Genomic DNA, 144,179 nt, shown 5'->3' with positions numbered 1-144,179 from the left:
AATCTAGCCAAGATGATCAAATACTAAACCAACTAAGTATTTTTGTTGCGTAAACCTCGGGGGACAGAGTAGGGGCTTTGGTATCAAGGAAGAGCTTGGAGGAGAACTACAACAGTAAGTTGAGGTGCTTTGGGGATCTGATTTTAACATACTTCCCCGCGGAGTTACTTCAATAACTACCAAATGAGAGGAGACCCCAGGGCAGAGCCAAGATCCTCTGTAGGGATTATATGTATCCCTGCTGGGCTGGGATCCCCAAAGAGAAGTTGGAGGACATAGCTGGGAAAACAGTTTTTTTTGGGCTACTCTGCTCCGTGTTCTGCCACTGTGATCAGCCAAAAATGGATGGTTGAATAGCTGGATGTGTGTGAACATGTGTATTTACTGTGATTATATGTTGTCTTAATAGTTTTTTGTGTTATGTTTACTCACATGTAGCAGGTGTGTGTATTTGTGCGCCGCTTTGTTTATCTCAGTAAAACATGGTTAAGAAGCTCAGCTTGGCACGCGAGTCCATAAGTCATTCACACAGCGTAATGGTTTATTTGCCAAAGCGCTGCGCTATTTAGGCACCGGGGAGGCACGGTCTCCAAAATGTTTAATGTTGTGTAGTTTAGCCATATGCCACTGTTTTACAGCAAGCATTGCCTGTGTCATTACACCCCGGTGCATTGGGCACTTTCCATAATGGATCCATAACGAGAAGTTGCTGCAAATGAATAGCCAAACATCTTTGGGGATGTTTGTTTAACACAGGTGTTACCCTTCTGTAAATATGATGGCGAGATGCCGTATGACGAGGTAAGCTGCCAGGCAGAGGTTGGTGTTTTTTTCTTTTTTTTGTGGAAAGGAGGCAGCTCTTCTTCCACGGAGTCTGTGAGGAAGGACGGCAACTTGGAGCTTTAAAAGCTGAGTTTTGCATTCACTTGTTGTCTCGGCTCCAACCTGACTGACGTGACAAAAATCGCTCCTTCTAACCAGCTTTCACAGTGAGTGATTTGAATGAGGGAATGTTTTGAAGTGATACGACAATCTCCTCATCCATAAAACACCACATCACTCGCGAATCAGAGATGTCCTTCAAAGTGAAAAACAACATTGTCTTTAAGGTTAAAAGTCTGTGATGGAACCCGCACACACTGTGCCACGCTGTTCCTCACCAAACGCTCGCCAGGGGACCAAGCAAGGTAATTGATTTTGGATGCAGTCATGCAGGGGTAGTCCCAGCCACCGCAGATAAGAAAGAATTTCAAATCAAAATTATGTCTGCACTATGCATATGAATCAGATCAGGCCTAATAAAATAAAGGTATTAGCGGCGAGGGAGGGAGAGAAGTAATTAAAGCAACTCACCAGGCGACGCACTTGCTTCGCTCTGGAGGTCTCAGCACCGCGGGGTGAGTTAAAGAACTTGTAGCTTTTAACAGGAGGCACAGAGGTCATCTGACTTTGACTTCATTCCAACTTTTCAACAGGGGTTCACGCTAAGGTTCACGGTTTTTCCATTATTCTCCATCATATCAAATACTGTAGTATGTAGGAATTATATAAAAAGGATTTAGGGCAATGACTGAGGAGGAGATATAATTAAATTGCTTGTTTGGGTGCATGGAAATCTTGGAATATTACATGTAAGGCAGACTTGAGGTCTTCACAGGTCCCAAGTTTTGGACACAATCCAAAATGGGCCTGTGGAAAACCCACCTAAACCTGACCTGCATAAGTACATTTTTTGGCAGTACCGCAGAGGGCCAGCCCTACAAACGCAAAAGTCTGTCATTGAGTGACTGACTGAGTGATGAAGTTACACGATTGGTCAGCCAAGTGTTGGAGTTTCCTCATTGGCCGTTGCTCTTTCAAAATGAAAAGGCGGGAATAGTCATTTTTGCAAATGAGCCCGTTCAGCGTCGCGCGTCCGGCTCACAAAACTTGGACCAAGCTGTCAAACTGGACGATCTAGTTCTAAAATGAAACGAGATTCAGCAGTGGCATAGCCTATTTTCGCTTAAAATGTTTTCAGAAGTAGATTTTGGTGGATTGTTTAAATGGAATAACAGAATAAGTTTCCAAGCAGGCCGCTATGTTGTTTCCTGTGGACCAATGGACCAATCACAATCTTTCTACGATAGGGTATGTCAGCACGTCCCGTAGTGTCCTCACCACTGGATTTAACATTATAGACATGACCACTGACTAATTTCGTTACAATTTAGCCACAAATTCACAGACTGATCATACACAGTCCAGCAATATACTCTGTTTTGACCGAGTCTTGTTTAAAAAAGAGACTCAGTCTAAAAGGAGGACAAACCTGGATCCAAAATGTGGTTGATTCTAACAGACCCAAACAGCACTGCATGATGTGCCGCCAACTGACGAGCAGCAGTGGTTCGAAAAAAAGAGAAAACACATGTAATTTCACCCAAGTCATTATCACAGTCACTCTGTCTTGCCTTTAAAAAACTAAATGTTCTCCTCTCCTGCGATGATTTTGACACACTAGTGGATTCACTACTCAGGTATTAGATATATTGATGCAAAAACCCAAGACCCGTGGCGAAAGAACAGGAGCCTAGCCATTTAGAGTATAATTTCACTCAGTTACACCCAACTGAATGGACCCGTGAAGACCTTTAATGCAGATATATTGTTCATTGGATGCTTAAAAAAACACTGCAAAAGATTGTGTTACTTTAAGCATGGACGTTTATCTGTCCTACATGTGTCCCCTTCTACAGGGAGGTCAGAGGTCAAGTTCAGCTACATAACAGGCACCCTTGGCTCAGTAGAAATTCAAAGCCTCGCTCAAGGAGGTCAGATCCATTTGGGGTCTGAGTCCTGCTGCTCAAATCTCACCTACCCTGCTGTCTGTGTGAAAACACTGGCACATGTATGCTTTCTCCCTCTCTCTCCTATCAACAGTTGACTGACCAGCCATTGTTGCACGGGTGGAAGTCATTCTCTTTGTCTGTGGTCAGGAGCTCTATACGTTCTCTGGGGGAAAGGGATTATTCACCCCTCACACACACACACTCTCTGTCTTCCTCTCTCTCTCTCTCCCTCTACTCCCCTCAGGGCTCGCCTTTGAGTGTGTCCCTGGATGCTCTTCCAGTTGCCTTCTTGATCTGGACCCATCTGTGGCTCTCTCTCATTCTCTCTCTCTTTTTTTTGCATTTTCTTTTTGTTATCCTCTCTTTCTTTCGGTTACTCCTATCATATTCCCTCTAAACCTACCATTCTGTTTTTTTCCCTGTCTTACCCCTCTTCTTCTCACTCTTTGGCATGTTGTGCCTTGGGGATAAACACTGCTTCTAGAGAGGGACACACACACACACACACGCACACACACAAACACAGGCAAAGCCAAGATTGAGGCAGGTGCGACTGGAACAGGCTTGGCTTAAGACTCCCACCTCTCCAGCTGGAGGAAATGTTAGGGGCAGCCAGGTTCCCAGAGATGGCACCGTGCAGGAATGTCTTTCATCGCAGCAACACATCCTGCAACATCCCCACTTAACCCCACCAGCACCACCAGAAGTACACACACACACACACACACACACACCGATGCATGTGTAGCTTCCAAACCTCCACCCCGAGCCTTCTTATAGCAAAACAACAACAGGAAAAGAGTCTAGCACAGCAAGGTCACCAGCATGTTAAGGTATTCTTGTATGCCTGTGTGTGTGTGAGAGAGAGAGAGAGAGAGAGAGAGAGAGAGAGAGAGAGAGAGAGAGAGAGAGAGAGAGAGAGAGAGAGAGAGAGAGAGAGAGAAAGTGGGGAGAATAATGAACACATGAATGGATTTTGCACAATTATACACATCCATGCATGTACACACACATACATGTGCACATTTTGTTCCATATGACGGCGTAGATGGTCCTCTTTTTATCCCTGCTGGATTTTATCTGCTGGCTCCAGAATCAGTCCAATCCAATTTATTCCGTCCTTCACCCTCGCCGAGTCATTTACGCCTACTCTAATTTCCGTATCATTTAATTCTGCTCACTATCTTCATCTCCCCCCCATTTTCTCCTGACACCACATTTGGAGTTCTGATCTAAAAAAAAAAAAAAAGGAAGAAAATCAACTCAACTGAAAAAGTTGCCAAAGACACACATTTGTAGCCGCTGTTAACGTTGGGTTAATGCAAATTCAGGAGTTGAGGCAGGTGACTAGTGAATGTCACCTTGGTTTTACTGCAGGTTGGCTGTTCACAGTAAAAGTCTATTTGTTACCATTCACTCTTACAGCAGCTTTAGTCAATCCAAACTTTATAAAAAACTAAAGTTCTAGTTACTTGTAATAAACTGTACTTACAATAACAATCCAGCATTGGTAAAAAAAACAAAAAACAGTTTGTTTGCCTCTTTAGCGGCTAATCAGTTAAAGGTGTTAAATTCCAAATTCAGAGCACATCTTTGAATGATGGATTGTCTCCACATGGCGACGGCTTAGCCGGTGGCTAGCAGCTAACGGTGTTAACAGCATGAACAGTGCAAACAAGACAACAGCCAAGCTGGGGGGCACACTCACTGGGACTCACATGCACTAAAAGGCACACGCAGCCGACCCGGCTATGTCATCAAAGCAAAGAGAAGCTTGGATTACAACACACACAGGGAGAGCGACTTCATTCTCTGCTCAGGTAGACATTACTCCTCTTTATCTTTACATAGCAAATAGTTATTTGATGCTATATCAATGCTCTGAATTTATAACCTTTAATGTTCCCACTATTCATGGTGACTATGTTCCACAGTCACTGAAATCAGCATGGTTAGTACAAACAGATGGACACATTTGAAGAGGAAATGGTCACTTAGAAATGTATATCTGAACTATCTACTCTACAGGTTTATTTCTAGTGTATTTCTGCTTTTTACATCTCAATGTGAACTGTGTTTTATTTCACTGGTCTGAATGTCACAATAAGAACACAATAAGCCTGTAGAAACTCGCTTGTATTGTGTTATTCAATAGGATAGTAAGCATATGCCTATTGTACTGCTGCACAAGTTAAATGCTTAACATGAGCGTACATTTTCAGATTTTGCTACATCTTGCCAGATTTTTGAAGATGACAAATGTAGAAATCCCCCAGTTTGGTGAAAGTACAGCTGGTCCAAGAACACTGAGATGACCTCCAAAAGTTGCTCCTTTGTCCTGGGAGAGAGTGAACGTGCCAAGTCCCCACTCTCGTATGCCCTGCAAGCGAGCGCGGGCCTGGCAGTGATGCCAGTTCAGAGACAGGTAGGAGTCCTGCAGGCCATCTGGGAAAGCTCCAGGAGGATCCTGGGAGAGCGCGGCGTTCTGAGAGTACACCATAATCATAACCGCCAATGCACAAGCAGACACAATGAGCACCGGCACATGAAAACTCAGCAAAACAGCAAAACAGATGAGGTGCTTTAAGTTTAAATGACCATAAATACAGCAGAAAAATCTAATTACTAGAAACTGTTTTTATTTACTTTTTTTAAAAGAGTGATGGTTCATTCACTTTGAAAACACATCAGTGAACAAAACTTCTACTCCTGATGTACTTTGGCTTCCCAGAGCTCTCTGCTTGTGTTTGCTTCGTAGCGTTTCCCCCCACAAAACCTTCCCTCAATAGGTTCATCACATGAAAATGATTCAAGGGATGAAAGAGAATTTTTAAGATGGCAAACTCATTTTTTTCCCCTCTTAATGGTCAATTTAAGCAGTACTTACGACTGCATTGCTTTGAAGTCTTTGAAATTTTAATGATGACCTTGATTCTTGTGTGAAGCACATCAATGTTTTTCGCTCGCGTTTAAAGGCCCCAGCACATAAACGACTAAAGTTTGGTTGTCCAATAACATCCCCAAGGACACGGTGGGTGGTGGATGTGGTAATTAATTACTCAGTGAAGATGAAGTAATGCTTTAAGTAAACTGGTTGTTTGTGTTTGTTTCGCCTTGATAGTTAAAGCTGGATTCCCTGACCTCTGAATTCAAAGGAAAAACTCCTTCATGTCAAATCACAGCACAGAGACATAAAAAAAGAAAATATACGTGAAAAAGACACTTCCACTGCTTTCAATGTTTAGATTGATTGATTCCCATGTGTGTGTTGGACCTATGCATTGTTTACTGTGATATGTAAGTGTTTATTTGTCCTCTCTAAGATACCTGATTCAAAAGTGTTAAATCTTAAGCCCGCTCTTTCATCTCCTTCACTCCCTCAAAGGATCTATTGATCACGCAGCACCATGGTCAATGTTACAACCAGCCCCCCCCGCCATCCTTGCTTAATGTAGTCAATAATCGTAATGGTGTGATCAGTGCGGCCCCCCGTGAAATGGCTGCACAGCTGTGACTGCTTCATTTGACTGGTGGGAAAGCTGGAGGAGGGGAAGAGGAAGAGATGAGAGATTCTAAGGGGACCGGAGCAAAATGAGATTAAGTGATGGATGGATGGATGGATGGATGGATGGGTGGATGGATGGATGGATGGATGGATGAGTAAATGATGGAGTGAGTGAATGCATGCATGTAGGCTTAAGATTTCATTTAGAAAAGTGTAGAGGAATAAAAGAAAGTCCCCGTTTTACAGCGTAGCAGATGGGAGGATTGATGGAATGATGGGAGAGCGGAGGCGATGAGGATAGAAGGGTAGACGAAAGGGGGGATGGAGGACTCTTAAAGCGTAGCGGCATCCAGGCATCCCAGAGGAAGGAGATTAATGGCGTGTGCCTCTCCGTCACAGTGGCACTTTGTGCCAAGCGCCCCCTCGTAAAGCACACCCCACACATCTGGCACAAAGCGTGGGGCACGGGGCACCGATCTCTCCCATCGCTCTCTTTCTCTGTTTCTCTGGAAGCAGGAAGTTCCTCTTGGCACGACTATATACTGTGTGTAAACCTGATACTAGTGGGGAATTTGTCATATTCTGACTCATAATTTGTGTTTTATCTGTGCCTCTGAGATGACCATGCGATATGCCATTATGAGGACAGCCTTCTTTTCCATGTTCCTTTGTGTTCACCAGATGTATATCTGTCAATTAAAGCACTTAGTAGCCAACCTATTGGGAATGGTGTTCCATGTTACCCTCATGTACACAATAATACAATTACCTTGTTAGTCACTGATAGGATTACTCTCATATCGAATACAAATGAATACAAACAAGTATATGGTTTTGGTTGTAGTGCATGGCTCAGGCTATCGTCATCAGATCCACTGCATTTATTCCAACCCTATCTCCAACAATAATGTTTCTGTACCAATATGATTTGGAGGAAACGTATCTGCTGCCGTGAGTACATTTATTGGCAACATGTTTCCAGTCCTGGCATGCCACATAGAAGTTGTAGGGAGTAAGGCAGGGTAAATAGTGTATGAACAAAGCACACGGCTTTGAAACCTGAAGGCCTGTGTGTAGGCAAACATGCATGGAGGTTGTTGTGTGGCAGTTTCTTTTACACTTGTATGTAAACTTTGTAAAACAGGAGTCGGATCAGCCAATCAGCTTGCTCGACATGTTGTTAAGATTTGAATGGTGTATACATTTGATCCTCTACGAGCCTCTGCAACTTAAAGGAACAATTTGCCACCTTTTCTGTGGATGATGATAAATGTAGTCCACTGAAGAAATTATATTCCCTGTGCTATTTTGACCGAGAAGGCTGACCATGTTGAGATTAGATTAGATTAGTTGAGGAAATACCAAGCACCGCCCTCCAGCAGGAGCACAGCCAATAGGAACGCTCTCTCTCTGAAATGACCTGTGATTGGCCAAAGTCTCCCGTCACGGGCTAGATTTTTTAAAGCCTGAAAACAGAGCCATGAGGAGGTGCAGAAGTCTAGTTTTCGCTCAGAGCACTTGAATTATATGCTGAAAGGTTATTATGAATTTTTTTCCCAATGATGCCAAAAATATTCTGCCTACTGCATGTTTAACTCATGGTAAAACATACTTTATTCAAACTGAATACAAACAAAATATAACTCACTAAAACCACTAGTCCGTTAGTCTCTCCACAGTTCCAACAACCAGCAACTGGTTGACATAAAACCGTCATTCACTGAGTTAAATGTGAAAATATGCTGGCTCTACACACTGTTTTTCCCCCACTGTTTCTCTCTGCCAATGCGGTGGCCCACAACAAACTTACCCACAACAACATACTTATTGTATGCACAATTGATGTGGAAAACTTGTGCTTATGGTCAATCTTCACTTGGATGAACAAACTCGTTGAGCCCAAGTCCTTACTTGAATATACGTTTATTACAAACAAATCTGACGTCAGAGAAGAGAACATTACATACGCTCAGCTTTATACAGTGTGCCCCACGCCATACAGAGTCATGTATAATCACGCATGAGGGAGGCAAAACATGTAACCCCAGGTCAAGACAATTTACCATGGGAGTTGGGAACATCATCAAGGTCTTCATCTTATCTTAACCTCCAGACATCCTTCACATAGAGCATGCCAAGTGTGTAGGACTCGAAGGCCTCTAAAAATACCGAACCATGACAATGCACAAATCATACCTTCCTTCGAGTCTAATAAATGTCTATTTGCAAAGATGTTGACATGAATCTTCTAAGCCTAAATCCAGCTTGAGACCAGGGTTTGCGTGATACGAACAGCACACGGGGCGTGTGCTGTTTGTTTTTGAGGCTACAACGTCTCATCCTTCAAGTCAGTGTTGAGTTCTTCAAAACCCTGACTTTAACAAAGTGATTTCAGGTGCCTAAACATGATCATATTACAGTATCACAGTGGATATTTAGCCCTCTTATTGCCATGTGGCAACCCTATAACTGTGCATTAGTTTACTTCGTTCAGATGTTCAGTATGAGCATTTGGAGCTGCTCTACTGGCTTCCAGCTACACTAAGTGCAACTTAAGGTTCTGAACTCTGAGAGCTGTGTTTGACACGGGCCAAATGGCAACTTGTCAGAGAGATTTGAATTAAATGCTGTATGAGAGGTGTTGAAATGTGTGATTGGTGGAGAGAGGTGAGTAAAGGGTTGTGTATATACTGTATATGTGTGTGTGTGTGTGATGGGTTTGTAGCGGGATACGTGCGTGTATATGTTGCACCCTCGCGCCGCGGCCATGTGTGCGTAACCTATCTGAGGGTTGGAGGCGATCAGTCTCTGGTGGATTACTGTCGGCGCCGGAGAGCGGGAGCGTTTGACGGATCGGCCTCCCCCACACTCGGGACGCCGCGTTCCTACACAGATGGCGTAATTAACGGGAGGCGAGCCAGGGAGGGAAATTTATCTTTGATCAGCACCTTCGCGCCAGATTGTCATCTATGTTAATATGATGATAGCATCAGTGCGCACGCGTGTTCACACACTCACATGCACACACAGCAAGAGATGGATGATGATAGAATAGAGGCTAGGCAGCAGTCAGCCCCGAGGATATAGGGTTATGTGTGCAGTCACACACACACACACACACACACACACGCACACACACGCACACACACACACACACACACACACACACACACAGTCTCCTCCTAATCCTTTGTTCACGGCGTGGCACTGCACTCCCCCGCTGTGAGGAGGGATGATCTGTGGAGGGTGCCTCAGACAGAATCATACATACAGTAGGCCCACATACACACACAACTGTATGTTTGAAGTGGGAGTGCAAAGATCAAGAACATTTCACTTGAAAATGACAGTTCAGAGTCTAATAATCACAGTTTTTTTGTACTGAAATTCAGGTATGAGCAACCATGATCCAGGCGACATACTCATACAACGGTAGGTATGATATATTACACAAAATTACGTACGTTTTCCTACGAATGTCTAGCAACACGTGACGCATGTGTCAATTTCCGCTTCAGTCTTTTCAAAATAAACTTCCATCTTCAACAAAACACAAAACCACTTAGTTAGGTTTAGGAAAAGACCGTGGTTTGGGTTGAAATAACTACAAAGTATGGAAGTTATCTGGCAAATAAATCAACGTTGACTTCTGGTTTCACACGCCATACGAAGATACTGGTCTCCTGGCGTTTTTGTTTTTTTTCAAATCGTACTTATTGTGTTTTTGTCGCTCTTTATACGTCACTATTACGTGGATTAGGCTACGAATTCATTTTGTGGGCTTTATTACATTGCATTACTTTTTGTATAGCTACAAATGGTGTATGAGAACAGTCTGATCCATTATTGATTGTTGACTGATGATCAGATATAACGTACATGAATTTTGTCTTGACACTTCAAAAATTTGAAAATATTTAGGTGAAAGCAACATGGGTAATTTCGAAAAAAAAAAGGTCTGAGATCAAATCTCCCTCAGTTGTTCTGGTGGACATTGTGTGTTTGAGGTTCTACTCTGCATGTGTGTGTTTGTTTGTGTGTGTACATGCGTGCGTGTGTGTAATCGTTGTCACTGATGAGCTCCGCCACGTGCGTACTTTCACCCCAGTGTAAAATTAGGAGTAATGGCGTGTAGGTGTAATGGCATGTGCCATAACATCTGGGCTATGGGCAGCCAGATGAGAGAGAGGGAGAGACAGACCTGCCCTGACCATTTGCACTGTAGACATAGACATACTATACAGCTCTGTTCATGCATTTCTTTATTCTATTAGATCTTTATGTACATGTTTTGTTTTTATTTCACACTTGCTTTGGCAATGTAGACGTATACTTCCCATGCCAATAATGCCCCTTTGAACTGAACTGAATTGAGAGAGGTGTTCTACAAGGTCTCCAGGGACCTGGGGTGCTGTGGAGATGGGAGGATAGATGCTTGCGAGATTATTGAAGTGAGAACGTAGAAAAGGAGAGAAGAAGAAACGCAACAAAGGCACAAATATGCAAAAGGTAGTTTGGAGGTCAAAGCAAGACAGAATGGAGGGAAGGTGAGATAGAGGTAAAGAGGTAAAAGTGAGGAAAAGGAGATGACCGAAAACACAATAAAGGAGAAGTGATGAGGAGATGGAGGAAGAGTTGGTAAATCAGAGTAGCTGAGAGAGGAGGAGAGAGGGAACAGGAGCGTATTGATGAGCTTTAAAACATTTCCAAACAAACCGACAACCAGGCAGGCAGACAGAAAGGTAGGCAGACGTGCAGACAGACAAAAAACGCAGGCAGACAGACAGACAGCAGGGAGAACAAAGGCTGTGTTCCTCCGCCTCGCTCTGCTGCTCCCCAGTCCATCTGCTGCTTCTGCACACAGCCTCCGATCTGTTTCACACTCATTTTCAGCTATCTCGCTCTTCTCCATCCTCTCCTCCCTCTCTATCGCTTTCTCCCCGAAATCTTCTCCCTCGGCGTACACACACATTACGGTTTGCTCATTTTCATCAACCTGTACCATCCCTCCTACCTATCCTGTTTTCCTCCATGATTCTTTTTCCTCTCGACTTCCATCTGTTATTTATTTTAGTGTTTGACATATGCAACAACCACCACCTGCAGTAGAAAATGGCACCCATCAACCATACGTAAACTATATCATAAATCCCATAAAAATATTGTAAAGATTTGTACAATAGACGAGGAGTCTCGAAAAATGACACATGGTATTGTGTGTAGCTTTTTACCATTGCTAACTTAATATTAGACATTATCACCATGAATAAAAAGCCGTTAAGTGCATGAACATTATAATTGTGCATCATGTTTCCCGATGTTAAATATTTAGAGAATTATCTGTGATTGCTTTTAGGCACATAAAGACTTTGCAGAACAAAACCTGAAAATAGTGCTGCTGAAAATAAAAAGGTTTATGGCAGTCTTATTTTGTTAGCAACAGTACAACAAATGGTTTGTTAAATGCATCATTAAGATAATCTGCATTGACAAAAGACATCATTAAAGACCCTAAAACATATTTTCTCAATCAGCTTCTTACTCTGAGTAATGGGGTCTCACATAAACACAGTTTATTTCAGATTTCTGTATTTGTCAAATGAGATCCTACCACACACACACAGTCCTGATGAAGCAGTTTTGCAATGATAAATACATTTTAGCTTTGATTTTTTGCTTATTTAGTCATAGATATTTGATGTTCTAGAGAAATACTTTCATATACTTCTTTTTCAAATTAATTTATCGCGGCAACAAGTTCCCACCCGATAATAAATTACCGCAATATACTATTGATCTTGTTCCCTCAAGATATTTTTTTCCTGCGATTTAGTTTTTTGTTCCCACAAGATTTTGTTCTCACAAAAACACGCATGTTTTGGGACGCTATGGAGATTTTTCTGTTTTGTATTACTACGTAGTTCCAGTCATGTTTTAGCAGTAAATGTGAGTCTATTTCAAAGTATCAAATCAAAGAGGCTATATGTAAGAATCAGAAATTGTTTGTTGATGACAACGACAGTCAGCGTCCTATTGCTTGTGCTCGCACTACATAGACGTGAGTGAGTATCGTTCAAAACAGTGAGGCGACACATACAAGAGTGAGTGTGATTGACAGGCATAGTGTTGATATACATTAGCAACATTAGCCAACTAAAACTGCAATATCACTACATATTTCACATGCTTGGCAGTAATCTTAGCTTACCTGTCCAATAGGAATTTTGCCAGCTCGGGGTCCATTTTGATGGCAAAACCAAACTCAGGTCTCTCCATGAATCGTTTTCCCCCGACGTCGGTCACATTCCTGTTTTGCAAGACGGGCTTCACTAGATATAACTTTTTTTTTTTTGTGCTTCCGTGGAGTTTGTGTTGGAGTCTGAGTTGTGGTGGGGGCTGGTCGTTTGTTGGCGTTAGCGGACTCCATTTCTAACCGACCGTTAGCCATCGTTGCACACTGTTAACCCTGAAGCGGAGCTGAAGAGAGTAAAGGCATTCGTGAGCACGCATGACGTCACATCCGTTGGATTTTCCTGGAAAAAACGTCCCACATACTTCACATTAAAATCAATCTACAGGCTGATAGTGGAAACCCAGAAAGTTGCGTAATGTCTCATTTTCTAGGTTAGGTTACAACCTGTTCACACATTGCCAATAAAAAACTATTACAAAATGTTTATATGTGTAAAAACATACATACAGTCCCTTTAAATACGTCAATCATATATTAATGTTGTACTATATATTCATGTTAAAAACACACTTGAAAATATCACACTTTCTTTTTAAAGCCTCACCAAGTATTTGGGGGAAAAAGTTGCTAAAATCATTGGTCAAAGAGGAAAAAGACGAGCAACAGTTGTTTCCTGCTGACTAAAACAGGCACAGCTGTGCATCAGTGCCCCCCCTCCACCCGCAAAATCTTTCTGTTGAACACCTGGAACTCATTTTGTCTGTGCTAGTGGAGATGTTTGTGGTTCATTTTGAGTGCTAAAATATCTCAGGGGAGAAAATGAAAAGGTGATGGGGGGTAATAAACTTTAATAGATAGATGCAATAACTCATTTTATGTTTCAATTATAAGAAATAATAGAGCAACAGGGAAAGAGAAATAATAATTGTCTCCTTGCATTCGCTGCTCTGCTACATGGATCACACCCATAGTTTTCCAAATAACATAGAATATTTTATCAAACTTTAGTCACACAGCAAACAACATCCTTCAGTGTGATGAGCTACAGCTTCAATTACATCAGTGTGGGTGTGTGCGTGTAGGAGAAAAGGAAGCTTTATGCATACAAATAGGTGTCTGTCACACATAATTACAGGTCAGAGTTATACAGCCTGCCGTGCCTCTGCATCTGTGTGTGTATGTACGAGTACGCACGCAGATGTGGATATTTACATGCTTTTGCATGCACACGACCTCTCGCATCATTTAGTTGCTGGTGGCTCTCCAAACAGGGCCGCCCCAGCGACAGCCCATAATACAGTGTATAATAATGGGAGATTTGCTTTCATGAGCTAAGCTCCGGGAATGTTTGGACCTCCCATTTAGACTCAACAGGAGCTTGGCACAGACTCTGCACAGGTGCAGACTGAGAGAGAGAGAGAGGAGGAGAGAGAATTGGGTCCTGCGAACAACATTCAACATCTGTGTCAATGGCTGTTGCACAAATTTTCACCAATAAAACAGAGAGCAAGGGGGAAAGGAGAGAGTCGAAGAGAGAGAGAGAGGGATAAGGAGTAAAGCGGGGATTCAACATCTGTCAGTGTCTGTTATGCTTTCCACTAAATTGAGAGAGAAACGGAGAGAAAAGGAGGTAGGAGCTTAAAATAGCCGAGAGAGAAAGTTGGTGGCTAGCCAAGCCTGGATGAAGCAATCTACTTCCAGCTGTTGGACTGTTTGTGTATCAGAGAGAGGACAGGAGGGGAGGCAGGGAGGACGGGAAGGTAAGGAGCTACTGAAGGTGGGGAAGTAGAGAGGGATGAAGGAGCGGAAGGTTAAAGTAATAAGCAAAAGCAGGTGGTAGTGAGGACACAGCGCTTCCACAGGTTGGAGTTATGAAGAGGAACTATTACTGACTGACTATGTTTCTCTGGTATGTGCACCCACTCCTTCCTCTTTCTCCTACCTTGAACGTAACACACAGTGAAACTCCATCTCACATTCATAAACTGTATGCAACTTGAACCTGACCTCACAGATTCAAATACCCATATGTTCATAAATCAAGTGTTTTAAATAAAAACAAACAACTATTTGCTATGTAACTATATAGAGGAGTAATGTCTACCTGAGCAGAGAATGAAGTCGTCCTCCCTCTGTGTGTGTTGTAACCTGAGCTTCTCCGTGCTTTGTTGACATGACTCGGCAAGCCGCCCGTGCATGTGAGCATGCCCCACTGGCTAGCTCATGGCTGCCACTCTGCACTGCTTTCATACGGCGGTTACAGCCGATAACGCTGTCCCAACCGAAGGCATTGCCGCGGAATCGTAGCACCCACCCACCGGTTCCCCCCAAGTTAAACCAACACATTCTCATCCCAACTTGTCACATACTGCCCCTTGGCGTCACGCCCCATGGCGTTTATTTTCAGCATCACAACCACTATAGTTACCCATGGCGTCACTTTAGGTTTAGGCAACGAAACCACTATAGTTAGGTTTAGGAAAGAACTACATGGTTGGGCTTAAAAATGACTATGTCCGTACAGTGAAAAAGACACTGAACGTTGTGAACACGAGACACGAACGAACAGGTGATTGTAACGTGATGCACGGGACACAAACAGCGATCTCCTGGATGAAGCCTTGCGTTTGTTGGACCCATCCACCTCCCCTCCTGCCCACCTAGTGTGTGTGTCTCTCCGCTCTTTAAACTATGTCACCAGGCTCCCGGCGTACTTCCATTGACGGTTTACTGTTGCCGAGGATGGGATTACATCAATGGAAAGCCTGGTGCGTTTCATACCAGTGCTCAGGGGTGCCTTGTGCGGCGGAATCGGATGCTGATGACCCTGACAAAGCCTCTGTATTTGACGCCCTGGGAATGAGAATGGGCTGGGTAAAAACTGGTAGCTCTGTCATCATAGCTGCCGTTGTTGAGAGCCGTACGGAGGCAATAGAAATGCTTCCAATCTCGCATTTAGCATATGAGTGAACCCAAGTAAAGTCAAAAAATGTTTTGCCCTAACTGCAATTATCCATTTATTATCTATACCCATGTACCATGTGCAAGGTTGCGAAGGGCAAGAGCCTTACAGAGAATGCATGTGGCACTAGATGGGGTAGATCCTGGATAGGTCTCCATCTATCACAGGGCTGACATACAAATGTTACACAGAGAGGCCTTCCTGCCGGCTGGTGGCCATCCATTAACTGTAATTATTTATCACCAAAAACAAATACACGTAGGAGCAAATGAGTTGTTATTTGCAAAACTGAACATAATAGAAACATTTTTGTGTTCTGTACAGTAGGTTATGCATGAACTGGAGTTAATGACAACGAGAGTATGTTGAATATGTTTGTGCTGAGGACTGTGTGTCCTTGAGCAGCAGCGCAAACTCATTAATCCATTCGTGGAATCTCAATTTGAGTCTGTTTTTGTGTGGTGACAAACAAATTGATATTTACAAAACAAACCATTTCTTATTTTTCCATTTTGTTATTTGCTACTTTTGAAGTGAAATGGACAAAAAATCCAATTCACTTCAAAACACATTTCTCCTTCACAACGGCTCCATTTAAGCCGATAGGGATTCACATTCTTTCATCATTTACAATAAGAAGCTCTGAAAAACATATTTTATTTTGTTCGACGAAGCACGCATGACAGGTCAAATTGAAAAGATTGCCTTGACTTAAAAAAAAAAAGAGATTTTTGATAAATAAAGTGGCTTCAAAATATTTAAAGAGTTCCAACACTGCCACTCTTTTGACATCACGTCCTCGTTCGTTTATTTAACACCTTCTGTCAGATGTGGCTGGTTCTTTTATCCACGCGATGATCTGTGGCTCCTCTGTGTGAATGTGAATCTTTTTGTATGTTTCTTTTAAACACTTTCTAAGTTTGCTTGATAGATAAGTGGCAGTTTTAGGAGGGAAAACGTTGCTTATGCTGAAATCAACAAGCTTTTGAAATTTGCCAAATTGACAGGCTTGAATAGGGAACTGAACAGGTGGAAAGTAGCAGTGTATTCTTAATGTGATTGCATGTGTCAGAATCAAAACCAAGCTTTTTTTTTGTGAAGAGGCAATTCATTCGAGATGTTTAATTTTACAGTCAAAGGACTAAAATGAAGCCGTTTACAAGCTGAGTAGACTTGATGGAAAAAAAACAGGGTAGCTGTTGCCAAGAACACATCTTCCCTCAGAGCACAAAAAGTGATAAAATATATAAAGTAAGAAAGTTTTATTTGCATCACATTTTTTTAACTGGGTCATTCCAACAAATCAATAAATACAAACAATGTAATGTCTATTGCTTGAGTCAAACTATTGTTGTCTCCAACTCCTGAAGTTGCTCCGACTTCTTTTCACCACCCAGCCAGATCCTTGTTTTTCGGTCTCAACTCGTTCTGAACGATTTTCTCTCCTTTTGAGCAGCGTGCATCGACAATACCAGTAAAGATTGCTTCCTGGCTGTTACCCATGCATAGAAAATGCTGCCACAATGTTGTGGATTGCACCCAATGCATAGAAAGTAGATATGACTGTCGTTATTTTTTTGTGGACATGTTTTGGAATCTGTCAATACGGATAATGACGACAGTCTTTTGTAGTCAGAGAAAAGGTGTGTTTGTTCATTTTGTTTGAATTTCCTATCGGTTTCTGGCAGACTAATATTTCTCCTCTTTTTGTGTGTCTTGCTCACATTTAAAGAACAATAACACTGCATGGATGAAGGAGATATATACAGTTTATATATATTTAAACCTCTTCTAATGCAAGGAACAAAATTGTATTTTTTAACACCTTTCAAGATAAGCAAGGCAAATAGATGGATATTGGTCTGTAAAGTTGTTGAGTGGCCAACTGAAAGCGTATGTAATGGTACATTTCCACAGGGGCGTTTTTTTATCGTGTGGGATGCTTCCCAGTATTGGACGCTTGATTGGCTGCCACTGAACACAAGGCACTCGGCGCCTGATTGGACGAATGCTTTCCCTCGTGGACGAATGCTGCTCCCAGCTTTCAAACCGGAACCAACATGGCGGCTCGTTTGGAAACACATTTCGGTGAACTGTTTTCGTGATATAAGAGAAGAACTCTTATATCACGAAAATAGTTCACCGAAATGTGTTTCTGAAAACATTTTATGCGAGTTAATTAAGCAATGCAGTTGCTGAATCTGTCTTTATTGTGGATCGATAAAGTTTGTCGGGAGTTTCTAGAGGCGGCGAGTCAGGTTGGACGCCCCTGTTTCGCATAAAGCAGCCTAAACCTCAACTTTATGCAAATGAGGAGCGGCCAACGTGACGCCCCGTCTCTTGAATTGCGCTACCACGCTACCAGAATGCATTGCACGGCTGCTTACATACACAGTGAATGGGAAGTGTGGAAAGGACCGAGGCTGTGGACATGTACCATACCTGGTGTGTGTGAGTATGTGCACTCAACTCACCCTCTATATATAAAGTAAAGTTTTGTACTAAACTTTTGAGGTCAAATTATATGCACGCATAGCACAATGAATTATCTTTCAGACATTTCGTACACACATTCACATAAGTGCAGACTCAATGATTTATTACTTACTTCGTCCTTTTGCACTAGTACTACTTTATCCCCTCATATAATATTCATCTTCACATCTCCATTCTGTATGTTTGTCGCTGCTTTATTAGAATTTATCTCCTCATTAAGATGCATAGAGGCACTAATGGTAAATGGGCTGATCAGCTTAATGCATGGCTAACCTCTCACAATTAGCCAGATCACAGGACGCAGCTCTCTTTAAATGGAGAGTTTATTGCATTAGAAATGTGAAGAATGTTATGTCGTCTTTTATGCAGTTTCTTCTTCTGCATATAGATCCACCGTATGTTTCTTCACTCTTTCTTTTCACACACACATAGAGCTGAGTGAGCATATGTTTTTAAGAAACACTCACACACATTCTCTCCTGTCCTCTGCGCAGGCTATTAACCTGTCTCCATTCTGCAGAATCTCTATAATTTGGCCGTCAATTATTAAAATTCTAGCTGCCGGCACGTGGCGAGCGAAAAGGTCTCCGGTACTCATTCTGGACCCCAAAAAGGACTGACTGCTAACACACACACACACGGGCTAATGTGAGTGTGACGTCCGGGGTGCTGCAGGTTTGACACTGGGCCCAGCACACTGAGTGGATAATTGTATATGCGATGAGAGGGGTGGGTGAAAAGGAAGGGCTGGCGTTTGCTTAACAGTACGAATGTTATAATAAATTGGCCACCAGTTGTGTTACTGAAAATGGGGACACACAGTCATTTCAATGCACTCTACTGTCTTACAGTAATGGAGCCTTGACAAACAAAGACACACAATGTTACTGATAGCAGAGTTTAGGAGTAGAGCTGGTCACAATAAAAAAAAAAGGAAAAAAAGAGCTCTGCCTTTTTTCTGCCGCCAGCTAAACATGAATCTGTGAGTTTGTGAGTGGCTTACAAACCATGACGTGCTTGTTCCCAGTAAATGTTCAATCCGATATCACATAGCGTGTAATAGACCCATCTGTCCACCAGAAGATAGCTTGTCAGTGTCACGTTTTGCCTCGCCGAGGCGTGAATATTACACTCGTGTATGAAGATGCAGTACCAGCAGGGGGCAACGAAACCACTTAGTTAGGTTTAGGAAAAACATCATGGTTGTCCAGTAAGTAAACTGAGTACAATACGGAAACAACGTAACATTAGTATGGAAAACACGTCACAAACGTCACTAACGTCACTAACGTCACTAACGTAACTTACAAAATAAAGCATCAGTCTTAAACACCGGTCTCCTGGTTGAAAGTCCTGTGTTTGTTGTTGATAAAAATATCAATTATCACTGATGTACTGAGAGAGAGAGAGAGTGGGGAGGAAACAAGATATGACGTCTTAACTAGTGAACTTTAGTTGCTGGTACTAGTGAGCTTTAGGTGCTGGTACAGTAGGTGGGTTTTGGTACCTTTGGACAGAGCAAGACTTTCTATTTCATCATTTCCAGTCTCACATATTTGAATCTGTGTTTAGTATTGTACCTTTGTGCAAGTGTGTGCATTTTTAATGTTTGTAATTTTATTTAATTTGTGTACTGAATACTAAAAAAGAAGTACAGTATTACTCAAACAGCAGCACGGCATTTTCAAAATGATCTATGGTGTTTTTTGCAGAGGAATGGCAGACAGACGTTGCATGTGTACATGTAACAGAGAAAAAGCAAAACACAGAATAATCCTCTATTGTTGAGTGTTTGGTTTCATTGTGTCAGTATGTCTACAAGATTATGCCAACAAATAAAACAATATATACACATTCATGTTTGGAGAAGGATGAACGTTACTCTCTTTCCTTTCAGGCTAATACGAACCATACACTCCTCCGCGACAGCTCGCCAAGAACAAAATGGTAATGGTGGAACGTTGAGGGGGTGCGCTTGATTATTTATTTGTGTTTCAACTGGGGAAACTGGAGCTCCGTCACCACTGTGAGGCTATGAGTCATAAAAGCCTGTTTATTTAGAAACCAGAACTTGCTGCTCGACAGGCCGTTACATCTGGTGGCAATTATATCATTCGGCTCTCCATCCCACATGCTGAATTCAACACATATGTGGGAGTTGCATCACATCAGAGTTTATGTGTTTGTGTTGTACTGTATGTGTGTGTGTGTGTTCTTCATGCCTCGCTACATGGTTTACTTGTGATCTGAAAAACAAAACACGTTGTCACATTAAATGAGTCACATTGTTTGACTTTACGAGAGATTTTGAATCCAAAACATCTTATTTTACTAGTGTCCATCCCTGAAAGATGAGTCTTCGACCGTTGACATACATTCGACTGAGAATGTCAGTTTGTGTTCTCGTCTGGGTCAAGATTTTTTCCATTAGCTTTTATCACTGAACTGAACGAGGAGTGGGGTTTTTCGGAAGAATGGCGATGGTTTCTTTTGTGGCTTCTCTTCTTATGGGGCTCCAGTTCAGCCAGCTGCTTCCCGCATTCACTAAAACAGAGCTCGGCAGTCGAGGGAACACATCTTGTTTCATTTTAGCCGCTCTGTTGTTAAAGGACTCGGAACACTCTCTCTTCTCATCATCTCGCCTCCTCATCGCTCCTATTCTCCTCACCTCAGGTCCTGTCAAACCTCTCACCGGGGGGAGACACGGAAGGTGTGCGGCTTCTCAATCAGGTGTGTGTTCTTCTGCATTTGTGCGTCTAAGTGCACTCTTGTCTTTTCAGCCGCGCGGCTCCATGTGACTCAGCGTGTGCTCTGTTTAAACCCACTGTCTCCAAAGCCTTACAAGGCTCCCCGTGTATAATTGGTGACCTATTACTTTCTGCCCATTGCATTTGACAGATATGAATTGGAGACTGCCAGGCGGACATGCTGATTAATGACAACCACAATTGGTACCTTTTAATTGCCAAGGATGAGAAGTCAGGCATTGCAGAGTGAAAGATACACACTTTTGCACATGTCTGTGATTATAGGGTTGGTGTGTCTTTGTCTCTGCATGTAGAGGCCATTTCTGACACTGGTGTTATTCTAATCAACCAATGGTGGAGCCTGATGGAGCCAACTGTTTGCTGATGACAGTACTCTCTCTCTTTGTGTGTGTTTTCATGTATGTGAACCCATGGAGGGGGGTGGCATTAGTAATGTGTGTAATTTAGCACACATCTGGTCATATACACTCCACTAGGGAGAGGAGAGTTATATTAGCACACATGCAGCGCACACACTTGAACAGATCTACACACCGCTAATTAACCTAGTGCTTCTCACAGCTGCTGGCCTCGACTTTGCTCCTGCCAAGGCGGACGTGGGTGGCTCCTCAACCTAAATCAATCTGCACTAATTGCTGGTCTACGCTCCCCTGCGTCTTTACCTTGCTGCCTGTCAGCATCCTATCTACCTGTCTGATTTGACACGCGACTCCCACATCTCTGTGATCACTCGGGCAACTCAAAGGTCTGAGTGTTTTTGATGTTGCCACGATGTCGAGACACTGTGTTGTAGAGCCAGCTGCTTATCTGTGATCTCTTGCAGTTGTGAAGTGTTTGAATGAGGTAACATGTGGTTAAATACGCTCCTCTGTGAATTCTCAACTTGAGGTAACTTTTTTCTCACTTTACTGTACTGTATGCCTTTACTGTGCAGTCCTTTCTGCCAGGAGTTCATGTTAAGGCCGCTAAAACTATTAATCACATTAAGACTGACAAAAAAAAAGCCTCCCTTTTAAATCGCACATTGATTCAGCCGTTCGCTGAGATTTAGAGTTGAGGTTTTGGAGAAGAATGAGGGTTTAAGATTCATGTTTAGGTGAGTCTCCACTCGTGGTTTTCTACCTCTTTTACAGCTTCCCTGGCACGCTACCCTATTCTTGTCTCAAACGCCTATGATCAATTACGCTCACTCCATCCGCAGCTCGCAAGCCAACTAGGAATGGTCTTGTCATCAACAAGCTTGTTGCCAGGAACCCCGGGTTAAAGACGGGACCAAGAACGGAGGTGGAGCTGAGTGAATTTATTTGTAGCCAAGGGGCTGAGCTGCTCACAGCCAGCAGAGCCTTAAAAGGGAATAGGTATGAGGAGAAAGTAGCTGTTCTGTGTCATTTCCACAAAAGCAGACATCTGTCTTCTTTTGGCATTTCTCCCCATGACAGAGGTCATGAGTTTATGTTGTGTAAGCAGGAGGGTAACAGTGATTCAATGGAATGATATGAATGTGAAAAGAAAGGAAAGACGGCATAAAAATAACAGAAAGAAAAGGGCTTACAGAAGTAGTTCTATTGTGAGACAGGTTGTCCATAGAAGGCCATTCATTTCAACTCAGAAAGATCATATAACTCCATATAAAACATGCATGGAGACGATGTTGAGGTTGTTAAAAAATGGTAGATTTCCATCCATCATTTAAAGCTGCAGTGCGTAGAATTGGAGCAAATATGATAATAGATAAATAAATAAAATAATAAAAAAATAAATTATAAAAATATAAAACGGTCACTACATCCTGATAGTCGTGCATGAGACAAGTAATCTGAAAAAATTCATGTGCCTCTGTGTCCTCCGGTGCTCCTAATGGCATCTGCAAGATTTCACAGACCGGAGGAAAACAACCAATCGGAGCCGAGCTGGAGCCTTGCCATCTCTGAGCAGCTGTCAATCACTCGCATCTTGTAGTGTATTGTTTAGCTGTAAAATGAGAAAGTGTGTGACCCGGCCGCCATGTTGAGATCTTTTGAGGAAATACCAAGCACCGCCCACCAGCCGGAGCAAACGTTCTCATTTTACAGTTAAACAGTACACTAGAAGATGCTTCTGAAAACATTTGAGGCGAGAAATAGACATTACAGTAACAGAATACTAATTCATATTTGATCAGCGCTGCCTAGTTTGACCGTTTGATCAGAGTTCGCGAGTGGTTGACAGCTGCCCCCGTTGAAAGAACAGCCAATAGGAACGCTCTTTCTCTCTGAAATGACCTGTGATTGGACAAAGTCTCCCATCACGGGCTAGTTTTTAAAGCCTGAAAACAGCCATGAGGAAGAGCAGAAGTCTAGTTATCTCTCAGAACACTTGAATTAAAATACGCTGAAAGGTTATCATGGGATTTTTGCCCAATGATGCCAAAAACATTCTGCCTACTGCAGGTTTAACTATTTCATGGGCCTGAGCCCCTCCTTTGCTATTAGCATATTAGCTGAGGCTTCAGGTGAAGACATTTGGCATATAGGGGAGGGGGATTATGTGAATGTGTGTGGCAGGGGAATTTGGAGAAATTAAGAGGGCCTCCACGCCTCCCTCCTCCACCCCTCCCCTCAGACAGAGCTGTACTTTAAACAGCTGGAGGAGGGTCGCAGAGGGGCTACCGAGAGGGAAAAAAGCACCAAAGAAAGGGGGAGGGGGGGCATTGCGGGTCCTTTCACCGGAGCAGTTTGTGTGAAACTGTAAATCCATCAGCTATATTTCAGCGGGGCTGGCAGCGCTAATAGACGCATCTAGTTAATATTTTATTAAGTGCGTGATGTGTGTGTGTGAGCTCGGTGGGAGAAGATGAGGGGTATTGTGATGGTGTCACACCAGACAGTGAAATGTGGTTGAGAGAGTTATTGGAGAAAGTGTCAGCGAGTGCGTGGAAGAAGACATACTGCGACTCCATCCCATAATTCCTAGATTGCACGTGTCATAGTAAAAGAAGCTCGTACGAGGATAGCAAGGAAAGATTTGATAATTTCAAGCAAAAGTGTAGTTTGTGTGATTAGGGAATTTTTTTTATTACTTAACTGGATGAGGAGGATGACAGGGATGCAGTCTAGACTATTCTGTGAGATATGTGTGTATAGTGAGGATGCCTGAGTGTGTGTGTGTGTGTATACCCTCCAGAGTGTCTGCGTCCCACGTGGAAAACATTGCCATTCTGGACTTTTTCTGCCTCATAGACTCACAGCTGCTTTCTCCCATTTGAGGAGATTTGTCAGAAACCGAGACGTGATCCAATCCATTCTGATGTTGACTCACGGTCCAGAGAGCTGTACGAGTAAGAGAGCGGTTGACATTACAAACGTGCACATGAGCTTATGCTCGCATTTGAAAACAATCTGCCTCACCTGCTGCATGTTAAACGCCATTATATGTCACAGTGGTTGTGTCTTTTATATGACCATCATGTGGATTATATATAAGTACAGTGTGTTGATATATTATTACAGCTCATGGCGGAAAAGTATTATAGCTAGAAAACATGAAGCAGTTTCCTTCTCCACATCGCTGCCTATAGTTTTTTTGTTATTAGCAGCCTCATAATGAAGTTTTGACCAGCATGGAGTCAGGTCATGCTCTATCTAACCACCCACCTCGAGGCTGTCGCAGCCCCAGAAACCCTCCTAAGTCAAGGGGACCGGGAGCGGCGAGCGCTGGGGCGGTCACGAGCGGCTGTACACCGACTCCAGAGGATGACTGGGAGGCAGAGAGAGACAGACTTCAAACCCAGATGGGCTTTGATACGGACTCTGAGCTGGTCCCCTGTCATCTAATAGATGGTGGCAAGAGAGAAATTGAGGAGGGGGGAAGGAGAGAGAAGGCCTGGGGAGTTTCTGAAGTGAATATACTTGTATCATGATCAAAGAGGGGAAGGAGAAAGACAGAGAAACCTAACGCCCTTCAGACTTTTTTTCCAGCCAAAGTCAAAGTCAAGCTAAACTATGCTAAAAACTTCCTTCCAAAAGTCATGTTTTTTTATTAATATTTTTACATTTACAGAACAGAATAATAGAGAAAATGTATAGTGTAAATATGAAAATACTAATTACTCAACAATGCCATTCAAAGTGCCTAAACGGTCTTTGTATGAAAGTGTCTTTACAATATATGAAACAATAGACTTTGTGTTAATGTGTCCTGTGTAACGCTGTTTTCTGTACATCAAGTAGGCATCTCATGTAGCTCTGAGGTCAAACTGTGTGTGTGTGTGTGTTTCTGTGTGTGCTCTTAGTTTCTATGGCCTGTGTTCTGACATCTGCTTTGGGTGAGAGGGCTAAATGGGTCTTGGACGGGCTCTGTGACCAACTGTCTGTCCCAAAGCGCAGAGAGCTTGACTCTATGACCGCTAAATCAGCCCAGCTGAAAGGCTGCCATCCAGGCTGGACTGTGTGTGTGTGTGTGTGTGTGTGTGTTTATGTATTTCTCATGTTGTGGGGACAAAAAATCTGTTCACATCATTATTTGTGACTGACTTACCTTCCATATGGGAAAAAATCTGGTCCCCATAAGGTTAAATATTTAAGGTTAGGGTGAGGGTTTGGGTTAGAGGTGGTGAAGGTTGTGGTTTATGTTACTAGCAGCACAACGATAGCATTTACATGGTTCAATGAAGAAATGAAGGAACTGAATTGCATTAAAGGGCCAGTGTGTAATATTTCAGGGGATCTATTGGCAGAAATGGAATATAATATTAATAACTATGTTTTCAAAATTACCTGAAACTAAGAATTGTTGTTTTTTTTGTTTGCTTAGAATGAGCACTTCATTTCTACATAGGGAGCGGGTCCTCTTCACGGAGTCCGCCATGTTGCTCCGCCATGTTTCTACAGTAGCACAGAACGGACAAACCAAACACTGGCTCTATAGAGCCTTTCGCGTTTTTCTGTTACCTGAAGGCTACCATAGTCCTCCGACACGCTTGTGAAACTGCGGTAATGTGAGCCGCAGAGTGCAAAACTATGGTGCCGCCAGCCGCTGTCTGACTTCCGTTGCTCCTAAAGTAGTGTTAATATGGTAAGGATGGCCTCTGAGCGAGGTGAACAGCGTTACCACGGTTTTGCACTTTGTGCCTCACGTTAACACAGTCTTGGAAAAGGAGGAGTGAGCGAAGGGCAACTCAGGTGGTTGCAATCTGCAACCACGTCGCTAGATGCCAACAAATCCAACACACTGTACCTTTAAACTAACCAGAGCTGTCGGAGCACAACAAAAAGTAGCAGGTTATGTGAAATACAGCGCCATAACAGCTACTAAATGAACCTTGTTTTGTCCACAATCTATATTGTATCTTCTAAAATTGTGTGGTGTGTTTCATTTGTTGTTGCATGGTACAAATCTGGAGTTGACAATACAGCAGCTATCCCCAATTTGCCCATACAAATTTTGAGGTTACGGTAAAAGACATGTGTGTGTATTGCTCACATGGTGAAATGACCCATAAGATTTGAATATGAACAACCGAGTGTGTAGGAAAGGAACTGAAATAACAAAGGAAGACCTGAGAGAAAAAAAATGGGTTTAAGGGTAGAAAGTGGTTTAAAAGGAATACTTGTTATCTCTCTGCTTGAGTAGCACTTCCCTCTCTCTCTCTCGCTCCCTCTCTTATTTCCTCTCCTGTGTGCTCATTTTCAGTGGGAGAAGTGGTGGTGGGAGAAATTGTGAGATCCAGATGTCGAGCCCTCGCTGCAGATGTGCTCACTTAGAGGCCAAGAAACGCTAATCTGCCGCCTTGCCGTGCACAGACACACACACACACAGAAGCACGGAAGTGAGAGGCTACATTTTCATGAAGAAAATCACACACACACATAGAGACATCATGAATTCATGAATTTAAAATCAAAGACACACAAAGAAAAAACGCATCAGACCCACTTAATTCTCCAGAGCAGAGTAGAGACAAAAACACTGCCCTCCTCGTGCATCAAGGATTTTTGGTACAAAACCTCTCTGCTGCATTTTATTTACTTAACAGTCACTAACCTCTTACTACTTACCGGCCAGAATAAAACACACACACACACACACAGCAGGCTTAATGGTTTTCAGAATGGTTTCAAATATTAATGTTTCCTCTGTTCACTGCTTACATGCCTCGTAGCCCATTATTGTAGAAACAAGCTGCGTTGGAGAGACCTCGGCTAGCCTTGTCCAAGGATTCGATGCTAATGAAATGAGCGGGGCACGGCAGCATTGAACCACTTGCATTAAGGCCATTACAGAGAAATAAAATACAGTACGGGAACAAACAGGCACAGGAATCCAATTCTCACTTATGTTCTGTGTCACTGTAACAAGCAATGGACTTGTTCTGGTGAAGATGGTTTGAATATAGAAATTAATGCTGCAGCGGAAAAGGCTTAGTAACAGGCTTTACAACTGCAGCACATCCACATATTTAAAATATTCCAATGACTTTAATGTTATTTACACCTCTTCCTGCAGTTCATATTGCTTTTAAGGAAGATAAGCATAATTGAATAAAAACACAGTAGAAAAGAATAGAATTATGGCTGATTATTTTAATTATCAATTAATCTGTTTTTTAAATTTCTTATCCTTCAACAGTAAATATTCCCTTTATAATGAAATTAAACAGAGAAAGTCATTATATTGGAGAAGCTGGAACCAGAGAATGTTTGGCATTTTTCATAAATAAATGACTTAAACAATTAAACTATTATCAAATGTGTTGACGATTAATTTTCAGTAAATCATGTCAGCCATAATTAAAACCATTTTTTAAGATAATTCCCTGTTACATCATCCTGCAGGACATTTTAGGTTCCTACTGTATGATTATTGGGATAGAATTTTTGTCCTTTTATTTGTATTTTGCCTGATTTCTGGTTATTGCCTACACTATGTAAAGTGTGCCGTTTATATCCCTCTCTCTCTCAGTGTGTGTGTGTGTGTGTGTGTTTGTGTGTGTGTTGGGGGTCATACGTGTGCACCGACACATCAGTGTGTATAGAGTCGATGAGTGGAGCTATAGAGCAGCTTTGACATATTCAGTGTAGAACAACACATTGGCCTCCAGGAGAAAACACTGATATTCATGCATGTGAAAGTGTGTGTGTGTGTGTGTGTGTGTGTGTGTGTGTGTCCCGGACCTTGTGCTCATTATTCGTCCTTGTGTCCTCCCGTCCAATGCTTATTGATCGGGCCGTGTTAAGTATGGAGAGGGCACCTCGTGGTGACAGCTTGACTGGTGCTGCAGCGCCTTGATCCTCTCTGAAGGGAGGCAGAGAGATGAAGGGAGGAGGGATACGATGTGGTGTGAAGCTACGTGTCAACTTGGAGGAAGATGTTTTGCGGTTAGAGGTGCAAAGAAGTGTTTTGGTATGGGGAGGTTAGGGTGGGAGAACCTTAAACTGTTAGAGGGTCTCATACTTGTACTGCTGTGGGTGTGTATGTGAGTGTGTGCTTGACACATCAGAGGATACAGGGCTACTTTTGCATACAATGTGCCCTTCTTTGTATGTATACCATTACGTTGTGTCAGATTAAAGCTTCAGTAGGCAGAATATTTTTGGCATCATTGGGCAAAAATTGCATAATAACCTTTCAGCATGTTTTAATTCAAGTGCTCTGAGAGAAAACTAGACTTCTGCACCTCCTCATGGCTCTGTTTTCAGGCTTTAAAAAATCTAGCCTTCAAGACTTTGGCCAATCACAGGTCATTTCAGAGAGAGCATTTCTATTGAGCGTTCCTATTGGCTGTGTTTCATCTGGTGGGCGGAGCTTGGTATTACCTCAACTGATCTCAACATGGCTGGTGGGTCACAAAATGTCTAATTTTACAGCTAAACAGTACACTACAGGATGTTTCTGAAGGGGTCATGGAGGGAGAAATCTATTGACAGTGCTAATACAGTGGTAGCAGCATGTAGCAACAACAGCATAATGAAGGAGTGAACACTTCTAATCTTAAATAGAGCAACATATCAGCCGATGCTGATCAGCTGATGGTGAGCAATGACTTCAGTGCTCTGCCAGAGCTAAAGCAATTCTTCATTTGATGTTTCATTTGTTGGTTCAATTACTCAACCCCCATAGCTTGGAAAGCCTAATGAAAGCTGTTTGAGTGCACATCGTTCACAGAGAACTGAGCTTTGAAAGGTGTTTCTGATGCAATGAAATTCATCATAGACATCACAGAGTTTCTTTCTCCTAAATTATCACTGACTTAGAATGTTCCCTTGAAGGACTGTGCCACAAGCCTGCAACTGGAAACTGCCACCTGTGTTTGGCTTGCTCAAACCAAATAAAGGTTGCTGGAAAGAGTCCTAAAACCCGGAAATGAATGAATGCACTTCCAGTTCCCTCGTCTCAAAGTCAATGGGTTTTTTGAATGGGTTTTTAGTTAGAAGCCTGAAGCGACTGTGGAGTAGTTTGTTTATAGCCTAACGTTAGCTTTTTATTTCTGGTGATTGCATTTACGCTTCAAAAATCATTAAAAAAAAGTGTTAATTTGTGAAGATTATCCTGCTGATCAAAACGTGTATGTATTATGAACGTTCGTTCGCCACAGAGCTTATTTTCTGCAATAATCCAAAATCCAATGGAAAAATCCCATTGGCTTTTTGTCGAGGGAACCAGGGCGATGCCAACTTCCTGCTGTCCTACAAAAATATGTCATCCCTGCAGCACTTTATGTCCTTCATCAGTAGCTCACTCATTGGCTGCTCTGACACTGAACCATTGTGTTCCTTTAAAACATCCATTCTTAATAAATTCTTAATACATTCTTTAACAATTTAACAATTTTGTCCTTATTTCAAACCCGGTTTGCTTTTCTGTTATACATATTGTTTTGTTTTACAAATTGATTTACCAATTCATACATATCTTATCTTGAATTGTCCTATTATTACTATCAGTATTGTTGTTACATGTGCAGCAGTCACCAGTCTTGCTCTGTTTCCTTTCACTACGATGTCCCAAGCCGTTTGAAACCCCCTAACATCTGGAGTCCAATAACACATTACACAGTATTTTGGTTTAAAGCAGGGTCATGCAACTACTTATAGCTAATAACTAAAACGCTGCCTGCTTTACCAAAGGGGACGTATAGCTCCTTATTCATCTCGGCTAATTGTGCAGGGAGTGAGAGGGTCACACAGGTGTGTCTGGAATGCCGCATGTTGTGAAAAGGTTAGAACAAGATTTCATGGCATTGCAATGCATCACACATTGAAAGAGGGTTTCATATACACTAGGGGTTTCATAAGGTATATAATGCCTTTTTAACTTAATCATTGCTGCTCGCAAACCTCTGAGTCAGATCTCTGTTGAATTGTTTATGTTTAAGAAAAGGCTGAATCTATTTATTACATCTATTGAATCCATTTATTGCTCTCATTGTGGTTGGATTGCCACAGATAACGCGTCGCTATTCATTCCGTCGGTTCAGGATTTGGAGTGCCGTCTGTTGGCTTGCATCAGTGCCCTCCTGTTTGTTTTCTTCACAAGAGTAGATGAGTCAACTGATTGGCAGTCAGACGGTACGCTAGATGATAGCGCTAAACCTTGGCCCGGGCTATAGCTGTTCAATTATTCACAGAAAGAGCAAGAAAGAGAGAGAAAGAAAGGGGGAGTGTGTGTGTGTGTGTGGGAGGGAGGACTAAAGAAAGATGAAAGAGGGCAATTCAAATGCTGAGCGTCACCTAATATTACCAATTGAAAAAAGATCTGCTTCTTATTATCACCCACCTTCATTGGTGCAAGCACTGCCTAATGCCTTAATCTTGCTGCTAGTCACTGCCACCCACCACAGTGTGAGACACAATAAAGTAGCACTACCTCTACACACACATGCACCAACACACACACTCCAAGCACTCCAGCATATGGGTCAGATCTAATCGCAATAATTTCATTTCCCCCCTCATCAGCTCCGAGCCAGATAGACTAAGTCCCATTTGTAACCACTGCAGCGCTACTGGAAGGAAATATGACAGATAAGAGGACTCTTGTAATAAGCCGGCTGTGTGGATCTGATAAATGAAGAGAGCTTTTGCCAGTTAGGAGGAGAAATATATTGTGGAACGGCGGAAACCCGAGTGCGGTAGCTTTGAGGATTCATAAAAATAAACGGGAGAAACAAATTAACTTTGTTGATTAGCCGGCAAGATGGAGGAAGCCGCTTGGAAATGACTCGACACCGCTTGGGAAATCTTGGGAGCGCGAGGCGGCATTCTGATATCAAGGAGAAAGAAAAAAAAAAGAAGCATAGATGTGTAAGATACAGTAAATCCTCGTAGGCATCTTTTCATCGACAGAGTCACTCCTCTCTCTTTCAATAACAAATCTCTCACACACACATATGCACAAACACACTTTCTGCAAAAGAAAAAAATCCACCCTTTTCAGCTGTTCCTAGTTAAAAGACAGATGTGCAGCGCTGCTTGTGACGGAAAGTGTAATATCTGTTTAGAGCCTGGGCCTGCATCATGCCCATATGGTTTTCAGTGGGAGAGGTGGAGTTGCTCAAGCGGAATTTGAAACGTAAATAGAACAAAGGATTGTGGGAGGCGGTTAATTTCAGCTGTTTCCATGGCAGGTAAGCTCCGTCGGCAGGGCTGTGATGTTTATTTGTGTGCCGTCGTTTCACCACGCAGCATGTCAAATTATGTTTGACATGCTTTGCACAGTTCAAAAATATGCATGAAAAGGGTTTAAAAAAAATCAGCAATAAAGGCAAAGTTGCACTGGGAGAAAATTGCAGTATCACAGTTAGATTTTTTTTATAGCCGGACTGTTTAAACACGGTTGAAACGTAGAGCTGTTCTGAACAATCTCTGTAGACTTTCTAGATTTTTCCTGCAAAGCGTATTCCAATGAAAACAGGTCAAAAAGGAGAGTCGGGGAAGTTTTCCTCGAGTCGTGCGCTCTCTGGAGGAAATGCTTCAGTGCGTCTCAGAGAATCATCCAGGCGAGACCCAACGCATAAACAGTCACCTTGTCAGTCACCTTGTCAATCATTCAGCCTGTCTGTCAGTGAGCCAGTAGGCCCGTCCACCATCCAGCCTACGACCCAGTCCTCTACCTACCCAGCGAACCAATGACTGAGCACCCACTCACCCTCTATTCTCCAACTGATCCAGTGTCTCCTCCACTTACTAATGCTTGGTAGAGTTGCAGACCGGGAGCTCTTCCCTCCCCCCGTACGCATCCAGACATGCGGCTGTTTGGTCAAAATTACGTATGCTATATTATTTCTCTTTATGAAATCAGTTTTTGTTCTGGTGTGGTGCCACTAGGGATGTCAGGAGAACCGATAACTTCGGTACCAAGTTTTTCTGAAAACATGACGGTACTCGTTTTTCTACAGTACCGTATGTACGGGGATCAGGGCTCGAGACTAACGGCATCATGTCGTGTCGGGGAGGATAGAAAATTTCCCTGATAAAGCTGCATTGTGAACAACAAATCCATGTTGAAATCGGCAGAAGAAGAGCTAGTTAACGTTAGCTGTTAGCAGCTGGTGGGCAGCACAGTCCTGCTTGGCTAAATAACGGAGCTATCAGCTAACGTACAGAGGTTTCATGGAGTTACATTATTATGCGTTCAAGCTTTAATCAGTAAAATGTCAATTGGGTGAAGGTAAATTGTAACGTTGTCATTATGGTCATGTTTCAAATGTAATTGTAAAAAAATAAAAAGTTGAGGCAGATCATCAGGGATTAATAATAAATTCACAAAAAACAGCATACAAACAGTAATAAAAGAGTGTATGTTGAAGTACATATGATTTATTGTTTTGTTTTTCACCATCGAATTGGTATTAAGAATCGTGGAATTTCCCTTGTCTTGGTATCAACCACTAAATTGCTGGTATTGTGACATCCCTAAGTGCCACTAATCTTTTTCTTCTCCATACTGTACACTCAGTCTAACACAGGAAATAGCAAGGTGCTGCTGCTCAGATATCTTTTTAAATTAAATATTGCAATAAGAAACTGAAAATGTAAAAAAAACAAAAAAAAAACGACTTGGATAAATATCAATAATGTGTTGAAGATTTGAAGCACTGATTTAGCTCCATCATTTAACAACATTTAACTTGGAAATGATAAAGTTGTTCATAAAATAATGATGCTTGTCAAACTTAATGATTCAAAAGCTCTCCCCTTTGGGGGACATTATTTATTCCATTACATTCCATTATACATTATATTATACATTGGCATACTGACACACACATATCAATGGTTGGATGCGTAATTCTTATTACTTAAGCATCAAAGTAGCCTCAATAGGAAGGGTGAATACACCTACAGTACCCTACCCATCAGCATCAGTGTAACAGCAGACATGTTCTTGTTTCTTATACAATAAACTACACATGGTCTTTGCATTATTTAAGCCACTTCCTCTCGCCGCATATTGATTCAGAATCAAATAAAGAAATTGTTTCTTTTTCTCTTTTCTGCTCTTTTGAAAAAAACGAGTGCTTGTGAGGCCACTGAATTGGCATAATTACATGGGTTTAAATGCAAATTTACAATGTGCTTATTAATTCTATTCTGCGCATTTCAAATGACTGACTGCACTTAATTAAATCAGATTGATTAGACCTTTTCTAGACTTTCCCTTTACAACCACATAATTATGACAAATAGAGCCACTTGACACCAGATCTGCAGCAGAGGACTGAGCTCTCTTTTCTCTGCCATTCAGGGTCTTTCAAGTCCTGCATGGGGACCTACAGGCGGGGTCACAATAATGTCCAAAAGGGCCGCCGCCGCCGCATTATGCTGAAGGAGTGCTGTTTATTTCTAGAGGGGATTTATACCGCCACTGACCTGTTGTTAACGAACCAAACATGAAAATATTACATCAGCCGTCTCCTCCGCCCACACACAGCGTTTTCACTCAAACGACCGCATTCTGGTCTCAATCCTCTAATTCATGATGTCCCTCATCTGCACGCCAACGCGTTCTGGAGAGATGGGTGACCACACTGGTTAATGGATACAGTATATCAGTTATATGAGGTTGAGTCCTGCTGAGCTCTTATATTGGAGCCAGGATGTGTAAAATAATATAGATGAATGCAAATCAGTTTCTCTAATTGGATATGATTTCTCGCTGTTGCATATGACAGCGGTGACTCCTTTAAGGTGTGTTCTTAATGACAATGGTTGTCTGTGCTGTTTGTATTTTGTCCCATTTGTATTTGCTACAGTCTAATGAGCATGCATAATTTGTTTGGTGTTCACAGTGTGAGAAACGACCAAACTAGCAGCTTTCTTGTGAATGTGGTCTTTTGTTTAAAACAGTATATACAGTACAAAAAGAATTGGGAGAAAAAAAAATGAGTGATTAAGTGCGTAAACTTTTTAATATTCTTTTGTCAATGCAGTTACTTAGCTTGAATATTAATAAATCCCAAACAGTGCGCTAATGGTGAGTTGAAGACAAAGAGAAATAGGAATAATAATTAAGAGAAGGAAAAAAAAACAATATGCAGAAAACACATTCAAAGAAATGTAATATTTAAAAAGCAGCACCCCAGGACCTGGCGAGTTAATGGCTGAAAAGGGCTCCTGCTTTTCAAGTGTTTTTCTGAGCTTTGATTGCAATTTGGAGAAGGAATTATCTCATCGGGGTGCGTGGGTGGAGGGAGGTCGGATCTGACTGTGAAGTGCTTGTCATTACCGAGATCTCTCTCCTTCTATTTTCCCTTGTTCCCTTTGTCTGTAACTCTTGCCCCCTCTCCCCTTTTGTCTGACTCCTCTAGTTGTGGTTGTTCTGCAACTGCAGCCTGACAGTGTCAAAATATTAGTGAGTGCCATAACACCGCACGCATTACAGTATAGTGCACTTTGAGTTATATTAAGTGATATGCTAAAACACATATTTATAAGTTTGTAAGCCCCGGGATAACATTTCCTCTTCTGGGAAAACAAAATGCAATCTACGATTATTGGGTTGATTAATAAATCGTAGGAAGTAAGAAGTAAATCCATGTATGCATACTGAATCTGTCTCTTTCATCACTGATGCACCCCATCAAGGCAGGTTCATTTTCCACATTCCTTCCCCCTCCCTCTCCTCCATTGATTTGACAATCACTGTGTAATCTCGGGCTTAAATGACTCTTTTTGAAAATGCCGTGGGCACTAGGGTCATGATATTTCCCCTTAATTACTGTGCCACATTATCACCGTAAAGCACTTTCCACCTCTCTCGCACTTCTAATTACTTTGTTCCCATTGCCGTGACACATCCTTTCATTCGCTGATGCACTTTGCAAGCAAATGTGTGCGTGAGCAAGAGAGGACAGAAAAGAGAGAAAGAGGGGGAGAAGGCAGTGCCATAATGCCGGCAACATGTCTTCATTAGAGAAATGCTCTAAATCATGTCCACTAGGGGTGGGGGAGAAAAAATCGATACAGCATAGTATCGCAATATTTTACGTGGCAATATTGTATCGATACACAGACGTCAAGTATGGATCTTTTATTATATAAACTATTAATATTGCAAATACAAGGTAGACTCTAATACAAACAGTTCAGTTTGTTAGGTGCTTGATGTAACATTTATGTTTTTATGAAAGCACTGGTCAGTCCGTCTGCTTGATTGTCCAATTTTGAAAAAAAAAATAATAAAGTAAAAGAAAGGGATGGCATCATTTTAAAAAAAAAAAAATGTACAGTAGTCGAGTCCACACAAGTTTGCATTCCGTTAAGTTGGACTGTATTCTTAAAATTTCAATTTCAGTTTTGTTAATTCTATTTTATTCTAACATTTTTATCTACTCTTTTGTTATTATACTGTTTGACTTGCACCAACATAACCAAAGCAAATTCCTAGTGTAAATCTCTTACACCTGGCAATAAACACAATTCTGATTCTGATTCTGATTCTGATTCTGATGTATACTGCAATACAAACAGTTCAGTTTGCCAGGTGATTGATGCAACATTTACATTTTTATGACAGTGTTGGTCAGTCAGTCTGTCTGCTTGACTGACCATCCCATTTTGCTGCAATAAAAGTTATTGTAGTGAGATGAACAGAGTGAAAACTGTATCTTATAAGATAAAACAGATGGTAACAAACTGCATAGTTTTCAGTTAAAATAAGGTTATAAATCGCAATATATCTTATCGCAATACTTAGCATATCGCAAAATGTTTAAAATCACAATAAGATCATATCGTGACTTAAGTACCGTGATAATATTGTATAGTGGGGCCTGATTCCCACCCTTAATGTCCACACTCGCAGAACACTTGATTCGTGTAGCTCTGTACTGTATGAGTATTTATCTGAATCAACTGAGATGAACACAACAAGAGGAAAGTGTGTTCTTTACTCAGGACAAGACATAAAGATGATTTGTTACAAAAGAGTAGGCTTTACATTTTTGAATACTATACAGTTGAAAGTTGCAAGCAAAACATGACACACATGGCGCGATGCACAGAAAAGGCTAAATTACTAATACCCAAAGAAAATAGGTTGGCGTAAATGTAGTAGTGGTTGCCGGTAGCCTTTGAGCGACACAGTGAATTTAATTAGTTTTTTCTCAGTCTATAAACTGCTTGATTTGCTCGACAATTGTAAATAAATTAAATCATTCAAAACCCAAACTGGTTAAAAACAACAACACATTTGGTCTTTGCAAACGGATGTAGGCCTATGTGTTTATTTGTATATGAGCAAGATCCGATCACAAATGGTCACTTGAGACGCATTCTAATGCCAAATGTGAACAGACGCACTCAGAGCTGTCCACTGATTTGATCACCGAAGACACATGATAATGCCAGGTCTGAACGGGCTCTGAGATCCACCACATGAACATCTACTGAGAACAGCATAGCTGAATCTGTGGGAGTGCCAGTTCTGATATTCTTCTGATTCTTATTAGCAGCATTTCCTCTGAGATATATCAAATTGTCATATCAGTAATTCCTCTTTCAGTGCAGTACAGTAGAAACTGACAGCATGAGCAGGAGAGAGACTGGAGACTAGAAGCAGTGTTGCATTCTGAGGTAAATGTCCTAATATCTGTCTGTTACCATCAAATGCCTGACGCATTCAAACAATGAAACAGCAAACACAATAACCACCAACAAATAATTAGAGCATTGTGTGAATTAATGATGTAAGCAGCTGAAGACGGAATTTGGCAGTGAATTCAGTCAGTTCAGTTATTTAGCCTATACCCTCATTGATATTAATGGGGGAACAAAATAATAGGAACACCTGTCAGTAGAGTGCAATAAAATTAAACACAAACTGCAGCATCCAAAATGATCATTGAATCAACACCTCTCAAAATAGATCCAACAGGAACTGAACATTATAATCTTCATGGAGGTAGGATTTATTACAGGACTGCTGTATTAGACGGCGTTAGTTTTAGCTATACATCTATTTGCGTGTTTATTTGCCTCCTAAACACAATTATGTGGATTTTTTAACCAAATTATTACATCTATTTATTTTATTTTTTTTAAATTAGCAGAGCTACTTCACAATCTTTCCATGTACCCTCCCGGCAACTGTAGAACGTGCAACCTGGGGGAATCACTGATTTAAACTGTATTCGCCATGTGCAATGCATTTCTCTTAAGTTGCTTGACTATAAAAAACAAGTTTTAGTTACTAGGAATGAATATAGTAGGAAAAATAATTAAAAAATGAAAACGAAATAAGTGGCATTGCTTCCTCTAAAAAAAATCTTAATCCGCTTTTTTGCCAAGTACATACAAGGAATTTGACTCCGGTTTTGTTCGTATGTAATTACTTGGCAAATAAAGCTGATTCTGATTTTAGAGGGAAAATGTCACTTTTTTCATTCTTGTTTTTAATTTAAATAATTGTAATTTTGAAATACAATATATAAGTTAGAAATTAGTTGTATATTGATAATTATTATTTGTTTTCTAGAGAGAAGCTCCTTGTTTTGCCTCTTGATAGCATCGTACACTCTGCCTACTGTTTAGCTTAAAGGTTCCATATTGTGCTCATTTTCAGGTTCATACTTGTATTTTGTGTTTCTACTAGAACATGTTTACATGCTGTAATGTTAAAAAAAACGTTTATTTTCCTCATTCTGTCAGCCTGAATATGCCTGTATTTACCCTCTCTGTCTGAAACGCTCCGTTTTAGCGCATTTTGACGGAATTGTGACAGAATTGCGTTGCTAGGCAACAGCTTTGGTCCATGTGTACTTTCTGTCAGCTGATGACATTCACATACACTGCAACCAAGATATAAACTGGGACACATTTAAAATGTTTACGTTTAAAATTGTGTCAAGGGTCTAAATATTGTATATTCGTGACATCACGAATGGGCAGAAATCCTGACGGCTTGTTTCAAACGCAGAGTTTCTGAATACGAGCTGTGCGTATTTCCCTGTGGATTGAGTGTTTCGACACTTTCACTGTAAATATGGGACCTTTAAGGTGAGACGTTTAAATTCATACAATGAAACTACATGGATTCTATGTTGGACTTTCCCATTTTAAACGTCCCAACCCCCAACCACCACCAGCCCACTTTGCTTGTCACAGTTCACAAACCATCATGAGGTCTTTCCACTGGTTTCAGTGTGGGATGGAGGGAAGGTCTCGGGGGGGGCCGCGGCTCCACCAGGTGGGCTCTCAAGCTAAATGGCCATCGCTCACTTAATGTGGCCATTAAGGGCAGTAAAGTGTTGGACAACCCCTTTCCTGTGTGAACACTGTATGAACCCTGGTGCGTTTCCATTGGTGGTCTCCATTACTTTTACTCTCTGTGTCTGTCTGTCTCTCTCCGTCTTCAAACCAAAGCTGTTACACACTGACAGTGAGAGTCATGTTATGTGGTACATAACTCTTCAACACTTTGCATTTCCCCAGTGTGTCTGAAGCGCCATTACAGGGCAAACTGTGGTTGTTTTATGTAGTGGGGGGGGGGGGGGGGGGGGGGCGGAGGAGATGGAGACATTTAAGATCATCTATTAAATGAAAGTAATAGATTTGCAGGTGCTATTTTAAAGTAGAGTATACTAGATACTGTACAGTAAGGGTACCTACACACACACACACACACACACACACACACACAGAGAGAGAAGTATGTGTGTGTTAAAGGAAGAGGACAGGAGAAAAAACTTTAATGGACGTTTGAGTGTTTTGTATTGAGCGAGAAATTAGGAGGAGCAGAAAACCAGCAGATCGAAAGAATGGTCTTTTCGTGAGTTGAAGGTCAGTGCCTCAGAGCAATTAGAGTCTCCATTTAATATGTAAGCTAAATGTTCAATAATGCACCTCGTGTAAAATGAATACATGGTTGCATAAAACTAAACCTCTATATCTCTATGGGTCTATTTCAACAACTAATTGCTCAAAATACGGTTGTCAATTATGCTTTATGTCTCCTTGATGAAAGTTGGCATGGTCTGCGTTATTAGCTTTGCAATCTTTTATCTATACTGTGTGCATGTGCATACAGTTTCTCATTTTATTAAAATAGGGCTGTCAAAGTTAATGCAACAATAATGCGTTAATGCAAAATTGTTTTAATGCCACTAATTTCTTTAACACTTTAACGCAATCCATCTTTCCGAGGTTGTAGTAGACTGAGTGAAGATACTGATATATGACACTAAAAAAAACCTAGAGAATCCTTTGTTATTACTTGATTCCTAATTATAAATATATACAGACATTTGCATAAAGAAAGCATATTTGCCCATTCCCGTGTTGAAAGGAATATTAAATACAAATCTCCTTTTAAGGTACATATAAACATGTGCAATTAATTTGCGATTAATCGCTTTTATTTATGGACAATCATGCTATTAATCACGATTAAATATTTGAATCGATTGACAGCACTATATTACAATCATTCAATGTCACAGTATATAAATCTTAAAATCTTGCATTTTAAAAGGAAATCCTCACTTGCACAGTAGAAATAACTAATAAATGATGCATCTAATCTAATAATATAAAAATAATAATAGATAATGCATCATCAGGACTGGTATAACATATGTCCATGCCACATTCAAGTAAAATGTGGCAGTCATCTGTCTGTTTTGCTTAATGAGCCTGAGGTCAAGTATAATTAACCTAAATATGGAGTCAGTCCTGCATAATTTGATCAATCATTCTTGACCTCAAGATAAACAGATTAAATACTTCCAAAGTAGCTAATTATCTCTGCGTGTTTTTTTTGTTTTTTTTAACAAGCATTAAACAGTTTACTTAGATTAATGTGAAATAAAATCTCAACCTCTTCCAACATAAAAAACGTGTTTTATTTACCCTTCTGCTCCTGTAGCGTGTGTCAGGCGGTGAGGACAAACATTATAGATATACGACAGATAGCCTTTATTCATAGATCTGATTGTAGTGGATCCTACATCGTCAGGACATTCATGCGTTCCCATTACTGATATGCTTTTGCCATAAGCTATTGTCCTCCTTTTGAAATACAAAATAAAGGTATATGGCTCTTCCATGTGTTACTATAGCTACCATATTGCCGCTAATCATCCACACTAACACATATATCAGTATGCCATAGATACTGTCCAAGGTCACATATATGCACAATACCCTCCTAATATAATACACGACTTCACTTATCATGATGACTTTTCAATACCTGTGATGGGGAGTGGAGGGAGATAGATTGCTTGAAAGGAATGAGAGATGGATGGGTGTGGGGTTGAGATGTCATGGTGTGTCCATTTGTCAGAGTGTGATTGCATCAGTGTGTGTGTGTGTGTGAATGCAGCACATTGGAAGCAGCAAATAGAGGTGTGTATGTGGGCCGTGTACGCCTACGTACGAATGTGACTTGGTTGTGCGTCGCTCTCAGCCTTTGATGACCTTTCGCGTGTTGCTGCTGTGAGCAGAGTGACCCGGCTGTACTCATTAAAACCAATGGAACGGATCATTCCCCGCTAATTGTTTTCCACTGACAAATGGCTCCTCTGACTCCCGAAGACTGCTGCAGGGGCCCTGCCTGCCTAGAGCACACTGACTTCACTAATGAGAACTGCTAGTCTGTGTGTATGTGTGTGTCTGCGTGTCTGTGTGTGTGAGAGGCAGTGTAAATGTGTGTATGTGTGTATTTGTGTATACTGTATTTGTGCTGCCAGCCTCCCTCGCTGTGCACTGGCATGTGTAAGTCGGAAACACCGCTGCATTAGGCTCAACATAAGCCATTAAGGCATTTTTATCTTGTCAATCACCCTAACACCGAGGTATTGTTAACACTTAAAGTATTGTATCTAACTGCTTAAAAAGTCATTATTTACAGCCGAACACATGCAATGCGGGGACGGCAATCATTTCAGTGAGCCGAAGGTAATTTTGCCCTCATTTACACTCTAGGTAAAATATTTCTACTGTGTCAGCTTTAGCGTGGTTGTCATCATTAAAAATCAGGTGAGAAAAGAAATCTGTGACACCCGCTTCTCCTAAACCAACCCCTCTTCTCTGTCCTCCCCTCTTCTCTGTCCTCCCATTGTACCTGCATTCACATTCAACTATTTTGTTTCAGTCGTGCAAACATATACAGGGTCAATCTTTTGTCCAACATATCCTCCATCCTATAAATCATGAATCCATAAATCATTTTCTGTCCTGACAGCATTACACTTGAAGTTTGGTTAGGTCAACGTTTCCTCATACAACGGTTCGTATGATATCTTATGAAAAGTTATTCCTTGTTTTTCGTGCATTTTCCTACGAATGTCCAGCAACATGTGATGCACGTGTCAATTTCCGCTCCAGTCTTTTCAAAATAAACTTCCGTCTTCATAGGAAACAACTTGGTTAGGTTCAGGCCACAAAACTACTTAGTTAGGTTTAGGAAAAGATCGAATTTGTTAGGCTTAGGCAACAAAACTACTTAGTTAGGTTTAGGAAAATATCAAGGTTTGAGCATAGACTGAATAAACGGTTTGGGTTAAAATAATACCGGAGGGGGCGTAACTTAAGTATGGATGTTACGTGACAAAAACTACTTAGTTAGGTTTAGGAAAAGATAGTGATTTGGGTTAAAATAACGGCAGAAGTGGCGTAACTTAAGTAGTTAACTTACGTGACAAAGAAATCAACATTAACTTCTGGTTTCACACAGGGTACGAACACTGGTTTCCTGGGCGAAAGTCCAGTGTTTTTTGATCCACCCATCCACCCAGACCTTCTCCCTACGCTGCGTTTTTCACTCTTTATACTTCCTTGTTCATGATTACCTGGATTACATACAAATTTATTTTGTGGGATATATATACGAATTACAGTGTATTACTTTTTGTAGGTAAAGCTACGAACGATGTATGAGAACAGCCTGAATAAAACCATTTCCTGTCCTGACAGCGCTAGTTGATGTTTAGGCACAAAAAGGTCTTTGTTAAGGCTAGGGAACAATCGTTGATAACACTATGGTCAATGTTTGGTTAGATTTAGGCACAAATGTTGTTTTTCTTCAGAGATCTCCTTCTGTCTTGTTTGTTCTCTTCTTCTTCCACCATTTTCTCCACTTTGCATTGCTGCCGACTCTCTGATGCACGCTCCATCTCTTTGCACTGCATCCATCCTACGCCACACACCTCCCTTTCTCCCCGTTGTCCCCCTCTCTCCTTCCACCTGTTCCATGGTCCACTGGATGACTGTGAATCCTATTAGGGGACACCCCTCAGCACCGCCACCGTTCCCCCTCCCCAGCCACACTATACCTGGCACTAATCCATCAGAGGGGCAGTCAGCCTGTGCACCACCCCGCCGCCACCACCCAATCCCCGATACCCGCCAGTGCCCAGTGCTGCAGCCGAGGCCCCAGCTGGGGGACCGCCAAAGCTTGGTCGTTATCAGATGACGGATAGCTTCATATCAGGTGTATAAAGCGGGCGAGCGTTGGCGAGGGCCATCTGGCCGATGATTTGGGGGAAGTTGGGAAGTCGGGTCCGCAAGCGCGGTGTAGCAAGGTGGGTGATGATGATGGATGGGGCCGGGAGCATCGCCGCCAATCACAGCAACCTTTGGCAGCTATTAAACATACATGTGGAGAGGAACTGTTTCACACAAGTATGCTGGCATGGTTAGACACTAGCGGCACACACAATCTCTCTAATTTCACCTTCCTATCAATCACTCATCTCTCTTTTTTCCCCTCTCAATAATCCTTCTTCCTCCTTCTATCTTTCAGATTGCATTACCTTCCTTCTCCTATCTGAACGGTACATTTGCTGTTCTCAATCCAGGCAGGAAAATCCTGAATCTCTTTCAAACATACGGTAATGTCATTGTGAAATTCAATACCTGAGGCGTGAGTATTCCCTCGGTATCTTTACATGAAGTTTGGTGAATGTAACAGGCTCCTCTGAAGCAGTCTTATTTGGTTAGTCAGTGTGAGGATAGCAACAATCAGGACACACATATTTGTATGCACATTTTGAAGTATTGCATTAGAAAAGCTGTATGGAAACTGCAAAATTTGATAAAACTTCCTCAATTGTGAAAAAAAGTTGTTGTGCTCGCTTGAGGTGGTTTATGCCTTTATTGAAAAAGAGATGATGCGCTAAATAGGATATGGAAACGCCTTTGCCGAATAAATTCTGAAGTAGCGTTTTAACATTTTAACTCACATGACTGATCAGCTAGTTCTGCTGTCAGCGTCTCCTTGGATATTACCATAATGTGCGAATGCTTATCTTCGTCTTCCAGACAGCATGAAACATGACCAATACTAGCTGACATGAAAGAGCAATTAATACTTGCCCAATTGAAACAAATTCCTGAAGACTTCTCTCCATTTTTCTCTCGTAGATGGTTAGATGGCCTAGCCGACTTGTTTTGTTTCCGGTTTCCTCTACTTCTTCTACTCTGTTTACTGGCGGATTACAGCCATGCGTAGCCTGTAGCACCAACTTCTGACCAAACTGCGCTGTAGGCGAATTTATTCGTTCCAAACCAGTTGATGGAAGCACGCCTGATTCGCATTTCTTTTTTTGCGACATTTCAAAAGTTTGCTTAATACTCGCTTGATGGTTGAATAGAAACACGGCCGCTGACTTTTCCATAAATTTTCTGATCGAGAATACACTAATTCCTCAAAAAAGCGAGTTACTGTCATTTTAATTTGACCTGAATTATATAATGAAGTTATCATAGTATCACCAAACAAAAAAAGGTAAAATGAATCCACCGTAAAACATTATTATGACGATCGTTTGCAATGTTAATGACTGCAGCGTTTTCCATTACATTGCTCGTACACCTAAAGGCATTAAATGTGTCCTTGTGTGACGAGGATAAACAGTGGAAGTGTGCTCTTGAGTCAAGAACACACTGCTGTTTCCCAAGACAAAGGAGTAATATGAGGTGGTTAATTACTTTCGGAGCTGACGAGTAGTTTCGTCAATTGAATTCCACTGTACATTTGTTTCGTCGACATCAAGAGGCTCAGAAGATGATTCATCGACCGAGTGACATTATAACAAAGGGATTAGCACAGCTGTCGAAAGGAAGCTACGAGTGTAGGAATTACAAAGGGCAAAACCTTCACAGGAAAGGAAATGCCTGTATGGCGTTTTCATAATGAGTTATTTCTTATTGGATGAAAACTAAGGGTATAGTGGGAGCTCCTGTATAATGTATGTCTATGAACAGTTAATATTACATGTGTGTTTGAGTGTTGACGTGTATCAAATCCCAAGGATACGTAAAGTACACCCGGCTTCCTAATTTTCACGTATTTTAAAGGTGTCATTGACTGATCACTCTTCCAGTTGTTAAAACATGGTCCCGTCCTGGCAAATTAATTCACTCCATTATCCCCGGTGTAAAATCAGGACTCAACTTTCAGAGGTTCTGCTCACTTTGAAAAAAAACAAATCAGACTTTGTCAGACCGACTGATGAGGAAAGCAACAGAACATTTCTCGTATCTCGTCTGTCATGTTTTTTTCTTCCTTTCACAACCAGAGAGAACACGGGAGTGACGAGAATGGGAGAGAGAGGCGGCGTGGTGGCAAACAAGCAGGGAGTTTTTCACGTGTTCACATCAAATGCACATGGAAAACTACATCACCTCAAAGCATTGTGGGATACCCTCCAGGGCCCAAGAGAGAAGCAATGACAGACGTAGGCCTGTACAGTAGGGATATCCCTATTTTGTCTTTTTTTCTCTGCTTTCACAAAGCAAACATCCCCTACTATACATCATATTTGAATGTAATGCATTCGTTAAGATGACAACTTATCTGTTTGCTCATTCGACATGGATTTTGTCCTTTAATATACTATGACATGATAAGACAGCGTTATCAACGGTGTGATTTAAAAGTTATTGTCTTACATGTTTCCATGCTGTCAAGATATTTAGCCAGTCCTCTCTAGAAGTTGGAAAGACTCATTTACATTCTCATGGAAGACGGCGAGGTTGTCAGTTTTCGCCCACTTAGTTCTTCTCCTTTGCTACGAGCCAGACGGTGGGTTGAATTCCATAATACCCCAGTGTGTGAGTAAGATCCCTCTCCAGACACCGTATACCTGCATAAGATGCTGCACTGCAGCTGCTATCCCATCATGCAACTCTGTCTCTATTCCTCCCTTTTCCATCTCTATCAAAGGAGGGTTAGGTTTGTCCGCGTTGTTAAATTTTAATTTATTGCGTTTTATACTTTCTTGTAGAATAATATACGTGGCATGTCATAATTAAAAATTTAACTAATTTATGACAGGAAAAAAATAATTGTATGTGTGTCTTTCAATGACATGTTGATGATGGGACGCCATGTGGCAGAAATACCTCAAGTTAAACTAAATAGCCCCTAAATATTTCCTCAAATATTGCATTTTAGCCAGTTAACACAAAATTACTGACTCTTTCTAGTATGGGTGCATTTTAATCAGTTGACCTTGAGAGGGCATTCAATAAAAGCCAAATTTTCCTTGACAGACCGGCACTCCCCGTCTCCATCAATGCTACTTTCATTTTTTTTTTATAAAGCAGATTCACCATCAGGTATTCAGTCTTTGCTGAATCACGTGAGGACAACTTCAAAAGATACTGGACACGATTCTTTCTCGATTCACTATGCTGAGGATTTTTACCCATTCAGAGCTGAATGTCCTCTATTCCAAAAACATGACATTTACACAATGCAAACTAAGTGGTGTGGTCTCATAGGGAGCTTGATTGTAGTACATTTATTGTGAGATGTGTGGTTTATCTGCAACCAAATCGACAAATAAGAATGGCGGTATATTGGACGATTCAAAAATCCACTTAAAGTAACAAAAGTACTCATAACTCCAAAGAATTGCCCCTGTAAATGTTTAACTAATCTAGATTATATCACTGGATTATTATTACTGGTGCATTAATATGTAAGTAGCATTTTACTGTTGCAATTGCTCAAAATGGGTCTAGTTGGGTTGCTGCCTTTGTCCCTGCGGTAATACTCAAATATATACTCATACAAAGACTTATACCAAAGCGCTACAGATCTACGGTCTACTATGTCACACTACACATGTTTTTCTTCCATCTCTGCATGTTTATATTAGTTTATTAAATATTAAAAGGGTTTCCTTTCACTCACATGCACACCATTTTCAAACACATAATGCAGTGTAGTGCCGCACTGTTTACCTCTCCATCATCTACTGCTGCTGTCTGTCTGTCTGTCTTTCTCTCTCCAACAAACTCTCCAGAGTTTTCACCTCTAGTAAAATGAGTCTTTCACCGTTTTAGTTTAATTTAGAGCGATGCCGTAACGTAATGGTATTCAACATGAGGTTTGTAAAATGAAATAAAACGGCAGCTACAATCATGAAGAGGACAAAACGCTATGCCATTTCTCTTTCCTCTTCCCGCTGTAAGTCACTCAGCGCTGACCGTCAGACCCCCACACACACAGTTGATTTAAAGACCTGCATTTACGTTGACAGTCGGCTCTGTAATGAACACTAACGCACATTCACACACATTACGTTTTCTGTCGGGGCTACAGTGAAAACATTTGGGGCTTTAGCGTACGTGACGGAATGAACCCCGGACAGCCCCGGCACAGACGGCAACATAGAAGAGCGTATGTGACGGAAATGGATCGGATCGGATTATGCTTTTTTTTCCCTCCGATATCCAATCCAGTGATTTTGGCCAGTATCGGACCGATACCGATACTGAGTATCGGATCGCCGTATCCCTAATTGTCACACACAACACTCATTGTCATTCCTGACAGAGCCAACACACTATAACGGCCACGTAGGGCTATGATCTGGCTGATTCTGTGTAGTCTGAACCAGCCATAAGGCAAACTTATCCAGTTAGAGATCAGGCAAAATCCAGAAAGCAGGTAGTGGTTCCTGCAGGCAGAGATGATGGCTGGAATGCGAAGTTGAAAGCACATACTGCAAGGCTAAAGGAGAAGTGGGAACAGGTGGGCAGGTGTGCAGGCGGGCGGGGTCGGTCATGTGATGGGAAATGGCGGGAACTCCTGGGTTAGTCTACTGCAGGGCAGGCAGGAGTGGCTGGATCTGAACTAATGGGAGCAGACAGAAAATGAGGAAGTAGAATCAAGTTGTGACGAACAATTGAATTGATTCAATTGGGAAGGAAAGAATTATCATTATTTTCATGCAAACCTTTCTGGCTTCAACTCCACTACTTCACTATTGATGTGTTTATCTTAATGAAATACAGCACTGGGTATAAGCTACTTCACTTTAGCTGTCTCTCAGCTTCTCCTGTTGCTTTTGTAACCAGTGGTGTTGATGGTCGGCTGCTTGGCCTCAGGCTATGTTGACCCAATGCCAGGTAATAACGGGGGTTCGAATGGCACTTGTTTACTGTCAACTCCCAACTTATATTTGTCTCTTTCTGGCTTTGTCTCCATGAATGTAATATGAGTGTGTGTGTCTGCGCGTATGTGTGACTGTGTTACAGGTGGCCGCCCAGTAGGTGGGAAAATGCAGGAAGTCTGCTTGTCTGTGTCCACATGTATCAGACGCAGCATGTTTTTCCCTTTCAGAGGCGAGGTATCCTGTGTGTGTGCGTGTGTGTGTGCGTGTGCATATGTGTGTGTGTGTATGTATGTCGCCGATCACACTGGGCGGCTGACTTCCAGGAACCCCTGCAGCAAAAACAGGCACTGTGTGTTTCCTGCTCTCACGCACCGTTATCACAGGACACACACAAACACACACACAGATCATTGCCCTATTCTCTTTTCCCTTGCAGGTTTCCTCAACGCCTATCCTTGTGCCTCCGGCCGTCAAGATGTTTCGCTGTGATTGCCATGAGAGAACTTGCTCTCCGGGAACAAACCAGAGGACACAAATAGGCGAGGAGTGACGGCATCCTCACAGCCCCGCTGTTTTTTTCGGACCACGTTTGAGTGGGCACATTACCTCTGCACCTTTCTCATGTCAGATTCAGAGGACACTTCTTTTTTCAGACGTGTATTCGCCGCAATCTTCCCTTCGTCCTTCGCTCCGTTATGAACAACGTCTCATTTTCTTTTCCTCTCATCTTATCGTTGAATATTCCCTCCCTCCCTTTCCCATCCCTCACCTTCTCCCCCCCATATCTATTCACACATCCTGCGTAGCCCACTGCCTTTGTCAGAAATTGACAAAAGGACCCAGACTGGAAAATGGAAGTAGAGCACAGAGTCCTTGCTCTGTGCTCGTGAGAGTGCTAGAGACTGTATCTATCCATATTCCCTTTGAGAGCACAATGCAACCCACCGCTGAACCAGTGAGACAAGGGAGAGATGAGAGAGAAAGATGAAGTGAAAGAGAGAAATGCACAATGGCACTGTTGCAAACAATTGCCATTAATGGCATCATCTTTTCCCCACGGAGATTGCGTTGAGGGAACAATGAGCTGCGCGTTGATGGTGTGCTAACAATCCCCTGAATGTTTTACATACAGTAGGCGACAGACAAGAGTGGAAGATGTTACTTTTGTTGTGATGATGCTCCATAAGCTGAATGAAATACATTACAGTAAAGAAACATTATTTTGTTAGTAAAAACACAGACTTTAATCATTAAGGTGTTTCCTTTAGTATTGCCAGGAAATTAGAGAACTAGCGGTAGTAATCTGACATCACACAAGATGTAACTGAATATTCATAAAGGACATGTCTAGCGCCACCCCACCATAATGTTGATTTGTTTTAGCCAAAATGCCCACAAGTATACGAGCATTGTAAAATACAATAGGATCTTTTAATTTATGAGATGTTATGAACGGGCTTTGGTGCATGACTTGTTCAACCATGCAGCTCGAGTGGACCGGTTGTTATCACCGAGTTGTAAACGTAGCTTCTGCTCTGTGCTTTCGCTGGCTCTGCGGGCGAGATGACTTCCAGATGGTCCGGGGAAAGTGTTTGCCTTGGGTTACTGCAGGCCAGCCTGCCTGTGCCTTTTTCAGCTGAGGGAAAGATAGAGACACAATGTGCGTGTGTGTGTGTGTGTGCGTGTGTGTGTGTGTGTGTGTGTGTGTGTGTGTGTGTGTGAGTGCAGACATGCATCACGCAGTCCTACTTTCTTTTTGCACACACACAACAGCCAACCAGCTCCTCGAGCACTCAGCTGGCTGGTTCTTGTCTGTGACACTCAACTGATGTCTATGCAAGTGGATCTCAAAGCGGGGTCCTAGCATCTCTAAGGGGTCCCTAAGGACACTGCAGGAGGTCCCAAGCAAAACTAAATAAATAGCCTGGTTCATTTTATGGCATAAGTATTTTGATCTAATAGCAAATAACTCCATACCTAAAGCAAACTAAAGATTTAAAGGATAGTTTCACATTTCTTCCACGTCTGTTCTAAAACAATGCCCACATGTGCATTGAAAGAGTTGTTGCTCCTGTCCACACTGGCGATGAAGAAAAACCCTCATAAAGTAATTTCAGTGCAAGTGATCGGGGACAGATATTATATTTTTGTGCTAAAATGTCCCAGTTTGTGCTCAGGAATGAAGCGTAAATACAGCTTCATTGATAGAATCTACAGTCCTTTTTCTGCGCAAAAAAATGCATTTGTTTATCTAAATTGAATCTGAGGGTTAATCTGTCAGAAATAGACAAATCAAGTGGCTATCTTCCAAAGTTGCAGTCTTTTTTTTGCAAAATCCCCTCTTCAGACAGTAGCCAAGTTTCCATCCCCAATATAGCGCACATTTTTTAACGAATTTCCAGAAAATCAGCAAAAGAACATGTGAATTAATGCGCCTTTCCATCCACTACTGCATGCGAGTATTAGGAGCTGAAAGCATCAAGATAAGAGATAAGACAGCTGGTGGAGATAACTGTCCAGTCGGGTGCCGTTAAACCATTGCAGACGACGCAATGACATGGCATAATTAATAGAGCGCCTGCCTCAAACTATTGGTAACAATGTGGAAAACAAGATGACAATATGGTATCTCTGTTTGTTTCAGGTATTCATTTTATGAAGGTTACAGTCTCCTCATTGCTCCACACAGATCTGATGTTTTCGTCTCTTCAGTTGATGTTGAAGTCACATGCTTCTTCATGTTTGTCGTGATTCATACGCTAAGTTTCCACACATCAGATCGGCACATATGGGTACTTCGCAAAACATCGCGGCCACGTCCCTTTTTTTGGGGGATAGAAAATCGATACCATAGAAGTTAATTCAATTTGACGTTTGTTTGGACTGTAATTTTGACAAGTTTGTATGCATGTATCTCTAGTTAAACAAATGTTTGTTTTATACACATGTCTAATAATTATTTTGCGACTTTGTCTGAACCTGAGCATTCGCAATACCTTAATAAATAAAGGTTGATCGCCGCAAAGTCCCTTCAGTCTTCCCCCATCCAACACAGTGGCCGGATATTGCTTATTCAAACATCTATACATATTTGGTTGAATCACCAGGTATTGTGATATATTGTGATGTATTGTGTGCAACGTGTTTATAGCCAACTGTTTGATCTATAGGCTGAGATTTAGTTGAAAATGACAGACTGATGCTGCCATAACATTACTGTATGACTAACTCACTGCAGCAGCCTCCCACTCAAGCTAGCCATCCATCAGTAGTAACTGTCACAGCATCATTTAGCGATTTACCACACTGTCATTGAGTATTTACGTATCTTATGTGCCTCAAATCTCACTGAGAAAACCTCAGATAACCTTCTACATAACAGCTTTTTTAGCATTTTCCTGTTTCTCTTTATATGTGACAGCGCATTTCTTTCCCCAAAAAGGGGGCGCGGTCAAGTGAGTATTTTGACTTTGAATGCATTTTTGGACCGAATGATAAAGATGGATTTTGTCCCCCATCACTTAGCCTATTGTAAATGCATTAGGAAGACATTTTCTCACAGCCAGTATGGACAGATGAAACAATTGCAGCACCCAATGATGCTATGGGCATGTAAGTATTCTTTTGAGACCGACTTGAAAAAAATGTGAACTTATCCTTTAATTCTCAACTAATAGCCTATAATATGTGATGACACATTTCGTGCGTCCTTGGGTAAAAACGGTGCGGAAGTGCAGTGCGCTGCTTGGCTGCGAACCGCGTCCTGGGCTAGCTCTGTTCGAGTCCTATTAAATGTCTTAATTGTTGTTTACTGTTGTTGCCGTCTGTCCGAAATGTCTGCATGTGATGTGTAAGATGAATCATCTGTGGATTACACTGACACTGGCGGGGATCATTACCCTTTTGAGATTATGGTCTATGGCTCACTCAAAAACAACAACATACCCGTGTGCCACAATGTTTTGTTTTTTTTGTCTGATGGGTCTTACTTGTCTGTCTGTCTATGATAACAGTACGTCTATTGTATGTATACTTTTTCTCAAACTGAGCTGTCTATGGATGCAAAATGAATTTCAGTGCAAACTGACAGTAAAGTTGTATCATATCGTATGTAAGTATTCTTTTGAGACAAACTTGAAAAAATGTGAACCTATCCTTTAATTCTCAACTAATAGCCTATAATATGTGATGACACATTTCCTGCGTCCTCAGGTAAAGACCCTGATCTCCCAGGGAGAACCTTGACGTGAAGAAGCTTCAGGAGCTGCTGGTACAGTATAGAAAAACACATCGACTTGACCTGACCCCGCTTCTCCAAACCTGTTTTAGGACACACAGATGCTGGCTGGCTGAGCTGCTGCCCAGTCGCCTCCTCCTCCTCCTCCTCTTCCTCCTCCTCCTCCTCCTCCTCAGGTCCCTCCCACCGCCACCTGGCTCTGCTGCGCACCGCCGACTGGAGGCAGAGAGCCGCTACTCCTGTTCATCATCACGCCAACGGAGAGCAGAAAAACAAGGAGCCCCTTGACCGAGGGTGTGTGTGCATGCAATTTTTCTCATATTTCAAAAATTTCTACAGACCGACTCGACGTTTTCAAGGATTTTTGGAGGAAAAGTACATAAAGGCGGATAGAGAAACCAGACGAGTGTCCTTGCGCACTATACTGCATCCTCCCTCTCCATCTCTGTCTCCTTCTCTCTCCTCCAGCTCTGCGCTTTTACAACACTGCTCCCATCCTGAACATCCCCAGTGACTGATCACTTTATTGCTAAAGCCGTGCAGCTGCCCTTCTTCTTCTTTTTGTCGGAGTTTGAACCACATTTCCGAGCTGCTGGAAGTACACACCGCCAGAGCCAACTGAGAGCTGGAAGGACTCTGCAGCTTCAGTCTTCCAGACACGAGCAGGATCATCGAGGGGAGCTCGCAAAGGACTGTCAAAAGGACTGGAAATTATTTAGCCCTCTCACACCAACGTACCGCATGGTGGGAATTTCTGCCTCTTTTCAGTGTAAGTGACCTCTCTCTTGCTTTTGTGATTTTACATATTTTTCAATAGTGTGTTTGGAGCCCTCATGTGTGCACCAAAATTGAGGAAAAAAACACAAAATAGCTGCTGCCCCACTATAAGATCTGACATGTATGATTTGTTTTCATGTAAAGTATAAGCAGCTGGTGCTCCAGAATGATAAGTATAAAAAAAAACACAACCTATATTGCCAGCAATTACATTATCCTATTTCTATTGATTTTGTATTTTATTTTCATTGTCTGCGATGACAAATCCATTGCAGAAGCGAACAATGCGTGTCTGTGCTGTGCGTAATAGTGTATGTAGTGTGTGTTATGCACCTCAGTCTAAATGGGAGAAACAGGCTGAGGAAGCAGTGGAAATAGATTTTTTGTTTTGGTGATTTTGAAGTTGAAGATGGGCTAGATATCCCAACATTACTACTTATTTAATTATTCTACTAAACCCATCAGTATTGTGTCTTGAGGACTACACTTTGGAAAACCAGTTCACAGTTTTTGTGTTATCAGAACAATTAGCTTTTCATAAATTGCTGGTTGGGTTTGTTTAAATGGTGACACCAGCTGTGTCCTGCTGTGTCCATTAAAAAGCAGATATCAATTCATGAGCTTGACCCCCAGCATGGAGAGTTTGTTCTCGGGTTCAACAGGCAACTTAAATTCACGGATCAAGTTTGGTGACTCCCTGTAGATCTGTCAGGACCCATTTTCCAGAAGTGAAGTAGCCTTCACATCATCTGATAATCCCCCAGAAAGCATGGACACTCAGATTTACGCATATGTTTTATAGCGAGGAGAGGCGAGGATAGACAATAATAATGTGCCACGGAGTGCTGAGAGCATGCAGGGTTTCAAATCAGAAATGAAAACACAAGCCCCTTATCTCACTGACTGAGTAGAATATTCCTTGATGACAAATGTTCAGTATAGTTTCTAAAAGAAACAAAATGTTATTAATCATTTGTGTTCCAAGAAATTGTGGTTGTTGATGTTTTACAATTTTGTTGGAGAGACATTCTGGATGCATCCCTCTGTTGTTCAGTGAATCTCCTCTTCTCCCTTTGCTCTCTTAGAGTAGAGAAATAAAAGAGACTTTGCATTTCACAGTTTGAATTCGAAAACATCCTCCTGAGCTCTGTCACAACTGTCAAACGCATCTTCTCAGATCCATGTGAACTCTCAATCTCAGTCATCATCACAAAAACCAAAAAAGCGCAAAAAACCCAACAAATTAAACAGATTCTCTCTTTTTTTTAATGGAGTGGCGTCGGGTTGAAATTAAAGGGTTCAGGCTCCTATATTTTCCTCCAGTGGGAATGTTTTCCCCCGACTGGGAAAAGAGCAGACATGCGGGTTATATAGGGAGGGAGGCTGAGGGAGGCTGCTGGGGCTCAACCTGCTGTCGATGCCCGACCGACTGTTCTCACGGCTCGGATTAGAGAGGGAGCAAAATATCTCCTGCAAACCCACAGGGCTTTGGACATTTTTTACGCATGCCGAATAGTCCCATGCAAAGCTTTGTGGGCATCCGAGAGGGTGATTGTTAACTCCTCTTAAAAGCGTGACAGATGGAGTCTTTGCCCAGTTAAATATAGATACAATTGCATTGATGTATATCAACAACTTAAAATTAGAAAATCTCCTGTGAATCCAAGGCACTAGTATTTTTATTGGGCTGTCATGATGCATATATATCTAGTGATCCAAATGGAGATCCAGTATTAGTTATCATTATTATTTACTGCAGTGCTCATATTGAATTGGTTACCCTGGCCCTCATTTATTGTGTCATCTGTTGTTGTTGTTTTTTTCCCATTCTTTAACCACTGGGACTTCCATTTAAGTAGTGACTGGACTGAAAAGACCATTACCTGGAGTGTGTGTGTTTACAGAGATAAAGAGAGAGAGAGAGTGAGAGAGAGAGGGACAGAAGGAGTAAATGAAAGGTAAACAAAGCTGGTGATGAGGGGAGAGTAAATGATAAGTGCTGTTTGCAGGTTATCACTGTGTTTGTGGTTGCATGTGGTTGCGCACATGTCCGTGCACGCTGTATAAACAGGCGTGTATTAACGTTATAGCTGCTAACTCTCTGTGGTCCAGGCTCTGCAGCAGCAGCATCACTTCCAGGGGGCCATCTGCCCAGCCACCAGCCTGCCTCACACCTGTTCTCCTTCTCCTCCTCCTCCCTCCAGCTCTCAGGCTATAGGGTCAAACGCATCCGACCGCTGCTCACAGACACAGACGTGGCCTTGCAAAAATGATGGCAGCCATTTTATTCTCGCCTTCAAACACACACACACAACACAGAAACACTTATAAACCCCTGGTTGGCAGGTTGAAAAGGAGTGCACAGTGACAGGAATGTGGACAGACACATCTTTGGCTTGATTATTTGCTTTTTTTTTCCTTTAGTGCTTTTTGATGCTTACCACAGTTAATAGCGTTGGTGCATTCAAACACTGCTTTTAGAGCCTCAAACAATGAATTATTACAGAGGGGGAAAAAAACAAACTGATTTCTCCTTTAGCACAGAGTCATATTGAGGCTCTCCGGCGCTGTGATGCGATTACAAAGCACTTCTTTTAAGTATGACACACAGACGTTTGGATGCGGTCCAGGTTTGCTGTACGGTGAATAAGTGATGATGACTCAACAGAGCAAATACGCCGGCTACATCATGAAGAAGCCCCCTTGTGTGTTTCCGTGTCAGCTGTATGAGGCTCGACTTCCTCGCAGCTAAACACGTCGATGCAAATACTCTCCCACCAAAAGGCAAATAAGGCCCGGTGTTGGATGATGTCCAGAAAAAATTGCATCACCTGTATTGTTTCAGCGTGCTGCTCATTTGGTTTTAACTGAGCCAATTTGAGAAAATGATAAGCTAAACATCTTTTGTTTGACATGTTGGTTTTGTCTAGCATGCAGGTCCAATGTCATTTATGGGCTGGGCACACTATATGCTATAAATACTGTGTGTTCTGAAGAGTTAGACAGTTTTGGTTGTTTGTTTGTTGTATAATAAGTACTTGGAATAAGTCAGCTTTCCTCCTACATGATGTCCTGAAGTTCAATCTGGAAGGGTTGTTGCTAACTCACTCAAGGAAAAACATACATCAGTCATTGCCATTCCTTCTGTAATTGCATAAATGGAGTATAAAGGTAGAGATTCTTAGTGCATTTTGAAATGGGCACAGGTTGCATTTGAAGTCAGCGGGGTCAAATGTCAGCAGCAGAATTGGATACTAAAACCACCGTTCCGTGCACTCCTTCAAGATATATAGATCTGTTCTGATTATTCAGAGCCATCTCTTACCAAGTCCCAGAGTGAATTATAGATGGAGTCAGTGTGTGCGTGTGTGTATGTGTGTGTGTGTCTACATACACACACACACACGGCCTTGTAGATCGATAGGCCCATTGATGGTTATCAGCGAGAGGGCAGTTCTCTTCACTGCTTATTGAATTTCATCACCCATGAAAGAGCAGCAGCGGTATAAAAGGACTCGCATCTATGTGTGTGTGTGTGTGTGGTTCTGTGTATGGATTTGTGTGCAAGTGTGTTGTATATGTATGTGTGTGTGTGCAACTCTCCACAAAAGCAAGAGGTCTTTGTTTTATTGTAGTCGTGAGCTGGCCTTTACGGGGGCTTATTTAATGTCAGAGTCAACAGTGAGCACTACAAACTGATTTTATTGGCCTCGTTCGTGTTTTTATTCCAGATAACATGAGACTTATGGGACGAGTGAAGAAGAGGCCAACAGGGCAGAGTCTGACAATTCGTCAAGTTTCATTGACGCAGTTAATTCTTCGTAGGTTTAAGCCATTTTGTATATGAATCATATTTATAATAGATCTGTTCCTGATTGTGACCAAATCCAGCTCCTTCTTCTTCTTCCTTCCCTTAAAGCAGCAGTGGGTAGAAATGGAGTAAATATATTTTTATAAAACGGTCACTATATCCTGACAGTAGTGCATGAGACCAGTAATCTGAAAAAAATCATGTGCCTCTGTGTCCTCCGGTGCTCCTAATGGCATCTGCAAGATTTCACAGACCGGAGGAAAACAACCAATCGGAGCCGAGCTGGAGCCTGCCGTCTCTGAGCAGCTGTCAATCACTCGCGAACTCCGATCGGTTCAAGCGGTCAAACTAGGCAGCGCTGATCAAATATGAATCAATATTCTGTTACTATAATGCCTATTTCTCACCTCAAATGTTTTCAGAATCATCTTGTAGTGTGCTGTTTAGCTGTAAAATGAGAAAGTTTGTGACCCGGCAGCCATGTTGAGATCAGTTGAGGAAATACCAAGCACCGCCCACCAGCCGGAGCACAGCCAATAGGAACACTCTCTCAATGAAATGACCTGTGATTGGTCAAAGTCTCCGGTCACGGGCCACTAGATTTGTTAAAGCCTGAAAACAGAGCCATGAGGAGGTGCAGAAGTCTAGTTATCTCTCAGAACACTTGAATTACAATATGCTGAAAGGTTATTATGGATTTTTTGCCCAATGATGCCAAAAACATTCAGCCTACTGCAGGTTTAACTGTTGTACAAGCAGTAACATACAGTAGAGACAGCTGTACTAGCAGTGTTGTTAAATACAGACAGCTGGCTGAATCTGCATTATAGTTCAGGGTTGTTGGACTAAAACACACTGATAGACATGTGCAGGACACACACTGCTCTCTCAGTCCTCTCTATATAGACTGGGATTGAGTTGCTAATTAACTTCACTTTCTCAAACTGTATCGCACACAGGCAGACTGACACACACACACACACACACACACACAGAATCTCTCTCTTAGGCTCCTTCTCATGATGTCTTTCCCCTCACGCTCTCTCTCTCTCTCTCCCACTGTTTATTTTCCTGCCTCCATCTGGAGTCGGCTGATATTGTAATCGCCCTAATGCACATTGCCTTCCCCTCACACACACACACACACACACAAACACACACACACATACATACAATGTGCCATCCTGACAAGCCCCTTTTCTTATTCCAAAAGATAAGCCACTGGATGTGATTCTGTGACTGTGTGTGTGAGCGTATAAGTGCACATGCAGGTGTCTATACAGTGTGTCTAATGAATACAAAGGGACACACAGAAGTGTGTTTCTCCCTGCACTCTGCCAAAGGTAGCGATATTGAATGGGCACTTCTTCTCGGTGATGCGGAGCGGCGATAATGTGGCTGAGTGAAGATGTTAGCCGTTATCGCTCGCCTCCTCAATATTCACCTGTCACCTGATTTACATTTAAAATTTCAGACAGTGGAAGGGATTCAGTGGTGGTAGTGGAAGCGTGTGTGTGGTTGCGTATGTCTTTTGTGAAGGTTTGTATGAAAAGTGTGTTTGTGTGTGTGTGGGGGGGCACGTGGAAGGAGATTACCGCGCCGCCATCTCTAATAGCTTTTGTTTTGTGATGCAGGAGAGGTTTGGGATGTTGGAAGGTGGGAACGTGCACGCACACACGCACGCGCTCACACACAAATGCCGAGGACACACAGACGGGTTTGATTGATGGCGAGTATGAGCTGTGAAACTGTGCGATTAGGAGCCTTTTTTTCCTCCCTAGTTCACGAGAGGACAATTGTTGAAGAATGGACCGGCTCGCTTTGCTGCCAGTCCATAAAACCTGACCATAAAAGTCGTTTCTGTCCTTGTGTGTGTGTGTGTGTGTGTGTGAGAGAGAGAGGTGGAGGGGTGGGCGCAGACAGACAGCTCTTAAAACAAACAAACAGGCAGGCAGAAAATCTGACAAATTGACAAAGAAGGAGACAAAGAGAGAGGAAAAAGGATGAGAAAGAGGGAGAGCGAGGGCGGGGAGGAACCTCACCTCAGCCCCGTCACGCTTTAGCGCTTTTAATCACCCAGACCGAGGTTGCTTCCTCCATAAAAATTCGACATTGTTAACGTTGACCTGCATGTGAAAATAATTCTCTTTCTACCTTTCTGTTCCCTGTGTTTTAAAAAAAAAAGAAAGAACATAATTTACGCTCACCAACCCTGCTTATCAGCTCCGATGCCCCTCATATTTGATTTACAGCTCGGGCTTTCTCGCTCATTAATTTTGATGTATGGATTTGGACGGTACACTTTATGAAAAGGGCAGCCGCTGGAGTGGAGGCCCGGCTAGCCTGGTAAAAAGAAGTGTAATTAAGATCAGCAGACAGGGAGAGAGAGGAGCGCCGATCAATAGATGCAGACAGTGGACCCTCTGTTTTTTTCCCTCCGAGTATTGACGTGTTCAGTCAATTACAGCTAGAGAGAGAAGAAGAGGGATGGGGATGTGTGTGTGTTCAGCTATGTGTGTGTGTGGAGGAGATGGGCTCACATATTGTGAATGTTTATGTGTGTAGTGGGTGTGTGTATGAGTAGGTGCAAACTGCCATCTACATTTAAGACGCGCTTCTTTGATAATAAAATACAGTCGACGACTGCGAAGCAGACGGATCCGCTGTTGTTTTAGGACTTCCACTTGCTTTTTATCAACCATCAGCACACAGACACAACAAAATCATCATTTCCTCTCTTTGCTGGTTAAAAATCACACCACTGCAGCCAAATAATGAGGCTCTTTTTCTTTTGTGGTTGAATTTGACTTGCATGATGGGTATTGTAGGAGGAGAGGGCTTCCAGCTGTTGTCGGTTAGTGTCACAGACAAACAGGGAGACGGGACAATGGGACGACGGCCGCTCGCTCCGTCCCGATTGTTTTGTTGTCAAACCGACAGCAGGTGCCTCAGATGATAAACGCAGAGTGTCAATTATTTTCGAGGAAGGGCCATTTTGGAAATCGGTTCAGAGAGAGAGAGGGAGAGTGGCAGAGGAGGCAGTGGGGGTTACATAAAGAAATGAAAAGGAGCTGGTCCATTTTCCACCAAAATGGGCAAGTAAAAAGCCCCATTTTGTTTAACTTCTAGTGCATCCTGTCCCCAGTATTTTCCTCCCCCCACATCCAACCTTCAATAGCCTGAATTGTCGCTGGCCACCCCGCGTCGTGTTTGTATGCTCACAGTCGATGCAGTCTTCGCCGGGAACAAAATTACAGTCCATTTTATCTCAACAAAAAATGATATTTGATGGCATTTCCACCTCCGAAAAAAAGACGATTATGCTGCAGAATAATCACACTAACCGCTGGGGTTTTTTTTCTCCAAGGGGATAAAAAAGTCCTGGTTTTCTGGCTGAAAATGGTGGTTAAGTAAAGGAAGGGGGAGTTGTGTGGATTAGGTGTGAGGCTGTAGCAGTGTATCGATGAATAGATAGAGATCTCAAGAGCTGTATATGTGTGATACAGATCTATCTATCTATCTATCTATCTATCTATCTATCTATCTGTAGTGTCATCTGATATACATTCGTGACCCCAGCTGCTCTTATGGATTTGCGATTGACAGCCCTTTCATCAAAGCATCTGTTCTTCCCCTCTGTCGTACTCTCGCCATATGGACGTGTCATCCTCAGCTGCGCGTTTCATAGTAGCATAGACGATGTGTCTCCATAGAAACCAAACTCCACTTTTTTAGAAATATGATATGAATTATATGTTTTGGCCCCACATGTGCAGGATGTCTACACGCACACACCGCTGTCCGTATTGTTATGTACCTTGACATTTATAGTGTTTTATATCGAGTTAGTCTGCGTGATAGCGGACTCGTGCAGATTTGGGCATATGCCGCGACGCTCTCTGAAGTTTTATGGCTCCTGCGGTGTACGGACATGTTTGTCTTCTCTACACGATAAAGCCATTTGTGGAAGAATCCGAGCTTTTCTCCAGGATTTAAACAGCTCCAGATTGCGGCGAAACTCTTTAGTCCTGGTAACGCTGACTGGGGAGAAGGCGCGGGAGCAGAGGAGGGAGAAGGGCTCTCACGGAGCAATAAAAAATCCAGGAGAGAGCATAAATCCATCTCCCCTTGTACGGTCCGAAATTTTTTTGCAGATGTTTCAAGATGTTTTGGCCCAAGTGACGGTAATTTCTTGCCCATCTGTCTTCTCTCCTCCCCCTATGTCTCTTTATCAACATCTGGTTTTCGGTGCGGCGGGGAAACAAGTATCCTTTATAAGCCAAGGGTTCCCAGTTCCCCCTCTGCTTGTGCTATTAACTTAGCCTCAACTACTGCTCTCTCTCTGTGCACACATACTCACATATGCTAACCATTAGAAAGTCATACCATTCAGAAAATGTAATAACTTTCAGTTAGAGGGGGAGATAAAGTATTTTGGCTGTTTTTTTTTTTTGTTCTCTCTTCACTTTTTCCATAACTGCAAAGAATTTGAGGCTCTGGTTTTTATGCCTCCCCTGTGAGAGGACAAATTATTGCTTAGTTGTTAGTTTGAAGATGCTTTAGTGAGAGGAAAGCCCCTTCTTCCCCTTAAGCATTTGAGTAGGACCCTTGGGTCTCTGTCTGCACCTCTGCTACTCATTTAGGAGCATAGAATCGGAGACGCATCAATTCACTTGTAGGAAGTAGACATGTTTATTTGGGAACGAATACACACAAACATTTTGCTGCACACTTTAGCAGCACAGCAAAATTAAGATCTTACAGTAATTTCCTCTTTGGCAATATTAAATTGTCCACATAATAATTCACAGCTGCGCAGGGATGGCGTATTGTGTCGCAGCTGCAACTTTATGTTTGCGAATTAAACCGTCTCACACACAGAGCTGAACTGCACTTCATATTGCACGCACACACACACACACACAGCTATAAACAGACACACAGGTGTGCACTCACCAGATCTCACATGCTCACAGTAAGAAGTTGAACATGCAGACAAAAGACACGCAGCTCAGCACCATATGGCAGGGTTGTCAATCTGAAATGAAGGCATGCAGAGCGTGCTTTTAAGTGTGCCATGTAAGGTGGTGCACGGTGTTACTGGTGTGTGTTTGATAGGGTGTCATATTAACAGACCCGTATACGCATACATAACACGCACAAGTTCAAAAATACTCATTTTCGCTTCTGTTTCTTGTCTGCACGAACACAACATCTCATTCCACCACATACCCTCGTCCTACTTTTTTGTCATTTAGTGGCTTAACAAAAGCACGCTGAGCTCATTGTTGCCGCCAATTATGTTCTATTAATTCAGTGTTGTTCCTGTAACACAACACGGTCTCACAATTTTGTGACATGAACATTAAGAGTAAAATGCAGCGTCAAATACGTTTTGAGACCACAGCATGTACCATTTTTTACCAGTTCATCAAAGTGACAGGTTTCTCTAAACATTAAGCTTTGGTTATTAAGGTCCGCTATATGCAACAGAATTCAGGTCATACTAAACTAAAAGTTAGAATTAGGTTTTATTGTTGTTGAGTAGCAAAAAAACACCTGATTTGACTCTTATAACCACTGATAATGCCTATTTTTATGGCCTGATAAAAGAGAAAAACCTCTTAAGTTATACCACACATGCTGGCTCTGTATTTAGATGTAACAAGTCTTTGCCACTTTGCCCAAGGCTACAAGACACAATCACACAGAAACATGCATTCAACACACGACAGATGCCCCCGACTGCCAAAGACGCTAATGCATTAGTCGTGCACTGCCCCGGGCTTTTGCCTGATAGGACAATAACAAGACCCAAGTCACCAGCTGATCACGGGTGGAGGACACACACACACACACAATGGTTCAAGCACATGACATGTGTGTTTATCCTGATCCCATGTTTGTTTACCATTACCATATAAAAGGGATTACACTAAATGTACGCTGTTGGTTTTAATAATTCAATAGAACTCAATGACACATTTACCTGTTGTCTGTTTTCATAGAACTCCTCTATCGACCTGAAATGATTGAATATTATTTAAGTGTTTTTTTGTAGTGCAAGTGATGCAACCACAATGTTACCAAAAATCATCTCTCTATTAATAGTGTGTTGAGTACAGTGGGCAACCACCGGGTCTGAAAAGTGAAGCCATTGTGCAAGAGCTTTAAACTTGCATTCATGCCATTCATGCATTACAAAAAGAAGTGTGATTGTATAGAAGTTTATGAGAAAATGACCCTACTTCTCACTTGATTTATTACCTCAGTAAACATTGTAAACATGAGTTTATGGTCTCAATTGCTAGTTTCAAGTTTTCATCAAAATGTTCATTTAGTAAATTATGGTCCCATTTAGGGTCAAATAAAGCAGGGTATGATTTAGGGCGTGGCTACCTTGTGATTGACAGGTCGCTACCACGGTGTTGTCCAGTCTGGGAGTTATCTGTGTTTTTCGTCTTAGAAATGTAACCCTTTTACAGTGTGTTTTTAGTTCATTAAAGTTAATTATGACCTTTTGGTTGCCTAAAAATGTCTCATTCAGTCACGGTGACTATGTCCACTTCTTATTTACAGTCTATGGATAAGATGAGGATTGAGCCTCGGTGTTGGCTGCTTTTGTGTCTTGAAGACCTCTGTTTACACACTAGGTTGATTGTGTGTGTGAGCGTGTGTGTATGTTGGGGGTAGGTGGTATCTTCACGGGGAATTGATTGCAAAGGATTAGACGGTGATTACAAAAGGGGGTGGGGAGCATAGAGTAGAGAGCGGCGACAAGGTGAGAGGTGTAGCAAGGTGAAGTGGGGAGACGAGACAGGAAAATGAGGATTTGTTTCGAAATAAGATATCCATCGTGCAAAGTCATTGCTAGAACAAAAACTAAACTCATCTTTATGGCATTGTTTTGAGATGTAAACATCTGCATGTTTGAAATATTTGAAATATTTTCAAATAATAATAATTCATTAGTTGGGGGCTACACCGTTATACACCATTCATAGCTATACCCACGGAAAGTAATGCACTGTAATTTGTATATATCCCATGAAATCAATTTGTGTGTTTTCCATGTAATGGTAAACCCAGAAGTGTAAAGAGCGACAAACACTGTGTAGGGAGGTCGAGGTGGATGGGTGGGTCAAAAGACACCGGACTTTCGCCAAGGAGGCCGGTGTCCTCACCCCGTGTGAAACCAGAAGTCAACGTTGATTTATTTTTCACGTAGCTTCCGTACTTAAATCACGCCACTTCTGGAGTTATTTGAACCCAAACCACGACCTTTTCCTAAACCTAAATAAGTAGTTTTGTTGCCTAGACCTAACCAAGCTGTTTCCTGTGAAGATGGAAGTGTATTTTGAAAACGTGTGTATGTGTATGTAACCAGTGGAAATTGACACGTATTGCTGGACATTCGTAGGAAAACGCAAGAAAAATGAGGAATAACTTTAGACTAACTTACTGTAGAGCTGTTGATGGCACAGACTGTGAGACTTTAGCTACCAGTACTCAGTTAGACCGGTGGGAACAATCCGTGTTTTGGAGTAAAGGCCATGTTATTAAGCAGGGTGAGTGAGGTCTGGTGTGTTTGTGGCTCTGATGTAAGCCCGTTTGTCCATGCCAGTTGGAGAACAAGACCTTGAAAACAGAGAAAGTGGGAAATGGAGAAAATCAAGTGGGGCACATTTGTGAGTGACTCTAAACCGCTGGAGACTGATGCCAGAAGCCACAGAGTCGAGCAGCAGAGGGAGGGATGGAGGCAGAGAGAAATACCCCGTACGAGATGTTCAACAACATTTATGAGTTCCCAAATTGCTGAGCTCGGATACAAGCTTCGGCTCTCAGACCTCTAATGTGTTTTTGAGATTCTCTGTCTCTCTTTTTAGACATGCCACTAATGTTAAACCGCCTCCACGCTGGAAGCATTTCAGCATTTGAGGAAAAATAACACGCGAAATCAGTCAACATATATTTAACTAGTCCATGTCAGGGAGTTCACACAGCCAGTCTTAACCACAGCTACATGCGAGCCACTTACACTATATATAGCCGCTCTACTGTAATAGAAAATTATAGTGCAACTGGGGATTAAGAGGTTAGGGAAAAATGCTGTATTCATGGTATGTGGAAGAAAGCTTGTAAAATGTGACACAGCCTGCAGCTAAAAGAGCATTTCAGATGATGTGAGGCCGCCTTATTTCATGAAAACGGATAGAGAGACTTACAATTATTGTTTTTGTAATGAGGAAATAAACAAAACCGCTCCTGTATGTGCCTCGCGAGGGGAGCGATTTTGAAATGTATTGCTTCTTCTCATTTCAAACATGGCAGTGTTTTCATTCACACCCCGCAAATTAAATCAGGATCTGCTGGAATACGAATGTGTAGGAAAAATACATTCATGAATTCACAGATCCTAATAAAATAGTTCATTTACAGAAGGGAACATTTGTCATTTTATGAGTTTCCCTGAGAAATGGCAGCAACAGAAGTGACAATATTGTATACCTCTGCATAATACACAAGTTACACCTCCGCCACAAACACATTTGTAGGCACAGAAGAATGTAGAACCACACATCCACATCCACATCCACACTCTCCGACATCTCTCCATCCCCTGAAAAACCATCAATTGTGAGACTGCTGAGTGGTTTTGATTTGGGAAATGTTGTACAGTCTCTTCTCTGTATCTCTCTCTAGTGGCTGAGAGTACTTGTGCAAAAGGAAGAAGCAAGGACAGTGTTTTATTTTACCAGCCAGACACATGGCCAGTCTGGTTCAGGGCGAGAGAGGAGAACACAAAAAGAGATGTCGTACTTAGTCATATAATGTACGTTGATATGTTGAGATATTGGTTGCTGTAATCATTACTGGCACTAACGCAGTCCCTTCCTTGCACAACTACACTTTAAGAATAGCCTTGTTCTGTGCGAAAATATATTTCTAAGTTCTAGGGCTGTCAAAGTTAACGTGATGATATCGTGTTAACGCAAATACGTTTTAACGCCACTAATTTCTTCAAAGCATTAACGCAGTCGATCTTCTTGAGGTTGTGCTCATGGTACCAACCATGTCATGCTAGATTGTGGGAGGCGAAGAAGGTTAAATAACGCTCCAAACTTGCGCAAAATTTTGGTGAGGAAAAACTGTCATGGCCATTTTCAAAGGGGTCCCTTGACCTCTGACCTCAAGATATGTGAATGAAAATGGGTTCTATGGGTACCCACGAGTCTCCCCTTTGCAGGCATGCCCACTTTATGATAATCACATGCAGTTTGGGGCAAGTCATAGTCAAGTCAGCACACTGACACACTGACAGCTGTTGTTGCCTGTTGGGCTGCAGTTTGCCATGTTATGATTTGAGCATATTTTTAATGCTAAATGCAGTACCTTGTTAATTGGTTTCCAATAATAAATATATACATTAATTTGCATAAAGCAAGCATATTTGTCAACTCCCATGTTGAGAGTATTAAATACTTGACAAATCTCCCGTTAAGGTACATTTTGAATTATTATCAAATTATCATTATTTTCATTGTCGATTAATCTGTTGATTATTTCCTCGATTAATTGATTTGTTTGGTCTATAAAATGTCAGAAAATGGTGAAAAATGTCAATAAGTGTTTTCCCAAAGCCCAAGATGACGTCATTGAATGTCTTGTTTTGTCCACAACTCAAAGATATTGAGTTTACTGTCATAGAGGAGTAAAGAAACCAGAAAATATTCACATTTAAGAAGCTTGAATTAGAGAATTTGGATTTTTTTTCTTAAAAATGACTCAAACCGACTAATCAATTAATCGTTCCAGCACTACATTATTTAAATACCACTTTTTAAAACACACATTTACAAAGTCCTTTGACAGTTGGGAGAGCATAATGTGGTCCACCAGTTGTCATGGAAACAGTGGGGACCATAATGTATGTATGTGTTTCACCCCCAAGATCCCCAAAATAGAGCAGGGAGCAGGTCTGGTCAGGAGGACCAGGGCCACATTCAGACCTCTTTCACACTGTCGCTTAATTCACTTCTTATACTTTTTACTGTTTGTCTCGATGGCTGAGTCCCATCAGAAAGCTCAGAGAACACTCATTGACTCATTGTCTGAAGCCCCAGGCCGTGTGTGAAGAAGCCAGATAGGACGTTCTGCTTACCCAGGGAAGCAGCCAGAGCAGTGGGGTCAGGCCCGGGGCCATCGGTCGCACCACCACCTTCCTCCTCCATCAGCTACCCTCCATCCGCCTTCAATCCCACAGTCGCTGTTCCAACTTTAATTACCTGAAAACAAGCAGAAACATCCGGTTTCAACTGGTGAATGAGTGTAATGTGTGTGCGTGCTACTGAGTTTGTTTTTGCATGGGAACAAGACATTTATCTGAACAGCTCTGTCACATAGACACACACACAAACGCTGTCCCCCGTCACACACATCCTGACCCCGACCAGCCAACCATCCCCACCCTTCTCCTCTCCCTTGCTCCCTGGGTTCCCATCCTCTGGACTCCCATCCTCTCTCCCCCCCCTCCCCTCCTTCCAGATTCCTTCTGGTTCCTGACCAGCGGGGCTATCTCTGGATGGCCGGCGGTTCCTCTCATTCTGCCGGCCCATTGTGTGGCGACTTGGGCTGGGCCCTGAGCCCCCGGGGGCCGGGAGGGGAGCCAGGAATGGCCTGGTTCCTGTTGCTGTGCTAGTTAAAGGAACTGTGGCACCGTTTCCATTAGTCCGTCATAACTGCCGTGAAACTGATTTTTTAAGGGGTATTTTTGTGGAAACTGTTACGTCCATGTAAGTTGTTTCCCAAGTGTGGCTTTGATGAGGAGAAATCGGGCAGTTTAATTGGATGCCTTGGGTGTTAAAGTAACTTAATAACACAATTTGTTCCACAGCTGGACAGGACAAATCTGTATTTTACATGTAGCATAACAATGAATGGCTTTCCTCTGGCTCAGAGACAGGAAACACTGACCGCATGTACATACAAATCAAGTCATCAAAATACTCGTTTTCAACTTTTTTAAAAAGCAAAGGCACTGGTGGTTTAATGTAATACTAACAAATATGGTCAGCAGTATTTTTTTTAGGATAATTTGGTACCTTATAGTCCAACACTGACTTTATCAGCAGCCAAGCAGCAACACACATCCTCAGTGAAGACAATGATACTCAAATGAGTCAGCTCTAAAAGTCCTTTTCTTTTTTCCCCACCCCTAAGAATAACTGAAGTGAAGCACACGCATCTGATGTAAACACACATTTTAGTGCATGTACGTGTGCTTTAAACGTCTGTGTCCACACAAAACGGTCACTATATCCCGACAGTAAAGCACGAGACAGGTAATCTGAAAAAAAATAAAGTGCCTCTGTGTCCTCCGGTGCTCCTAATGGCATCTACAAGATTTCACAGAACGGAGGAAAACAACCAATCACAGCAGAGGTGGAGCCTTGCCGTCTCTGAGCAGCTGTCAATCACTCGCAAACTCCGATCAAACGGTCAAACTAGGCAGCGCTGATCAAATATGAATCAATATTCTGTTACTGTAATGCCTATTTCTCGCCTCAAATGTTTTCAGAAACATCTTGTAGTGTACTGTTTAGCTGTAAAATGAGAAAGTTTGTGACCTGGCAGTCATGTCATAATCCTCATAACAGAGCCATGAGGAGATGCAAAAGTCTAGTTATCTCTCAGAACACTTGAATCACAATATGCTGAAAGGTTATTATGGAATTTTTGCTCAATGATGCCAAAAACATTCTGCCTACTGCAGGTTTAATTCATCACCGCCACGACCATCGTACCTTGTGGCAGCTCTCTAAACTATGTACTCCGTCCACTCTGCCTTGTGATTATTTCCCTTTGAGACTACTCACTCTCCGTGGCGTGTTGCTACACTATAGCTATTGCACCCGGTTAATTATGATCCAAGCCAGGCTGTCACAGTGATTCACTATGGAAAGAGAGAGAGGAAGAGTGGAAGGAGAGAGAGTTGGCAGGTGTTCAGATGTATCGTTAGCGCCACCCAGTGATTCACAGAGAAGAGAATAGCAACTCAAGGAAGACTTGAAGGGGAGTTGTCTTTGACAAACTGTACTCCATTCTGTCTGTGCATTTGTCTTTTCCCTCTCTATCTATTCTTCACAAATGCTTTTCTCTTTTTCTCTCCATCTCCTATCTTTCACCTCAATCTTTCAACACCCTCCCTTTTCTTCCCTGCTTGTTTTTTATTCCTCCCTGTCGCCACTTCTCTTGCCGATGTCAGTCTCGTGTTGTACTGTTGCGACAAATCAAGCGCCCCATTCATCTGGTGTCGTCTGTGTTACAGACAACTGGAAATGCGCGCTCTCTCTCCTCTCCTCTGTCTCTACTGACAGCCACCTCTCCACTTTATCATCGCCGAGCAGATCAGATCGGAACTGGGCCAAGTAACTCAGTGCTGCTGGATGAATGGAAGGAGGCCGCGTGAGTGAGGATTTATAGGAGCGGTTGAGGATGCCCAAGCTGAAATGAAATGGGGTAGCTCCCCATTGTGATCATATGGTTTATTTGCTATAGATCCTTGAGGCACAGCGGGAAGTGCATTCAAATTACAGCTCCCCGGACTAGTGTAAAAAGGATTATTGGATATATTGGAGAGTTTACTGTTTTCAGCGCTCTAGAAATCAAACATCTGTGTGCGAAAAGACATCAGATCATGTGTCAGTAATCTGCCGCTATTTTGTGCCTCCAGGTGAGGAAGCGAAGGCGCTTTCTGCATAACCATTAACAACTCGTACGGCAGTTAAGCGAGCGGTTTTGGCAGCGAGCAGCTGAGATTGGAAGAATTCAGCAACCCCATCCTCCCACTCACACATATACGCAGGCCCGCACACATGCATGCACCCGCAGCAAAAAAAGTCATTTGTTCTACCTCATTAGCATGTATTGTGGCGAGCGGGCGTAACACGCTGAAAGGTGAAATGGGTCCGCCATGAATAGCACACCAGTCGGCAGAGGAGAGGAGAGGAAAAGGAGGGGGGAGGGAGGGAGGGAGGGAGGAGAGTGTCCAGATGGCTGGGGACCTGCCGCACACACAGGGAGTCTCTCGCTCGCTTTTTTACTCCGCTGATTGCACCGTTTTGACTACACTCGCTTTCACTTGCTCTCTTTCTGCAGCTCCACCCCCCCTTTTTTCTCACTTCCATCAACACACACACACACACAAAGGCCAACCCCATATGTAACCTCCCTTCCTCCAGAGTTGTTGTTCACATGCAGCCGTCGTGCTCGTGCTCGTGCACACACACATATATACTCTCATGGGCAATTAGTGACCAGGAGGCAGAGTGCAGTTGAGTGCAGCCCAGTGGAGCGCCTGTTGTGGCCCATTGCACTTCTACACAAACTGGTCTCCTTCTTTAACTCCTCTCCTCCCTCCTGTCTCTTTCATTCACCCTCACCACCTCTCTCTGCATACGTCCTTCTACCTTTTTACCTTGTCGTTTGACCTTCCTTTTTCTAGAGGTGTCTCCTTTAAAGGTAGAAATGGAGCAAATATGATTTAGAAAAAAAGTTATTTTTATAAAACGCTCACTATATCCTGATAGTATTGCATGCATATTAATGTGTATGTGTAATTAATATGCATATTAATGCATAATGATGTGCCTCTGTGTCCTCCGGTGCTCCTAATGGCATCTGCAAGATTTCACAGACCGGAGGAAAACAACCAATCAGAGCCGAGCTGGAGCCTTGCCGTCTCTGAGCAGCTGTCAATCACTCGCAAACTCCGATCAAACAGTCAAACTAGGCAGCGCTGATCAAATATGAACACTTGAATTACAATATGCTGAAAGCTTATTATGGAATTTTTGCCCAATGAAGCCAAAAATATTCTTCTCTTCTCTTCTCTTCTCTTCTCTTCTCTTCTCTTCTCTTCTCTTCTCTTCTCTTCTCTTCTCTTCTCTTCTCTTCTCTTCTCTTCTCTTCATTATCCATTGACTGGAGTGGTTGTGAATATCCCCTTCATTAATGACGTACATGGACTGGAGTTTGTTAGCAGTCCACCTTACAGTCTGACACACTTTGGACAGATTTCACACAGCCTCCCTCTTCAGTTTGATGACTGGGTTGCGACTACGTTTGATACGCAGTATTGAGACTCTGTTTCTGGCGAGTTACATCAGATCGCACTAAAGCTGAGGCCATCTTTTGGTCGATCCTTTGACTGGGAACGGGGAGAGAGGGAGATGAAGTCGCAGAGAGAGGAAGAGTACTGACGTTTGCCCTGATGTTCCCTTTCCTTTTCTCTCAGCATTGTGTAGCGCTGCCAGAATATCTGTTCATTTATCTTCCCATCTGTGTGTGTGTCTGTATATCAGTCTGCCAGTCTGTCACCGACTCTCTCTTTCTCTCATCCTTCTTCTCTTGATTCTGTCTCCCCTCCCCTCTCTGCTACACTTTTGCCTCTTTTTCCTGCGTCTCTCTCTCTCTCTCAGACTGTCTTCCCTGTGTGTCTGGTCGAGAATCACTAATGGTCTCCACTGGGGTGTAAACTGTGTGGGGTTCTGTAGGCTGTGCACACACACACAAAGATACCCACACATCAATTTTAGACAGCACAGAAGCAGGGGTTAGTGGGCAAAGAAGACAGGAGAGGGAATATCGAGGGAAGGAGGCAGACATGTCTGGGTGTGTGCTGTCCAAACACAACCCTGTATTTACATCCTTTTGCATCTCTGCTCTTTTTTTGCATACCTCTCTTGCTTCCCTTCCTCTTTTCTCTCACACACACATCACTCTGCGACATTAAACCTACACATGCCGAGCGACCAGAGGCTGTCTCGTGGGACTTCAATGTGTGTGTGTGTGTGTTCATGTGTGTGTGTGTGAGAGAGAAAGAGAGCGTTTTGTGTGTGTGTGTCTCACTCCGTCACCCCCACCATTCAAGTCCACCTCATTGACTCATCATTGAGTGGGCCCTCCAAAGCTCTATTGAGTTTATCAAGTCTTCCACAAAAAAGTCACTCCCATTCTTTCTCATTGAAGCCATTAACCCCCCTTACACACACACACACACACACACACACACACACACACACATTGGCTGACACACACAGGATGGCTGCGTCCCACACAAAACAGCCTCGGCGCTCCATTGAAATCCCCTTAGCGAAACGTTTTCTCCTCATCAGCATTGTGTGACTATTCAGTTTGTTAATGCGCCTGTATGAAGAAAGCCTGTTTTGAATTTAAGCACATATATTAACCCATATATTGAGAATGACTCTTTAATAGCCTGAATAGGAGGTGATGGGGGGGTGTTAGGAGGCAGGAGAGGAGACAAGATCTTTATTTTGGGTGCAGCGAGCTCACTTAAAGCTACAGCTTCTTGACAAGTTGTTTAATACTCGAGTAAAGCGAGCCCTTGATGCTCATTCGCAAACACGCTCGCACACAGAGAGAGTCATTTAACACAGCACGACTCATATCCCCATACAATTGTAAAAGAGGTATTTGCAATGCGAGTGCCTCCGATATATTTGTCCCCTTTTTAACAAAAAGTGTTCAAACGGCATGCGGGGAATGTCATTATAACAAACAGGTGAAATTACAGGCATTACAAAACGCAGACCAATGCACACAATCATCACTATTTGGCCGCCGAGTTTTTGCTAAGCCTTTTGTCGCCGTCGGTTGGATTATGTGTTTTGGCAAAGCCTCTCGCTAAAGTATTTGTTTGGTTGCATTCGTCTGTTGCTGTTATTACATGCTTTTGTCGCGGATGAGATGGTGAAAGTGGGACTGATTCCAGGCAATCTGGGACAGAGGAGTGAGAACAAATGACTTGAAAAGAAACTGCAACACTGCGCTTCCACACATATGGAATGATTTCATTCATTGCTGTGAGCCAATAAATCCTTATCAGGTTAAAAAAAAACAAAGCTTCCACCATGCTGACTGATCACGCTGCAGGCTGGCTGGCCAGTCAAAGTGATCCAGCCGATTAGACTGTTGTCAGGCCATTAAATAGGAGTTATTGGTCGCTATAAGCACCATAGATGTGGGTCAGTAGGGGCCTACTACACCCAATAGTAGTTTTTATCATCTATTCACATGGTAGATCATCGAAAGAGGTATAAAATATCGGATCGGGTTGATGGATGGTACACAAAACACAGGGCTTTCACCCAGGAGGGCCGGGATTCGTATCCGGTGTGAAACCAACAACGTGTACAGTAGTTGTCTTTGTGTTCACAAGTGTAAAATTTCACTTTCACTTTTGAAACGTAGTAATTTTAAGCCAAAAACACTATTGTTTTTGTTGCCTTAACCTAAAGAAGTTGTAGTTTTCTTTGCCTAAACCTAAAGACGCTTTTTGTTTGTGTTCAAAACGGAACGTTTCATTCAGTTTTACAACAAACGCTTTCACTTTTAGTAGGCGTAGTAGGCTCCTAATGACCCTCATCTATGGTGCTTATAGTGGCAGATAACACCTATTTAATGTCCTGATAACAGTGGAATCGGGTGCACAGCACACAGCACTGGCATCATCTGGCTGATGCTGGTGCTGCGTGGCAGGCCTTCCTGGCACCAGCGTTGAAAATAATCAATAGCAGATCTCTGATTACAATAACTGGAAGGTGGGATATGAAGTTAAGCTCCCAACTGCTGTTTATTGAACCAACTAAATCCATTGTATCAATGTCTGCTTATGAAAGGAAATATGAGCTTAAAGAGACTGACTACGTGCATGTGAATGTGAGTAATTTTCAGGGCCGCAAATCTCATGGGAGCTGGTGGAGCACACACACACACATTTTTCGCTCTCATCTGCCTCTACCTCGTCTCTCTGTGTCTTATTATGTTTCTTTCTCTCTCTCCTCCATTACTGGCATTTTAAGCAGCTCACTAGGGAGCATGAGGCTTGTTGGCTTGCAATAATGTTAAGATGCTTTGTCTCTCATCCTCACTGTTGTGGGCACACACACACACACGCACTCACAAAGGGAGGTAAATGCAGTTAAAAGGAGGATCAGTGGAATTTCTGTGCCTCTTTTTTGTCTCCTACCTTCCTGAACCTGAGACGTGGTGCATGAGATTGTGCGACTGTGTGTGCTTGCAGTGTGCAGATGCCTGCAAGCTGACAGGGAGTGAAAGCCCAGACATATGTTAATCAGATGTTGTGATGATGGCAGAGCAGACGGAGAGAGCGAGAGAGGGAGGGAGCGAGAGAGCACTGGAGGGAGGAATGAAGGGTGAAAAGAAAAAACGAAGAGCTTTTAAAAGACAGAGTGAGAGAGGAGAGAGGAGAGAGAAAAAGGGGCCTCGGTGGAAGACGAGGAGAATAGAGAAAATGACAGGAAGTGGTGCAGTGATTCATTCTCTAACTGCAAAAACCACTGCTGAGAATCGATCCAATCCATTAGTTTAACTGAATGGACCTACACGATAAGTTTGAGGTCACTGAACAAAAATGATAAATGTTTCCTGTAGGTACTGGATACATTATCCATACGCAGTAGGATTTTGTTCCGATTTTAGTACGACATTTAGTCTCGCAGCAACATCTGATATCTGTATCATATAAAAGAAAGTAAAATTAAAGCTGCTATGATCGTTATTTTTTATAAAATGTATGAAATGACTACATGTAATGTGAGAGGGGTCACTTTGAGTGATGAATCCACAGAGAATTATCACCAACTGTGCAGCTTCCCTTCAGAGCTTTTAGCATCTTTCAGCACGCTGTTTTGGTTTTATGGCCCGCAACTTTTACTGTTTGGGTTCACTCTCTCTCTCTGCTCTCATCAATGTTGTTTCCAGCTGCATGAGGCAGCTGTTTTTGGTGGAAAAGCTCTAATACACAGTGTACACTATCAGCCTAGCACCACATGTCAGACAGACATAGTTAGTGGCTATAGCTGGTGAACATAGCGGACCATTTAGCTAGTAAATAGGCAGACATTTCCCTCAGATGTTAGAAGAGAACAAGAGCTAAAAGAAAAGTAAATATTGGACTTTTATCAGGTTGATGTGTGCTGTATTATCTTTATAAGGTGATAATGTCTGAAGAGGTTGTGTGTAATGTAATGCACAGCCGTGGAACTAAATTAATTTCATTGAAAATCAACAGTTTTATTTTGTTATAGTTATTTTTACATAATATTATATTTGCATATATATTTTCAAGGGGTGTAAATCCCAACATTTCATCATGATACAATATTATATTGATTCTTTGGACAACGATACGATATTTGCTGATATCATGAAGTCCGCCAGGATTCATGATTTTGTTTCTATTCAATTCAGGGGCCTGTGATCGATATGAGACAATACCATATGCCCATTTAACACAATTAGTATATCAACTCACAAAAAACAATTAAAATATGATTTGACAATTTTACTGGGAAGGAGGTCTGCTTGGAAAATGCTTGAAATGGTGACACAAACGGGCCATGGGAATTTCAAAATAAAGGCGTATCTTAAAGAAAATAATATGTATCGATGTTTTCACTTTGCATCGATGATATTGCATTGTTGATATTTGAATCAATATATCGCTCCAGATCTATGTATTGTTACACACCTCATATTTTCCATATCAAAATATAAACTGTTAATTCATTTTCAGAATTCAATTCTGAGCTCTGTTATAACCTGATGTGTATCAGTACAGAGAGCAAATCTGAAGGTAGTACAAAGGTGTGGAAGTTAGTGGCTCAGAGAAACAGATAAGAGAAAGAGAAGAAGAGAAATAATTATAAAGAAGGGGAAATCCAAGAGGGAGAGAAGAGAAGAAGAAGAGAGCTGGAAAGAGGAGAGATGTGGGGCATTTCTTCTCAGGAGAGTTCAGAGGGGGCCAGAGGAGAAGCAGCAGACGGCTGCTCCAAATGGATTTTCCTTGTTTGTAATGAGGCTACTTCTTCTGCCGCTGCCAGAGCATGTGGTGCTTTTTGGGGGGGCTGGATGGAGAGAGGGATGGAGAGGCGTATAGCGGAGGATGAGTGGTGGAAATGGGTAGAAGTGGTAAAGAGAGAGCAGGAAGAAGGGAGCGGCGGGGGAACTGAATGAGAACGGAGGGTGAGAAAGAGTACGAATAATAGGAGTGGGAAAGTGTTCAATCGTAGATCTTTCTGATGGTGTTATGTCGTTGCCAGAGGGAGGGAGGAGGGAGGAAAGGATAGATGGCGGGAGAAACAATCAGTTATTGCAGGTAGTGGTGGCCAGCGAGAGGGAAAGAAATAAATGGAGCGAGGAATAGGAAGAGAGAGGAGATTTGTGATTGAAAATATTACAGCTGTTGTGTTGCAGAGGAGAAAAGTGATAGCTTGGCGCTGTTCCAAAAGCCAAGCTGTTAAACTGTGATGTAGGGATAAAAATATTAAGATAAATGGAGCAGCATCTGGACAAGGTAAAAAAAAATTTTTCTGGTTCAGCAGCAAATGAGCTAAATCACACGTACTCCAGCTGAAGAAAAAAGAGAAAGGACATGGGGTAAATGTGTGTAGTACTCGTGTCTTTCCTTGGCCTTCATTTTCAAACAGTGGTTCAGAGGGTTTAAATGAGAAACATGTGAGAGAGAGCTTCACCCAAGGCATAACTCTGGTAAAGACAGTGACCTGTTTTAGCTTTTTCTTTGATGTGAATTCCACAGATCTGAACTCATATTACCTTCTCCTTTTATTCCCCCTCTCCTCCGCCACTATTGCTCTCTCTACATTGTTATTTTTGCTCTTTTGTTCTCATCTTCTCACCCACTTTTCTCTGAGGAGGAATGTGACTGCAGATGGAGGGATACATTCACTCCTTTTGTTCCATGTTTTCACATCTTTCCCCCTGGTTTTCATAAGTCTTGTGTGATGCATTCCAGGTTTTTATACGTGTCCATATGTGCACACGTGTTTCAGTATGACTACCTCTTATCTCATCTCTACATCTGATAGGGAGGAAAGGAGCTTTAGAGGAGAGCCTCTGTGGACTCTGCGCTGTCTTGTTCAATTCCAGTTAACCTGAAAAAGACCTGTCAGGTAATGACACATCTTAATGCCCGTGATATAAAAAATACATGTAAAGCTAGCATTAATACGCAGGTGGTCGTGACATAACGCAGGAATCCGCGGATTGGAAATTCATCCGATGAGATGAGACGCGGTGAGAGGATGCGAGGGAGGAGAGGGACCGAGAGTTTATGAAAGCAAAAACAAGGGCAGAGAACGAAGCAGAGGGAGAAGTCGGAGGCAGCGCGCAGATGGTGAGCTGTCAGCGGCCGGCTGTGCGTGTGTGTGTGCCTTTGTGTAGTTGCATATATGTGTGCATTCTGCATGTATGTGGAGGGCATTTCTGCCCTTGTGTGCATCCATCCATGCATGTGTGTGTGTCTGTGCCCTCTGAGCTGAGGAGAGGTACTGTATGTGCGCAGGGCTGTTCTTCCCAGATGGCTCTGGCAAACAGACACTGCAAGGCTGGCAGAGTTGGCACGGCTACCCAGTGCACAGTTGGCACTGCCAGCCACCATGCTCTCCCCTATGTACCGGGGCGAGGGTACCTGCTGCCAGCCGCCTGAGCTCATTGACTGACTGGCAGGCTGTCTACCAAGTGGCTTATTCAGTTGTTAAAAGTTTCTCTGCCTCTGTTCGATCCTTTCATCTTAAATGAATATGAAGCATCAATGGTTCAGAAGCAGCTTTTTATGGTTACTCAGTTACCGTACAGCTGCATCTAATGAAAACAAAAAAAATCAGATCGCCTGTCACAAGGATTCACATCACACCTTAAGCATTAAAACCGGCGTCAACTGTACACAGCTGCACTGTAATTACATTCTGTTGGTTCTATTGTTCCAGTAAGAGCTTTCATGTCTTAATTTCATTGTCAAATCATTAAACAGCGATGTGTCTTAACACACTCCTATGATCGTGCTGATCTATAGGCCTCTGCTGGCAGGTTGCCAGCACTGGAGGCTTTCCAACTGAACGCCTTGATGTTTTTCTCTCTCTGTGTCGAGCAAAACAAGCAGATACATACAAGGTTGAATAGCTACTGAGGATAAAGCACCGTATTAGCGTGTGTGTGTGTGTGTGTGTGTGTGTGTGTGTGTGTGTGTGTGTGTGTGTGTGTTGCAGATGTAAAGGCATGCATACAGTATGTCTGCCTGTGTGTGGGCTTTGGTGGTAATGTGTGCGTGTGTGTGCGTGCATGTGTGTGTATGTTGGTGGCGAGTGTGGACTTTATACTTCCCATGCCTTAAACAGGAAGTGTAAACTAAGCACAGATGTATGTATGTGTGCGTGTGCGTGTGCGTGTGTGTGTGTGTGTGTGTGTGTGTGTGTGTGCGTTACTGCAATCCTCCGCTCTGTGTGTACACTGTGTGTGAGTGAGTCTATAAGTGTGTGTGCCTCCGAGGAAGCAGCTGTGCAAGCGGCAGCGTGTGCCAGGTCGGGAACACTTAAGCAGAACCAAGACACTGTGTGTGTGTGTGTGTGTGTGTGTGCATGTGTGTCTCTATTCTGGAGCATATGTGTGCGCATGTGTGTGTTTGTGTGTATGCAGGAAGGGGTGGGGGGGTGGGGTATTTTGGCCACCCATCTGCGCTAGGCTATTTCGCTACTGTTTCTGCAGGCACACACACACACACACACACACACGCACACACACAAGCAGTCACAGACACACGCAGAGCGCTGTGCCAGGCAAGCTGTTCACTAGCTGGCGCTGGCAACGCTCCAGAGAGAGTGGTGGCATCCATCTGTAGCACTGGAGAGCGGTTAGGCTGTGTGTGTCTGAATCTGTGTGTCTGACTGTATGTGTGTGTGTGTGTGTGTGTTAGTATTTGTGTATATGCCACAGAAAAACAAAACAATGGGATTGTCATGATGATGCTATTAGTAGTGTTGGTGGTGGGCGTGGGGACAGAGTTCAGAGTTGTTGTGCTGCTGTTGTTTGGTGGACGGTGGGAGGTGGATGTGGGAAGGACAGTGATCCGAAGCGCCTCCTGCAGAACAAAGACTGCAACATGTGTCCCACAGTGCTGCTGAGTTAACTTTCATGAAGTCGGAGCAAAGTTTTAGTGTTCTGGCAACTTAGGACAGCAGTTAAGAAAAATAACATTGGCATATGTATCATACTGTAAATATAAGGCTAATCAATTTCCTTTATCACCAAATTCCATTAAAATAATTGCTGTTTTTAAAAGGAGCAGATCATTTAAATTGTTGCTTTTGTGCTTGAAAGGAACAGTGTATAACAATTAGGGGGATCTATTGTCAGGAATGGAATATAAGATTAATAAGTATATATTCTAGGGCTGACCCGAATGCTTCGAAGCTTCGACTGTTGACAAGTACAGTATATAATAATAATAATGTATAAATCCCCAAATAGCCCATGATATAAGGAATAATCTCACAACATTATTCATTATTCATATTCAACATTAATTATTATTAGTTATCCTCAGACGGATATCACTGTTTATTATGTGTAGTGGTGCGTGTTTGTACAGTAGTGTGGCAGCGGCACTGTTCCGAAGCTTCGAATACCTTTGAATATTTCTCACCGAATCTTCGAAGCCCCAAAAAAATGTCATTCGGGACAATATTTTCTTAATTACCTGAAAATAAGAATTGTTGGGTTTTTGTTACCTTAGAATGAGCCGTTGTTATCTACATAGGGAGCGGGACCTCTTCACCATGTTTCTATAGTAGCCCGGAACGGACAAACCAAACACGGGCTCTAGAGAGAGGCAGTTGCATTTGCGCATTGGCCACCGTAGTTCTCCTACATGCCTGGGAGAAGTTTCAGTTGGTTGCAGTCTGCAACCTCACCGCTAGATGCCACCAAATCCTACACACTGCACCTTTAATACTTGCATTGTTTTCTGGAAATACTGTTCATTGCATTGCAGTGTCCTGTTGCAGTGAGGATGGCTCAAAAGGTGCTTCAGCTAAGAGAAAGCTGAAGAGAAATCTTGAATTGTGAGCGTCTCAAAACAGTAGGACGACACAGTAAATGGTTAAACTACAGCATTTGAGCAGCAAATGTTATTTCTAAAACCTCATTCTAGGCGTTTTAAATGTTTAAATCAAATGCAGATACATTGGATTTTGTTTTAAACACAAAGAATCCAAAATAATGAGTCCCATGTGCAGCATTTATATCACATATATACACGGAGCATTAGGAATCCAGGCAGCGCTATGTTGTGAACTGGTATTCTTGCCCATTTTCAGATCCTGTCTTCTTGTTTGTCAGTGGCCTCAGATGGCTGTGGGGCTGACAGGGAGGTGAGACAGCGAGAGGTGAAACGATGAGCCGAGGAGAAAGTGTGTAATGGTTAGATGAAAGGAGACAAAGACACATCGCTGACCCGGAATGGTCGTGGTGGTGATGCATGCGTGTGCGTGTGTGTGTGTGTGTGTGGAGGCCATCCCTCTGCTGCCTCCCCCCTCCAGACATACTCTACTCTCAGAGCCATTAGCAAGCCATGGTCACCATATCACACACAAACACACACAGGTACACACACAAGCCTGGAAATGCCCTGATGCGAGGTCACACCAACCAGCGCTCTCTGGCTCCCTGCTCACCAGATGTGACTCAAACCCCTTTTTTAAACATCTTCTCCTGCAGGGGAAAGGAGGAGGGAGGAGGGGTGGAGGAGAGGGAGCGGGAGAGAGGGAGCGTAAAAAGAAAAGAGAGTAGCGGTTCTCAGAGAAGGGGCGGTGAAGGGTAAAAAATTTTTTTTGCAAATCTGGTTCTACTTAGCAGAGCCCTGGAACACATTTCATAAATTGCAGACATATTTTTTCGGAGCGCTTTTGGGGAAGATAGTTAACCGGCAGTAATTTCCAACACATGGCAGCCGTCATGTGATATTTTGCAAACACCAGGCAGACAGGCTGGTTCCCTCCCCCACCACCACCCCCCCACAGGAACCCTCCCTCCCTTACTGTTAGCCCTTGCCCTCTTTTCTTCTGCGCTCGTCCTCCGCCTCTCGCGTTTGATTTCCCCATCTGTCTCTCATAGGCGCTTAACGTTATCTCTCCTTTTCAATCCCTGTCTTCACCTCCCTTTTTCCTATATGTCTTCCATCTTTCTAGATCTCTGTTTTCCCACATCTGCTTCACCCTTTCATCCCTGTCTGTTTTCCTACACAGTAACTGCATTGTAGATCACTCTATCCATCCACGCCTTCATCCATCCATCCTTCCTCTCCCTCTCTGCCTCTCCGCGTAGTAAAAGATAACTGTCATGTAAAACACGAGGGCCTTTACTGTCTGTTGAAAATTGATTTTGCCCCTGAATACAGGGTTACGATTCCCTTTAGCATTGGCTGAAGCAGAGAGATGGGTCCATGTAGCGTAAGGAGATATAACAGTGGAAAAGATAAAATCATCACTCGTGTGTGTGTGTGTGTGTATCAGTGCTTATCACGGTGCCCTTCAAATGGGGTCGTGTTTATGGCGTTCATGTGAAGAGTCCATATGAATGCCCCCTTCTTGTGGTATTCATCACCTGGTAAGTTTAAAGTTTCTGAAAGCTCTGAGTTTACTAGTTGTGACGTGTTTGTTGATGTTGTCAGAAATGGCGGAGGCCATGCAAGTTAATTTTTCTGTGCTTAATAAGTTAATATATTGTAATTTTTGTCGTATATTATAATTCTTTGTAATTTTATAATATGTCTGAGGAAAATGTTGATATTCCCAACGGCCTCATCCTTTTCCTCTGTCATTCTGAATTATGTTACCCACTTTCTAGCTTTCGTGTTTGTGTCTAGAGATGGATTGGACGCATGAGTGATTTTAAATAGTGCTTGTATCATAAAGCGTTTGTGCATGTACGGCCTACATTGAGATTCCAATAGTGATTTTATTGTTAGTATTTTATTATATATGCTGCAGCAATATTAATCTTCAGCCACCCAACAATTAGATTCACAATATCACAAAGGAAAGACAGGTAAAGCTTGGGAGAATACAGCCATGTGTCGTCAGCAGTAGGATGTGTGTTGAGTGTTTAGTGTGTGACTCCTCCGCTGGCGTTGAGTCTTGCCTGGGAAAACACCCAGATCCATTTGGGTTCACTTGGCCGCGTGTCAGCGTGGCATCAGAAATGAACCAAACTGTACACAGAAAGCAATTTCCAATAGGCTGGCTTCCATCAAATGGCCAAACAGAGCTCCCAAAAGGCTTACATCTGATTTATATTGCTCTATTTTTCCCCACAAAAAAGCAACATTTCTATCATTATTTTTGACATCATGTTGTTAATGGCGATGACAGGCCAGCTTTATACAAGTAAACAATGCTTTTCATAGAGTTTTCTAAATATGTTGAGCCCTGCTGTGGAAAAATGTCTGATGGCAATATGTTTCTAGTTCAGCTATTCCTATAGTAATGGTAAGCTCTCACTCTCTTGTACATATCCTCATGTTTTCTTTACCTTTACCTCTCCCCGACCCACTTCTCTCCCTCCTCCACCCTCTTTCTGTATTTCTTTCCACCACCCATTCCCATTGCCTGTCTTTATTTTACAAGACCCTGTAGTTCAATTTTGCCTGGCAACAAGATGTGGCAGGAATCGGTTCGATTTGAGAGGACGCGGAATGGGCACTGTGAATCATTTTTATTGTTCCTTAACACTCTCTCTCTCTGCAACAGAGACTTTATTTCAACAGATGGGTAAAACAGACATTACTATAAATCTATTTTTTGAAAAAGAGTGAAGGACTTCTAATGTGAGGCACCACATATGTTTTATTGTCCACTGCGTGTGTGTAGTCGGAGGTGTTTTGCCGGTTTTGTGTGTTTAGTTTATGTATTTTTGTGCATATGTGCATATGCGTGTGCGTGTTAATGTTTGTGCGATGGAACAGATGGCGTTCAGACCTTTGTGTGCGATTGAGAAATCTCCTTATGTCTCTGCTGGCCTGACAAAGTGTAAACACACGATGTTACGCTGAGAGAAAATACAGATATGGTGGGAAATGCTGAGGACTGTCAACACTGATCAGGAGCAGATCTGTTGGCAGTGCTCTAGTGCTGTATTGTACTATCACTCCTTCACTCTATACTGTACAATCACTCTCCTATTTATGATACTAGGGAAAGACAGTGTCACATTAGCTAAAATGAATACAAAGTACACTCGAAACAAAAACATTAAAGTTGCTCCATACGAAATCAAGAGCATTAATATAGCAGAAAACAACTGTTTGCTATGTAAAGATATAGAGGAGTAATGGCTACCTGAGCAGAGAATGAAGTCACTCTCCCTCTGTGTGTGTTGTAATCCGAGCTTCTCCGTGCTTTGTTGACACAACCGGGCTGGCAGTGCATGCATGTTAGTGCATGTTTGTGCATGTGAGCGAGCCTTACTAGCGGTTACACCTGATAACATCATCACGGAAGCGTAGTGCCCAACCTCTGGCACAGCCGTGCGGAGGCAATAGATATGTAATGTAATTTTGTATTGAGCGCCTTTAAACTTAATGATAAAGGGGAAAAAACTAATTCTGGATTCTGCTGTTTCTCTGAATATATTCTTGAATTCTTGTGAGTTGTGTTCTTATTTTGTTAATTGTTATAACGTGTTTAAAATATAACAATTATGACACACTTGAGGTCCCTTTTTCTCATGAAACAAAAATCCCATTACAACCATATACAGTGACCTTTGACCTCAACATTCCTCCTGTAATCATTGGTCTCAAGGAGAAACTCCAACCTTGTTAGCGAGTCGTTTTTCAGATAACCAAAGTCCCAAATGTAGCATAATTCTACAATATGACTGGTGGTTGAGGTTAGTGGATCCCATTAAACTGCTCCACCAGCTGGCCGGTCAGGATAACATTAGGTGGTAAAAGTCTTTTTCCAGTAATATGCTGTGTGACCAATTACTTTGTCAATATCAGTACTGTCATGCCTACTTATAACAAAAATGCTGACTATCATTACAGTAAAGCCTCCTCAGTTACTTTGAAAAATGGCAAAGCAGATCATTTCTAAATGAGTTTAAAAGGAAAGAGAGGGCCCAGCAGGAGTGTTTGAGTCGTGATAGAGATGACATTTAGCAGGTAAATAGTTGAGCAAAGTGTTGATCCCATGGAGTGACTTGTAAAGAAATTATATTAGCATTGAATGCATGATGAGTAACAGCTAATTCGCTGATTTCTTGAACTGCTATCACTGGCAAGGTAAGGAAACTATTATCCCACTGTGCCCAAAGTCCCTGCATCATTTAATGTTGCTGGGAGACGAGGTGAAGCAGCAGCCACCAGTCAACGGGGACCTTCAGGATGTGTTCGCCAGTGAGTGTGAGTGCAGACGGGAACAACATGGAGAAAATGAGAAAGAGAGAAGGGAAGAGAGGAGAGAAGTCCAAAGGGACACACTGATGGTGGTACTGCTCTCCTCTGCATCCTGCATCTGCTGGGGAGGGAAATAAATAAGATGCTGGAAATCTGATCTATGTGTGTGTGTGTGTGTGTGTGTGTGTGTGTGTGTGTGTGTGTGTGTGTGTGTGTGTGTGTGTGTGTGTGTGTGTGCGTGCGTGCGTGCGTGCGTGCGTGCGTGCGTGCGTGCGTGCGTGCGTGCGTGCGTGTGTGGGAGAGAGAATTGTGTTGTTTTGCTTGCAATTTGTGCACGTCCGTCCTTGCAGCTGTGTGTTTGTGTATGTATTTGTGTGTTTCTGGGCTTGTGGTAGGGCGTTGCAACCATACATCTTCTTGACAAGCGGGTGGAGTTTGATGGGACATGCTCTGCATACTGCTCCATCTGGCTGCCGATGATACTGTGTGTGTGTGTGTGTGTGTGTGTGTGCATGGTCTAGAGGAGAGGGATGATGGAAAGAGAAGAGAGGTTACTACACTTGCATACCGATAGATTTCCCTTGTTTCTCCGCGTACTCCGTCTGAATCTCAATCGTCCCCACCTGTCCCTCAACCGTGCTCTTTTTTTTTTAACACATCCATCCTCTCATTCATTCTCTCCACCTTTATCTCTCTCTTGTGTGTGTGTGTGTGTGTGTGTGTCCCCTGCTCCCTCTCTCTCCACATCTGTACCCAGCACACACAGCAATCACCACAAGCCACTATATCGTACCATCTCTGTATCGCTTCATCTATTCCATTACCTATCTGTCCCGCTCCCTCTCTTCACACATTATTGTGTGCTGCGTATGTGTGTGTATGTGTGTTTGTGTGTGAGGGTATAACACACCATTTTGCACAGACATTGGCACGTCGTGGACATTAGTGCTCAATTCACAGGCTTCCTGTGGCTTCACGGTTTTCACTTCAACACTTACATATCAACGTGTGCACTGACGGTATTACAGTATGCCTGTCTAGATTATATGTTTGCCAGTGTGTTTGTGCAGGGTTATAAGTGGGTCAGTCTATATGCATTTTTCCATTTAAGTCCATAATGATGATATCTTATGTCTGACTAATACAATCTTGTGCTCACACAGGCGCCGGCGCACCGTAAATTGTTTATGTCACAGCCGCCAACTCTCGAAAAATTCACCCAGCGTGATTGAAATCCATTGTCGTTTTGAAGAATGGGATTTGCCTGTGTGAAGTACTCTCGAGTGGCATATTACTGCCACTGTTATCACATCATTTTCCGGGTCTCCAACTGTACGATCACGGCGCACACATACACTCGCACGCAAACACACACGCACACACGCAGCGGCAATTCTAGCTCATGAAGTGTGTAATGGAGATTGTTTGACTCAGTCTCCTGATGATATACTTTGAAGTCGCTGTATGAATAATCTAAAATATCAAGGTTAGGCGATGTTGTCCCCACTTCGCAAGGTGATCTGAATACGAAATGACCGCACTGCTTTGTGTGCGATGATGAAATGTATGAGGTCTTGATATAACATTGTATTTTTGCCTGGAGTTGTGGGTTAACAAAGTCCTCTTTGCAACATATCGAACTGTTTCTCAGGGGCCGCGTTCCTTCTAGATATCCTTCATTGCAGCAACCTTGTTTCAGGCGAGTGATGTAACTTGCACGTAACCTTAGAAAAGGCGTGTATCACAAGTCAGCGGGGCGATAAAATCTCCTTTCTTTGAGCTCGGCTGAAAGAGGGTATGCGAGCGAGAAGGAGAGAAAGAAAGAAAGAAAGAGAGATTTTGCAAACATTGAGGATCACGTAATCGCGGACGATGCAAACGGGTGATGTAAGTGTGAAGACATCCTCGTGAGTGGCAGGTGGTTTGTCCAGGGTTCTGCCTCATTTTCTAGGATCGGTCTGTGAATCAGAGGGATGGATTGTAAAGAGATTAAAGAAGTTACAAACAAGAGCAATTCAACTTTTGCTTTTATTATTTCACCAGGGAGACTTTGAGAGAGATCTGAGGGTGGTTAGCGTACTCAAATTCAAAGAGTACAGTTAAGTTTAAAAAAAGTGGAGGGATCACAAGATGATTAACAGAAAACACATCAATTACTTTTTTTGGTTGACTTTCCTCAAAGCTTTTTTTTCTTATGAAATGCAGAGAACTTTTACATCTTCAGTCATCTAAAAACTGTTAAAATGAAACAAACAAAGAAAAGAGCATCACTCTTTAATTGAACTGCTCACAGCTCAAAGACATCTGTGATAACGCAAATAGGCATTGTTTGGCTATAAAGGGTCAAAAGGCCTAAAAAAAAAAACAGGGGTTTAAATCAGTGGGCAACCTCCAGGTCTGAAAAGTGAAGCCAATGCAGAAGTGCCTTAAACTTGCATTCTTTCTAATAGCCAGCAGGGGGCGACTCCTCTGGTTACAAAAAGAAGTCTGATTGTATAGAAGTTTATGAGAAAATGAGCCTACTTCTCACTTGATTTATTACCTCAGTAAACATTGTAAACATGAGTTTATGGTCTCAATTGCTAGTTTCAAGTCTTCTTCAATACAGCATGATGTTCATTTAGTAAATTATGGTCCCATTTAGAGTCAAATAGACCATAAAGCAGGGTATGCTTTAGGGCGTGGCTACCTTGTGATTGACAGGTCGCTACCACGGCGTTGTCTGGTCTGGGGGTTGTCTGTGTTATCGTCTTAAATCTTTAACCCTTTCACAGTGTGTTTTCAGTTCATGAAAGTTAATTATAACCTTTTTGGTTGCCTAAAAATGTCTCATTCAGCATACGGTTGTGCTCAGCTCCACCCTCTCGTGTCACTTCTGGTTGCAAAAAAACAAGATGGCAACAGCCAAAATGCCGAACTTGAGGCTTCAGAATTGCAGTCCACAAACCAATAAGTGATGTCACAGTAACTACATCCACTTCTTATATGGTTTATACCAAAAGATCGCTCACTACACAGCCTTGTAACAGCACCTCTGCTATCAGTTTAATCTTGACTTCATGTAGACAAAACAAATACAACCTCATCCCTCCTGGGAGCTCATAACTCACATATCAGTGTAATTACCCCTGACACATACAAGTTGATAGCTGGGTAACAATATACCAAATACACTTAATGAGGCATCACTACATCCCTGATATCCTCATGGGTTTGAGCCTCATTCAGGCCACCCCTACTGCAAATATTTGCACTAAGAGCTCCTTTTACGATGCTCTGGGTAAAACCACGCAGCAAGTGGCTGTTGTGGGACATTAATCACTGTCATCCATAAGCATGATCATCAATAGGTTTGGCACCTCCGCCTGCACGGAGTGCACGAGTGAATCAACACACATCTGAGAGGCTCTTCTGTTCTTTTATGGCTAATTGCAGCCTCTTCAGCAGCCGTCCTCGTCCTCTTCAATCCATTAATTCCTGGACAACAGCACTTCTGAGAAGTCGTAAAGTGAGTTAGGCAAAGTCAAAGCACTCATCGCCCCTTTCCATTAAAGCTCCGCACATCAATACCTGTCCAGTGCTGGAATACCATCCGTCGGCCGGCCACAGATCTACCTACAAAATGCAAGTGGCGAGGCTAATAAATGAACAATAGATGTGCATTAAGTTCAGCCATTAAATTTTAACACATGTATGAGGCTGGAGGAGACGCCCGACTTTGTTTTCAAGGTTGTTTAAGGTTACAGGTGGTGCATTTTGAATTGAATTATGCATGAGTTAGCGAGCACTTGCTATTGTTCAGCCTCACTCCATTGCTTTAATAAAATGAGGGCTTGTCCGACAGTTGTCTGCACATACGAATGCCGTATTTGCTCCTGAAAATGGATAGCACACACTTGCATAGTGTGGGCTGTTTTCAACAATGTGCTTCAGTTGTATTTTTATTTTTCCCAAAGACTTGGTAAATTGCACTTGGAGGGAGTATTGCTATTGATTCAAGTGGCATAGTGAGTTCAGAGTGAACGGTTGGGTGCAGCCCTTGTTGGTTAGCGTGAAGCAATCGATTTTATTCTGCTTATATGCTTTGCGGTGCTCTCAATCAAATCAGAAACAGGGAAGATGCTGTTTTTAAATTACAAAAGTGTGTGTGTGTGTGTGTGTGTGTGAGAGAGAGAGAGAGAGCATGTTATAGCCTGGATGCATGCATGTCTTTGCTGTGTACATGGATTTCACACTAACTCATTCCTTATCTTTCATCTTCTTCCCCCTGAGGGACTGCGGAGTTTCAGATGCTTTCAGGGTTTATGTTTCTCTCATCTCCACCCGACTACTGCCGTCCAATCATAACACTGACCCAGGTGTTAATCCCCAATTACAAGCCTGTAACCAAACTCATCCTTTCATAACGCCGCAGGGCCGGCAGCGCCATGCAGGAGGTCAGGGGGATCTTGAGTCCAGACTTTTGTGGGGGTTTTTTCCCTTTTTATGTATTTTACCTCCCATTGACTTTTCAAGTTTTTATTGTGAACAAATGTTGAATGTTAGGAAAAGTATTCCTGATCCTTTTAAATGAGTATTATCCCAAAGAATAATGCTCCAGCCTTCTTAAACCATCCTGGGGGTCAGTATCTGATTTCAGATTGCATGTGAGTCATTTACAGTATTATCCATCCCCATATCTAGTCACAAAGATTAAGGTAATTATAAGATGATTTGGACCCTACGTGTAATTTGACGTCTTACCATCAAGTAGTAATGGATCAAGTGACCTGGGCCAAAAATGACCACACAATTAGAAAAGCCAATATACAGAACTATATGGAAAGCATGAGCTCAATGCACTTTTAAGTACAACCATGTGTGATACGGTAACTTCTTTCTACTTAACTCGGGCTCATTATACATGTAAGGTCTTTGTGTTTGACTGGAGGATGATGAATTACCTTGGGTCCTGTCACCCGGCCGTCTCTTTTTAATGACCTTGTATTTTCATAGATCATATTTTAGGCAGGCATACAGGATATGATAGCTGGCAGCCAGAGGTAAGACTATATGTTTCCACTAGCGATTCTGCTAGATCCCGAGTTTATAAAATAAATAGTCAGAACCAGACGTTTTTTACTGTGGTGAAATTAGAGTAGTAAACCTTTCTCAGTCTGGCCAGGTCGGGGAGGATGGAGAGAAATGGTGTGTGCGTGTGTGTGTGTGTGTGTATGTGTGTGTGTGTGTGTGTGTGTGTGTGTCTGTGTGTGTGTGTGTGTGTGTGTGTGTGCAGCCCAGTGAATAGACAGTTAAAGGTTTAGACAGTCGCTCTCTTCTCTTCTCTTCTCTTCTCTTCTCTTCACATTGACTCTTCGTTCACCTCCGGTCCTCTATTCTCTGCTTTCCTAATCACTCAGCTTTTTTCCATAATCCCTATCATTCTGCTCTCTGCAATAGTTCTCTTTTCTTCTCCGCATTTCACTCCAGTCCTCCTTTGCCAAGCTAAAACTTGCTTAATAGTTTCAGTCAATGCTTAACTTTCATTAATAATTTCATTTTTACTTATAAATGAATAACGTTTTGAGTCAAAACCTTAAAATTTGTGAGATTCAACCCAAACTGGATCCATTTAGGCCTGTAATTACATTATCGAGTTATCGTACGATATATGGACATGATTGATCATTTTTGCTGTCCTCGATATTTCTTAATGTGTTTACATACGTGTTTCTTTACACAAGAGTGTCACCAACATTTTAGCCAACATGACGGCAGAATAAACAGCAGGGTTTTTCCGACCATTATGAGACTTGGACATTGCGTAGACATTGCACATTTTTGTTAACAGAGTCCGAGAATCCATTTTATTTATTGTTTTGGTTGTGTTTTCTTTATTTGGGATATTTTAATATTTTTTCACATTCCAATGCTTGAATATTCTTAGGAGTTAAAAGTTCACTGCTCTTTGAAAGGGTGTACTTGCATTATTATGCTATTATATCATCATTATATCAGTGGCATAACATGGCCTTATATCCCAATTATTTCTTTTTAGGCTTGAAGTCTGTTGTGTTCTGGTTCTCGATCTTGGTCTGCGTCTAAAAGTCACCCGGTGTCTGTGCCAGTGTGCTGGGAGACTAATGAATCCAACCTTCCCAGTGACTCTATCAGTCGACCCCTCCTAGAACGGCTCCAGAGGCCTGCATGGCTACTGAGGGACAGCCATCTGTGGTTAGGAGGCAGATGTGTGACCTCTGTCTGGGGATGTCATGATTCTTTACTCTTCCTTCCCTGTCCTCTGACAGTGTCTGACTTGGACTCTTTTTTCCTTTGAGGATCTTTGGAAGCTCCTGGAGACCATTTAACAACAAGGGGATACCTTGATATACCAGCATATTGCTGCCTGTATACGTCAGCGAGGAGCTCTAGGAATAGCAGCGTCAGTCAGTGAGTTAGTTCAAATCATTTCAGTGTGATTAGACACAAAGAGCAGTGTAGCCTCCGGGAGCTGGTGTGGCTTTTAGACTCTCGCTTGATTCTTGGAAAACTGTTTAAAGAGATGAATCTTCACTTTCTTGAATGTCACAGTTCTTCTCAGTAAACCTTTAAAGCTTACGGAGGCCAATCATTACTGCTCTTGAACATGTCGCTGGTCATGAAGCTTTGCATTTATATCTTGTATATATTTCTTGTGATTGTTTCATTCATTTCCATCACATCCCCTCTTGCGTATTTTGAAATGGAGCGCTCTTTATTTGGAATTTCAGTGACATCTCCATCTCTCACATGCTCCTCTCGCCTGCTAAAGCCGAGCTAGCGTGACTAAAATACTTAGTCACAGTGCACCTCGGCAGCAGTGAGCCAGAGCGCTACTGAGGCTCGGGCCTATAGCTAACAGGCTTAGGCTATCCTGTCTCTCTCACACCAGTATTTCTCTTTCATTTCACCTAAACTTAACTCTATGGATCCAAACAGTCGGCACAGAGGAACTCTAACATTTATACAGCCTGTAGTGTATAAACTTTACACACAAATACTGAGGGGAAAATATGCAAATAGAAATAGATTCAAGTAAAGATTAAGTGCATATTTATCATGAAGAAACACACGTAAACACACTCTAAAGTCTTGAGAAAACTGTGTAACATGGACCATCCTGTTTCTGGAACATGCACGTGTGTGTCTGAGTCAAAGCACACGCATCCACTCCGTGATTACAGCTATATGTTCCCAATGTCACCGATAGTACTTTTGTTTCTCTTGCAGCTCCTCCCTTCCCTCCTCTCTGTGTCACTCTCTTTTTACAACGTCCCTTTCACAATGTGCCACAGAGACGCTTGATAACAGTCTGTTGACTCTGTGTTACTGCTATTGCTGAGGGAAGTCATGTATCTCATCCTGCACAATACGGGCTCAGCCCTCACTGCCAGTGCAGGACTCTGATAATGTCTTGTTGTTACATTTGATATGGTCACTTATCTGCTGAGCACAAAGCAACTGAATTAGGTGGAACTAGACACGTCATCAAAGAAAATGTTGTGTTTTTGATTCATGTTTTATCTCGGAATTTACTTCCGGCTTGTTTTTAGGTATCTGTTGTAATTTTCAAGTGTAGGGTCATTCTTGTCACAAGTATCACAGACTATCAAAGGTGAAAGACAAGCTAAGAACTTTTGATTTGTGTGCATTTTTGCCATCTTAATTCAGTTCATTGACTAGTTTAGGGCTGCAACTAACGATTATTTTCATTTTCGATTAATCTGTCGATTATTTTCTCGATTAATCAATTAGTTGTTTGGTCTATAAAATGGTGAAAAATGGTCCTTAAATGTCTTGTTTTGTCCACAACTCAAATATATGCAGTTTACTGTTATAGAGAAGTAAAGAAACCAGAAAATATTCACTTTTAAGAAGCTGGAATCAGAGTATTTTGACTTTTTTTTTTTTTTTTCAATGAAAAAGGATATCATAAAATCATTAAATTATATCAAACAGATAAATCGATTATCAAAATAGCTGCAGATTAATTTAATTATTGACAACTAATCGATTCATTGTTTTTCTGCCATGTTTCAGTCTTGACCAGATGTGAATATAGTATCCAGAGGTGTAAGTTGTGTATGTGTGTGTGTGTAATGAGCACTGCAGTCGTTGGCAGGGGAGGGGGGGTACACTGTTTCGCCGTTCTGTAAAGCGGGCATGCAGGATGGCACAGATGGCGGTGGAATGAGACCCGCGCTCGCTGCAGATTTACGCTCCTCTCTCGGGCGTCTGTCTGTGTGTCTGTGAGTCTCTACTCTCCCCTCTCTCATTCCTCAACTAACAGTCTGAGCATCTGCATCACTGTCATCGTGGCCCCGACACATGATGTGGTGATGAGCAGTCTATTTCCAGAACTACTCTAGTCTGGTGCACCTCACGGGCGCTTTTGTTATCAAATTAAATCCTGCTGGTGTTTATGTGCAAATTATGATTTAGTTCCTTTGTGGAGTGTGTTGCCCTGAGCTGTTGTTCACTTCCTGTGTTAAGTCAGCAGCGTGTTATTTTTGGTATGTTATTATAATCTTTCGCTTTGTCTTCCTTCAGACCGCACTGGGAAGCGCTCCACCATGCCCGACTCACCTGCGGACGTCAAGACACAGTCCAGGTTGACCCCTCCTACCATGCCACCTCCACCCAGCACGCAAGGAGCACCTCGTAACAGCTCCTACACCCCCACCACATGTGAGTAAAGTCAGGTTTAAAGTTCTGTGTTAAGGGGTTGTGGTGTAGAGACGGAGGTACACATCACCAATCTAACAACAGTTACATGTATGTTGTTACATATTTGACATTTTAACAGTTATGCTGTCTCCTACTAGTTTCCAATGTACCGTATCACTGCCAATACCGACTTTATTAAGTTGTTATGGTATTCTGTGGCTCATGGCCGTAACCGATCCTCATTAAATACAGTTCCCTTGTAAATGTCATCATAAAGTTCATTGTGTCCAGTATCAGTTACATTGTAGTAACAGCATCCCCAGCCTCATGTTCAGAGTTCCATGAATACACATTTTAAGCACATTAAGAGAGCATTGGTATTGTATCGATACTCGGTATCAGCATATACGCTGAGTTGTGGTATCGCAATCGATATCTGGAGAGAAATAGTTGTGTTGGTGCATCCCTATGTAGGCTACGGTACTTTGGTGGTTGTATCAACAGATGCAATGTGATGCTATAAATCAATTCCAAGCTGATGGCCGGATGAAAAAACGTTTGGGTAGGAGTGCTTCCTGGACTCAAAAAGAGTTTTTATGAGGTGCTCTTTGGATAACGATACATGTAGACACAAAAATCACAAGAAAACTTTCTTTTTAAACATGCATTTATTATGATGGCATGTCATGTCAGACCTAAAAACAAACTCCGGCGCGTTTCGGCATCAAGCCTTCGTCAGGGAGTCAAAAACAGAAACCAAAGTCAAAAAGTGATGACGGGATGGCTGCACATCAGAGCGCAGAAGTATAATTCCACCTTAAGTCACCCATGGAAAATAAACACAGCAACACCCTGAACAGAACTGATAGGAGATAGGAGGCCATGCATGTGCTCACACATGGGAAGGCAGTCGCAACATCCATAGGTAAAACCCCCAAATCAAAAATTTTAAAAGCCATCAGCATCGTAAAACCTTTTTAACAAGTTGCATTGAGCCTTCCCAAATTGCAGTCGTTCCAAACAACTCCCCCCAACAAGTTCATTAACGCCCACGCTTACAAACCCTTGGAGCGTTGCCACGACGTGCACATAGCCTCTGACGAGTGACAAATTACACCCTAGTATTCACTTAGAAGTGCATACTTAACCACTTGCATGAAGAGCACTAGAATCAAAGAATCAAAGGCCTTGTGGTTCAAAAATGCTCCGAGCACTCAAGTCTGCGTTAGTGGTGCTGGTTCTCTGCAACAGAGGCATTATTTTGTTCTCTTTCAATCACTTATTCTACCCTTTTTTCATCTCTGGTATTTACTTTCTCCCTCTCTCTTTGTATCTGTCTGTTGCAAACGCTCACACTCCACAATTAACATCGGGGCTTCCGTGCGATGAGGGAGGAAAGGCCCGGCTCTCTCATTACGCATGCCGAAGGTTTTAACAAAGCAGTATGCTTTGATTTCCACCCGACGTAATTGTTACCAGATGCAGTTTGAGTATCTCGTCTCTCTTTACAGTGGCGGCTTTGGACGGCAGCCAGAGGGGGAGTGAGTGGATCGCTAGTCAAAACCTAATCTCATTAGAGAGAAAGCTTTATGCCGCCTTGTATCTCTTTGTACACCAACTCCCCCAACACACACACACACACGCACTGCTCCCGTGCTCTGGCGCGACGGGGGGTCACACACTGTCCCTGCTTGTTTAGACTGCAGCGAGGGAGGGAGGGAGGAAGGGAGGGATTGAGGGAGGGACGGAAAGGGAGAAGGAGGTGCAGAGAGGCAGTCTCCAAATGCAGAAATATGTTTTTTATGAGAGGATGCCGCAAAGGATCAAACGAGCCGCCATGATTAGAAACAAATGTTGAGGATTGTGAATGTTTTCAGGGGAATGTAAATCATTCCAAATCAGCGGTTTGGTCTCAGTGAAGCTGACGTATGTTGTTTCCTCTGTTGGTGTTTGTTAAAGGCACAGTCAGGGTTATTTTTGGTGATTTGCATATAGCAAGAGCGAATGTTATTTTTGCACAATGGAATGCATCTCTTAACTCTATTCTTTATGTTGTTGTTTCACACAGTAACCAATGGCAGCAGCCACTCTCCCACGGCGCTCAACGGTGCTCCGTCTCCTCCAAACGGCTACAGCAACGGCCCCAGCTCCTCCTCCTCCTCCTCGCTGGCCAACCAGCAACTGCCGCCGGCCTGCGGCGCCCGGCAGCTCAGCAAGCTCAAGCGCTTCCTCACAACTCTGCAGCAGTTTGGCAACGACATCTCACCTGAGATCGGCGAGCGGGTCCGCACGTTAGTGCTGGGACTAGTGGTGAGTAGCCTCTGTGTGTGTGTGTGTGTGTGTGAGCTTTAGTTCAAAGGGAATAAGTGAATCCGTTGGAAGGTTATTTGAGAATAACTCTTAGCATTTGTTCAGCATGCCTGATGGAATGAGTTTACTGAATCAAACTGTTTAAATAGTGTCAGGTTAGTTGTCAGAGATGAAAACTTTAAATACTTTGAGATACTTAACGCTGATTATAAAAACCTCAGGGGTATTTCTTTAAGGCTTTATTTATTTTTTTTATGTCAGAAACCTCATCCAGTCCTTCAGGCATAAGTTTAAAATAAGCCTCTGCCTCCAGGATTGATACAATGCCTGACAAAACAAAAGCGGTGTGTTGTCCTCTGGGACAAAGAATATAATCAGACAAGGAGACTACCTACCGTCTTCATGCATCTGATCCAATTTGGATTTTATGACATTACACTTATTTAAATTCAAATACAACACGCAACAAACCAAAGATTAGACTTGTTATTTTAAAGAGGACCTATTATGCTTATTTTCAAGTGCCTACTTGTATTTTGGGTTTCTAGTAGAACATGTTTACATGCTTTATTGTTCAAAAAACGCTTTACTTTTCTCATACCGGCTGTGCTTCAGCACTTCTTTTCACCCTCTGTCTGAAACACTCTGTTCGAGCTCCTCCCCCCCTTCCCCTCCCGAAAAGCACAGTCTACTCTGATTGGTCACTGGTCATTGGTCAAACTAACCTCTAGGGAAAAAAAGTGTTACTTGATGACCTCACCACATAACGGAAGAAGAGGCGGGACTTCAATCATAGCGTATAACTCCCTTTGGCGTGGACTTTGGGCTTTATAACTTTGCAGAAAAGACGACATAACATACTAAAGGAAAGTGAAAAAGCACAAAAGCATAATAGGTTCTCTTTAACATCAAACTAATGTAATCACTAAGGATTTGCAGGTGTCTGACAACATGATGCACTATTAAAAACGTATTTCTTTATTTAGCTAATAAAAACAGATGATTATAGCTTTAAGAGGATGCAATTAAAGCATTGCTGATAATCACACTTCTAACCCATAAAATGTGTTGATATTCAAAACCTAAATTAGAACTTTACTAATAACACAGTACATAAACAACATGCATGCAAAGAATGAAAACAAAAACAAGACAGTGTTTTCTTCACCAGAGATTAAACTGCAAGATACAAATCAAGCGTGTAAACATCAAACTGCATTTATCCAGCAAAGATTTGATAAGACAGATGTGTTTCTCCGGCTTAGCTGACATGGTTACACGGATGCAATATAAAATACATGTGCAAATCTAAAGATTTACCGCACGTCTGTGTGATCTGAGAAGATTTGACTTAACGAGCAGGGGAATACAGAAATAGTGATTGAATGCTGTGCAGAGAGGAGGAGGAGGAGGAGGAGGAGGAGGAGGAGGAGGAGGAGGCGGAGGAGATGGAGGAAGGACTTTTTTTAATTAGCCTCACAGAGCATAGCCTTCTTTTTGGCTTCACTATGTTTATTATTCTCACCGTCTGCATATGCACGTGCCTCTCCTGTGTCGTTTTGGCTTGCATACCCCCCCTCCCTCCATTTCTCTCTCTCTCTTTCTCTCTCTCTCTTTCCCCCTCTTCCTCTCTCTGTCCCTCCCCTTGCCTTATTGAAAAGAGTGACACCGTTAATTAGCTAGTTGTGTGCCGGGGAGAGGGGGAGAGGGAGACTCGGGAGGTTTCACTAGCTGTCAAGAACAGCCCCTACGCAATCTGGGCGAACAGATGTAAGGCTGAATGTAACAAAATTCAGGTCTGGGAAATAACACCGAGAGTGTTGGGAGGAAAAATAATATCTGCTGCTTTTTTTCTTTATCTCCGTCTCGCTTGATTCTTTTTTTTCCTTGTTTGTATTTTTGCTTATTATAGAGCAGATACGTCTCCCTTGTGCATCCTCACCTCCATCTCCTCTCTTTTTCACTCTTTCTCTCCGCTCTGCATCGTGGGAATAGTTCATGTTGAAAATCTAAAATAGTGTCACCGCTGTCTTGTCAGCCATTAATGTGAGTTACAGGCAACCACAGAAGGAGAGACTTTGTTCTGGTGTTGACAGACTGAAATGTATAACACACTTTGGGCCCCCCCCACTGCTCCAAAACACACAAATACCCTCTCTCACCAAATATACTACACCCTCCTTGTCCTCATGTTCCTGGTCCATAATGTATTTTGGTCAGCTTGGTCTTATCTGGTTTCTGAAAAGAGCCAGACAGTTTTTGGGTTGGCACTGATGGAGAGAGGTAGCACAGGCGTGGAGCGTTGTGGCACACGTGTGTTGGGGCTCATGTACTGTGTTGATAAGGACGGGGGGTGTCATGCATGTAGACGTATAGACAACAGAAAGCATGTGTCCAAGTGATGGAAACAAAGAAAAAAGATCACGTCCCCTGTGATGATACTAGGAGGCTGTATTTCAATCAAAGAAGCTCTGTTTTCCCAATATCCTGTGCAAAACTGCAATAAATGTATAATTTTATTGGTCATAAATTAGGGAATACACACCAAAAATTAGCATTCATGTCACAGTTGTCTTCAAAATATACAATTTGTCACTTTCTATTCATAATAACAGACAAGCAAACCTGAGCTGATGTGAAAATAGCCTGAAAGAACAGCAAGTATTCAAACAATTCACCTAAATGTTTAGATAAATACGGAGATGATTGTTTTTTAAATGAGCCAATAACTCCTGTTCAAAAAGAGCATATTTGATAAAAAAAAAATGAAGCACATTTCTTTCTCATGCAGCATATTTTTGTGTATTTGTTTTGTTAATTGAAGGAGATGTGTGTCTTTGTTTTCTGTGGCTCTCTTCACCGCGGCCTGCCCATATGCTTCCTATTACAAAAACCCGAAACATTCACTCCAGGCCAGGTTATAGCTTAGCTTCCAATAAGTAATATTATCACTTAATGCTTTCCACATGCATTCATGTGTTTTCTCTCTGTGTCTCTCCTCCAGAATTCCACGCTAACCATCGAAGAATTTCACTCCAAGCTCCAAGAAGCCACCAACTTCCCTCTGCGACCTTTTGTCATCCCTTTTCTGAAGGTAAGTATTTAAATATGCAATCACTACAGAAGGCCTGCTTGCCTGACTGATCGGCCAAATCTGGAAAACATTTAGCCAGCCCAGATCCAGATGTGCATACTTATGTTCGTGATATTTATCCCTCTTGTATCTACCCTTAACCCCTTTTTTCTTTCTTCCCTCTCACTGAGTTTCTCTGCAATCTCACGAAATACCGCCGCTCTCATTGTGTAACGCACGTCATCTTTTTCTTTCTCTCACTCATTCTGTCAATATCTTGTCAATACTAGGGCTGTGTATTGGCAAGAATCTGGCAATGTGATACATATCATGATACAGGGGTTACGATTCAATATATTGCAATATATTGCGAAACAGTAAGCAAGACGATATATTGCCATTTTTTTAATCTAATTTTAGGAAAACTGTCATAGTATAAAAAACACACCAGCAGTAAAAAAAAAAAGAACAGGGGGATCTGCATTTTAATTTATCACAGTCCAGAGGGCACATACACTGAGAGGGCCCAACTCTTTGCAAATTAAATTAAGTATTGACTGAGTTAATCTTTGCATTAATAAAAAATCAATACAGTGTTTTTGAGAATCAATACAGTATCACAAAACATAATATTGCGATATTCGATATTTTTTATATTTTCTTACACCCCTAGTTAATACTCAGATCAATACCGCTGTTCAACTAAAAGCAACTTTGTTCAGACTATAATTTTTTTGTACAATGCTGCACCCGCTTCAACTGTTATCGGACATTATCGGTCGCTATAAGCACCATAGATGTGGGTCAATAGGGGCCTACTGCGTTGTGAAAGTGAAGCTTAAAAACAACACCTTCTAACACGTAAAACTGAATGAAACGTTACATTTTGAACACAAACAAAAAGGCTTCTTTAGGTTTAGGCAACAAAACTACAACTTCTTTCGGTTTACGCAAAAAAAAACAACAGTTAAGTTTAGGGAAAAACATTGTGTTTTGGGTCAAACTACGAACACAAAGACAACTACACATTGTTAGTTTCACACAGAATGCAAACTCCGGTCTCCTGGGTGAAAACACTTTGTTTTGTGTCCATCGTTCCCAACATCCACACCTCATGGAGCTTCACTGTCCATACTACAGTGCCTGACTTCCGCTTCTGCTCCTGTCATAATTACTACGGTCACTATAGATCACTGTTGAGTGTTTTTATACCTTCTTTCGGCGGTCTACCATGTGACTAGATGATAAAACCTACTAGTGGGCTACTTAATAGCCTGACAACAGTCTAATCGGCTGAATATTTGAACTGGAAGAATGTTTTTCTGTGTTTTGTTTTTAAGAAACTTGCTGAACGTGTGCTGGAACAGAGCACAATGAGTGTGGTTGTGACCTGAGGAGGACAACATCCCCCTTCATGTCCTCCACTTTCTCTGAGGCTTGTTTTGTCATCGATTCTTCATCCCACTAAGCCACATTTTCAGCCATTAGCATGGTATATTACCAGAGGAAGGAGCACTCCAGTCGTGCCCTGGCTTCAGCCTATTTGTCACGGGTCGTTTTTTCAGTCACAACAGCACAGCTCACGTCTCTTTATTCCAGTCTGGGAGCTAAAAATGAAGACTGATGGCGGATGTTTCTGTTTGTATCTAACAGGTGAAATAGTAGCCATTTATGTGCATTTGGGCTGTTTGTGTCAGATAGGTGCATATTCTTAGTGTCAGTGCAGGAGCTAAAGCAGTCTGGAGGTGAGACTGTTGGCAGCGGCGGCAGCGGTATGATTTGTTTTGGTAGTCAAAGATGACAAATGGGACCGGGGGGTTTATATTGAGGGATGTACTGTGCAGCAGCAGTTCAGATCATGTTATGGGGTATAGGTGAAGCTGAGATCAATATCAGTGTGCTGCTGAGAGACGGAGAGCAGGGACATTTAAAACAGAGCTCATTTGTTTCTATTACAGGCTCTATTTTGTTTTCTCACTTTCTTTTTACTCATTTTTTTATGCTTCCTCTGCCTACCTCTTCCTCTTCATCTTTCCTCCATCCTTATCCATCCCTCCCTACCTTGCTCTACCTGCTTGTGTCTGATTGACAGGCATGAGGTAAATGTTATTTGTGTTCTCCCTGAGCACAATATCATCTCACTTCTGTAGGTGCGTGCATGACTGCATTTGCAGATGTGTGCATGTGTGAGGTGACATTCACAAGCCTATATTATCCACTGAGGTCCTGCGTGGATGTGCTATTGGTCCCACTAGAATCGTTGTTACTGGCAGTTAACAACACAAACAGGGACTTTGAGTCCTCCCTGTGTCCTTCCTCACATCACTCCCTTATTCACCATGTTTTCTTCATATTTTTGCCTCACCTTCTCATTTGTTCTCCCTCCGTATCCTTCCATCTTTATCCCTTCCCCGTCTCTGTTTACTGTTCCCCATCTATCCATCCTCCAGTCCCTCCTTCCCTTCCCTTCTCCTCTCCTCGCCAGATGGTTAGTGTATCACTGGGATGGCTGCGGAATCAAAGATGCAACTTTTTTTTTTCCCCCTCCGTCGCTCCTTCTCTCTCTCCCCAGTCTAATTTTAGTGTCTTCCCACTGCGGAGCCTTTAATGCCAGCTACCATATGGTAGCAGGGAGCAGTCGGAGGTGTAGGGGAGCTTTTATAGGTGCGTCGAAGCACAGCTGCAACAATGCGCGTCAGGGCTCAGAGTTTTTCATTACGCTAATGTTAGACCCCTCCAACCACCCCCACCCCCACCCAAATCCACTCAACTGCTTTCCCCTTCTCTTAATACTGAACCGCAAATTGGCTGGGACTCTTTACTGGAAGGAGGCAATCATAAACCACACAGCGCCGGTGACGTGATGTGTTGGCGGGACGCCCGCCACACGAGAAGTACAAAAGTAACACAATGTTTCTCTGTTTTCGAGTTAAAATCGAGCTTTTGTTTTGTTTTCGTTGCGTCACGCTGAAGTGCGAGGACACAAGAATAAACACATTTACCTAAAGAGAAAGAGAGAGAAAGTCGTGATAGGAAATAAATGAGCAATATACACGTGCAAAAAAACGAAGTCTCCTCGATTCTCCTCCAACTGCAAATTACACAGAAACAGAGAGTTGATGAAGTGCAGCATATCCTGAACGTGGCATATTCTGAATAGTTTTTTGGCACCGTTTTACAAAATGACAGATCCAGTATTTTCACAATAAATCATCCTGGGCGGATTTTAGCTGTGGCTGCTGAACACTACTTGAAATTTTTCCTTTTATGCAAGTGCAGATGTTGGTTACCATAACTGCACAGAAGCAAATGGCCGTACTTTGTCATATGAAAAATGATCCAGTCTCTTCAGTGGTCGGCGTTTCTTGACTCAGTCTTTTTTGTTAATGCATCCCACATCTCTGGCAATTAGGATGACCTCTAATTAATGAAAGATGAGTTCACCGGGGTCAAAGCAATCTATTTTACGCTCTTTTTTTTCAGAGGGTAATTACGATCATAAACTATTAACGGACCATTAACTCGGGCAGGTAAAGCGAAGGCCAGCGCTTGGCATTTCTTTTACTACACCCAATTACTGGAGAGGGATTCTCGTATGATTATGAAACATAAATCCCAATAAACAAACCGTGATTGTGTTTTGCAAATATTATTTCTGTATGCATTTGGCTAAGACACGATGGAATGATCAAAGAAATGTAGGACGGAAGGAAAGAAAGAGTGAATAAAAGCCTATAGATTATAAAAGTGGGAAAAAACAAGGAAAGGAAAAAACACAAAGCAAGAGACTTAGAGAGAGATTATGTTATTGAGGACAAAACAAAGATTAACAGACCGAAAACTTACAAAGATGGCCTCTCCAAAGGCTCTTGTGATGTACCTCGCCAAAATAGCCCCCGCTCTCATTCTGAACCTGCCTGACGCAACACTTTCATCTTCTTGCTTCAAAACGCACCCCATCAGATGCCTTTGAAGTCGTCTTGTGCATACCTGCATGACCCTGTAACTCCACGCAAGAAAGTAGACCCCCTTACTGCTGTTTCTTTATGAAAAAAAATGCATATGCCACAGAGAAATTCTTTGGGTGTTAATGCACTCGGGGTCACAGGAGGTGGTGGTGGTTCAGTGGAAATAATGAGCAAACAGGGGTCAGATGACAGTGAAGAAATGGATCTCAAATTGGTGTTTGTGGAATGAAAAGACTGGGGAAAAGCTTTTATTATAACTTCATATTTTTATGAGCTTCATATGTTGTTTTAGATCAAAGAGATGCATCAGTCTGGTTGAATTTATCTTCGTCAACATTTACGTATTACATTTTGCACAAGGCCATGAGTAGAGCTTGAATATTCCAACTGTATATTTTCTCTTTTAAGAGCTTAAGCTGACTTTGATTACCCTTAAAGCGATGCAGACGCAATTCAATTTGCATTTTATTGTTTCATGCGCTTCCGAATCTTCCTTATTATGTTTTCCCTACAAGATATATCTGTTTAAGACATTGCGGTAAAAACAGCTCAGCTCAGAATCTGACAGATTATTTCACAAATTAGCCAAAAAGGAAACATCTTAGAAAGAGGAGTGAGCGACAGAGCAAGTCATTTTTAATATCTGTTGAAAGGCAGATGTGATATTTATATTCTTGCTTCTCTAGAAGAAATGGTCTTCAGCGTTGATTAAACTGTACAGCTGTTACATTTCTGTTTCTGTGCTGTGCTTCTGCAGGCCAACCTGCCGCTCCTACAGAGGGAGTTGCTGCACTGCGCCAGGCTGGCCAAGCAGAACCCGGCTCAGTACCTGGCCCAGCACGAGCAGCTTCTCCTGGACACCAGCACCACCTCCCCGGTGGACTCCTCCGAACTCCTGCTGGATGTCAACGAGAACGGCAAGAGAAGGACGCCAGACAGGTGGGTGAATCGGAAAGTCAGGCCATTATTTTGCCCGCATGGGACTCATTCGGTTTATACATTCACCAGCTCCGAACATTAATGAACCCCTTCGAGTCTGCCTGCATCCCCATGAACCAGTACGACACTCCGCAGACACAAGCTGAGCCGATGCAGAGCGATAGTGTGATGTGTTAATGTATGTATGGGAAGTGTCTGTCAGGGCGCCACCGGGCCTCATGACGTGCTCCATTGGACACCTCAGCTCCCGGCTCCTGCTCTTAATGGGCCAGAACTGAGGAGAGGAAGAGATGGTAGAGTAGACCGGGCAACACACACACACACAGACACACCTTTCCTGAGGATAGAAAAATGGAAGGAAGACAGCTGTGCTGTGCTTTAATGAAAAGTGTGAATGTGTCAATGAATATGTATTCTGTGTAAGTTATCATTTACTTCCATGCTTGATTGGGTGTGTGAGTGTGTGTGTGTGTGTGTGTGTGTGTCTCTGCTTCGGCTCCACAGCCACCACAGCCTAATCATTGCTTCCGTTTGTTGTCACGGACTTTGGTAATGACTCAATGTTCTCTGCTCTAATGGACAAGCACTGAGACGTGCCGTCCAGGAACACACAGCACTGTAGAAACCTGTAGTCCTCTCTCCAACAGTCTTCCCCCAGAGCAGCACAAAAACGGAAACAAGCACAAAACCCGCCAGCCCAACGGCGGGCATGTGTGCATATTTAAGACTGTGGCTCATCCCCAGCCCAATAACATACATTTCATTTGGTAATAAATATCAGAATTAGGGCTGTCAAACGATTAAATCATTTAATCGCAAATTAATCACACATTTTTTATCTGTTCGAAATGTACCTTAAAGGGAGATTTGTCAGGTATTTAATGCTCTTATCAACATGGGAGTGGGCAAATATGCTTGCTTTATGCAAATGTATGTATATATTTATTATTTGAAATCAATTAACAACACAAAACAATGACAACTATTGTCCAGAAACCCTCACAGGAACTGCATTTAGCATAAAACAATATGGTCAAATCATAACATGGCAAACTGCAGCCCAACAGGCAACAACAGCTGTCAGTGTGTCAGTGTGCTGACTTGACTATGACTTGCCCCAAACTGCATGTGATTATCATAAAGTGGGCATGTCTGTAAAGGGGAGACTCGTGGGTACCCATAGAACCCATTTTTCATTCACATATTTTGAGGTCAGAGGTCTAGGGACCACTTTGAAAATGGCCATGCCAGTTTTTCCTCACTAAAATTAGTTCGGAGCGTTATTTAGCCTCCTTTGCCACAAGCTAGTACGACATGCTTTAAAGAAATTAGTGGCGTTGAAATAAATTTGCATCAGAAGCTATGTATTGGTAAGCATTTCTCCCAAAAATGGCTTTATAAAGGGATTTCACTAATCGAAATAATAACTTTAATAGATGCAGTTAACTATGCATAGACCCATACAAATATTCTTTCATTAAACATTAATAAGCATTTTTAACTTCTTGAACAGAAGTTTGTGAACATTTGTGCATTGTTGTGAGTTTATGCTCCGAGTACAATGTGTGCACGGTCTTTTGAAATAAAGAGTAATTCTCCGGGGGTCTGAAATTTTTAATGCAGGCAGGGGATAGGAAAATGTACTTTTTATATTTGCTGAGGGACAAAAAATGCCAAAAGCGATATTAATAATTCTCACCTCTCTTTTCCCCCAACAGTCGGATAGGCAGACTTTTTCTGTAATACCTGCATATTTGCAGGCCGTCTGGTGCATAGGGGAGCGGGCTGAGGGGAAAAGGTGTGCGTGTAAATGTGTGTGAGAGAGAGAATATATGGAGAGAGAGAAAAGGTAAGTAGGCATCTGTATTCAGTGAAAACATGTGGTCTGTTTGTGTGAATGTGTGTGTGTGTGTGTGTGCGTGATTCTCTATGCAGTGTGAAGGCGTGACTACGGTTCATGCATGTGCACCTCTGTACGTGTTTGTGTGTGTGTGTGCCTAGGGAGATGGGCTGATAACACTTACAGATGAGGCTCCAGCACCAATACGGCTGGCTAAGCACCTCTGGTTTCTGCTTACCTCTGCTCTGCGTTGCCGCTTAGTGGAGCCCTGCGTCGGAATATTGGAATTTGAACGGGAATCCTTAATTACAGACAACAATGCGACGTCAATGCATCCTGATTAATACGATTGGTCTGCAGGAACCTGACCAAGAATATCGCAGTACAATATGCATATGAGAAAAAAAACATACATGTACCGTAATTATCTAACAAAGTCGATGTTTAGATAACAGCTGGGAGTGCAAAATGACTGGTTCAGTACTATAATGGCTCGCATGTAAATTATAATTCAGCATATTTTCACTGCATTAATTCCATCAACGACATACAACTATTGCTTTGAATTTCTCTTTTTTTAGAGAAATGCTTTTCTCACTCACTAATTGTTTAATTCTGATCCATTCCGCTTTCGTCAACTTATTGCAGATGTTTCACAATAAAAGTCTTCTAGGCACGTGAAGGAATTACGCCCCACTGAGAAGTTTTTAATGTGAAATAGGGGAACTGTTTAATTTGTGTAACAACAAAGGGGAGCAGATAAAGAAAAAACAGGGAGGCTTTTTTCTAAAATACAACCTAAAATGTACTTATTAAACAAGGGAATTTACATGTACAAATAAAAGCCCTTTCTCTCATAACTGCCATACTCAAGTGAAGGCATGGGTCTTTCATCAGTAAAAAAGTCTCAATCACTGTTTGCGAATTTCTACTTTCTGTATATGAATGTTGCTCATTATGAGATGCTGTTCATCACTTAAACATAGAGACAATGTGAAACCTATTTCTTAAATCTTGATGTGTGTTTATGATTATCATAGAATTTATATATAGATGGATTTGGAACCAGAGTCTGCGCTACCACGGTAGCTGTTTGGTAAAGGCACAACAACTAACCATGATATCTCTATAACTACATTTATGATCAAATAGACAAATGTTCTATTACACAGACGGCTATGGAAAGTTAAACTTACATCTCTCTCGTACAATTCCCAAGACTCCAGCTGCGTGACTACTTCTCTCAGAGCTGTCAATCACAGCTGTCAATCATGACGTCTCACCCCCTTTTTAATAGCATCAAAAAACTAATTAAAACCAAACTTATCAGAAAAATGAACACTTGAACATACAGTACATCAGTGTGATAAGAACTACCTAAAATTACAGAAACTATCTTTCAGAAAAATGTATTTGACTTTTTAGTTTGGCATATCTTCCATCCGCTAACATGGTGCGGTCAGGACTTATGACCTATACTGCAGCCAGCCACCAGGGGGCGATCCAGATGTTTTGGCTTCACTTTTGGAGAACTGTCATGTCATCCATCTTTCTATACAGTCTATGGTGTTCATCATGATAGAGCAGGGGTCCAGACGTTTGTGTCATTCACTATAAAGTATCACTTTTTTATGTGAACAAAATAAATAAATAAAAGTATTCTTATAAATGTCACGGCATTAGCATGTACATATTGGGCCCATGTGTAGGTGAATAATGTGTGCACACACCAATGCATTGTATAGGTGACTGTGAGCGTGTGTGCATGTGTGTCCTCCAGTGCCTGTAGATATAAACATTGTTGCAGCAGGAAGGCTGGGGAGATAAGAGTGTGGTTGGGGGGTGGGGGAGGAGGGGGGAGAAGAATGGATGGATGAGTCGAGGGAGGCAGCGAGAGACGGACGGATGGAGGGAAAGAGCATATGGAGAGCTGTGGATGAGCATTAGGAGCCCATAAAAACAGCTCATTAAGAAGTTCAATCTGTTCATCGGAGAGAGAGATGGGGAGGAAGAGGAGAGAGAGGGAGGAAAGTGGAGGACTGCAGATAGTGGGGGGAGGTTGGCAAGATTTAACTGTGAACTGACATCACTGAGAACACACACACAAGTGCAAGCCGGCGCACACACAAACACACCTGGCCACATTAATCTTCGGAAGCAGCCTCACAAAATTTCACCTGATCCCTTGGAAGCTACCTTAGTGAGTATGTACGTGTGTGTAATTTGTGAGTGCACACTTGGGTTGTGTATGTGTGCGTACGTATGAATGGACATGTTTTCCATGAAAGAATTAAAAAAAACTGCCGCTCACTGCAGTTCTTTTGTCTGTTAGCAGGTCAACTCAAGCCTTTAGTACGGCACAAAGGGGCGGAAGAGTTGTTGTGATGATGTGTTTCAAGTTTGGCTTTTGTATGTAATAACTTTATCACACCTATTTTTACAAAATAGATGTGATATTATCATCACACTGCTTTCCTTCTTTTATTTCCCTTTCCTTTTTCTACTTATTCATTGAGGTCTTTTGTTATTTGCCAGGCTTTTACTGTAATAAGAATGTGTTCAAGTCTGGTAACAACAGCAAAAGTTTCAGCCATATTTGGTCTCATATCCAGTCTTATTTTACTTGGATCGAGCGAGACGTTTTGCCAGTATGTTGAAATATCAGGATTCTTCCAAAAGAGTAAAAAAAACATCCACTGGAAGACAATTAAATACCCAAAATGGGTCTCTTTCTTTCTCCACCCAGAACCAAAGAGAACGGCTTCGAGCGAGATGGCGCCCTGCACCCGGATGTTCACCCCAGCAAGCGGCCCTGCACCATAAGCCCCGCCCAGCGCTTCAGCCCGTCCAATGGGCTCTCCTACCAACCCAACGGCCTGCCCCACCCGGGCCCGATCCCTCCGCAGCACTACAGGCTGGATGACATGGCCATCGCCCATCACTACCGCGACAACTACAGACACCCCGCGTCCAATCATCGGGAGGTCCGGGACAGAGCCAGGCCGATTGGTGAGGACACGGTGGAGGGCGGAGGGCGCCTATAAGTGTGTGTGTGTGCATACATTTTGATTTATGAGACAGTAGCCAATGCCACTACATGGCACACAGTCAAAGCTTTTACTTTGTAGTAGAACCAAGAGAATCATAAAGAGGATTTTATGTACAAAAGTAAACAGTTACACCAATTACATCATTTTTACATCAGGCTTCTCAGTTCTTTATATACCACAGAGATCTGTTTTAATAATACTGATAATCACTCAGCGTCCACTTCAGCCTGGTGGGTGCGTGTCAGTACAGCAGACTGACAAACTGTCTCTCTGACCACAAGGCCGTCCTGCTGCCTCTGAGGCCGCCGCAACCTGATGGCTGACTGAAGTAATGCACTGAGAGATGTATGAGCGCACAACAGAAGCACATTTAGACACAGTGTCGTCGCATTAGAGCCATTTTTTTCTGCGTAGACCGAGCCTTGATGAAGCTGTAATGGCGACGTTGGCTCCGTCCTAAAAATAGGAGAGACATTTACCATGTCTCGCCTTGTGATGGATGTTTATTGGACGAGAAGCTCAGTCATTTGAGTCCTGCCCTCGGGGCGGGGGAGAGATTTGGAGACGGCAAAGAAAAGGGGGGAGTGAGGAAGGAAATGGATGAAGAGAGAGTTTCAACTAGGGACCAAATGAAGGACGGGAGTGATGGAGTAACATTGCATTTATCCTCTGTGTCATAATGACTGGCCCTTTGTTTATCTTTCTATCTGTCTTTTCTTTCTTTCTTACAGGTATGCATACAGGGACAAGGCAGGAGGAAGTGATTGACCACAGGCTGACAGACAGAGAGTGGGCTGAGGAGTGGAAGCACCTTGACCATGTAAGAAAAGTAATAACATTTTTTTATTACTATACCTTAAGTAACAGAGATTATCTAAATCCTAATTTCAGTCTTATTAAATTGGTATACATCACATTGTACTGTAAGTCTTTGTTACACCGTTAAAGGTACAGTGTGTAGGATTTGGTGGCATTCGGCCCTACGTTCAAACTACTTGAAATTTATCCAGTATCACATTTGTGATGCTGTTTCAGCTCACAGTTGTTGATATGCAGTGAAATGTATTTATTTTAATGTGAACACAAAGATGTTACTGACTGAAGTGATAAAGTAAGATGTCAAATAGAGAGGTTTGACCCTTCAAGGGTGAGAGTGTGTCTCCAAAATATCAGCATACCAAACTCTGTGATTCAGGTTATTATGATAATGAGACACACAACTAGAATAACATCATGGATGTCGGCTTTAATTCACAACCCCGTCTGCCGCCTTGCTGAATTTAAATCAATCCCTCCATCTCTATTTGTAAACTCAGCGCCTTGTCCGCTCCCTGTCACCCCCCACCCCCCAGCTGCTGAACTGTATCATGGACATGGTGGAGAAGACGAGGCGCTCGCTGACAGTACTGCGGCGGTGCCAGGAGGCCGACCGCGAGGAGCTCAACTACTGGATCCGACGATACAGCGACGCCGAAGAGCTGAAGAAGGGCGCCGCTAGTGGGCAGTCGAGGCAGCAGAGCCCGGCAGCACAAGAAAATGCAACACCAGGTGGGGGATCACACATACTATGCATTGTATTAGAGAGGTATTAAAGGACACAGTGGCAAGGCAACTAGTATATTTATGTTCCGGTAAGTTTAATGAGTTATGTCAAAGTTAAGGCTGTTCTCATACATCATTCATAGATACGAAAAGTAATGCACTGTAATTCATATATATCCCACAAAATCAATTTGTATGTAATCCACATAATTGTGGACCAGGAGGTATAAAGAGCGGCAAACGCCACATAGGGAGGAGCTCGGGGTGGATCAGTGGGTCAAAAAACACTGGATGATTTATTACCATTGATTTATTTGTCACATAACTTCCATACTTAAGTTGCGTCACTTCCATAGTTATTTTAACCCAAACCACGATCCTTTCCTAAACCTAACTAAGTCGTTTTTGTCAGTTAACTTCCGTACAGAAGTTACAAGGATACATTGCAATGTTTCCATTTCATTGTAGGAACACATGTCTCCACTGGTATTTCTACTAACTTTAGTCTTTCTTTATGTGTTTATATATTATAATAAGCATGCTATATTGATTCCACCAGCTCTCTCGATCCTCTTCCCACCACATTTTATGAGGTGTAAATAATGTATGTAAACACTTTCTTGCAATCTGTCTCTTAAATCTGCAATTTTCTATTAAAGAAGCCCTATAATTAATTATTATTAGCTGATCTGAAATCTCCCATTGTTACTTAGCTGGTTTGCGTCCTACATGAAAGTGATGATTTTTATTTTTTTTAATTTTCTGCTGCAGTTTTATGTCAAGAAAGGCTGATAGTTAATGAGGAGTTCCCCAGGGCTCAACTCTAGGTCCTCTACTGTTAAGTCTGTAAATGCTGCCACTAGGCCATAGCATCTATATATATTATAATGATTATACTGATGACAGGTAGTTGTATATATCCCTGTCAACTGCATCTCACTAGTTTATTGTATCAGTGACAAATAAACTCGATGTTTTGATTTATTTCTTAAACCTTGAAGGAAACATCAGGGTAACCAACAAGTTCGTTCTACAATCTTTTGTGCTGTGTCATGCAACACATTGGTTGATCTCTGATTATCATGGCTGTGTCTCCCCAGAAATTCACAGGGAGCTGCTGCACCGGCCCGTGTCTGGCTACGTCCCTGAAGAGATCTGGAAGAAAGCTGGTGAGCAGTACTTCACACATACACACTTTCTCTCTCTTTCTCTTTATCCATCGGCAATTTTTTAAGACATTTTGTCTTTGTAGAAATCAAGTCCATCTTTTTCATCGAGATAACTCTGGAAGCGGATGAGAGGCGCTCCTTTAAACGCCCTCTCATCCTAATGTAGTCCGCTGTCCGCAGTCTCCTCCCCTGGTAGACTTGAATTAGTGTGTCAAACTGCGCTTAGAAAATCATTTATATTTGATACAGTAAGAAAAAATAAGAGTTTCGCCACCACACTCTGCACACTCCAAAAATGATGTCAGGTCGTAAAATGATTTTATTGCACCAGTCAAATCAGGGACACAAGTAGCTTTAACAGCTGGTCCGGTGGTTCTGCTGTTGAAAGTACTACTTAGTAAGACTTGGTATCTTCTTGCTTTTGGTACTTCTGTAATCCCGTTAGACATCGTAGCTATTCTATTTAACGAAAGGGTTGTAAAAATTGTAGAGGGAAATTTGTAGAGCCGGTTAAGATCAAGTATTGAAACTAATTTGTCGCTTTAACAGCTTTCATTAGTCGCCATTAAATGTTTTAGCGTACACAAACAGCATTCTTTAAACAGATCATGAGCGCAGCTGCAATCACCATTATCGCCGTCCTGAAAAACTGAAAGAATTTTCCACCGAGCGTTCGATGCTCGAGGAGTCCACTTTGTATTCACCGTCAGTGATACAGTATATCTGCTTTTTCAACCCCTTGGAGAAAAGAAATTGTCCCCTTGCTTGACCGAGCATGATGTGTGAGATACTCAGAACAAGTAATATGCATTTAAATTGAATTGAGTATCACCATCGGGACTCTGCCTGCTCTCCGGTACTCTCCTCCCCTCGCCAGCTTTGATCGATCTTCCATCCAAGGCATTTGGTGTGTAATCACAATTCCATGCACAAGGCATATATCACACGGCACCGGGGCAATTTCCATGACTTCAGGCAGCACAGTAGGTTAAAGACAAAACCACCCTGGTTTGAAAATTTAGCTCAATCACAATGGAGAGAAAACGTCTTTAGAAAAGCACACATTCTGTCTGATATTGAAAACAGATTTTACAATTGTAATACAAGTGTAATGTGTACAAAGGGAGTGAAGTAAAGTGAAGCACATTTGTCAGACATAAAGCTGTATTTATCTTTTGTCTGTCGGATAAACGGTGCCCGCTATTTTCCATTCTCCCTGCATTCTTCTCCTTCTCACTTCAGTCGCATATATTCTGGCTGAGGAGAGGCTGATTTAAATGTGACCCAGGGAGGATTGCAAAATAGGATTTTTTAACACAATGGAGAAAGTGCAGGCGGTGAATGCATCTGTTTGAAACGGGCAAAATGTTTACAGTTGGTGATAAATATTCAAGCACCTTGCACGGTGTCCTACCGGCTTCCCACTTCCCCTCGCCACATGGGCCTCTGGGATCACAATGGAAATGCATAATTTAAATATAAATTGCCTGATTTGCATACACAATTAGTCAAGTTACAGGCTTGATGGGAGCAAACAAAAAAGCCCTCCTTATGCTTTGACGTTCGGTTGGAATTCCACCGCTTAACACCCGCGCGGCAAGGTTATTCATTACACAAAACACGTATAAAATAACACATTGCTCCATCACACACGCACGTTTTCTGACTGATTACCTGGGATTAATTGGCTCGTGCTGTTGTCTCGAGGATATTTTTGAAATTAGAAGAAAAAATATAGATTTTGTTTACTCATCGTCAAATAAGATCCTTTCAATGTTTTAAATTAAAACGTCACTCATTGGAGGATCTACTGTAACTGATTAAACATACCACAGACACCTTTACTTCTTAAATGCCTTAAAGGGGACCTATTATGCTTTTGTGCTTTTTCCCTTTCCTTTAATGCGTTATATAGTTTTTTTGTGCTTTTATGTAAAAGGTCTGCAAAGTTACAAAGCCGAAAGTCCATATTATTCTCCCCCACAGAAACACTGCTCCTCAACTGCCTGAAACGTTTCGCTTGAAGACCCGCCTTTTCTTCCATAACGTAGTGATGTCACCAAGAAACACATTTTGATAATACCTGCCTAGTGGCTAGATTGGCACGCCCTCAAATAGAGCTAGTTAGAGTGGAGCTGGAGCAGAGTCCGAAGAGTTTGGTTCGATTGACCAATCGACAACAGTGGGCCAGCTGACCAATCAGAGCAGACTGGGCTTTTGAAGCGCATTTCAGACAGAGGGTTAAAAGAGGTGCTGCAGCATATCTGGCACGAGAAAAGTAAAGCGTTTTTTGATCTTTAAATTCTAGTAGAAACCGAAAATACAAGTATGTACCTGAAAATAAGGATAATAGGTCCTCTTTTTAATGAAAAAACGAAAGCAATTGATGCGTCATGTGTTATATAGCCACTATCATATATTTAACACATTTAAAAATTGTATTTGGTGTATCCAAGGCTACTACATGAAGCTGATCTTGGAATAACAAAAATGCTAAATAAAATTTCCCTGCCATTTGAATTCATTCTCATCATCTCCAGAACTACAAAGCATGTCTTTTCTCTGATTTTGTCCTCACATAAAAATGAGTGAAAGCATCAGTTTTATGGTTATGGTTTCCGTCTTCCAGATGTGTTTCAGATTTAGCACATGAAACGTCATTTATCATTAATCTTTCAGATGGCACAATCTTGCTGTCGAATGAAACTTTTCAGTTATTTCAGATTTCAAATGTTATTAAATGTTTATGTTCAGAAATAGTACCTGTTAAGTAAAAACATCTGTGTACTCATTGAAGATAACCTCCCAACGACAGGATGTTACAATGCACACTACATTGCAGGTACGGGAGGCTTGACTTCCTCTGTCTCCACACTCTTTCCAGAAGAGGCCGTGAATGAAGTGAAGCGACAGGCCGTGTCGGAGCTACAGAAGGCCGTGTCAGAGGCCGAGCGCAAGGCTCACGAGATGATCAGCAGCGAGCGGGCCAAGATGGAGCGCACGGTAGCCGAGGCCAAGCGGCAGGCGGCCGAGGATGCGCTCTCTATAATCAACCAGCAGGAGGACTCAAGCGAGGTAGGAACATACACTTCAAAACATCAAAATGTTTACCCTCAATCTTTCAAACGCATCATGAAAACTGTCATCGCCATCCTTTTGTTTGGTAGTTATGGTATTTCTTTGTTTCGACTACACTTTGGTTGCCAGCTGTTCTGGTGACTCCCAAATGACACAGATGACAGGATCTTCTCCTACAAAGAAATTTCTGTTGTATCGTATAAGTAAAAGCAAATCATTGTATACTACCTCTCAAATATCAAAGAGGTCGCTGATTATTCACAGCTTTAAAAGTGCTCCTGCAAATAGAAGTTAAAGCAAAACAAGGTCAATCAGGAGTCTATTACCCTCGCTCTCCTCCTTCCTCTTTCTCTTTCCGACAGAGTAGCTAGCATGTTTAGAAAGGTGTTACCAATTCAGCTCGAGAGGAAATAAGGGAAGGAGCTTTCATTTCGCTAATCACCATTAGAGACCTTGACGTTTAATCAGTTAAGTGAGAGGGAAATATGGCTCACATCTGTCATTAATTGCGGGAGTGATGTTTATGAGAGAGAAGCGCCCCTGAGGACAAACTTTCAGAAGCTGTTTGTAACCTTGTGCTCCTGTTTCCTGTGGATATGCAGCCGCCCTGACACGCTCTCCCTGTGGTTTCCAAGATACATAAGAGGCCCTAAGTGTAATCAGAGATGGGCTTTTGATCTGTCTGTGGTTTGCTTTAAGCTTAAGTGTTGTAAAAGGAGACACTAGGGCTGTTAATGTGCAGACTGGTGCGCTGATTTCTCTATTTGAGGCATTTTGTTATCACTAACATATGCTTATTTTTTTGTGTGAATAATAGAACCAATTGTCTGGATTATAAATCATTTTTTGTGTTAGTTAACTTTGTCTCTATCTGTCTGTCAGAGCTGCTGGAACTGCGGCCGCAAAGCCAGCGAGACGTGCAGCGGCTGCAACACGGCGCGCTACTGCGGCTCCTTCTGCCAGCATAAGGACTGGGAGAAGCACCACCATGTCTGCGGTCAGACCCTCCAGGCCCAGCAGCAGCAGCAGCAGCAGCAGCAGCAGCAGGCCAGCCAGCAGCAGGGGAGCGTCCCGGGGTCAGAGACCCCCGCTCCCGTCAGCTCCTCCGCCTGCACCCCGAGCAGCGGGACTGGGAGTCCGGCTGCCACCCCGCCTGCTGCTACCCCTCGCTCCTCCACCCCCAGCACCCCGTCCTCCTCCGCCCTGGATGGCACACCGCGCTAAGAGACTCACGGAGGCGAAGGCCCCCTGGGCTTTTACAGCCAGCCCTCGACCCCACAAACAGCATGACTGTCCACATTGCCTTGCAAAGATACTAAGCTTAACGTGGCTAACAGAAAGAGAAGGCAATGCTTCTGTCTATCTTGCAGCGTAGTCATATAGAAGGAGGGAGGAGGAGGAGGAGGAGGAGGAGGAGGAAGAGGTCCATAATCAGGTCATATTGACTTGCCATGACTTTAAAGAAACACAAAGATATTCTTTGTTCTGAATGAATGAATTTAAATATTGACATCCTTTTATCTTGCTATTCTTGTTGTCCGTTTGTCGTCGTGCCTGTCGTTGTTAATGTTGTTGTCATTGTAGCTTATCTTATTTTTTCCTGTAAATAATTAAAGAGACTGAGCAGAGATAGCCGTGAACTCCAGACAAGTATATCTGACCTCCCCTTTTTTTTTAAATGTTTTTATTTTCCATCCTTGAATTAACGCTTATTTCCTTCCTGTACCTGGGGCAAGAGACGAGTCAACCTCATTTTACCAAACTAGCTGGCAGAACGAGTGACGGCATCAATACTCTGTAAAGAAAGATATTTAAATACCCTGAAAGACAAACCGACGGATGGATGGATAAACAAGTTTGCTGCCTGGAGAGAGGGGAGAGGGATGGACTGAATCTCTGGCCCACAGACAGCCATGAAAACGGGCAGATGTGCAGCAGATTGCAAGCAGAGCCAGCTGTTCAACCAATGTTATTTCCCTCTCACTTGTAATAATATCCAGGTCAGTGGGCTGGGAAATACAAACCCGTCGCTCCGAAGGATGTAAAAAGGAAGAATTCTTGGACAAGATACAAAACTTTGCCCGCTGCACATGTGGAGGATGTACTGACTACGATTCACACGTGCACGCTTGTTGTCACAGAAGCTCTCAAACAGGAATTGAAGTCATCGGCGAGACCGTCGAATCACTCGGAGCTGGAAAACTTACAGTATGGAGAACTCATTCTGTGCCCCAGACTGCTCCCCTCCTGTCTCAACTCTGAAAAAAACATTTTCATCTTTCTCCATGTTCTTATTCTTTTTTCTGTAGGTGTCATGGTGTTTTAAGACTTCTGTCCTGTGGTGTCACCAATGGTTATTTATTGTATATGTGTTGGACAATTGTGACAATGCATAGTACTTCAACCAGTCACAACTCCTTCATAGCTCTCTCTCTCTCTCTCTCTCTCTCTCTCTTTAGCGAAAAGAGATAAAAAAAAAGAAGTGTTATCTTTCTTTTTTTTCCAAGCTGCTTTTCTATTCTGTGTGTAAGTGGTAGATCCCTCGTAGTTCTATAAGTTTTACTTCGTCCTCAAGAAAAGACACAAGCTATATCTCAGAGCTGCTACTTGAGTCCGACCCAGATCTTTTCTGAGAACGAGCATGTTGCGCGGAATGCTAACCTAAATGTTTTGTACAAGGGACATACATAATTGTATTTGCACTGTCACAGAGGTTATTTCGGCATGCTTCTTTTCAGCATACTTGTGTTGTCGGTATAGAGCCATAACTCATCAACCAGTTTGTATGTAGTGATAGCATTATCTGTTTTCACATTTTTTGGGAAGGGGGGGAGAAAAGTGTTGGAAAAATGTAAAATCGCCAAACCCACTTTTATTTCCCCCCTTCTCAACATGAAAAGCGGCCATAACAATTTTTTTTTTTTTTGGAATAGTTACAGACAGTGCATGCACATTACTGAACGTTTGTTAAATATTTGTTATTTTTTAGAAAAACTGAAAAAAAACGACCAAAAAAAGTAAAAAAAATACAAAAAAAATATTCTAACAAACTAACTTTCCAAATGCAGAGGTGTAGACTCCGATTGACAGCTTTAACACTGCAAAGCACCAGGTAACACACAGTATTAACACAAGAGATAAACAAAAAAAACACCAAAAACAGCCAAAGACTGACACCAAGGACCAAAATCCTGATTTAAGCGATTTTCAAAAGAGGTTTGTTCACACATATTTATTTCTGCAGGTTTTGTTCACACATTCATGGAACAACTTCAGTGTCATAAAAGTCATTTATTTTACCAACGGCACTCATCTTACATTGTGAAATGAGAAGGTGTGAATTTAACATAACGAGCATTTTCACGACAGTGTTACATTTTAACTGGAGCAATAATAACTAATGAACACTGATGACTTCTGTGACCATTTTGAAGGACACTTTTCAGATATTTTTGGATCTTGTTTTGTACATTTTCTCATTACACAAATGTCAGATAAAAAGTGGCCATTTCAGCTTTAAGCAGTTAAGTTCTTTATTCTTAAAGAGGTGAATGTGAGACTGGGCTTTCACACCAATGCCATTTGCAGTTTTGTATTTATTTATATCAAAGTATGTCATTTTTTTTGCCGTTGGGATAGATAATCAGTCGCAGCTTTGTTGTAAACCTTCAGTGTAAATCAAACAGACCTCTCATTCGCAGTAAGAGAGCACTTATCCTGACGCACACAAAGGCTCTTCACCCCAAACACCCTTGGTGCTACACAGAAGCGCGTTACAAATTCTGACCTCAAGGAACAAGTGGAGGCCCACAAAGGTTCTGGGCTGTTTGCTCCCTCTGTACTTCCTCATCTCTCCCTTCTCGTTTAAATAAGATACACACCTGCATTCTTGACTCTAAAGGGTTAAACGATCCAAAAAGGTGTCTGACACCCGACTAGCGACTCCTCAGAAGCTGTGAAGAAGCAGCCAAGCTGTTTTAACACTAGTGTATTTGAAAGTATACAATAAACGACATGTGTGTTCATCACTATCAGGGCAAAACCTGGGTTAAAAAAAAAAGAAAAAAAAGACAAACATTATTGCTCAATGATTCTTTGAGAAGCTCTATTTTTTTCTTTCTTCCCTCCTCTATGTGTGTTTTGCTACAAATTTCCTCGGTGGCAAACAAGTCTCACTCTACCTCTTACAGCACGATAAGAGCATCAGTCGCGGCGCTGATACTGGTCTAGTCTAAACCAAATGGGCACAAGAGAACAGGAAAATAAAAAACCCAAAGTCGAAGCTCATACAGCTGCAAAACCATATCACTACTTGGTAACAATGCAGACCTCATAAATAAATGAAACATAAATGAATAGAAATGAGAAAAAAAAAAAAACTTTTGTTATGTTCCTTTATGCCTGTGGCATTTTTAGAGTACATCAAGAGTGAATTGTTTGAACAGATTTTAAAAAATTGTGCTAATTTTAAAGAAAAGTGTCGTCGATTCCTATTTCGATGATACAAGCTAGGGTCACAGATAAGAAATGTTTCTCTCTCGCTCTTTTTTTTCTCTCCTGTTTTCCCCTCCACCTTTTTCTCCTCTTCTCTTCTCTGTTGTGAAGACACGCTATGAAGCGCTTGTCGACTTGTCAGCGGGGGTAAATTCAAAAGAGGGGGAATATACAAAAGCTTGTAAAAAATACTAAAATGGAAAAAAAATAAAGGCTAAAAATTCAGGCATGCCTGTTTTTCACAATAGGAGGAAATTTTATTTAAATTTCCTACTTATCCAGAAACATTTGGGGCAATGTGTGGGGCCGACAGTGAGCAGCGAAGGCCGTAGCATTAATCTGGGGGAGTGAGTTGAACTTCAGGGGTGGGAGGGATTTTTTTGTTTTTTGGGGGGGGGGTTCTCTTGAGAAAATTTATTGTGAAAAAAAGAGCTCAAATGATTTGAAGTTGTTGTGCAATACTTAATTGAGACATGAAAACCACAGGTTAGTGGTAGGCTGACGCTGGGCGGTCTCTCCATCGCCTGGAGTCAGTGTCCTCTAGAGAGCTTTCCAGTCTACTATGTCAGAACTGTGGTTTCTTGTTGATTTTTTTTTTCTTTTTGTTTCTTTTTTTTAATTCTTTTTTTGGGCTGTAAACTATGGTCTGTCAGTCTGTGAAACTTTGCAGTATAATTCTGGTATTGTTGTTCTCTTAACGGTGTAATAAATATGTTAATACCTGCCTTGGAGACTTAGACTTGTGTTCTTTCATTAGTATCCAAGATTACTTTTTTGAGTATTTTTAAAAAATATTTTTACTTTTACTTAAAGTTCCCATAATGTAAAAAGTGAGATTTTCATGTCTTTTATATTATAAAGCGAGTTTAAATGATATATAAATACTGTTAAAGTATCAAAACACTCAATCCATGGAGAAATACACACAGCCCGCATTCAGAAACTGTGCATTTGAAACAAGCCGATTTCTGTCCATTTGTGATGTCACAAATCTACAATATTTAGACCATTTCACAGTTTTAAACATAAATATTCTAAATGTGTCCCAGTTTATTTCCTGTTGCAGTGTATGTGAATGTCATCAGCTGACATGATGTAAACCTGGACCCAAGCTGTTTCCTAGCAACGCAATTCCGTTGTTATTCTGTTGAAATGCGCTAAAACGGAGCGTTTCAGACAGAGGGTGAATACAGGCATATTCAGACAGACAGTATGAGGAAAATAAAGTGTTTTTTGAACATTAAAGCATTTAACATGTTCCAGTAGAAACCCCAAATAAAACTGAAAATGAGCATGATATGGGACCTTTAAGTAGCCTACTTTAACCTGAGGTATTGTACTTCATTACGTTTCAACATTTCAAGTCTCTTAATTCCCTTACAGAGTAAATAGAAAAGTCACATGAAAAGTCCTGAAGGTGTGAGAAAGGAACAAAAGAAAGGAGATAAATGAGCAGAAGAAGAGGCTGCTGGTCTGTCTGCAGCCTCAGGAGGGCAGAGCAACAGAGAGGAGGAGGAGACACTCTGCACTCAGCTGACACCCCGGAACAGACACATTGCCGAGGGCGCGAGAGGTGCGCATAATGTGCGCAACAGCGGACGCACCTGGTAGTGATGGGAATTCCGACTCTTTTTAGTGAGCCAGATCATTTGGCTCAGCTCACCAAGAAGAGCCGGCTCTTTCGGCTCCCAAACGGCTCTTCGTTTTTACCACTTCTGCCTTTTATAATTCAGCCAAATTTAGCTTTAGCTGTTTTGACCTATGATTAGTGTGTGTGCACATATATCACTTAAATTATTCAATATAATTATACTAAATTTTATAATTTCCAGAATACCATAATTTTACATGCTACTTCGTTTCCGACTGTCACTCATCTTCTCTGCTATTTGCGCACCGCACTCCTCTCTCTCTTTCTCTCCCTCCTGCTCTGTACCTGTAGACCGTCAGCGCCGCGCACCCACCGCCCCTCCCTGGTTGATGATATGATCCTTGTCTGTCTCACCGGATTGGTCGCACGGACGTCATTAACACAACATTCAGTCACAGTCAGTGCATGGAGTGCCCGTGGCGCGGAGAAGATCATTCTATCATTCTGCCTTGAATTAATTAAAGAAAAAAGAAAAGAAAAAAACGGCTCTCGGACGGGAACCGGCTCTTATTGTTCACTTAAAAGAGCCGGCTCTTTGAACCGGCTCGTTCGCGACCGACACATCACTAGCACCTGGGCAGGAGTTGGCACGTGACGTGAACGGCACCAAAAATGCTCAGCAATGTAATCAAATCAAGGATCACGTCCTAGCCTACTATCATACCTCTGCATCCTTTAAACATGTTGCATCTGCCTTAATTAATCACCTCGAGCACGCTATAGTGACTCAATGGATGGAGATGGAGAGGCTGAGTGGTTCTATGGTTCTATTACGCAATGAGGATGACCGAGCAGAAGTTGTACCTGGAGCAGGTTGAGGAGGATTTCACTGTGCTCAAGATTGGTAAAGTGAACAGGTGAGTACAACAACAAACTCATTGAACTCAGAGGAGAATAACAACAACTGCATTGCCTAGCAACGTAGCATCCTGTGCAGCTCTCTTTTTTTGCTTTAAACAGCTGTGAAGTTTATGCCATTGTTTGTACCAGTGGAGGCTGGTGGTGACTCAAGAAATTGGGGAGGACAGGAGGAACAGCAACCCATGGCATCATGTTATTTTACACTAGTTGGCTACTTACTTTCTTTATTTATTTAATAAACACAAGAACATCATTCACATTCAGTATAACAATAAGAAAAGAGCCAGAGGTATATCACACTAAACAAAAATATTCAAACCTACATATATTGAGTGTCTTAATAGCCTTTTTCTTTGTCAAATTAGGAAGTGGTTTCCCATATTGCTCAACATCCATCAAGAAAACAACAAAATAAGGTATTTATTGTTACATTTATATTTATGAATAAAAAAAATAAAAGAAAACATATCAAATTTATTATGAGAAAATATTGTTTTTTTTTAAGAAACCAAACACCACATTTTCCCATAATAATGTCTTTAAAGATATGATCAATGATAAATCTGCAAAGGTATTTTTTTAAATTTCTGCATGTAGTGATTGACAGTGTAATATTTATGAATAAATATGAAGGACACTTCCTTCCTCCAATGGTTTGCAAATCTGTGTTGTTGCTCCAGGGATGCTTTATGCTGCTGTTGATTCTTTGCCAGTGCCAGGTTTAATGCAGGCCTATGTAGCTTGATATTGCTTGTTTCACCCGCCATGTCCATAGACTTTTTATTTATTAGCCTACTGGTCATTTTTGTCTGAGTTTTGTCTGTTTTTGTTAATTCTACTAAGGCCACACTGAGGATGGTTGTATCTTTATAATTGATAATCACGTGTATGAACAGGCTGCAAAGTGCTGTGGCTCACAAGGTTGAATGTTGACAGTCCATTTACCATGCTGTCTATAGAAATCAGCTCATGTTGCTGATGTTGTTCAACTAGCTGACATTTAATGCAGTTTATTTTGTAGCCTAAAGATGTTCTTTACTGTAAGTTACTTTTACTTACATGTTTACACATTTAGCCTACTTGTACTTTTACTTGAGTATAATTTCTTTGAAATGACAGCAGCCCTACTTTTACTTGAGTTAGGGCTGCACGATTATGGCCAAAATGATAATCCTGATTATTTTGATCAATATTGAGATCACGATTATTCATTGATTTTAGCGACAACATGTTTTTATTACTGCACTTTCACATTAAAATAAACAGAGCACTGCTTTTACTTCCATGCTGTGCTACATTCCTGTTAATATGCAAATTAGGGCTGCTGGAAAAAAATGTCATTGCAATATTTTTTTTCTGTTTAAGGATAGATTGAGAATAAAATACTTCACTGACAACATATAGTATCCATGAAATGTGGGTTTATTTACCTTAAATGATGGACTTTAACTGGTGTGGCAGCATTATATATATATATATATATATATGCTTTTTCAGCATTTCTGTATTATTAAGTGACAAGTTGGATTTATTGGGGCTGTCAGAAAAATCAGATTTTCCCAGTTGACTTGGAAGTTGATGTGATTTGGTCGGGTACAGTAATTAAATACACAATAAGACAGTCACACGTGTCAGGATGTCTTCAAATTTCATTATCCTGGCTGTAAACTATTTTATTGACTATTTTAGTAATATGCATTGTATATGTATATTTGTATCAGCCGCTATAATTGACAGATGAGTGCAGTAGCGAGGAAAACTAAATGATTGATTTTGAGCGTGCGTGGCAGTCTCAGGTGTTGGATCTTGCTGATCTCAGGTTATTTGAAAGACGAAACACAATCATAACAACCAGCTAGAGTGATACCGGTAGCGATACCTGGGCTTTGGGTATCGGCCGATACCGAGTACCGATCCAATACCAGTGTACGTATAATTAATAAGCTGTATGCCTCACTGCGTGGAAGTGACTGGGATCATTCTGTTATGTGTAAGGCAACATCAGGCTTGACTTAAACTTTGCAAAACAAAATGTAACAAATAAATACATAGATATAAATTTACTGAATTGATATTTATTATTAAAATAATAAATTGTACAAAAATTTGGTAAAAAATCTTAAATTATCAGGAATTACAATTCAAATGTAAACCTTTTTTAATGTTGCAACACATTGTTCAAAACTTCCAGTTTATAATGTACAGTATATAGTATATAAACATGGAATTGAATAGATCGGCCCCATTGTCACCAATACCCGATCGAGCTATTTGAGTCAGTATCGGCTCGATATCGGATCCGATATCGGTATCGATGCATCCAAACCTTTTATTATTATCTTTTTGTCATATGTTTTCTGGAGATGTATGACTAATTACTTACTAATATGAGAAATCAATCTACTGTGAGAGACATATCCTTTTTTTCCAGTTGCATCTTAGACACTTGAAAGACTAATTATACATATACTGGATTATACATCCAGTCCAACAACATACCCTGTGCTTATAGTGACAGGGCTAAAGGAACTGTTAAAATGAAGCAGAGTGATATACATTACAACAAAGCTGTTCAGATAGGAGCCTTTGACAGAGCTATTTATACGCTGCTCTGTCACCAGTACAATTAACCTTCTAACTAACCTCAGGTTTTTGCCGCCTGACAAGATTGTGTTGGACCTCAAAGAGCTGCGATCAGCTGCTCTCCTCCAAAACGAATGACAGTGAAGCTATAAAGCAGCTCGTGAGCTCTGGAAGCTCTGCCTTTTTATGACCGCCCTTCCATCTTTATCTCTGTGTTGAACACTTTGGAGTTGATAAAGCTCAGGGATGAGTTGGACTGCTGTGATTTTCCTGCCACATTCTTCTACATAAAGTTCATTGTGACCAGGGCTCTATACTTCTCCCCTTCTCTCTCTCTCTCCCTGTCTTCTCTCACTCTCTCTTATCAAGCCAGGCAGAAGCAGACAGTGACTTGAATTAAGCGCCGGTCGGGGGGGGGGAGCTGCTTGGAGCCGATAACAATACAAAATGGATTTTCTCAAACAGAGAAAAACAGCTGTCTCCATTATTTGAATGCTTCACCTTTCCCCGCTCCATTAATTGGCTCTTTGATCACAGGCAGAGGTGCACAGTGACTGATAAGGAATAGGTTATTAGTAAAGTAGCCTGGAGGACCGAGAGGCGGCCGGCCGCGCCGGGCTGCAGGAGATGAGATAAAGGCGTGGTAATGCCGGCATGAGAGAGTGCCGGTGAGTGATAGGGCCGCGCCGGCTGGCCCTCGCGTTCCCGCTTTGGCTCACGGGCGACGGGGAAAAAGAGCAGCAGCAGGACGAAGTGTGATATAGCAGCTAAAGCGGGATTGTGATTCAGCTCGTGGGGGGATAGAGCGTGGGATTTGATTCCATAAACGGCTTGCTCCCTTTAACTGATAGATCTCTCTCTCTCCCTTCCAGTGTGCCCCTGCCTCTCTCACCCACTCTTACAAAATCAAACTGTGTGTGACAGGAAATTTCCTCTGCGCTTTTCACTTTGGCCTGATATGTGGTAAATGTTAGGCCTATGATAGCCCGCGAGGAGAAGAACTAGAAGGAGGGTGGTGGGGGGGGGGAATGACATTACCCCATCTAGGGCCTTTAAAAAGATGGGCGGCTCCTTTGATGTTGCGCTGAGCTAAATTCACGGCATTAAATCTGATGGAATTTTCACTATAAGCCTGTTTATGTATTTTCTCACATCCATGGACAAGGGGCGATTTGCCACACTTCTCAGCGGAGGAAAGGCATCTTCAAGAAGTCACTATCTTGTAATCCTCTCTCTCTCTCTTTCTCTCGCTCTCTCTCTCTCTCTCTCTCTCACTCTCTCTCTCTCTCTCTCTCTCCTCTCTCCTCTCTCTCTCTCTCTCTCTCTCTTCAAGAAATAGGACCGGAGGGGACAAGCAGGGTATTTGTGTGTTGTAAAGCGTGGTAAGAAAAGAGGGGAAGTGTTGATATTAAATTACTGAACACAAGGTTATCTAGTTCCTGCACATGGCTAGGCTGCCCTGGGCCAAGGGTAATCTGCTAATAGCGTTCACACCGAATGACATTATTAAGGAACTGGGCCCATGTGTCAGGCCTCTATCCGTCTCTCTCTCTCTCAGACACACACAGGGAACAGTAAGAGAGGAAAAAGAAAAATAGCAAAAGAGACAGGGGGGCAGAGATGGATGTGGAGAGCTGGAGGAAGAGATAGGAGTGGAAGAGAGACAGAGAGAATGAGGGGAAGCGTGAGTAAGTCGGGGTAAAGGATATGAGGCTCAAATGCTTTTCGTTTTTTATCAGTGCCATTTGTTTAAAAACGCCCTGCAAATATCAAAGTTCAAAATGATTTATGACTCGGTGAAAGCATGTGACAAAACACGTGTATGTAGGGAACTGTGACCCACTAAACCACTTTGAGGAAGGTCATGATTCAGAGTTGCATTAGGGGTAGTTAGTTATTCCAACAGAACAGGATGAAGGGGTAGCCTACCGTGCAGTAACAGACAAAAGTCAAACACAAACTTGCAATTACACCACAAACACTCTGCAGCTTGCTGTGTGAGGAACGCCCTAACCTTACAGTACGTCTCCCCAGCTGTACAGTGCAGTGTATTCAGCTGTGGCATATACAGGCCAAGGACAAAAGCCCATGCAGCTGTCAATGTCAAGTAATGGCCTCCATACACTGCCCAGCAGGTGAGTGGAGAGAAAAATACACTACGCTTCCTTACGCCCCTGGGGGATAGTGAAAACTCACCGAGAGGATTCAGCAGCAAAAAAAAAATCTTTCTCCTTTTCTTTACACTCCTTCCCTCCTCCCTCCCACCTCCTTCAATCTCACCCTTAGCCATGGCAGCATCCTGTAATTCACCGTGCAGTTGTTCTAGTTGAAACAACCACAGTTGTTTCACACAAATGGAAACGCACATTCAAGTATACACAGTCACAGACACACATGCTTGTTCAACGTGGAGGGGGAAAAGAGCCTGGAAATTAAGATCACGTTCAAAACAGTGCCAACACATGTGTGTCGATGTTAAACATGCTGTTAAATGGAGCCACTTTCATCCCATTCTTTATAACGTCTAACATTTTCAATGTGATATAATATCAGAGAATCTCCTTTACAAAGCGAACAATACATCTTGCACAAATAAGAAGTAAAGAATAAAGATGATAATCCATTAAAAATAGCTTTGAAATCATTTTAACCATTTGAACTCTGCAATAGAAACGTTCCGCCAGTGCTTGCATGTGTTATTTGTGGTATTTTTGCTCAAAGTAACGTCATTTCTTGGAGTATCTTCAAATGCCTCATATCCCTAAAATCTGTACAACGTAAGCTACAAGGTTATGTCAGTCAATAAACTATAATAATTGACAAAAGTATTGAAATTGTGTGATAGTATGACTTTTTTTTACATAAAATGTTTCTAAATAAACACACAAAACAAGATTTCTAAATGTAGAAACATTAACAAAATATTATATTTTGCGATATGCTCATTTTTATGAGCGTCATTTAACGTAACATCATGTAATGTGACGTAACGCCACGTAATGTCATGTAATGCTACGAAACGTCATGTAACATAACGTCATGTAACGCGACGTAACGTTATGTAAACGCGACGTAACGTTATGTAAACGCGACGTAACGTCATGTAAACGCGACGTAACGTCATGTAACGCGACGTAACGTCATGTAACGCGACGTAACGTCATGTAACGCAACAACGCGACGTAACGTCATGTAACAGAAGCCTTAGCTTTCGGCTGCAAAAAATATGAATGCCCTATCTATTGTGGTTTTTATTTTACATCTATTTAAACAGGATCTTGCAAACAACGATCTGCCGCGGCCAAACGGGGCTTTACCATGTTTTGTACTGCATGTAACGTAACTTAATGATGTCATCATGAGCATAATGCGTGATGACGCAAAAGACGGAAGCCTTTGCTTTCCACAAAAGAATGAATGCTCTTGCCGTTATGGTTTTTATTTTAGATAGATTTAAACAGGATCATGCAACAACGATCTCCCGTGGCCGCCCACGGGATGTCAGTTTTTAAAGGGTTAAAACTGATAATGTGGTGCTATTGCAATGCTGACATAGCGGTCGCTATGGACTCCCTTTGACATTCTCAAATTCTCATCAAACTGTTCAGGACAAACAAGCTATTTAACTTCAAGAACTGGCAGACCATCACATCACACATAACCAGCACTGCATTTTCACAGCGACTAACCTCTCCATATTTGACATTGACTTCCTGGGCCGAGCAAATATATGTTTTCACTCCTGTACGTGTGCGTGCGTGTGTGTTTAAGTGCCAAAGTGAACATCTTGCTGGTACGTGAAGTCAAGAGGTCTCTTCCCATGCAGGCAGCCAGTAGAGAGGAGGTGATTGATGGCTAATGAGGGCTGAATGAGGAGCCGAGGCCAAACACACTGTATACTGCCTACTGTGGTTTTACCGCATGATGGATGGCACGCTGAGATACAGGGCCCACACACACACACACACACACACACACACACAATACTGCTCAAAGTGTATGTGGGCATGCTTCTATGTGTGGTCTGATGTAAGACGTGCACATTGATATTGAAAGGTTGACATTTTTGGTATTTCTGTGATTGATTTGTAGAAGTGACTGTCCTTCAGGTGATACACTCCACTCTGACTGTGCAAACCACTAACATTAGCTGATTTCCATTCATCACTACACTCCGTACAGTAACTTTGGAAGCATTTATCTCATGTTGTATTTGCTCTCACGAGCCATTCTGTTCCATTCTAAACCCACTGAGCCAAATCACATCCAAAAACAGTTTACCATGACACACAGCGGGACATCACACTCCATCCGTCATCTCGAACCCCACTGTTTCCTGCTCAGTGGATCTATCCCATACCATTCAAACACCACGCAGACTTCTCCTATAGACGCCGCACGAAGCCTCGTTTAAACCCCGCAACATATGGATAGCTGGGAAATCGTAGTTTATCTTCCAGGTTAGTTTGATTGGTGATAAATTGGTCCGGACATTAGAGCCTAACCTTGACTGCGATGTTTGTGCATGCAAGAAAACAGACAGAGACTTAAAACATACAAGTGATTAGGGCCGCAACTATTGCTTATTTTCATCATTGTTTTATTTGATTAATCCATCTATTTGATTAATCTATCAAAGCAAAGTTCAATGTTAATGTTTTTTCACTTGTGTGGGCCAGAAATCTACTTGCCCGATGTCAATTTTTACTTGCCTCGATACAAATTGTTTTCTTTATTAGTGATTTTCAAATAACAACAAAGACCAAAGTTAATTGTCATGTTTAATCTTTATTTAAGTAAATGAATCCGCCACCCAAATAAACTCCTGTATCCAGGATAATTGAAATGCTTGCTTGTGCTTCAGCTCAAAGACTTTGTCTTTACCCGCTGCCATTTTCTCAGGAGTGCCCGATCGGTACTGCTCATGTGCATCTCTGAAGAGAGATGAGAAAGACGCAAGATGGCTCATTTCTTAGATATTTCCATCATCAGCTACGGAAAAAAAAAACGACGTGTTGAATTATTTTTTACCACTTGCCCCATTGGGCAGGTGATTTGCTAGATTTACTAGCCTGACGTGGCATTTTACTTGCCCCGGGCAAGCGGGCAATCCTTATTGTTGATCAAAGGTCAGAAAATAATGAACAATGCCTGTCACAATTTCCCATCTTCAAATGTCTTCATTTTTTATGACCAACAGTCATACAACAAGATATTCAGTTTACAATGATATAAAGCAGAGAAAAGACCCAACAAGTTTTAAACTTAAAGTTTTACATTTATTTTAATAATTAATCCATTACCCAAATTGTTGCTGATTAATTTTCTGTCAAATTGTTTCAGCTCTACAAGTAATAAACTTTCGTAATATGTAGTTTATCTCACATGATTTTGACACAGTATAATGACAAAATACACATATTGCATAAAAGTTAAGAAATTGTACATTGTGGGATACAAATATTTGTTTTATTCTCAAGGGATAACAAAAAATTTGGATTTTTTTTTTAAATGTTAATGCCTTAAATATAAATGAAAAACATCAGTGGCTTCTAGAAAATAATCAATAAGTCATGATTTAAAAAAACAACAACAACAAACTTCAGTCATGGCTTGTTTCCTCTGTCTGTGACCTCAAGCAGTATTTTCTTAAACTCTTGACATTATTCAGCGGCATATTAAATCCTTTCTGTCTGCATTCTGAGCCGTTATAAATAAACCTGTCCATTAACGTGATGCACAAAGAATAGTAGTGTGTTTCCCTGAAATAACTCACTCTGAAGGCACAGAGAGTTCACTATTAAATATTAGCTGCATACTTTGGTCTAAATCACACACTTTAGCCATATATCAGAAAGTGAAAGTGACTGTTGGCCACATTGGACATTTAGAAAATATGGGACTGCCTGTGATGTACAGTATCGTTCACAATCCTGAATGAAGCACCAAAGCAGGGTTGTAAATCAGCAGGTACTTTTTCTCTTTACTCAGCACTTCTCTCAATCTCCTCCTCCACTTTCTTCTTTTTTTTTATTCTTTCTCCAGTTTGCTGCCTTTCTCCTTACATACTCCGATCTGTTTATCATGGGACAGTAGACAGCACAGATTTAGGTTTATGCTAAGAAAAACAAAAAAGTAACTTTGACCAAGTGCGCCTGATGAAACTGGGCTCGCCACCACAGCAACACCATAGATTAGTGCTGCTGTCCGGACAGACAAGCAGACGCCATAAGCACCCGGAGCGCTCCTGAGGAAATTTATAGCTTCTTCCTGAGCATCCTTTACACCCCCTGGCCCCACTTCCATCCACCCATCCCTGGTCCTCCGTCTCCCCCATCCCTCCTTACCCAGCACCCTCCCCCTGGCTTCCCCAGCTGTTGTGCACCTGGATGCTGGCCTAGGAGAGGGATGGGAATGCATGCCATCCATCTCTCTGAGGAGGCATGTGAGGTATGTGTGTGTGTATGTGTGTGTGCGGTTGGGGTTGCTGGAGCTTTCAGGAAGCAAAGAAACATGGGGGGTGGGGGGGTTGTGTTGTGGATAAAACTAAATGATATAGCTTTGTGTTGGTGCAAGTAATGGTGGTCTTTAGTCCTAAATAAATGTCATGAGTTGGGGACGTCATGACTATCAAGGGTGTGCTAAAAGTAGTATTTGCTAATGCATGCAAAGAAATCAGTATTCACCTCCAGTTTGAGTGTGGGAGGGATGATTCAACCAAAATCCATGAGATGGTCGAGTGAGGCTTGGTATCATAAATAAATAAGCCTGAAAAGTCTATGAGGCTTGTGAGACCAGAACACCTGCAGAAGTTAGGAAAAGTCAGGAAACATCTCCAATGTATATTGCAGTACATTTTTCGGTTGATGATTGAATATTTGTTACTTAATGTTATTATGAACTAGGGCTGTCAATCGATTCAAATATTTAATCGCGATTTATCACGATTGTCCATGATTAATCTTGATTAATTGCAAATTGATCACATCTTTTATCTGTTCAAAATGTACCTTAAAGGGAGATTTGTCAAGTATTTAATACTCTTATCAACATGGGAGTGGGCAAATATGCTGCTTTATGCAAATGTATGTATATAATTATTATTGGAAATCAATTAACAACACAAGACAATGACACATATTGTCCAGAAACCCTCATAGGTACTGCATTTAGCATAAAAATGTGTTATTTTCTTAGCTTACTCTTGGTAGGTAGCTTTGTCAAACTAAGTGTGTTCGGTGTTGGCTGATTTTTCGGTAGAGCTGATTTAATGTTGGCTTGGCCGTCAACGGTTATCTCCGGATGGTGGCGTGTGAGGTGAGCCCTCATGTTCGTAGTAGTATTTTATTTTCATACGACACATTTTCAAATCGCATGAGTCACATCCATGTCCTTCTTCCCTTCCTTGTTATAAAATCCAAAATAAGTCCAGACGATATAAGCGCGGATGGTGCATTTCTGAATTCTCTCTTCGATGTCTCCACTTTTGTTTAACTTCCTGCCAATCCGACTGACTTTACCCATGACAACACCCAGAAAAAAACTCGGCACTAGTGGACTGAAAAAGCAATTGTTTCCAAAAAGTTTAGTTTTTATTTGCAATAATAATAGTTTATATAATAAAAGATTGCTAATTGACATCTGTGTATCGCTATTATATTGCCACGATTGTTTTCCCCCACTCCTATTGCCTTTTTTAGTTTCCTGCTGTCCTGAAGAGAAATGCATTAACAGTACCCACATTACTGAGTTCTATATATTCCTCCAGTGTGCTATTTTACTTGTTATGTTTGTCCTGGTTGTCAGAAATAAGTTTTCATATTAATGAGTTGACGAAAGTTGAAGAAAGCATGACAGGTCGTCCCTGTGGACGATATAAAATGAATTAATTCCAATGCTATGTATTAATAAAAACATTAAAATGTGATAGACGCGCCGCGGGCACATCAAGCCATCATCTTGATTAAAAGCTATTTTATTGGTGAATGGTTTGTTTGTGAAATCAATTTTTCATCCTAAATGTCACATTTCAGAGTTTTGCAATGCAGATTGGCTGAGATATTTTTGCTGAAATATACATGGGACTTCTTTGCCGTCCCATGGCACCCAAATCTGATTGGTGTGAGAGGGAAGGAAGATGGATGAAGATTGTCCGGGGCTGGTTGTCTAGAGACCAGGGGGAGGTTGCAACGTTGTTCTATATCTGCGTGAAATGTCTCGGATCGGAAATGGCAGCTCCCTTATGGATTCAAACCCAGACACAATCCGCATACTAATGAGCAAACTGCACACAGACAGAGACATACAGAGGAGATGTGTGCATATTGCAGCAACAGATATTTACACTTAATGGAAACAAACTGGGGTTAAACCTAGTTCAGTAGGCCTAAACTTAGATACTTTAAACATTAATGTTAGTCATGTGTTTGCAACTTAATGTAGTAAGTGCTTAAGTGTTTTTGCTGCAGCTTAATGGGGAGTCAGGTCATGGCGAGCTACAGTTTATGCACATTAGATGATGTAACTGTTTGTGTCTTGCTGTGGAATGAAATGACAGCACGCTTGAAGGTCCAAGACAAATTTGTCTGTGGAGACTAATAAATGAATGGATCAATTAATGTCTTCATCGAGCTAATACATCAAGGCTTGTTGCTGAGTCTCCTTTTTGCCCTGTATAGTTCAAAACTCGCTTAATGCAGCTTTGGTATATTAAGTAGTGGGTTTATCTCATAGACTGTATATAAGACGTGGACGTAGTCACCGTGACGTCACCCATTGGTTTGTGGACTGCCGTTTTGAAGCCTCGAGTTCGGCATTTTGGCTGTCGCCATCTTGGTTTTTTGCAACCAGAGGTGACACAAGAGGGCGGAGCTGAGTACAACCGAACACTGAATTTTTAGGGGTTTTTTTATGCGAACAAAATGCTACAATTAACTTTCATGAACTGGAAACACACTGTGAAAGGGTTAAAGTTGTAAGACGAAAACACGGACAACTCCAAGACTGTCAGTCACAAGGTAGCCACGCCCTAAAGTATACGCTGCTTTATGGTCTATTTGACTCTAAATGGGACCATAATTTACTAAATGAACGTCATGCTGTATTGAAGAAGACTTGAAACTAGCGATTGAGACCATAAACTCATGTTAACAATGTTCACTGAGGTAATAAATCAAGTGAGAAGTAGGGTCATTATCTCATAGACTTCTATACAATCAGTCTTCTTTTTGCAACCAGAGGAGTCACCCCCTGCTGGCTGTTAGAAAGAATGCAAGTTCAGCATTGGCTTCACTTTTCTCTATATACAGTCTTCAACCACACCATTAGCATTAACATGACAAATAACCCTAACTCTACAGTTGATTTACAGAACCTGTGTGTCCTGGTCACTCTGCCAATATTTATAGATGATAAGTGACCTAAATCACTTCTTGATGTGTCCTGTTGTGTTGTGTGATTTAGCTTAGCTTACATAGAGGCCTCAATCTGACATGATGATAAGACCAAGGGAACAATTTGAGTTATATTTTCTCTTTAGTAAGGGAGCTACGTACAGGAAGGGAACTTCTTTCTTATTAGCAACCAAAGACACAGACATCTGAAAGGGTTTAATGTGAGCCCAATTTGGCTGTCTAACTTTTTTCTTATAACTCCAGAACTTCTTCAGACGCTCAGTTACTCTTTTTATCACTCAGCCAGCTACGAGTTGCTAAACTTTGTTCAGCCAGCAAGCTCTTTTTTGTCAGACTTACAAAATGTCCCTGTCAAGTCAAAGACCTTTTTCCTCTTCTGCCTCCAACACACCCACACAACAATTTACTGCTCTCATGGTTTTATCATCATTTAAGATCACTACAACTTTAACTTTCCTTCAAATCAGAATCAACTTTAACTTCCCTTCAAATCAGAATCAGAAATATATTTATTGATCCCCGGGGGGTGGAATTGGCTTACGTATACAGTTGTTCCATTTTATAATAAAAATATAAACATATAAAAAAATAAAACATATATAATAAGTGTCAAAATGTGTGCATTGTACTACAATATTTAACAACAATAAATATGAAAAAATCGAAATAAGAAATATGTAAAAATAATTATATAACAATAGTGTAAATAATATTATTGTTGAAAAAATTGGAAGTCTTTATAATGCAGGAATAGTATAATTAAATGTACAGTATAAATACTATATTAATACCAGAGTAAATCAGAGTATTGCACAGTTGAATTATTGCACAGTTAAGTCAGTGGTAATATCAAGAGAATGAGGAAGATTAGATCCGTTCCAACTCATCTCCTTCATAGAGAGGTAATACTGGGCTATACCAAGTAGGTAAATAGCTACTGACAGACCATCATGAAACTTTCCTCCATCAGATCTCTCTCTCTCTCTCTCTTTATCTCTCTTTCGTTCCTCTGACATCTTGGATTCATCTTCTCCTTGCTGCTCATCCTTCTCTCTCCTGCATCATCTTGTATTTATCATTTCATCTGTTGGTTTCTTCTCCACTATCACTCTTTGTCAAGTGACATCTTGCATTTAGAAGACCATCCTTTACTATTCTAACATGTTGGACTAATCTATCCTTCGTCGGTTCACTTCTCTCTCTCTGTCTGTCTATCTCTGTCTCTCTCTCTCAGATCTACAACAAATGTTTGACCAAGCTGTTCCACACTGTATTATTCAGCGCCGTGTGTGAGCCGCCGTCATCAGACATGTATGCCTGACATGATGCATTGGCTCTGTTTAATTATAGAGATGCTGAATAAATATTTACAGATGGCCGATCCGTCTTCTCCCGGTCCAGGCCCACAAGTGTGATTTATGAACCGTCAGTTAATGTGGGAGAAACGGCTGTCATTGTTTCTGTATGGAGGCTGGATATTATACACTGCATGAATGTATTGCAACTCGCTATATGGTGTTTCAGGTCTCAAGACACTGCTGCGTTAATGCATGCAGTCGGCTGCTACTGTGAGTCTAGATGGAATTTAAACAGGTTCTTGAGAGTGTATTAGCCTGTAAAGGTATAACCGTGGTATTAGCTTCAAAAGCTGTCAGGTCTTTGTCAGATATGATACCGGCAAGGGTAAAGAGTAAATGGAATATATTAAAGTTTAAAAACTCTGCCCTGATATAACCCTACTTGAACTAGTGTGGATTCTGTTTTACTTCACTACAATATTCTCCAAAGGGTCACTATATCCCTGACTTTCTATTGAAATTGTAAAAGAAAATACTAGTTAGTGAAATAAGAGACATTTGTTAACTGTAGATGATTCTCAATTGAAGGCAAGAGTTGGGTATTAACAACAAATTGTAACATAATAAATTCATCAGATGAAGAGCGCTATATACATTCATTCAAAATGAATAAAATTAAACTTGACCTAATTCGAGCCAGAGGGAATTAGATCCTGAATCAAGCCAAACCCAGAGAGTCAGGCTAATCGGGTTTGGGCTGAGATTCAAAGCTCTAGATTAGCAACCCCTGGATCCAAAGCAGTCTATTACCGGCGTGGGCGGCCGTGTGGAAACAGAAGAGCTGCAAGGCTAGTTATGATGAGAACTACTGGTATGCAAATACTTTGCTTTTACATACAGTATGCTCGGAGAACTTTTATATGATGAGAAAAACGTGACTTGTAACTAAACTGACTTTTACTCTGTGACTTTTTAGAAGCAGGTGAGTGAATGTACACTGTAAAAAAAAGTATTCCCAAGTAGCTTTAATTGAGTATTTCCATTTTCTGCTACTTTATAATTCAATTCCACTACAATTCAGAGACAAATATTATACTTTTTACTCCACTATATTTATTTGATAATGTTAGTTACTAGTTATTTTGCAGATTCAGATTATTAATATAAATTAACTAATGAATTAAGCTGCCCAGCAGTATATAAAATTGTAAAAATTAGCCTTTACCAGCTGTAACATTAAAGTGGTGTTTATACATTAATGCGTCAATAATTATAATGATAATTTTAAGTATATTTTTATGCTAATACTTTTGTAATTTTACTTAAATATAAGTTTGAATGCAGAACTTTTACTTGTAACAGAGTATTTCTACACTGTGGTATTGCTATCTGAGTGCTTCTTCCACCACTTATGAGTAGTAGGTAAGTATTTCTTTGCTTTCTCTTCAAAATGTTGGCAAAAGTTTCCATTAGTCTACTCACACGCCAAAGTATTTATTTAAGCACCAAAACTGGAGACCAATAAACTCTCGAAAATCCATCCTGATGTAGTTGAGCTTTAGACTTTATGAGTGACATTTATGGGAGCTCCGAGCTGGAGCGAGTTGTATATCGCTGTGTTGTGCATGACTTCTGCCTCCGCCGCTGGGAGACAAGTACAGTAAAAACACATTAAGCATTTCACTTCGAAACTCACCGGAGGGCTGCAATGTTTCCTAATGCGCTCCTTTTTATGGCGCGCAGCAGAGTGTCTTCATGTGTGCACAATGTGTATATAAAGTATGTGTTAGACGGTCCACTCGCATGAGCAACTGTGTGTGTGTTCTCTGGTGTATGTGCTGGTGTACTTGCCTGCCTGCTGGTGCTCCACAGCCATCTGGTATCTGGTCAGTCTAGTGAGCCTCTGGAGGGCACGTGGCCAGCAGCTTGCTCACCTGGCTCTGCTAGCCCCTGCCAACCAGCACACCTGGCCTGGCCGACACACAGGGAAAGGGAACAGATTGCAGCCAAAAGCTCTCCTACACTGCAGCATGAACTAACGCAGTGATACAGGATATAGTTGCTGCTTGCAGCGTTATGGATGCAACAAAGAATGTGATATTTTAAGGACATTGAAGCACAAAATGCTGATTCCAGACCGATCAGTGCTTTTGGAAACAAGTTCCACATGTTCCACTCATCATTTGTTAGGAAACTAGACTCTCAACATATAAGAATCCATAATGAGTAATGTTGACTGCATCTGTCACAACAGTTTTTTGCCAGTCTGTGCCAACCCATCCATTTAGCATATGATGGCTCTTCCTTCCTGCAGGTTGTCCTCTGCTATCAATTACACTCCCCTCTCCCTGCAAGAAGGATGCTCTTTGTCCCCTGTCGTGCACACACACACACACATACCGCGGACCCAGAGGGACAGACACCTGCAGAGTGTTTGTCACCTCTTCTGTTGGCATCTGCGACCGCACGGCATTGTGGGAGAGGCGGCCATCTGGTGTCGGCCAGGCTGGATTGGAAGGGGGCAAGCGGGCACGATGCATCACGCTGCTCTTTTCTGTTGGTCTGAGCCGTGTGAAGTGTTGTGCTGTTATGTTTTTGTTGTTTTCACTCCTGTTGGTGTTACTCAGCTAAAATAAAACAGCAACGGGAAAAAGGTAAACTTAATTTTTAATAAGCTAGAGATGCAACTGCGCTACAATGTTAAAGGTAACCGTAGCTTCTCTTGAGGGCGATAACACCTTTCTTTTAAGAAATTCAACATGTGCTAATTTCACAAAAGCAACGTCCCCTACAGAATGTTTTGGATTCATTAAAACCACATGCGAACGGTTGGCTTTTGTCAAATTGAACTCTCTCCTAATTATCTTGGAAATGTTTACCCCTCTTCACGGGGAGACAGCGCATGAATGCTTGATTGACATGACAGTGGCTGCAAAGTTTCTTCAATTATCCTGGCAAGGTTACGATTGCTGCCTCTTGATTCACAGCAGGTCCTTGTCATTCTGAACACAGAAATAATAAACTCTTTTCTCTGCCTACGCTGCTGTAACCTATGAATTTTAAGTCTGTTGAGATTGTATATAAAATAATGGACAGGGAGTTGGAGCCATTAAAAATGATTGTGGTATTTAAAACATGTGGAGTGAGCTGTGGTCAGCTTACACTTTGTTTTTGTCGGCTTGTCGGTTAGTCCACCACTTTGGTCCAGACTGAAATATCTCAAAGGTGATCTGATAAACTGCCATGACATTTTGTACAGCCATTCATGGTCCCCAGAGGAGGTATCCTACTGACTTTGGTGATGCCCTGACTTTTCCTCTAGCGCCAGAGGTGAGACCAAGTCATTGTTTTACAAGTCAAAAGTAAGTCTCAAGTTTTTGCACTCAAGTCCCAAGTCAAGTCCCAAGTAAAGACAGGCAAGTCCCAAGTCCTTTAAGTTTTGAGTCCTAAACAAGTCATAATGCCATCTGTCTGTAATTTTCAACCCATAAGTTTTGCACACGGCAATTCATTTTTTGCTGACCACTCTGTAGTTTTTGTACTCGGACAAAATCATATCCAACTGGCGCTCAGTAACGTAACGTTAGTTTTTCATGGTTCTGGCCCGCAACGTGATTGGATGCTGTCGGATTGGTTCAAACAATAGAGTGTATATATAGATGATGACGCGTCTCCACTTCCTCCCACTGTACAATAGTGAAGCCAAAATATCCTGGATACGGGAGCGTCAATCTTGAGACTTTGATGTCATTTGGAGCCAGAGTCTGCGGTCACCCCCTTTTTATAGCATCAAATAACTAATTAAAACCAAACTTATCAGAAAAATGACACTTGAACATACATCCGTGTGATAAGAACTACCTAAAATGACAGAAACCATCTTTGGGAAAAATGTATTTCACGTGAACTTTGATTTTTTAGTTTTGTCCATGTCCCATCCACTAACATGGAGGGGGCAGGCTTTTTTGCCTATACTGCAGCCAGCCACCAGGGGGTGATTGAGATCTTTTGGCTTCACTTTTGGGGAGCTGTCATGTCGTCCATCTTTATATACAGTCTATGGTTCAAACAATGTGGATCTGGGGACTGAAGTGTCGACTTACAGGAAATGAAGGGACATTAATTGATTCGTGGCACACTCTTTAAATAACGTACTCTTTAATCTTTGTGCTTGGGGGAAGGTATCAAATATTTTCAAGTCAAAAGGCTCAAGTCCAAGTGTAGTCACGAGTCATAGGTGTTAAAGTCCAAGTCAAGTTGTCTTTTTTGATTTGAAGTCGAGTCTAATATCATCAAATTTGTGACTCGAGTCTGACGCAAGTCCAAGTCATTTGACCTGAGTCCACACCTCTGTCTAGCGCCACCATGAGGTTGACATTTTTGTTATTTAGTCAAATGTCTCCACAACTATTGGATTGATTGCCATGAAATGTGGGATGCACATTCATGTCCCCCTCAGGATTAATTGTAATGACCTTGGTGCCCTTAACTTTTCACTTGGTGCCATTTTTTTCCTTTGGTTTATGACCAAATTACTACAACTATCGACATTCCCATCAGCCTCAGCTGTACTTTGTGTTATGTGCTAATTAGGAAACGTTAGCATGCTAACTCACGAAACTCAGATGGTCAACATTATATCTGCTGAACATCAGCATGTTGTCATTGTGAGCATGTTAGCTTGCTGACGTTAGCATTTAGCTCAACGCACCGCTGCTAGCGTAGCTGTAGACTCTTGTTTGATTGTATACAAAGAAAAGTTAGAATATACATCCTCAAGTATATGAATGCAGAGTGTCTGTGCCCACATTCATTGTGCTGAGGAAAGTCATTCTTGTCTCTGTTTACAAAAGCAAGTGTGCTTGAAATAGCAAACATATTGGCTAGAGGGTTAGAAAAATACAGCTGAGCAACAAAAGTACCTTTCTTATTTTCGGCACCGACTGTCACAACTTCAGAATATACACGGCATCCGACTGTAACAACAAAGACAAATACGTGGTTGAAATATGCACAACATATTCTAGTTTCAGTTTTGTCACTGGAGGCAACAGCTACTTTGTGAATTGTGCGATGTTGTAGAAAAACATTTGTTTCACAAGAAATGCAGCATTAATAAACATTCAGAGGATGGGGTCTTTATCTGGAGGACTTGCTACAGAATGAAGAACAAACAGCGACAGCAGCTGAGTAGAAGGAGTTGCGTCAGATTGAGATAACGGAGATATTAACCCACATGTTCCTGAAGGACGTTCGCTTGGGCAGGACGTTCATTTGGCTGGTTGGTTGGGTTGTGGGTCTGCTCATCCAGCCGGCCTGCACATTGCAGACAGATGTTCGGCCAGCCAAGCCTGCAGTGCCACAGGCAGTGTGTGTTCTAGAAAAACCCGGAGACCAGATGCTGCTACCTGGTGTCCCACCCGCCTGCTGCTCCGCTATACTGGGCATGCTCCAGTGGCCATCACTTGACCTCAAACTGGGGTTCGAGATCGCGTGCCGTCAATCATATTGATGATAGAGTGGAGCGGAGCCGGAACTGAAAGACTTAGTAGGGTCGACTCAGCAGGTTCGCCACCGTGTATCTGACAGGCTGAATTCATGTGCCAGGTTGTTTTGAATAATGAATCAAATAAGGTAGCTATAAGAAATATGAAATATGCATGTGAGTCAGAGGATTTGCTTTTTCTAACAAAGTTAGAGTGCAAGGAGTAATTTCACAACCCGAGTATAATAGAAATAGATATGACACAATAAAGAATTATTTTGGGAAAATCAAAGCATTAAAACACGCAACCATGAAACATCACATGGCATCCTACTGAGTGAACTATCAGAAGTAACATCAAAAGATATAATACAGCATCTATCTCTTTCAGCCTGATTTTCCCTCCAATTTTGTTCCCCTGATAAATAAACAGTCACTTTCTCCCGAACAAACAGAAACACAGATTCTTCATCCCCCTCCACGGCCCCTGTCATTACCAAACCCTGAAGAAACTTTCGAAGAGATTCAAAGACATTCAAGATTAAAGATGTATTCCTTCTTTTGAAGTTCCAGCACTGTTTTTATCTTATTTCTTCACCAAATGCAGCGTGGTAATGGTGTTTTCGCAGCGTGGTTGGTGCTGACCCAGAACTGCCAGAGAGAGGTTGCTGGCCTGACGGCCGGGCTCTTGTCTCAAAACTCCCCTAATGAGGAATGGCTCAGTAATGGCATCGCTTCCTTGTAACCTCAAAGGACGGTTTTCTTGCTTGTATTCCAACTGTTATTTATTTATTTATTTATTATATTGTGGTGTGAAAAAGAAGAAAAAAGACAGGGAGGAAGCTGGTTTATTAGACTGGTGCATCTGGGTGGCTTTGTTTGGTAGCATCTTTTTGTAGTCTAGCGCGCTTCAACTCCATCTTTTCTCGATTATTTTTCCCACCTTTTAATCTATATCAAGGATGCTTTTTGTTCAATTGTGTTGATTTTGATGAAGAGACGGCGCAGTCATTGTCTCGTACATCTGGTGTCTTTGTCATCTCTTTTTCTATTGATATGCATCAATGGGTTCAAGCAAACTTTCACCTTTTCTCACATTTGGTTGCACATGAGTTACAATGCTCTGATCTGATGCTTAGATTTCATTAAAGCTTTGAATTCCAATAACGGCTCATTGTTCTTGCTTTTATTAGCTGCTCTATCTTGTAGATTCATCAGGCACATATCTCAGTTCGCTGTGCGTCAGTGCATCTCTCTCCTCATCTGCTTGAGAGTCCAGCAGAGAATCACACTGCCCCCTGGTGCCCACAGGCGTCAGTAACACAACAGAATTGATTGTGCAGCCGTCAACCAGACAATACCCTGGTACTCTGCCAGTGGCTCGATACCAAGATCTGTCATGGGCGGCGATGCACGACAATAGATTCTACTGATTGGAGTGGTGCACACTCCTGGCAATGACACTGGCCTACCGCTTGCTATCGAATGGCTGTTTTTCTCTCTCTCCAGTCACAAGCCCCCTAATTCAGCAATCAATGCTACTCATTTTAATAGCACCTCTGCTGTTGCCCCGAGGAGGGAAGAGGAGAAATCAGGGTGGGCCGGTGTCAAACCATTTTTCTGAGGAGAAGACCGCAATCATGGCTTTGATGGATCTCTGAAAATGACTAAACACGCTACAGTGCTGCAGTGGGGGTATCATGCTGGGCTGTGTTTGTTACTGGAACCAGTTGCACAAACTTGTTTAAGCGTAATACTATAACAGTGTGGATTCATTTTCAACCAGATGCAAGTTATATGTATATGAAGCCTTAATGCAAGACAGGTAATCTGAAAAAATCATGTGCCTCTGTGTCCTCTGGTGTCCTCCTGTGCTCCTAATGGCATCTGCAAGATTTCACAGACCGGAGGAAAACAACCAATTAGAGCTGAGCTGGATTCTGCCGTCTCTGAGCAGCTGTCAATCACTGGCAAACTCCGATCAAACGGTCAAACTAGGCAGCGCTGATCAAATATGAATCAATATTCTGTTACTGTAATGCCTATTTCTCTCCTCAAATGTTTTCAGAAACATCTTGTAGTGTACTGTTTAGCTGTAAAATTAGAAAGTTTGTGAATCGGCAGCCATGTTGAGATTAGTTGAGGAAATACCAAGAACCGCCCACCAGCCAGAGCAAACTTTCTAATTTTACAGCTAAACAGTACACTACAAGATGTTTCTGGAACGCTCTCCCTCTGAATGGCCTGTGTTTGGCCAAAGTTTCCCATCAAGGGCTAGATTTTTTTAAAGCCTGAAAACAGAGCCATGAAGAGATGCAGAAGTCTAGTTTTCTCTCAGAACACTTGAATTACAATATGCTGAAAGGTTATTATGGACTTTTTGTCCAATGATGCCAAAAACATTCTGCCTACTGCAGGCTTAACACAAAGTACTGAGACTTGATGATACAGAGAGTAGAATATAAAATCAAAGACACGGTCATAAGTACAGAGACAAGGCTGCATATGACCTTCTGCAGCAAACACACATTTCCATCATATCCATTACAAGCTTGAATCCAACCTCCTATGTTCTGTTTTTAGCTGACATGTTACTTTGCTTTCTAGCTCCAAGATGCAATGTGAGCTGAAGCAGCCATAGGCTCCTCCAAAGACATTCTAAGTAAGTGCTCCGAATGACAAGACAGACTAAATACCCTCTAACAAACGATACAAGACTGCAGAAAGCGCTTTAACAAAGGAGGTATGTAATGAACCCAAGGTGCCTTCTCCCCAATATATCATCCTGAGTGAATTTTCCAACATCACTCTCTCTACCTCCGAGCATGGTAAATGAGAATTTATGCGCCCGCTACTTTGTCATTCTTTACTTTTTTTTTCACCCCCACGAGGTAGCCATGCCACGCGAGACAGATATTTCCACCAAAGGCAATATCCCCTCGCAGTAATTATATCAGAGTGAGAGAATGGCTCATTAACATATGCTAGGCATGTCAGGAATTTACAAGCGCCTTTTGTAGATGCCTCTCGTCAGTGCGCTGCTCCCATCCGTATGGTGTCTCCTTTGAGGATGCGACCTCCTCATTTCCATAGACGTCAATCAAGCTGAGCGTGTTTTTTTTTTTTTTTTAAATATTCTGTACAAAAACACAGGGCTCTCTGAATATGGCAATCATAAGGGACAGCTCAGTGATATGGAAAAAAGTGTGTGTGCACACATGTGTGGGTGCGACTGTGTTTTGTGAAGCGACATGATGAAAACAAAGCGATGGGGGCAGAATTATCTTGATGATGTGTCATCAATGCAGAGCGGGTGGAGTGATTTGTATTTGCTTTTCTGCAGTGTGTTAAAGAGGCCAGTGTGTACGTGTGAATACATGCATAAAGCTTGACACCAGACACCAGACACCAGACCGACTAACAGACAAGTCCCGAGGCCACTGAGCTAGTGGCGCCGCTGCTGCTGCTGCTCCACTGCTTCAGGACCCAACATCTGCTGCCTTCAAGAAGGCACGTACTGTTGGCCTTTCACCCATTAGTATGGTGCCAGTAGAACTGACTGACCTATTTATAAGCCATGTTCAGATAAACCCCTTAAAAACAATTTGTGAGGTCATTATGTAAATCTAGTGAATATTTAGTGAAATTATATCTAATTTATGGTCAGAATTTACCCTAGAACAAAACGGTGTCTGTGTTATCTTAGTCATGGTAATTAAGTCTTTAAAAAGTTTGAATGTAGATGTGTTAACATACAGTTCTCTTCCTGTGCCAGAGGCAGGAGAGCAAAGTCTGTAGTGATGTAACCAAGCAAAATTTCCCTGTGAAGTGGTGTATTTATAATAAAACAGAGTTAGACATAATTGGCAATATGATGATACCCAGTGTGATTATTCAGGGATAATATAACATTTTTAGAAGAATGTTTAATGCAAGTTTCATTAAAGGAATAGTTTAACGTTTTGGGAAATACATGTATGCGCTTTCTTGTCAAGAGTTAGGTGAGAAAATCGATATCAATATCATGTCTGTATGGTAAATATGACGCTACCGCCAGCAGTCGGTTAGCTTAGTTGGCACAAAGGCTGGAAACGGAGCAGCTTGCCTGGCTTTGTGGGAGGTAACAAAATCCACCTTCCAGCACCTCTAAAGCTTAGTAGACACATATCTTGTTTCTGCAATCTGTACAAAAACCACAGTAGATTTAAGAGCGCTGGTAGCATCTCTAAAGTTAGCTGTTTCCCCCATTTCCCCTGTTTCCAGTCTTTGTGCTAAACTAACTGGCTGCAGACTCTAGCTTAATCCTTAAGGCCATTACACACCGGCGGTGTTTTTTTAATTTGCACGTCAATATATTTTTTCGAACTTTTGTTATTTGTCATGAATACTTTCACACAGAACGTGAATATTACACAGAAAAAAAGCGGCGTACTTTTTTTCTGGCACAAGGTTGATTTTCTGAGCTTTCGCACCGCATCATAAAGGCATCATAAAGGCATCAACCAATCACGTTGTGTGGAACGGGTTGAGTTGCGCCTATATTTACGAAACAACAACATGGAGGCACTGTAATCCAAACCAAGATGGCAAAATGTATCACTCCTTTCAACATTGACAAAGGCCTTCACTCCGTTCTTACCTTTCACAATAAAATCCCTATACATATAATACTCACAGGCAAGTATTTCACCCCCAGTGTGTAAAGACTGTTGCGTTGGGTATCAATCTTCTCATCCAACTCTGATACGGTTGTGAAGTGAATAAGGGTATTTCCCAAAATGTCAAAACTATTCCTTTAAGTATCTTCTTGAGATGAGCGTGTTGATCCCATAAACTCTGTTGAGACTCTGTCCTGCTGTCAAATCCTGAATTTTCAAATGCTGTAGACAATGTGAATGACAGGACTAGATTTCTGTTTTGGGGTGGAGCATTGATGTACTACGTATTGCAAATATACATTATAGTATGATCATAATTTATTGAATATTTATTGAAAATTAAACCATAGTCCATTCAATGTAGGGCAAATGCATAA

At 42.0% G+C, this 144,179-nt stretch overlaps 1 protein-coding gene across 6 annotated transcripts; it reads left to right on the top strand.

Annotated features, from left to right (window-relative positions):
- Positions 1 to 51,753: 51,753 nt before the first annotated feature.
- runx1t1 (RUNX1 partner transcriptional co-repressor 1) lies at positions 51,754 to 118,578 on the top strand. Of its 6 annotated transcripts, XM_037795290.1 has the most exons (12): positions 51,756 to 52,113; positions 52,288 to 52,588; positions 92,274 to 92,411; positions 94,459 to 94,700; positions 97,705 to 97,794; positions 102,499 to 102,680; positions 107,267 to 107,529; positions 108,302 to 108,399; positions 108,923 to 109,118; positions 110,213 to 110,281; positions 113,124 to 113,356; positions 114,242 to 118,578. In XM_037795290.1, exons 2-12 carry the CDS (start codon positions 52,561 to 52,563, stop codon positions 114,581 to 114,583), a joined length of 1,881 nt encoding a protein of 626 aa, XP_037651218.1. In that variant the 5' UTR covers positions 51,756 to 52,113; positions 52,288 to 52,560; the 3' UTR covers positions 114,584 to 118,578. The 6 variants fall into 6 exon arrangements, with proteins under 6 accessions (XP_037651221.1, XP_037651222.1, XP_037651219.1 ...); XM_037795293.1 differs by having other exon boundaries at positions 51,754 to 52,588; positions 113,169 to 113,356; XM_037795294.1 differs by having other exon boundaries at positions 51,755 to 52,588; positions 108,302 to 108,390; positions 113,166 to 113,356.
- The last annotated feature ends 25,601 nt before the right edge of the window (positions 118,579 to 144,179 follow it).

This window comes from Sebastes umbrosus, chromosome 15 (assembly GCF_015220745.1).
Source record: "Sebastes umbrosus isolate fSebUmb1 chromosome 15, fSebUmb1.pri, whole genome shotgun sequence".
Lineage (NCBI taxonomy): Eukaryota > Metazoa > Chordata > Actinopteri > Perciformes > Sebastidae > Sebastes > Sebastes umbrosus.
This window is presented reverse-complemented; position numbering and strand designations above follow the sequence as displayed.

Bases quoted from the DNA above. Each gene is read 5' to 3' on its own strand.
- runx1t1 (XM_037795290.1), top strand. From the start codon at position 52,561: ATGGTGGGAATTTCTGCCTCTTTTCAGT. The intron at 92,412-94,458 runs GTGAGTAAAGTC...TGTTTCACACAG, and splicing joins CTCCTACACCCCCACCACAT to TAACCAATGGCAGCAGCCAC. The intron at 113,357-114,241 runs GTAGGAACATAC...TCTGTCTGTCAG, and splicing joins AGCAGGAGGACTCAAGCGAG to AGCTGCTGGAACTGCGGCCG.